At 41.8% G+C, this 144179-nt stretch overlaps 1 protein-coding gene and 1 long non-coding RNA gene across 2 annotated transcripts; one reads left to right on the top strand and one right to left on the bottom strand.

Moving 5' to 3' along the window:
* Positions 1-14995: 14995 nt before the first annotated feature.
* On the bottom strand, positions 14996-118933 carry apoba (apolipoprotein Ba). The gene is made up of 29 exons (XM_034216591.1): positions 118702-118933; positions 117814-117855; positions 113117-113229; positions 112856-113001; positions 82570-82717; positions 74613-74765; positions 73760-73884; positions 73607-73683; positions 73060-73516; positions 72690-72828; positions 72430-72576; positions 72077-72288; positions 71453-71648; positions 71187-71357; positions 70864-71067; positions 55133-55306; positions 54854-55059; positions 54574-54756; positions 53762-53892; positions 39265-39475; positions 38948-39120; positions 38681-38856; positions 38206-38327; positions 37657-38030; positions 29180-36751; positions 28941-29052; positions 16831-16863; positions 16534-16720; positions 14996-16398 (listed from the first exon to the last, which is right to left on the bottom strand). The coding sequence occupies exons 1-29, from the start codon at positions 118757-118759 to the stop codon at positions 15214-15216; spliced, it is 13227 nt and encodes a 4408-aa protein (XP_034072482.1). The 5' UTR covers positions 118760-118933; the 3' UTR covers positions 14996-15213.
* LOC117546380 lies at positions 47334-50261 on the top strand. The gene is made up of 2 exons (XR_004569001.1): positions 47334-48115; positions 49083-50261. It is a non-coding gene; the product is annotated as an uncharacterized LOC117546380 (long non-coding RNA).
* Positions 118934-144179: the final 25246 nt, after the last annotated feature.

The raw sequence follows: 144179 nt of genomic DNA on the forward strand, positions 1-144179 counted from the left end.
ATTACACTGCTATTACACTGTTATTACACTGCTATCACACTGTTATTACACTGCTATTACACTGTTATTACACTGTTATTACACTGTTATTACACTGCTCTTACACTGCTATCACACTGTTATTACACTGCTATCACACTGTTATTACACTGCTATCAGCTGCTATTACACTGCTATTACACTGCTATTACACTGCTATCACACTGTTATCACACTGCTATTACACTGTTATTACACTGTTATTACACTGCTATCACACTGTTATTACACTGCTATTATACTGCTATTACATTTATATCAGCTGCTATTACACTGCTATTACACTGCTATTACACTGTTATTACACTGCTATTACACAGCTATTACACTGCTATTACACTGTTATTACATTGCTATTACACTGCTATTACACTGCTATTACACTGCTATTACACTGTTATTACACTGCTATCACACTGTTATTACACTGTTATTACACTGCTATTACACTGTTATTACACTGTTATTACACTGCTATTACACTGCTATTACACTGTTATTACACTGCTATTACACTGCTATTACACTGCTATTACACTGTTATTACACTGCTATTACACTGTTATTACACTGTTATTACACTGCTATCACACTGTTATTACACTGCTATCACACTGCTATCACACTGTTATTACACTGCTATCACACTGTTATTACACTGCTATTACACTGCTATTACACTGCTATCAGCTGCTATTACACTGTTATTACACTGCTATTACACTGCTATTACACTTCTATCAGCTGCTATCACACTGCTATTACACTGCTATCAGCTGCTATTACACTGCTATTACACTGCTATTACACTGCTATTACACTGTTATTACACTGCTATCACACTGTTATTACACTGCTATCACACTGTTATTACACTGCTATTACACTGTTATTACACTGTTATTACACTGCTATCACACTGTTATTACACTGCTATCACACTGCTATTACACTGCTATTACACTGCTATTACACTGCTATTACACTGTTATTACACTGCTATCACACTGTTATTACACTGTTATTACACTGCTATTACACTGTTATTACACTGCTATCACACTGTTATTACACTGCTATTACATTATTACATTGCATTTTTTTTTTTCTATCTATCGCTATCTACCCGCTCAACCACTCCACACCGTAGACCGGAAGTTTACAACCGCACACCCAGCCGCCGGAAGTCGATAGACGCCATCTTGTGCACAGAGCCAATAGGCTCCTTTTAAAAATATATATATATTGGATAATTGTTTTTGTGTTACTCCAAAATTAATTTAGATGCCAGTTATGTAGGAGTCATTTCCTTAGTTTATATTAATGTATCATTTTAGAGTACATTGATAGCATGAGATTGTGTGGTGTATATTATTTATTATTTAATTTGAGTGTGTTACTCCTGCAGGTTGGGTTTTGCATGCATAAAAGGAGAAGGTGCTGCAGCCTAGTGGTGTGGCTGACTGAAGCACAAAGTCTTTAGACGTTGCTGGTTGGGAGCGTAACAGCCTGGTTCCTTATTGTGCCTTTAACCTGTTAAGCCCGAAGGTCCCCGCCGGCGGGGACCCTGGGTCTTTTTTTCACAATACTGTGTCTCAGGGGATCTTAATATTTAAGAACCTATTAATGTGTTATACCAGATTAACGGAAATAATCTCAGCTAACTGCCGATACAAACCATGTTTACCAAAACAAAACACAAGTCTCACAAGAAGCATCTAAATTACCCCTGAGCGAAAAATGCTAACGGACATTGGCACAGAACTCAAGATAAAAGTACCCTTATTACTTATCATAGCTGCACATACAATATATCCGATTAAAGCTGAGACTCCATAGATTATGTAGGTATATAGTATCATCACTGAGTGATCCGGACTCGCGACAGGGGAAGCAAATACAGTCATCACAACACGTACCTTTACGAAGCTTCTAGGGAGATAGTCTCACAAGTAGCTGTCAATCTGATCAAAGTACGTGTTCAATGGCATTAAAATGAGAAAAAACGCGGCTAAATCTGTTAATCCATAGGCAGAGTTCATACACTTTTTCACCAATGATTTTCAATGACTTTTCCATGACTTCTCAATGACCTTTACCTCATTTTCCATAACCAAAAAAAAATGACCACTGAAAATGGTTTATTTGAACATGGAACAGGAAAATAAGGTCTGCATATGAAACATGTTGTGCCTATCTAAAACAAATCAAATAGTAGGCTTACTAGCTTCTACTCGCTAAAGCAACTGTAGTCAGGGATGCAAAGTCATCAGGTATGAAAAAGGTGAAAAGGATCCGAGCCCCCGACCCCACGGAATATCGGCTTTAAAATGAGGAATAACAGGATTTTAGCAGTCAGAACAACTAAAGCAGCAGTGTCAATAATAACAGAAACGCTAAAGAGTCACATCTAATAGAAATATATAAAAGCATTTATTTTAATTGTGTAGCAGTCAGTTTATAATTTTGGCAGCACTGTTGAGCATTTTTTAAATGTATTTTCATGCCTCTGTGCAAGGCTTAGTCTTTCTATCTGTATAGCCACTGGTGTAAAGTAACTAAGTTCATAAACTCAACAAGTACTATACGTGGGTACAATTTTGAGATACTTGTACTTTATTTAAGTATTTCAATGTTTTGCTACTTTGTTCTTCTGCTCCACTATAGTTCAAAGGTACATGGTGTACTTCTACTCCACTACATGTATTTAATACCTTCAGTTACTTTACAGATGTGGATGAATGATGTGAAATATAATCAAGTGTTAAATCAGACTTTAGTTCCACCTGGAGTAAATCCACAAGCTACCCTGCAGTATACAAAGTCATTCAAACTAGCTGTACCTTTACCAGCTTTGAGAACACTTTCATGATCAATCATTATAAAACATATCATATATATTATTCTGAAATGGACCAATCTGCAAAACGACTACTTTTACTGTCGCTACTTTCACTATATTTTGATGATAATACTTTTCTACTTTTACTTGAGGAACATTTTGAATGCAGGACTTTTACTGTGATAGAGTATTCCTACACTCTGGTACTTCTACTTTTACTCAAGTACAAGATCTGAGTACTTCTACTTTAACTCAAGAACAAGATCTGAGTACTTCTACTTTCACTCAAGTACAAGATCTGAGTACTATACTTGTATTAAGTACAAGATCTGAGTACTTCTACTTTTACTCTAGCACAATATCTATACTTATACCACCTCTGTTTATAGCCTATGAAAAAAACGAAGGCTAAAGCTAACGTTAGCAGATGGTGACAATGTATGCTAGCTAGCTAGCTCAACGATTCCTTAAATGATATTGCGACAGAAAAACTTTTCAGTTCACATCACGCTCTGCCGCTCTGCTCTGAACACCTGCACGGCCCGTTCTAACAGCTGTTCACTAGTCTGTGCCACAGTGACTCCGCACAGTTAACGAACGCACTGTAGATAATGTAGCTGACCCTCATCCCGGAGCAGCAGAGTTCAGCCGGCCCGACAGGCAGGACAACTCGAGCACACAGCTCGCGCTTCATATATTAAAAAATAACACCATGCGCGTTATGATGGCACATAACAGCTCGCGACCGCAGATTATTTCGGTGATTAGATAAAATGTAAATTATATTTGACGCAACTTTAGTTACATTTCCATGACTTTTCCAAAACTTTGGGAAAAATATTGTTTTCCATAACTTTTCCAGGGCCTGGAATTTGCATTTTGAATTTCCATGACTTTTCCAGGTTTTCAATGACCGTACGAACCCTGCATAGGTTCTTAACGTCCATGTATAAAAAACTGATTGAATTTATAATCCATAATTCCATTTGTATGTAAAAATCGGAGAGTAAATGCTAGCTGCTAATGGTAGCCACCACAGCTAGCTGCTGCTTCCGGTCTCGGCAATGCAGCAGTCTCACACATACACATGACCAAATAAGGACTATGTGGGAGTTCCCCTCGATTCCATTGGCTCTGACTGTCAGAAAGAGATGTCACATGTCAAAATCGAGCAAGGGGGGCCAGAGATATGGATAATCCACCCAAATGGCCCCAGAAGAGGTTGTTTTTTGCTAAATCTGTCTAAAAAGGTCAAATATCACTTGTTTTGCATCAATCTTGATACAGGGTACTTATTATATGTTGTACTTTGGATTCCTAAAGCTTTTAGTCTACTAACCCATCATCCAAGGTTAGTTTTCACTATAAGTACAAAATATTTTTTGGACGGACACTATAATTTACAGTTTTTTACCATGTTCAATCTGAATTTTCTTTAAAATAAAAAACATCTATATTGAATCTGACTTTTCTACATACAACTCACAGGTTTATCATTACTTTGAGAAAAAAGATTATTAATTTAACCCTTTTAGAAGGGAAGATATGGTCATTTGTTCTGGGAATGTCATTTTCGAGCCTGAAACCTGAAAAACAGGCTCGGGGTTTAACAGGTTAATATTTGAAGTATCAGTTTATATGATAAATAGTTTGTTTGAAAACGTTTATTTATTTTGTGCCTTTTTGGAATAAACAAGCATACTTTACTTTTCAATCGCATCTGGACATATCTTTTATTTTTTCTCACAACAATGTCTATTCATCGGTCAGCCCCATGAGTGAATGACAGACAAAGGACTAAAACAAATGGATATTGTGGTCACTACATACCTATTGATCACAGTAGCGTGGCGTGGGGAAAAATGTAGGGGAAGCCCATTTTTTGGGTCGGGGGGGTTGGGTCAATAACGTAACTAGATGAGTGATTACAGCGCCCGGTATCATTTTACACACATTTGTATCAAACAGATGCAGGACTTGCACACGCCTGTTATCTAACCGAAAGGTCCGCACGCACTCTCCAGCTGAAACTCTCTCCTTATTAATTTAAGCATTTTACTTATTAATGTATGCAGACAATCACACAATCTATGTGATTTTTGGATTTACCGTGCCTCTCAATTGCCCGTGACAGGTTCGCAAGGTCAATGAATCCTGAAGTTGCCCAAGGATATTTCAGGGAGCACGAATCCTTGTCGAAAAGAAGACATGGCCAGCCAAATAGACCCTGAAGTTTAGCGCTTCCAGTTAGCCACTCCGTGCGGACATAATTGTCCTCATTGAACGTCCGATTCTCTCCCTTTTTCCTCTGTGTACACACAGCTCGAGTGCGGGCATTGGCCTGTCATCTGATTTAATTTTTAGTTGCTGCTGTAGTGGAAGTTTAGTAAAGTTATGTTTGATTAAGTATGCCAAATCTCCACCCTCCATAACGCTTCATTTGCTTGATAATTTCTAACGGCGGTGATGACAGTTACAGTATTAAAACTGATGTTGATGTGATTTGATTGGATGGCAGTGTCCAATCAAATCGCCAGCCGCCAGCCGCCTCTGAAGGGAAGCAAGAGGCGGCTGGCTTCCCTTGGCATGGCCCTGACCAATCACAGGTTGGCAGGGGCATCACGTGGGCCTCATCTGATTGGTCAATCCCTCCATTTTTTTTCACCAAGGGAAGCCAGATTCGGCTGGCCTCCTCTCGCAACAGTGAGTGCAATCTACTGTTTCACCATAACATCTAGAGGGGCGCTGTTTGTTTCACTCTTTGTAAAATACTCAATGAGAATGGGGGAGAGACGGGCCGGCAGCAACACACAGCAAAGGAGAATTATCGAAACAAAACAAAGTGTTTTTATTTATTTATTTAAATTATAACTACAATCCGAAAAAACAGGGGAAGCCTGGCTTCCCTTGGCCTCCGGGAGAAAACGCCACTGATTGATCATGAAAGTGTTCTCAAAGCTGGTAAAGGTGCAGCTAGTTTTTATGACTTTGTATACTGCATGGTAGCTTGTGAATTTATTGTGTAACTAAAGTCTGATTTAAGAGTTGATTATATTTCACATCATTCATCCAAATGTAGAAAGTAACTAAAGGTATTTGTTCTGTCCTTGATATGTGTTTTTGGTGTATATCTGTCATGTATGTGTTTCTTGGCTGTGTTTTGGCACCACCTTGTGGTGGTTGGTTGACACTGCTGCTTGCTAGTGGTTTATTCGATTCCTGTTACTAGGAGAACTAATTTGTTTGTTTCCGAGTGTGCTCCACGTGTAGCTTGGGTTGTTTTCATGAACGGACGTCTGCTCTCCATGGGCTGTGCTTCGTATTTCCCGCTGGTTCACGCATCGTCTGTGAGTGTTATTATCCGACAGGCTGTGGCTTAATGGGAATATGTTGTATGTAAAATGTTTATGTTTGTAGGAATGCAGTGAGTATTCCTTGCGGCTAAGCTACTAGTGGCTAGGCTGATTAGCTTCTCAGTTTGTGCGCCGTAGCTCATTGTGTGAAGTATTCTGTTTAGTTTAGCTCGTCAGTCGGGCAGTCAATAATAAACTGTTATGTCTGTATTGTCTTTACAGTTTCATCAAGTAAAGAGACTTCAGTAAAACTGACAACTGCGCTGGAGTTTTCTTTCAAACGGTTTAACTGGATGGATAGCTAGCTCAGTGCTAGTGAGACCCTTACAGTATTAAATAATTGTAATGGAGTAAAAATGTACCTTTTATCTCTTAATTGTAGTGGAGTAGAATTACAAAGTAACATAACATAGAAATACTCAAGTAAAGTACAAGCATCTACATTTTTTACTTAGGTACAGTACTTGAGTAAATTACCTAAGTCTACCTAAGTACCTAGTTACTTCCCACCTCTGAAATCAGATATGACTCCCTCAAGTCATGTCATTTATTAGTATTTGATCCTTCAACTTGGCCTCAGGAAATGCAAGGACTAAACATTTTAGCAACACAACAGTTTGCACCATTCTCTAGAAATATGAGGCCACCTTGCAACTTGACAGAGACACTATTCTGAGAGAATTGATGCGTTTAACCTGAGCCTGTTTTTCAGGCCTCAGGCTCGAAAATGACATTCCCAGAACAAATGACTATAACTTCACTTCTAAAAGGGGTCAATTCATAATCTTTTCTCTCAAAGCAATGATAAACCTGAGAGTTTGATGTTAGAAAAGTCAGAATCAATATAGCATTTTTTATTAGTAAAAAAATTTAAATTATAGTTTCCGTCCAAATAAAACCCCATTCCTTTTAGTGAAAACCACCCTTGAATGATGGGATAGTAGACTGAAAGCTTTAGGAATCCAAACTATAACATATTATAAGTACTACAGTATCCTGGATCAGGATTGATGCAAAACAAGTGAAATTTGACCTTTTTAGAGAGGTTTAGAAAAAAAAAACACTTCTGGGGTCATTTGGGTGTATTTGCCTTATCTCTGGAACCCAACCCTCGATTTTGATGATTGACACCACTTTTGAATCGTTAGAGCCAATATAATTGAGGGGAAGTTCCTAAAAATCCATGATGGATTATCACTAATCATTTGAAAGTGACACAGACACATTGGATTAAACTTCAGCAGCCTTTTTATCGATTTAATGGCATTGAACACAACTTTTGATCAGAAAACAACAAAGGTAAGACGTATTTGCCGTTTTGGCCCCGTAAAGCTAAGTTGTGTGTTGTCTGGTTTCGCCTTCGCTGCCAGGAGTTTTCATATGATATCTTGTTTGTGCAGAACCGATGAAGTATACAATATTTCTACCGTGAGTTCTTTGCTAAGTGCGTTAGCATTTTTTTCGCTGAGTGCTAATTCAGAGGCTTGGTATTACCCTTGTGTTTTGTTTAGCTAAACATGTATAATATTGTCTGAATTTCTTGCCGTTAAGTGGGTATGACACATTCCTAGTTTGTTAAATGTTAAGAAACCCTCAGACGCTGTTTCTTACAAGATGTTGCGTTTTGCCCCCGGTACCGGGGGCATGGGGCTTAACAGGTTAATGAACATTTAATCTATTTGATTTCAAATAGAGCTGATCTTCCTTGATTACATCAAGCAATTTATTTCTCTTCCTGTTATTCAGGATGCAGAAGTTACATTAATTGTTGGGGATAAGCCACAATTGTAGGCTCACATGCTAACAGGCTAATATTAAAGATTCCAACTTTCTCCATCTTAGTTTAGGTTTGGCTATATCTAGAAATTCCAAGGAGTGAGCTACAGTAAAAGGCATATTGGAATTGTTAACCAAGTCCTTATGTTTCCCTCAAGTGTTTCAAACCAATGTATTTATTTATCTCCCATCTCCATCATTGCAGCAGGAAGTGGAGCAGAGCGAAATGCACCCTACATATTCTCAGGGCTTTAGCTTGAACCATATCCAGTTTGTTTTTCACTATAGGAGCTGCCATACAAGCCATACAACCTTAATCAATAACTGATCTTATCATTGCTCTATACCAGTGGTTCTCAAACTTTTTTCAATCATGTACCCCCTTTGAAAAAATAAATGAGCCAAGTACCCCCTGATCAGCGCAAAAAAATGTGTTAGGGAAAAAAAGCCTATATAAAGAGGTACAGTACAGTGCTGCACCATCAGTGTCTGATATTAAAACAACAACATTGTAACTGAGAAACACTTAAATGCTACATTTCAAATGTTTATAATCCATCACTAAATTCATGGCAAACCAATTTTAACATCATGCAATAACTCTAAGATGACATTAGTTGCATTGAACTGATCTTTTTAATAAGTTGTACAATGTAGTGAAACATGGGCTTGAGCTTCACTGAGGATCTTTGTCATTCTGACAGGGAGGCTAACTGCAGTTATTACACTTCGTGTTTTGAAATATGTGTAACTGTGTTAATATAAAACCCACACTACTCAAACTTCGTTACTTTTCCTAACATTAGTATATGTATTTATTTTGGGGCGTGGGGAATGAAGAGAAACATATATATGTGCATTTTATGAGCATGGGATTTTGACCCCTCGTATAAACATAATGCTGCGCTATACTTTGCGGCCACACCGTTGCCAAGCAACGTTTATTGTTTAGGTCCTTTGATAAGCAGGCAGTCATATCATCAGGGGCGCCGTAAGGGGGTGAAAAGGTAGGACGATTCTAAGGGCCCGTGACTGACAGGGGCCCCAAACATTTTTAGAACATTAAGAAAAAATGTTTAAGTAACCTTTTATCAATCATCAATAATTAACATTAATATAACGTCATATTGATATTGACTCACTAAACTTACGATTCATTTAACTTATTTTCTTCCAAAAGTTAATTATCCAAAGCATCAAACACCCCCCTCTATTTACATGTAATGGTTTGGTCCTGCCTTCAAACGCTGTGTGGCACCGGCCCTTTCTAGCAGAGTGAGAGCATGTTAGGAGCAGGGATGCTAGTACTTAACGTGTGTACAATGTCTCAACGACTCACAAAGTCAGGCTTTCAAGAAAGAAAAGAAAGGAGAGAAAGAGGGACTAAAGGGTGACAGTATGTCATCCAGTTTTTCAAAAGAAAAGGTGGGTGTGGTCCATGAGTGGTGGAAATTAGTCTGTTAGCTAAGCGTAGTCCATTGTAAATAATCATTCTAATGTTTTGCTGACATTAAAGGTGGGGTAGGTAAGTTTGAGAAACCGTCTCGAGATACACTTTTTGTTATATTCCATGGAATGCTCTTAACATCCCGATAGCAATGAATATCTGAAGTGCTTTGGCAAAAAATCCATAAAAAAATATCATCAGTGGAAGCCGTAGTACTGTAAAAAGCACGACCAATAATTTTAGCCGGCCCGGCTAAAGTAACTGGATGGCCTACCTGCCTGTCAGCCTTCCATCTGTGCACAAACTTATCTCGTGCCCTCATTGGTCATGTGCGCCGTTCGTGTGTGTTGGAGGAGGGGCTCTGTAAGGAAGTGGCAGATTTTTTCCGGTTGTGTATTTTCAAATTCTAGCGCACTCGAGCTGGTCTCTCCAAAATTACCTACCCCACCTTTAAGTACTGTTAATATCTTCACAGAAAATTCAGAGGTTTTTCATTTCACTCCTCTTTTAGCTGACATGTAATAAATGCAGGTACATTTTTAGCAGCTATTCATACTAAATCAGTTGTCCCTCCCCCTGGTGGACCAACAGATCCATCTTTAGGCTGCGCAGCCCTGTCCCCCCATAAGGCTTTGCAGTCTTGCCATGCTGTCCATTGAAAGCCAGTTGGCTAGAAAGCTGGACTTCAAGGACTTGATCAGTGACTTTGCCTGTAAGAAGGCTAGGCGCTGGGCTCTTGGTGAGTAAGGCTGAGCCAGGGCTCGTAATAACTGTTAAAGGGCAAGGCTATGGTAACGATATTGGATCACTACACAGAAGATGCATGATGAGAAAAAGACTGAGAACAGGTAATAGGCTCTGATTTAGCACCACCATCAGGCCTTTTCATTTCCATTTCCGTTTTGTTGTCCATTTACACTTGAATACCCGCTTATTTTGTAGTTTGGTATGTATATTTAATAAAAAAATCTGCTTTTGTTATCGCATTTTATAAATGATAATATTGGTGTTAATGTTCACTTTATTTTAATTTAAGAGGTCATGTATATTTAAGTTATATTTATTTAGATTGTTGAATGTTCCATTCAAAAATGTTATTAAAAAGGCATGTACACCATAAAAGATGACTATTGAGGTATATTGTCAGGAATGTTAGTGTTATATCAAATAATGAATTCTACTGCAGCAGAATGTTGCACGTCTGCACAGTGTTATATGTTCACCGCTCAGTGTCAGTAAATATTGTGCAGTTAGTATTGGACTACAAGATAGATGCAGCCTGTACAAGTAGTTATTTACATGTAAAGCAAAAATGAGTGGGTTGGGTTCTGGAGGTGTGGTTACAGCATTGTGCTTGGTTGGCGTAGCCTGGGCCTGGTGGTGGGGCCCAATGTGATATATTTTCATGGGGCCCAAAATCCCTGGCGGCGCCCCTGCATATCATTAACTAGAGCTAGCTAGATCTGATATATTTGGACATAAACGTGAGTGAAGTCTAACCGGACGCGAGAGAGAGATCAGCTGCTGCTGATGGAGAACACGCAGCTCTGCATGATCACAGCTCCGTCCACTGTGACGGATCGTTGAGCGGAGCAAAATACACTAACCCCCTAATCCCACCAGGAGCGTCTGCGCTGCGGCTGCGGCGTTTTTAGCGATCGCGGCCACTCTAGTCAATGGGTGCTATTCCACCAGACCCGCTGCGCCGCGGCTCGAAGCGTCCCAGAAGCTCCTCGCCGCAAGGAATTTCTAAAATATAGGATGAATCCTATTTTTGACGCGGCGCAGTGCGGCGCAGGCAGGAAGTGGAACGTTCATCCAACAACTGCGAGGCTGCACACACGACGCTCCGCTTCCGCAACGTTTTGAAACGCGCCTGGTGGGTTATGACTAGTGCTGCGTACCTGGACTCACATTCAGGTTCAGGTCCGGACTCAAGTCCAGAGGTTCAGGTTCAGGTCCGGACTTATAAGTCCGGACCTGAACCCATGGCTTGTGTCAAGTTGTGTGAGTAACTAAAATGAACTTATTGTGAGCTAATTATCAATTGAAAATGAACTCATAATCAACTCAAATTCAAACTCATCAGGTTTATTGTGCTCCCTTCCAACTTGTGTCTACATTTCTCTACAAAGTACAAATGTAAAAAAAACACTTTTTGCCATTTAGTCTACAAATGACTTATGACAGCAACTACAGTGAACTACTACAAAGTTCAAACATTGATTTCATTTACCAAACTAAAGTAACCAAACAGTCCCTGAGCTGACTGAGCCTAATGCTGCAGCCACACGAGGACAAAAACGGCCGTTTGCGTTACTGTTTAGTGTCATATAGACCATTCGGCCACACGAGGACGACCGCATACGGCACTAAACGACTGAGGAAACGATAACGGGTCCCAAGGTGGATAGAACGGCATACGCAACGCTCTGGGGGGTCAAACAGCTCCGTGTGTGCGCCCTATACGATCATTTTCTGATAATGATTGCGCAATAGCCCCGCCTCTCCCCACCTCTGCTGCTCACCTCCGCGTATCGCGCGCCATTGCTGATGTGTTTCGCCACCAACAACAACAACAATGGCGGATCGCAGAGTTGCTATCGTGCTCCGGACGCTACTGACCATGCTACAGTTCTTTGTGCAACATCTACAGCAGACTTACACATCCGGGGGGATCTTACTCGCTGCTTTTGTGGATATGTACTGCAGCTTCAGCGATCATTTTCTGATAATGATGAGGCAATAGCCCCGCCTCTCCCCACCTCTGCTGCTCACCCCCGCGTCAAAGTAAACTGCACACTGAATTCAGATTATTTATCTTTCTCTCGATATGGACATAAACGTGAGTGAAGTCTAATCTGACAGGACGGAGACACCTCTCAAACTACCTAAACTAGTTATAAATATGTTTATTTTTACTGTCGGCCGGGTCACTCATTACTGGATCAGCTGCTGCATGAAACAGACACTGGCGCTGTCTGAAGAGAGGGAGGAAAAAGAGAGGCTCCGTGTATTTTTATTATTATATTATATAGAGTCGTTATTCATTTGTTTTAAAGCTCAATAAATAACAAAGAAGACCTTTGACCGGCACTTTTATAATTTTGTCGGAAGGTTTCAACTTTAATACACGTTGACTGGCGAAAAACTCTGCCCGGTTCCCTCGGCCCCCACCGCGGAGAATAAACAGAAGGGCAACCATGACAACCATGCTTCTTCGCTGCTTTTGTGGAGGAAGTTACAGCGCCACGTACAGGCTCCTGCATATGTACTGCAGCTTCTCCAGCGGTTGGAGCTAAACGGAGCGGTCTCGTGTGGACAGACACTATCCGGATAACTATTGCGTGTGGACGGAAGCTTGTTTGCGATTGCGTTTGCGTTAATCCTATGCGTTTAGCCGTTTTCGTCCTCGTGTGGCCTAAAACGTTGCTGAAAGGTAGAGTGTAGAGTAGACTATACGCATTACACTGTCTGTTACACACCTACTATACAGTATAGGCTACACTGTAGTGACTGACTGTACAGTCAGTGTACTGTACTGTCTGTACAGTCAGTGTACTGTACTGTCTGTACACCATGTATTTTCTACAACTCTACATGTGTACATTATACAGTGTATAGCTACTACATACATACATACATACATACATACCAGGGTTTCCGCTAGGATTTTTTCTCGCCGGTCAAATGTCCGGACAGAATTTATTTTACCGGACAAATTTGAAACTTACCGGTCATATTTCAATAATAATAGTAAGAGTTGTGTAGCAGAGTTTCCGTTAGCAGGTAATTACCGGACTATGAGCAGATATGCTTCAGTTTAAAACTCAGTTCACGGGGCTCATTTTTATATTGCTTCAGTCTATAATCGTAACAGATCGAACAATTCAGATCCATTTTTCAATAAATGATTCCACAAACAACAAACAACATAATTATTACATTCAAACAAACTACTTGTAGTAGCCTAGATAACGTACATTATTCAAAAGTTTACATTAACTTTGAATAATAACACGGGAGAAACGGATCATCTCTTTTCCCCTCTCCCTCCCTCTCTCTCCTGACAGCCCGTCAGTTTCTCATGCAGCTCGCTGAACAGAGGCGGGGCTTCAGGTGATTATGCAGAACTGCGTGTCTCGGTCTGACTCAGCAGCTGATCTGATCTCTCTCTCGCGTGTCCGGTTATACTTCACTCGCGTTTATGTCCATATCGATCGATCTTGATCGTTCTTTATATAGAGCACCGATCAAACTATTAAGAGTGAATATCGGCCGATAATGACCGGTGGCCGATCTATCGGAGCCTTCCTAATTATTACCAGACAGTTTGACCGGCAGGTTTTGAATTTACCGGTTTTTATTAAATTGTACCAGCTAAAAACCGGTAATTACCGGCTAACGGAAACCCTGATACATACATACATACATACATACATACGTACATACTTTTAGAAATTAAAATCAATGTTGATATGGCGTAATTTTGAATTAAATACACTATTTAATTTAAATCAGTTTTATTCTGAAAAAAACCGGAAGTTCACACTATTAACTTAATACTTTTATTCTGAAAATTATTCACTTCCGGTTAGCATTAGCATGTGGCGAAATGCTACGTTTTCAAACCGTGAATCGAAGGTGAAATGACATGTGATGTTGTACACTGAGCACACTGGGATTAGCACTCATTTATTGAGCCTGAATAACGTTTATCAGGGAATGTTTAAATAACCACAGACACCAGAATATACGTAAGTGCTAGTTTTTTTTGTGAGTCCAAGTACCGGTTCCCGACGTTCCGGTTTTAACCGGACTTGAACCGAAACTTTTTACAAGTCCAGTACCGGTTCGGCGTACCGGTACGCAGCACTAGTTATGACGCAGGAGGAGGTCGCAGCGCGGCGCAGCCGCAGCGCAGACGCAGCGCAGACGCTTCTGGTGGGATCAGGGGGTAAGAGTTAGACCTAACACACTTAGCTATTTTATCTACTCTGGAACTAGCTAAACTAGTTATACATATATTTATTCTTTACTGTCGGCTTATTACAGGTTCAGCGAGCTGCACGAGACTGACGGGCTGTCAGGAGAGGGAGAGGAAAAGAGAGCACCCCGTTTATTGTTCCCATTTTATTATCCAGAACTACTGTGAACCTTTGAATAAAGTAGTTCATCTACTATTAGTAGTTTGTTTAAATGCATCACTTATGTTGTTTTTTTCATTAACATAAAATAAATCTCACGTACCCCCTGCAGTACTCCAACGTTTACCTAAAACATTCATTTTCTTCACGCTTTAATTACATCTGCTTTCCAGTCAACTTAAGATCATTTCAAGAATATTTTGGACTTTCAATCATCTTACCATTTCTGTAGATTCATACTAAGCAGTTTCTTTTATTTTCCAAAAAATATGTATTTTGTTTTATATTTTGATATTTTGAAGCCCAAAGCCCAGCCCAGTCACTCCGAGGGGCATCCAGGTCTATTGATTAAATATGATAATATTTAGACAGTATGACAAACACAAAAATCTGTATTCTGTATTGTTTAATAGAACACAACCATTAAACAGTAACTAACATGTAAAGCACAAGTGAGTCGTAATTCTTCGAATTTAAAGAAATCTCAAAAAGTAACAACTCATATATAATCATGGTTAGGTGAAACACAATTAACAGAATTGATATTGGCATACATTTTTCAAACAGACATTAATCTTGTCTGCCATAATGAAACAACTTCATTATGGCTCACTGACTGGAATGCGTCGGCCAACCACTGAAATACTTCCAAAGGAAAGGTAAAGGAATTTCAAATTCCATCTTTTTATTGCTCACTCTGATGTATGGTGCTGTGCTCTGCGATGTGATTCTCATAAGATCTACACTTTCATTAAACCCTCTATAGAGATGTGACTGCAAAATACTGATAAACTCCTTGGCATCCTTATCTACACGCTCCATACTAAGAGCATTATAAGCCTTTTGAATCTGCATTTTGGCATGTTCCTTATACTGAGCCACATATCTATTTGCCTCCTCGGCATATTGATTTGAGGAATGCAGAACCTCTGCATAGATGGAATCAACCTGAGAAGCGATATTGACGTTTTCATTTTTGAGGTATTTGATCAAACTCTCTGCTTTTTCAGCAATCACCTGAAGCAGGTCATCAACTGTTTTGTGGAGCAAATCAAACCCTCTGTGCACAGAATGTCTTAGCTGAACATACACAGATCTAGTAGAAGACATCAGGTTATCCATGGTCTCCTTTCCATTGACAACGACATCAGTTCCAGGTAAGGTACATTTGATTTCCCTGATGTATCTAATAATCTTCTCAACTAGGCTGGCAAACCTTAGCAGTGTCCTGTCAGTGGCTCTTGATACAGACGAACAAGCTTGCTGAAGCATCTCCAGGCTTGAGAGCTCTTCTTGAGATCCGGGTAATGTAAACTTGATGTCACTTAAGGACTGTGTGACTTTATCTAACAAGACATGGATATGGTCTTCACCATATTTCAACAGTTGTCTAGCCTCAAGAGACAACCTGTCTACAACATCCTGCACACTCAGGGAATTCAAGCTTTCAGAAGCCTTCCTGTACATGCCTTCTAATTGATCAGCCAGGTGTTTGATTGAATTATGCAATGTGTTAAAAGATAGAGGCATCTCATGATATGCTCTCTCTATGACGTTAGAAACTGTGTTTTTCAGCTTCATTCCACCTTGGTTTACATCAAAGCCAAAGTGGTAAGTGTGGTACTTGTTAAAGAACTTGAGGACAGTGTCTGTCATAGCAGGGATCCTGTCCTTGGTGCCCTCAATCACATTAAGGAAGAAGTCGAAATTCCATGACATCTGTAAGATCATCTTCTTAGAGTTTTTCAGCGTGGCTTTGGCAGAGAAAACATCAATATCCCTTTCAGGAGAGGACTAAAGTTGAGGAAAGAATTTGTGAATAATAATTGTTAAAAGGTCACGTTGCACTATAATGCATTATTCCATCAGTAGTTTTACTTGTATTTTGCTGTTGACAATTTACAAATAAAGCAGCTTAAGATGTCTTACCATGTAGCGACTAAAAAGTTTTCCTTTCAACTGTGACGGAGACCTCCGCTGAAACTGCCATCCAAGGAAACCAGATGATGGAGAAGACATAGAAGCAGTTATGCCATCTTTGCGGGAAGCGAAGCGGAAGCTCGTATCAACAAATGTTCGGCTTGACACATCAACATTAAGAGTATGACGAGACTCCCTTTAAAACAAAGAAACAGTGGTTGGTGAAGTTATTTTTCAATTCCAGGAGCAATAACTTTTTGAGATTTAAATTTGCAGAAAATCTTCCTTGGGGTAAAAATATCTTACATTGAATCAGCCAGAGGGGTTTGGCGCTTCATCCTGACAAACAGAAATCAGAATACTATAATTTTCGCAGGGGAAATTGGGTTTCGTGACAGCTGCTCCATTTAACAATACAAGTAAAATGTAAGATAAATGAAATAAAAAATGTATTAAAAAAAAAATTTATAAAAAAAAGGAGTAAGAATAAAAAGATAAAATAAACTAAGATATAAAAACATACGAAATGTAGTAAATGTCCAATAAATTATCAAATAACAAATACAAATATAACACTGTGTGCAAAATTATTAGGCAAGTTGTATTTTTGAAGATTAATTTTATTATTGAACAACTACAGTTCTAAATGTTAATGAACCTCAAACCTGAATATATAAGAAAGCACACTTATGTAAATATATTTAGCATGTTCATTGAAATGTTTTACTGTGATATTTTGTTTCAACAGTTACTTTATGACGTTACTTTTTGTATTATTATTTTAATTTGTATTCAATTTTATATTTATTTTTACCTAGTGTGAATATTGTTTTTCACTCTGACCCTGTTGCTGCTATAAACGCCTAGATAAAGTTCCATCTTATCTTATCTTAAAAGTGAGGTTTTGGCTTATGTGTGCAGAATTATAATGCAACTAAAGGAAAAACGAAAATGTTCCCATCTAACTTGTTTATATTCACCTAAAGTCAGAATAATAAACATACAACTCAAAATGTACAAATAAAGATTTATAACGTAAAAAAAAAGACCAGATAATAATACTAATACCCTTCTCTTCAATAACAGTCACAAGCTTTCCATTGATGGAGTCTGTCAGTTTCTTGATCTTTTAACCATCAACTTCAGTTGACGATTGTTACGGCTTTATGTATTCCCTGTTTCTTTTTCCCTTTGGTTCCTCTACCCAGGTGTGCTGTATTGCTGTAACGAGGTTCAGACAAGGTGCATCTGGAGAAAGAAGTCCTTAAAAGTTCCAGGTCAGCAGCAGAAGAGGGAGGCCTCTGGTGTTGGGACTGTTGTGTTTCTGCCTCTAATCCTACGATGTGTCGTTGAACATGTTACATGTTGATTATGGATTTTATGATTTTAAAGGTGTCTTTTGTGTTCTATTTGGGTCAGTGGTGGAATTTTGTTAGCCCCATAGGGCCATTTTAAGGATAGGGCGTAACAACAATCAACCACAGCCTCCCAGACTCTGTTCAGAGAGCAATGGAGTACTTTGATGCATGCGATTGAGCATTGTCCTTCATAAAATCATGTTCTTCCTGAGAGATACAGACTTTTTCCTGTACCACTGATGGAAGAAAGTGTCTTCTAAAAACTGGCAGTAGAATTGGGAGTTGATTTTGAGTCCATCTTCAACCCGAAAAGGTCCGACTAACTCCTCTTCAATAATACCAGCCCATACCAGAACCCCACCTCCACGTTGCTGTGGTCTGAGTGGAAGTGGAGCTCTGGGCCCGGTACTGATCCAGCCACGGGCCCATCCATCTGGTCCGTCAAGAGTCACTCTCATCTCATGAGTCCAGAAAACCTTTGGAAAATCTTTTTTTTTTACTTTTCCAGTGCTTTCAATACCATCAGACCTGCCCTGCTCAGTAGTAAGCTACTGGACATGCAGGTGGATGCTCCACTGGTGAGCTGGATAACCAAATATCTCACAGCTCGGCCACAGTACGTGAAGCTGCAGAACAACACCTCTGACATTATATTGAGCAGCACGGGCGCTCCTCAGGGCACGGTCCTCTCTCCCTTCCTGTTCACAGTTTATACATCAGACTTCAGACACGGTTCACTGTCCTGCCATCTGCAGAAATTCTCAGATGACTCTGCCATTGTGGGCTGTATCATCAGAGATCAGGAAGCTGAGTACAGGAGTGTTGTGGACAGTTTTGTGGAGTGGTGCGGTCAGAACCATCTGCAGCTCAACGTCACTAAAACTAAGGAGCTAGTGGTTGACTTCAGGAAGCGGAGTACCGCCCCAAGCCCAATTACCATCGTGGGCATGGATGTGGACATTGTGGACAGCTACAGGTTCCTGGGTGTCCACATAGACAATAAACTGGACTGGAGTAAAAACACTGAGGCCCTATATAAGAAAGGCCAGTCACCTGTATTTCCTCAGGAGACTCAGGTCCTTTAACGTCTGCAGCACTATGTTGCAGATGTTTTATGACTCGGTGGTCTCCAGTGTGATCTTCTTTGCTGTAGTGTGTTGGGGCAGCGGGGTGAAGACAGCTGATGCCAACAGACTCAACAAGCTCATCAGGAGAGCAGGCTCTGTCCTGGGAGTGGATCAGGAGTCGTTGGCAGTGGTGTCGGAGGGGAGAATGCTGAGGAAACTTCTCAGCATTCTGGACAACGGGTCTCACCCCCTGCATGCCACACTGGTTTCCTACCGGAGCACTTTCAGCCACAGACTGAGATCACCGAAGACCACCACACAGCGCCACAGGAGGTCTTTCCTCCCAGTGGCAATCAAACTCTTTAACTCTTAAAGGGAACTGAGAACTTCCACACCAACACTATGTGCAATATAAATATCATTACCATCATTACAAAACACTCGCTGCTATATAACTATATAACCATGTGCAATATTATTATTATTATTATTATTAATAATAATGCTATGATAACGTGTAATTACGTAACTGCCACTACGTTTTAATTTTTGCACTACGAACTACTAAATACTGCTAATAATGATTTAATTGATTGTGTGACCATCTATGTTTCTACGTTTCATGTGGTCTGTGGATGTTTAATTGCTCTTTTTGCTGCACTTTTAGTGTACAGTTGTGCCGCTGTGTTTATTGTGTTTATTGTATTTTGTTACTCTGGCACAACAATTTCCTTCGGGATGAATAGAGTCTTATCTTATCTCTTATCTTAATGGCTTCCTGGCAGCTTCACGTTTGATTCTTCTCTTGATTTTTTTTCTGAACCACTAGATGGCGGGCCGGAACATAATCAAAGGCTTATTTAAGTAATTGATTGTTAAAACATGTGACATGTTCGCCGCTGCGGTGCCGTTCTGTGATTCTCCAGATGGCCAGTCCGCCACTGCTCACAAGCTTATTAAGATCCAAAGCTTTAGTGCGTTTTGAATCAATGCTGAGTAGCAGGGACGTGCACAGACATTTGGAGGGGCTATTGCTCTAAACTGGAAAAAGGGACTAATTGTGGGATTATCATGTTGATTCGGCCACAATATTAAAAAAAACTTGCTCTGTCCAGAGGGGCAGGTCAGACAAAAATGGCGAACGGGCTGTTGCCCGGGCAACATTAGCCCGTACCTGTGCACGTCCCTGCTGAGTAGGCTACAGCCAAACTTGACAGTCTCTTCTCTGTCATTGTAGACCGAATGCTTCTCGTTTTGCGCTGTCCTGTTCAAATGACAATCACATTTCCATGCTCGGGCCAGGGCCGGGGGAGGGGTTACAAGGCTCGCGTCTTGTGCTGCATTCACTTGCACTCGGACATTAGGGATTTTCTCTCATAAATGTCAGATGAGCCAAAACTTTTCTTTCAAAACAAAGCTGCCAACTGGGGTGGCAGCATATGCACCACCACCCCTCGCCCTCCATGATCAAGCAGCTTCTCTGATTTTGTTGTCAATGTTTTGACTGAACTTTGTTACTGTTCACATATAAGTAAACATTACGTTTGAATGATTTAGTGAGCTGGTGTTATTTTTTTAAAACCGCATGTTGGCTATTTCAGCACCACGCGCTATCCACCTAATGATCCACTATCAGCGTCAGTGCAGTGTCATTCACTCTCAACATGGATAAAAGTACAATAAGCATTCTTCAGGTGTAGGTAGATTCTCTATTCGGACATTATAGCCTATATGTGCGACTGTCGGTCCGATATTGTAAACAAATAAATAAAAAGTAAATCTCAAAATAATCTTTTATTTTTATTCTCAAAATAATTTTCCGGGCCAAATATTATTGCTGGCGGGCCACCAATGGCCCACGGGCCGCCTATTGCCGACCCATGATGTAGGGTTATGTCCTTAGGCCACACCCTCCCTCATTACACAAATACACATCACCTGATATGCTTAAATCCAATTCAATTCAAGTTTATAGAGCTTGCTAATATGCATACAAATTATGATATGGTCAAAATACTCACTTGCCTAATAATTGTGCACACGTTCGATATATAATATCCACTTAAAAAAGTTAAGTACCAGCATATTGTCACTCCGAAGGAGGAGTTAAACCAACTCAGTCTCACAAAAAAAACGTGTAATGGCTAAGTTGGTCCACAGGGCAAAACGTAGTATATTCACAAATAACCATATCAAGACGTGACATGGATACAATATTTTTTCCTATTCATTTCTAAAGACCAGTGTCCATATCTCGTGTTTGCAAACTTTCCTAGCGTGAGAAAAAAAAACGTGGCGGACACCCGATCTATTCTTAGGGCAAATTCCTAAATTGTAGGATAGTTTGTGGATGTGTAGGATCTATAGTTTGATAGATATTACGAAGATTATTTGAGGTCTCGGCAGGAGGACGTGTATATACTACGTATGTAAACTACAGTGGTTGCTCTGCGCGCACCACCTGAAATTGTGAGATTGCTGCGTCTTTCCCCCTATTAATTTCTATTGACCAGCATTCATGTCAAGTTATCGTCAACTCTCACCGGGTGAATATTTATTATTTCCAGGCTTGCCGTTTTCATATAGTAACTAAGGGACGCATATCATTCCCCTCCCTGTCAAATGATTTTACAGTGATATCGGCAGTACACATTTCTTTTTTCAGAGTTTTGGAAAGCATCACGCTACCCATAAGCCTCAGCTATCTTTTAAGCTTGCTGATTGGATATCTTACTCACAATGCACGTTGGGATATGGTGATTATGTGATTAAAAAATACGAAAACAGTTATTTAAAATAAAATAATACTTTATTCCGTGTGTGCTTGCTTTTCTCTTTGGAATGCATCACATAAATGCATTGTAATACACGGTCCGGCTGCAATAAATAGTACACATCTGCCATAGTTCTTTATTTACAGAGCCCTGATTAGAAGACTTTTGGATAAACTGAAAACGTGACGTGGATAGCAAATAAATCTGCAATTAAACACCATCTTCAATTTCTTTTCAACCTCTCCTTGCAGTATCAATAGTAATTTGGCTTTTATATACTTTTATATTTGTTCCAATCAGTAGATAGGCTATATTTTGCACCTTATTGCATACCCAAAATGAACTACAAAACATGATGTCGTTGCATAACGGTGCACAAAAAAACTTGTAGTTTTTAAAGATATTATTGATTTTATTTGCATTAAAGAATATAAACTCCACTGAGTTGAGAGTATAGTCAGAGGTTTTAGGTGATGGGAGACACATCTATGGAATCAGAATTTCAATCGCTAACCGTTAAATGACTGAACATCATGTTTCTTCCTATTTTAGAGCGCCCCCATTTGGTGATTCTACTCTGTTAGGCACATTCACATAGTTTAGGTCAAGTGGTCTTTATAAAAATTGGTCCCATGTATGTAGTCCCTTCTATAACAGAATGACAAGCACTTAAAAATGCACTAAAGCCAATGTTCAAAGCTTAACAGTTGACAGCACGACCTGTTTATAATCTTCAAACTGACATGATGTTACTCTCCAGATTGAGACCTCTCCAACAATGTTTTGTGTTTACTCCTAAAACCAAGTTTACATTTTGCCCTTTCCTCTTTTTTTTTGTGAGATTGGGTTGGTTAAACAGTCTTCCTGTAGCACTCTGGAGTGCATTCTGGTTGAACAAGTCTTTCATATACTTTATTTATTTAACAGGTAAAATTATCTTGCTCAACTAAAGTCAGTTACAATAGAAAAAACCCTACCCAAGTTAATAATTATTTGGTAGCTCTGATATCTCTAATAACGAAAGAGTCTTGGCCAATTACTTTAACCTGTTAAGCCCCAAGGTCTCAGGCTCGAAAATGACATGCCCAAAACAAATGACTATATATTCACTTCTAAAAGGGGTAAATTAATAATCTTTTCTCTCAAAGCAATGAGAATACCTGTGAGTTGGATGTAGAAAAGTCAGAATCAATATAGATGTTTTTATTTTAAAGTAAATTCAGATTGAACAAAAAACAAACATTACTTATAGTGAAAACCACCCTTAAATGATGGGATAGTAGCCAAAAAGCTTTAGGAATCCTAATTGTAACATATAAGTATCAAGATTGATGCAAAACAAGTTAAATTTGACCTTTTTAGAGAGGTTTAGAAAATAAACCCCACCTCTGGGGTCATTTGGGTGTATTTGCCACATCTCTGGAACCCATTGGTCGATTTTGGTGATTGACACAGAGACATTGCATTAACCTTCAGCAGCGTTTATATGCGTTTTAATGCCCTTGAACACAACTTTTGATCAGAAAACAGCAAAGGTAAGACGTATTTGCCGTTTTGGCCCCGTAAAGTGAAGTTGCGTGTTGTCTTTCCCGGCTTTGCTGCCGTGAGTTTTGGTTGCACAGTAATGATACGTATACCAATGGAATCTGTGGAATCTCAACTTTCATATGATATCTAGTTTGCGCAGATAGCATGAAGTATAAAATATCTCTACCGTGAGTTCTGTGCTAAGTGCGTTAGCATTTTTTCGGTTAGTGCTCGGATTCAGAGGCCTGGTGTTACCCTTTTGTTTTGTTTAGCTATAAATGGTTAATATTGTCTGATAGCTGAGTTTCTTCCCGTTAAGTGGGTATGACACATTAATAGGTTGTTAAATGTTAAGAAGCCCTGAGACACAGTTTCGTGAATATTGTTGGGTTTGCCCCCGCCGGTTGCTGTCATTTACACTTGTCATTTTTAATTGTCTTATATCCAGATTAGATTCGACATTCGATTGCACTTTCATTCATTACTCAGATATATAAGTCTTCTTTGTATAGATCCCACATCTGATTACATACATTGAACCCATTTGGTTTTGCAGGGATAAATGCTAATTAAGGGTCCAGTCATGAGGTGAATTTAAGCAGTATATTTACAACAATACTATTTTAGCTAGCTAACAACGGTGCGCGAAAAGACAGGAAGAATGACGGTTAGTCTATGTGTAACTTTGGCGGCCATTATCTGGGTGTTTTTATTGTAATCTTGTTGTCTTTATTGCTGGAGAACCTATGGTAGGAAATAAAATGGAAGAAATAAGTCACAGGATAATTCAGCAACGTCAGAGATGGTTTTGACCAAATCTTTAACCCCCCGGTATCATTCGATTGGACTAAGCACATTAGTAATTCGAGACAAAAATGTCCACTGCAAAAGACTTTGATAAAAAGATTATATTAAAAGGTTTTTTACACAACTTCTTTGGGTTCAATCTTTAAAGCAACTTCCGCCCTAATAGAAAATACCAACAATTTAATCATGTTCAGGATTTTAACCCTTTAAATGCCATTTTGAATACATGAAACCGTTGTTTTTTTTCATGATGAAAACAGAGAAAATGAGTTATTTTCCAAAAAATACATATCTGGGGACTGGCTCTTTTTTTTATAACAGTCTTGGATATGTCAAAGATTAGCAACAAAATGGATTTTTTTTGCATTATTAGTTTTTGCACAAAATCAGATTGAACAAAAAAGTCACACATTAGTCATTCGGAACAAAAATGTCCACTTCCAAAAACTGCTCTAAAATGACAACAGATTAATATTTTAAAAAACTTTTTGGGGTTAAATCTTTCAATCAACTTCAATCCTGATCAAAAATACCAAATGTTACATTATGTTCAGGATTTTAACCCTTGAACTGCCAGTTTGAAAACACGAATTTGCGTTTTCTATGAAAAACATACACAAAAAGGCAGTTATTTTCCATATAATAAATGTTGGGGGGGTCGGCTTTTTTTTTATCACAGTCTTGGATATTTCAAAGATTAGCAACAACATTTATTTTGGTGGATTATTAGTTTTTGCACAGAATCAGATTAAACTAAAAAGTCACACATTAGCCACTCGCAGACAAAAATGTCCCATCCACTCCCATTATAAGCACATCTTTTGATCTCTCCGCCATACCGGTATAAAATCATGCATTTTGTAATGTCAGGGTTTTATATTGGAGGAAAATAGTTAAATGTGTCCTTTTGACTGTATATGACCAGATGTGACATTTTACCATTGAATTACATGCTTGTCATTTCTTGGTTTCTTTGCCTGTTGTATAATGGGGCCCTGCCAGCCATTGGAATACATGTATGCAACTCATATGATGTAGGTGTGTTGGTATGGATGTGGAAGAGTGGTATCAGCTGAGAAATGTGTGTGTTTGTGTGTGTGTGTGTGTGTGTGTGTGTGTGTGTGTGTGTGTGTGTGTGTGTGTGTGTGTGTGTGTGTGTGTGTGTGTGTGTGTGTGTGTGTGTGTGTGTCTGGATGTACAGTGTGTGTATACAGAGACAACAATATACAGTAGATTTGGTTTACAGCAAGTCACAGTTTTCACCTCATATCTTTCTTTCTTTCTTTCTCTCTCTCTCTCTCTTTCTCTCACTCCCTCATTCCCAAACTCATACACACTCTTACATATTAAACCTCCTTATACCGTGTATGTGTGTGAGTGATTGTGTGTGAGAATGAGACAGGAGTAAGTGTGCTCTCATGGCGTTTTGTTTTTCATTTGTGCTGTTTCATGTGTCTTTGAGGTAAACAGATGTATGATCTTGACCCAGCTTGACCTCGATGTTTTGATTATTTGGAACTTCAAAGTCCTTTGATAATGTCTCTTTAGCAAACAGACATACACAGCCATACTCCTTGAAGTAAATGAAAACACCTGGCTGCAAAGCCAAAGCTTGAAATATGTGTAGTTTGGCTGGATGGTCATTTCATTCCTGTGATACGCAACAAGCAGTAAGATGAAGAGGAGCTTCTCTGTGGGACAAGAGGTCTCATGCAGCCCCTAACTTCAGCTGCAGGACTCATCCTCTGAAACAGAAACACCCTGAGAAGGAGAATCTGGTGTGGATCTGCCTGAACTGTGCTTGAAAGGAGTCAGCACAAGGATAAAACACTTTTTTGCCAAACAGTTTGCCAAACAGTTCATTTATCAGATGGGGGCAGAGAAGAAGGAACAATTCTGCCCCGAATCCCATGTTGATACAGAGGAATCGATGAGGTCCTTTGCTGAGGAGGTTGAAGAGCTGCTGAGGAGCTGCTGAGGAACAACAAGATGGTGATGAGGTTGAGATGTATGAAGGACTACAAAACCTTTTAGATGGAAAAAGCCTGATGTTCACTAACGTGCTTAGTGATCTCCTCCTCAATCACACCACAAAGGGGACGATAGCACCAGAGATTGCCCCAGGAGTAACAAGAATATTTGTTGCGCCGCCACGTGAAGCCATGCTTAGAGAAATGATCAGATGTTTGTGGTGGAGTCTGATCGTTCTTCGTCTGACCCTTCCCCTGAAAGTGGAGAGGACACAGAGGATCCCATCCCGTATCTGCGCTACATTCCTCTGCACTATCCTATCCAATGTTTGCTCAAACATCTGTGGTATCAACATCCCTCCAGTTTGCCACCGAACGTCCCCCATGCAGGTGTGTCATGTCGACATTACTACTGATGATCTCAGGGGTAAAGAATAAATCAAAGAAGGATTCCACGTCATGAATTGTTATTTATGCCACTCGTAATGGCATAACGCGTGGGCCCTGAAACCAAACCTCTGGCAGCAGGAATGTAGCGCGGCGTTTCCTCGTGAGAGGGAAACCAGATTTGAAAATGTTTTGATGTCCACCCGCTGCCACGATGGACACGATCCTCCGGATAGGATAGTGCAGAGGAATGTAGCACAGCTACGGGATGGGATCCTCTGTGTCCTCTCCACTTTCAGGGGAAGGGTCGGACGAAGAAGGATCAGACTCCACTACAAACTCCACATCAGATTCTCATTCTTATGTTTGGCAAAAAGGTGTTTTATCTTTGTGCTGACTCCTTTCAAGCACAGTTCAGATCCACACCAGATTCTTCTTCTCAGGGCGTTTCTGTTTCAGAGGATGAGTCCTGCAGCTGAAGTTACGGGCTGCATGAGACCTCTTGTCCCACAGAGAAGCTCCTCTTCATCTTACTGCTTGTTGCGTATCACAGGAATGAAATGACCATCCAGCCAAACTACACATATTTCAAGCTTTGGCTTTGCAGCCAGGTGTTTTTATTTACTTCAAGGAGTGTATGTATCGCTGTGTATGTCTGTTTGACATTATCAAAGGACTTTGAAGTTCAAACAATTCAAAACATCGAGGTCAAGCAGGGTCAAGATCATACATCTGTTTACCTCAAAGACACATGAAACAGCACAAATGAAAAACAAAACTTCATGAGAGTACACTTAGTCCTGTCTCATTCTCACACACAATCACTCACACACATACAAGGTATAAGGAGGTTTAATATGTAAAAGTGTGTATGAGTTTGGGAATGAGGGAGTGAGAGAAAGAGAGAGAGAGAGAGATAAAGAAAGAAAGATATGAGGCAAAAACTGTGACTTGCTGTAAACCAAATCTACTGTATACTGTCTCTGTATACACACACTGTACATCCATACACACACACAAACACACACATTTCTCAGCTGATACCACTCTTCCACATCCATACCAACACACCTACATCATATGAGTTGCATACATGTATTCCAATGGCTGTCAGGGCCCCATTATACAACAGGCAAAGAAACCAAGAAATGACAAGCATGTAATTCAATGGTAAAATGTCACATCTGGTCATATACAGTCAAAAGGACACATTTAACTATTTTCCTCCAATATAAAACCCTGATATTACAAAATGCATGATTTTATACCGGTATGGCGGAGAGATCAAAATATGTGGTTATAATGGGAGTGGATGGGACATTTTTGTCCGCGAGTGGCTAATGTGTGACTTTTTTGTTTAATCTGATTTTGTGCAAAAACTAATAATCAACCAAAATCAATGTTGTTGCTAATCTTTGACATATCCAAGACTGTGTTAAAAAAAAAAAAAGCTGACCCCCCCAACATTTATTATATGGAAAATAACTGCCTTTTTGTGCATGTTTTTCATAGAAAATGCAAATTCATGTTTTCAAACTGGCAGTTCAAGGGTTAAAATCCTGAACATAATTTAACATGTGGTATTTTTGATCAGGACTGAAGTTGATTGAAAGACTTAACCCCAAAAAGTTTTTTAAAATATTAATCTGTTGTCATTTTAGAGCAGTTTTTGGAAGTGGACATTTTTGTCCCGAATGACTAATTTGTAACTTTTTTGTTCAATCTGATTTTGTGCAAAAACTAATAATGCAAAACAATCCATTTTGTTGCTAATTTTTGACATATCCAAGACTGTTATTTTTTGGAAAATAACTCATTTTCTCTGTTTTCATCATGAAAAAAAACAGCGGTTTCATGTATTCAAAATAGCATTTAAAGGGTTAAAATCCTGAAAATGATTACATTTTTGGTATTTCCTATTAGGACGGAAGTTGCTTTAAAGATTGAACCCAAAAAAGTTGTGAAAAAAACCTTTTAATATAATGTTTTTATCAAAGTCTTTTGCAGTGGACATTTTTGTCTCGAATGACTAATTTGCGTAGTCGATTTGGTACACACTGTGAATTAAAGACCGATTTGAAAAATTGAAATTCCAAAATAGATAGAGAAAATAGCCTTGTTACAAAAAATTGGGCCATTTGCACCAACAAAACCAAAGTTATTGCAAAATGAAAAGTGAAAAATGACCCATATGGACAAAAACGTCCACAGTGATACCGGAGGGTTAAAGAAACCTGGGTTCCTTGCTGTATCCCAGATCAAGCTGTTGTACTTGATTCAAAATCAGAGACAAAGCGCATAATTAAATTTGTTTTGGGAAGTTTTGCTTCTATTGCAAAATGTAAAATACACTAAAGGAATGGAATACTGTTCTGTTTTATAATGTTCTTTTTTGTTTGTTTAAATGGACCAGGCTACCAATGCATTAGTTGTGCAACCCTGTGTTGCAGAATTGAAATATAATGTTCTAGAATTCTTGAATCTTTAACTAGACAATTAAAAAGTAAAAATAGTGTATGCACTTACCTTAGGTTTTTTGACAAAACATGTTGCCAGTCAACGTTTACGTCACTGTGTATCAAGTTGCACTTTCCATTTAGATCAAATACTCCATTTTCTAATCCAAGAATTGCACTGGCTGAAGGGACATAAGCAAAATGTAATATTATATTTGGCTGTCTATTATAAAGCAACTTATTGGCTATAGAAATGACCACAACATGGACTTATCAAGTAAAGTAAAGTACAGTGTGTGCTTGTCTTACCAGAGAGGTCATATTCCAAGAAGATCATAGTAGAAGTACATGTGGAATTCAGCAAAGTTATGAGGTTAGAGTTATTTTTCTCCAGCTTGGCAGTTGTTGACACATTATATATAGGAGAGGAAACCTTCAGAGTGGCACTGAGGGATCCAAAAGCTGGGATAAACACACTTGAAGGAAGATGAAAGGCAGTTTCAGGGACTTCAATTTTTTGCTCTGGGATAATGATGGTTGGAAGCTCGAAGTTTAATATCTGGTTTGTGATTTCATTTAAGCTGATACTGTGCTCTCCAATGTCAAAGGATGTTGGTAGTGTGAAAGATGACACTGTGATTTCATATTGTGGAATCTTAAATGAAAGGAAAGACATTTTCCCCTGTAGATACTCTGTTTCAATTATGTAACTGGGCACTGACATTATTGGCAAGAGAGGCAATATGATTTGAAAGGCTGTAGTGGTGATAACCTTAGGCATGTTTAGGTTCTTTGGATGAATTGTAAAGGGTTCCACATGCAAGTTAGTAAATGGTACATCAAAGGCTGGAACTGAGATGGCAGGGGGAAGAGTGAGTTGATCAGGGACATCTGGCTTTTCAAATCGCATGTCTATCTTTCTGATTGAGAGTGGAATTTCTTTCCTCCAAAAAGGCACTGCAATGCTAATTTCTGGGATATTAAAAGTCATGCTGTTTTCAAATAGTTTAAATGGTATTTTATACTCCTGGCCATAAATAGTCTTTGTGTACACAATGCTGGAAGATATGTTAAAAATGTGTAAGTCATCCAAATGTGTGACCTGGTCATACTTGAGAACATCCCAGATTGTTTTCTGATATACAGGAAGCCTAACTGACTTCAGGAAAGCTTGATGGCCTTCCACTGATCCGGTCAAGTCCATACGTACTTCGGATTCATCATTGGAAATGAGTAAATCACAAGCATGGATGATGGATGCCAGCTGCTCCTTACCACTCCAAGTGAAAGTCTGTTTGTCCGAGCTGATAGCAAGGTTGATGCTCTGAAAGAGTCCAGTATTACCCAAGCTACTTGGCTGACTTGCATCAATGTTTAATGTAGTCTTGAAAGTTGTTAGAGGAACAACATCTAGTTCTCCTATAATAATGTATTTTCCATTAGTGTTGAAAGATGCAATATCAATATTGTTATTGCTGGTGTGATCAACTGTTGCAAACATTCGCCGTAATGAGACCTCAAGGGCCATGTTATTATTTACATCAAACTGGAAGACTTTATTGTATGTGCTTCGTTTTAGTTTCTCCTGTTTGTCAATGTTTGAGTTTAAGACCGTCCTAACCGTTGATCGTAGGTTATTGGCATTAAGGTAAAAACTGGCCACATTTTCTAGCTCTCCATCAAAGTTACAACTGTCCATTAGTGTTATATCTGACTTCCCTTCTGTGGAGGTCTCTAATGACACATAGGAAGAAGGTGCTTCCAGGACCCAGTTTATATCAAGATTTCCTTTTCCTACCAACCTAATCAGAGGAATGTTTAACATATATTTTATTATTTTCTTAGAAACTAAAGTTGCATTTGTCTTGGTATTTCCGGTGAGTTCCTGACCGAACTGTAGATTTAAGAAGGGTAGATTGATTTTTGCAGTGTTTACTAGAGAAGCTTCCAAGCTCCTTTCGGTGAGACTAACATCACATTTATGGTTTGCTTCTATATTTTTATGTTCTAGGTATACAGTGGTGACCAGTTGTATTCCTCTATTCTTTGCCAAACTGGTGGTGCCATACATTTTTCCATTTAAAATGTCAAACACAGATGTTGAAGAAGTGCTGAACCGTGCAGCAATGTCTGAATAGTTGAAAAAGCCAGCATTAGAACTTAAGGTGATTATAGTGGATTTGAAGAAGAAGTCAAAAGTTATGTTACCCATGGCTGGGATCAAAATGTTGTTTTGAATGGCTGGTAGTGTGAAAGTGGGGAGTTGTATTTCACCTAAAGTTTCTGGAACATGGATAACAGGTAAACCCAAAGATGGTAGAACAAGGGTATAGGATGGCACAGTAAAACCTAGTGCTGGAACTTTGAAGCTTGGTGTACTGACCTCCTTGGGGACAAAGTAACTAAAGGCCGGCATCTCAGCACTAATAGCGGAAACATCAATATTCAATATTGGTATTTTGTATCCAGGGACAGTGAAGGTTTGAGGAGGCAGACTAGAGGTGTCTATTTTGTGTTTGATATACTGTGACTTTGCTTTGTTGTACGAATCTTTTAAATGTGCAACTACTTTGTCTCTACATTGTTCAAATTGAGCCTGGATGAAGTCGGCGTTGTCTATAATTACATTGTAAATTGGTTCAAGGTGTAATTCAAAGATGTGTGTATCTGGGTTCTTGTAGTAATGCATTTTCAGGTTGATATCGAATGACTGTTGAGGATTGGTGAGCAAGGTTGTAAATCCAGCATTTTCCCACAGAGAGAGCTCTTTGACCTCAGGAATATTAACATTGAGGTAGGGTACGGTTATCTCTGGGATAGTTAGAGGAACAGTCAAAAAGTCCAAATTAGCCTCTCCATTAGCGTATGAGTGAAAGAAGATGTCCAGGTCATTGTTTTCTGCTGTAAAGTTGTGATTGTATTTGTACTGGTTAAATCTTGCCAAAGTAAACCAACAAGCATGCTGCTTTTCAGAATTTAGTACAACACTATAATCCTGCTGGAGATCCACTTTACCAGTAAGTTTTAATGGGAATATCATCTTGGAGTTTACTTTATTCTTGACATCAAGCACAATTTCAAATGGATGGACCATGAATTCCAGAGAGTTGGCAATGAATCCAGTCAGGTTTCCAGTTAATTCAGCATTATGAGAGGCTATCACCGCAATTTTTAAGTCCGAAATATTAGCCTCTGCATTTAAAATCATAACACTGTTCTTGACAGATGGTACTTCAGTTTCCCATTTTGCTAAAACAGTGACATGGTTTAAGATCACGGATTCAGCGGTCAGCATTTGCTTCAATTTCATGGCCTTACAGTCTGTTTCTCCTACAAAAGTAAATTTGGCAGTGCTAAAATTGATGTTGAATTCAGCATTGCTATTGTATGTACCTTCATCAAAATAGTCTTGAATGGACCACTTTCCATTACCAGTAGTTTCACCAGTCACAGTTATTCTACCTGAATCCAGGCTGGCTGTTATATACTGTTTCACCGATGCCTGATTTGAAGTTTCAATTGATGGGTTGTCAACGCTGTGGTCGTAGTTTGTGTCTATTACTGCAAATATACCATTCTTTAATGTAAGTTTCATATTGTTGACCAGGTTTGCAGTGTAGATTTGGGTTGTAGCCTTGGCAGTGGTCTTAGCAGAAGCCTCTGCGGAAGAGCCAGTGAGTGTCATGGATACTCCATGATCTATTGAGAAGGCAACATGTGTGGCTTTCACGGTTTCTGTGAAAAGCAACTTCTTCATTCTAGGAGCTTCTAATTGTGCAGTGGCTTCATATGTGTATTCAAGGGGCCCAATGGGTGATTTGGCAAAAGAGGTAAGCGTGGCTGTAAACTGTGGGTTTTTTGGTGTGGATGTTGAGTTCTCAATCTTCCCTGTAGTGTGAAGAGTGTACTGTGGGGAGTTCACTGTAAATTCTCCATGAAGTTTGCCAAAGATTGGGATACAAATGTCACTTCGAACCTCAGGTAATGTGAACACTGGAATTGGGAGCATTGTGATTTTAAAATCATTATAATTTAACTTGGGGATGATGAAGGCTGATAATGTTATTTCTGAAAGACTTATTTCTGGTAAGGTGAGATCTGGTAATTCAGGTAGGTAGAGAACTTTGAGGTCACCAAAGATTTCCCCAGGGTCACGAAGTTCGATCTCAAATTCCCTGATGTTGTCTATGATATAAATTATGTTTGCTTTGATCTCATCAAAGTCAATGGTGAAGGCAGGAATTGTGTAGGTGTTGAGGACGGTGAACTCAGGGACTGAAATTTGAGCTGGGATGCTGATCTCTTGCAGTTTTTTCAGGTTGATTGTAAATGCTGGAATGATAAGGTCAGTGAGAGGTATAGTAAAAGTGGAAACATTAATCTCAGCTGTTCTCAGTGCAACAAGAACTCCATCTACAGTTTGCTTGATTTGGGTGATGATCTCCTTATCATTGGCAAGTTTTCTGATCTCAACTGTCAGTTGGTTAAACTGTGCAGAAATGTAGGCAACCACATTAGTGTAGGATTCACTTGCTCTTTTGAGGTAAATGTACATTTCGTTTCTGATATCCATGTCAAGGATTCTTTGTCGCATATCTTCGAGAATATCTTGCACTTTCATCTTGATGTCATTGTAAAATGTTTTGTCAATCACAGTTTTCAATTTATTCAAGGCATCAGCAAGTTTAGTTTTCTTTAGGTTGTCCAAATATGTGAAGGTGGAACTTTGGATCTCTCTGAAAAATTCCCTTACTGCCTCAAGTTTTTGCACAACCTCATATGTTTTAATCTGTTTGTTGATATCATTTGTTAGTTCAGCAATCTTCTTGTTTGACTCGTCAACAAATGCACTGTAGTCAAATTCCTTCAGTGACTTAATCATTGATGATATATGTTTATGAAGCTCATAAATTATTTTCCTAAATTCAATTTCTTTGATCTGTCTTGTCACACTGAGCAGAAGTTGCATACTTTTATCATAAACAAATTCAAAATTGACAGATTTCAAAGTTTCTACAATCAACCGCACAGTCTCATCAATTTTAAATTCATTGACTAAAATCACTAGCTGATCTAATAATTCTTTACATTTCTCATCAAGACTGTATTTTAAAAGAAGATCCCTAATGTAGAAATACAGCGTATTCATTTTGTTGGGGATTTCATATTCATCAATCCAGTTGACAATAACATCGTTCATAGATTCCATTACTTTTGCTATCTCCGAAGAAGGGATTCTATATGACAGCTGCTCAAAATAATTTGCCAAATCTATTGATAGAAGGTAATCCTTTAAATCTTCAAAAAACATTTTAAAATCAAAGATATGAATGGCCTGTTTAATTTCAGAAAGTTTGTCTTTGATTTTCTCCAAGACTCCATATTTAGAATCAAATTCTCGAAGCCACACAGAACTGCTTTCTGTGAGCTTCTGAAAATCAATCTGTCTGATGATGTCCTCGATGGTATCAAGTGCTTTGACAAGTGAATGCTTAATTTCATACTGTTCATCAATGGACCAAAGCTGATTTCCAATTTGTGAAAGTACATCTGTTATCATGTTGACAAGGTGTCTGGCCTTGACATACTCTTTTATTGTAAGGATGAGATCTCTTACTTTAGTGGCAAAGTCCATTACTGTATTTTCAATTAACTCTCTCAAATTGTTCACAGCAACCTCCAAATCATTCATAGTTACAGCAAACTCATTGACTAGATAATCCAATTTTACTTTTACTTTATTTACTTTGTTCTCTAAGTCCATTTCTTGCATGAAGTGTGTCACTTGCATAGGTAACCTGTCTAGCTTGGCTCTGAAGTCAGTGATTAGCTGAATAACATCTAAATTGTGGATTAACTGTTGAAGTGATTCTAAGGCTTGTACAAGTGTGTTCTTGTACTGCTCCAAAGCAACAGGAAAGCTTTCAATTAATGGGATGTCAATGACGTGACAGTCACCTTTTTTGTCATACTTAATGAAACCAGCCATACTAAATTCTTGTATTTCTGATTTTGTGTCTTTTTTTCCCAAATTCTTGAAAATGTCTGTTAACATTACTCCTGAAAACTCTAATCCAATCTTCTCAGGATTATTAAAAGTACTAATGTCTTGGTTATAAGCATGGTTATTTAGTTCAGATTTTACTTTCCAGGTCAGAGATTGGTCACTTGGTGTCAGGAGGCCATCAAACCGGTTTTCTAAATGAGTGGAAGACTCTCCACTTGGAAGCATATGTGTGGTTGACACCCGGGTGTCATGTGAGTGTGTAAAAGCTAGGGGCTCAGCTCTAATTAACAACTTGCTGTTCAGCTGTCCGGCGTGCTTCCCATATAGATTAATTTCTCCATCACTGTTTACGATTGCATCAAGAGTGAGCCTGAAAGGCTGTGCCATGGTGCGAATAGTACTGTCAAAACGTAGAGGTTCTGACTTCATTTGTGCCTCACAGTTTAACTTGGAGGAAAGTCCAGCAATCTCAAGTTCACAGTTGTGACTTAGTTGGGCATCCGTTAAGTTCCCAGACATGTTGTATTTCATTTTACCAGCCATATTGTCAATACTCAGCTCATAGGTATGTTCAATGTTGTGTTCTTCTCCATATGCTCCCTTCATATTTCCACTCAGATCCATCTTAATTGGCTCAAGCTGCATGTGGCCAACATTGTTCAAACTGATATCATAAAACCTGAGGTCATTTGACAAATCAAATGACATAACAAATGGCTTAATATTTACCCTGGTGTCTTGCTTGTAGTACATATCTTCACAGATAAAGTTTTTAGTCTTGGATTGGAGGGCTAGGGTCCACAAAGTTAGGGTCAGTGTGTGGCTATTTTCTGTATTCATCTGCTTGAATGTCCCCATGGTATTGCTAGTAAAGGCCAGAGCCCTTCGGTTCAGAATAATGTCTATGTTGTTTCTTGTGGTCGCGTCATATGCATGGCCCTTGAAGACACCATTCAAAGAAGCTTCAGCAGCTGTGATTTTAACTTCAATGTTCAGCTCTCCCCTGCTCTCCATAGCCATTGTTTTGACCCCGGAGGAAAGGGACGCTCCATTGTTGTCAATGGCACCACTGAAAATATTCTCCACTGTGACAGGGCTACACTGAATTATGTTAGTTCCACTTGTGATCAGACCATTTCTGCTAACCAAAACAGAAGCTTTGTGCAATCCACGACCTGTGTCCAATGTGAGAGAACCTTCAGAGTTGACCTCAAGACCATTTGAATCCAGGGATCCTGTTATAAGTGAAAATGCTCTATTTGAGTCACCATCTGCCTTTGACTCAATTCTGAGGATGGCCATTTGACTGGACACTCCAAGCTCAACTTTGTTATTGAGTGATTTACCCATTGCTGAGGCAACTGCATTGCACTTTAGGGTCAGTTGCGCATCTTTATACTTGAGGTCTGCTACATGGTTGAAGACATCCTTTTGGACATTGGTTTTGGACACAATGTTCAACTCAGAGTTTTCGTAAACTCCTTGGATCATGTTGTGAACTTCCATGAATGGCAAGTTGAAGTGAAGGTTGGAATCCCCTCTTCCTTTTCCCTCAAGCGGACGCATGTTGTAGCTGTGGGTGTAGGAGGTATTGGTGTAGAATGAACATATTTTGAGTAATCCGTCAACTGTGCCATCTCCTGAGACTTTAAATGAATCAATAGTTGAAGTTGACTTAGCAGAGTAGTATAGAGATGCTTGCAGGCCAATTGGACTAGAGGCTTCAATCTTGTAGTTGGCTCTTGCATTCAATATGTTTGTTACCGTTAATGTGTTAAAGACACTGAAGCTTGTGTCAATGAGGCTATGGCTGAAAGAACTATTCAGAAGGTACTTCAAATTATCATCGGCTTTTCCTGACATCATCCCGGTTCCTTGAAACAGACACACAGAAAGTATTTTATTATCAGAATTCGCAACACACAAGCTTAATATGTTATTCTGCATCATACCAGATCAGACCTGAGCCGTTATAAATAATAATAAATTATACAAAATTATAAAGAATATAATTGTGAATCACAAACAAAAAGTGTTAACAGGCTTTGCTACAACAAATAGGTAGATCGTCTCTGCAATTACACTTTCTTACACACACATAAATACAGCACACAGTGTCTCAACCCGACCTATTTTCTGCAAATTTGCAAAGACTTTGAAATAGCTGAATTAATAAATTGGCATAGTTTAAATAAGTTCAAATAAATCAAGTTAGTCGTTAGTTAGTTTGTTTGCCGGGTAATGTACAGCGAGCCGATCATTATTGGAGGAAAAAAAACACAGACAGTATGATCACAGAGACTCACGCGAAGCGGAAGGAACTTGATCGGGTGTTTTTTTTTTTACGTTTGAGATGTTCCTGCATCGCTGTGGTGCTCCCGTACCATGCAAGTTCTATTTTAACACACTTTTTACTGTTGTTTAAAGTGAACTGCTCCCAAGCTGTTGAAGATTTTAGTCGGACCATGCTTCTCTACGCCTCCGCCATTTTTCGAATGTATTTTTTTTCAAGTGACATAGCCAGCTCCGCAAACAGAGAGTAACAACTTAGACCCAACGAATCGATGACTGAATTAGTTGGCAACTAATTTGGTCATCGATTTTAATCGATTATGTCGATTAGTTGTTGCATCCCTAGAGACTATATGACTGGACAATGCTATTTTTTATACCTTGTTTTTTATGAATTGTATTTGTTTGAATATGTTCTATTTTGAGTTCTCCCCAGTAAAACAGAAAAACAATAAATACAAATAAGGGGTTTTACCCAATTACTGACCTTCAAGCTTGTATGAAAGTAGGTAGAAAGGTGATTGGGCCATTGCCTTGTACTGTACAATGTAGTTGGGGACATCCACAGTGTTGTTGCCCCCAGAGATGGAACCTTCCCAGCTGTAGAAGTTGCTGTTGATCTTGGTGGATGCTTCAACCAGACCGAGAAGGGGGACAGTCAAATCCAAAAAAGGAGGTATAGTGAATGATGGCAGATGAACGGTTTTGGCAGGAATATTAAGGCCTATTTTTGGTAAATCTATAAGGGGAATAGACACAGTTGTTGGTATGTTCAGCTCTTCTGACGTTTTGCCTCCATGTGGAAGAGGAATTGAGATGGCCATCTTATCCTTGTTGAATTGGTATCGGAACAAGCTGTCACTGTTAAAAAAAAAGCATAATCAATATTATTCCAATGTTGAAAATGTAATAATAAAGTTACCATGCATAGGAAACCACATGACACAACAAATTGTTCAGTTGAATCTGTAAATTATGGTTTATGATCAGTAAAATCTGAAAGCAAGAAGTATTTTTAAACTCTAAAAAAACTTACGAAAGCACAAACAGTTTCTCTGGCAAAGCTGGCAGGGTCAGATCTGAGATGCTTCCCTTACTTCGCAGATTTACAAGATAGGGGATGCGTGCTGTCAGTTTGTCCAACCATATATCACCTGCCTTCAGGGTGACATCACATTTCACTTTAACAAAACTTCAAAGTTTGAAAGCTGTTTTGATTCCGATCATGCTCATTTCTTCCTGTCAATGTGCTGTAATCAACATCAATGACTGCACTAGTATATGGAAACCAGCTTAAGCAGTACAGCCAGTTGGTGTCACTGTTCATACCAGATATTTAACAATTTGTTCCAAAATATGTGTTTGTATATTTTTTTGCACATCCCTATGGCATAATGGCCCACCAAACAAATAGTCAATGAATCATTAGTCACAAGGCTCCATTTTCACTAAAATATTTCTATATTTCTTGAAGATGGTAGTTTATATAGTGTCAAATGTCCAAGTGATACCTCAATTCCTTTGGTGACTATGTGACGCAGTTTCATATCAGTCTTTGCCACTGTCTGGTCCAGGATATGATCAATGAGTTGTTGCAGCTGCATGTGATGATCAACTATACTTGGGATCAGTTTATGAATCTCTATATTCATGTCAGATTTCAGTTCCACCTCAAACTTGTCATCATCTGTAAAGAGAAATCCAAATCCACCAACAAATTAAGGATGAAAGAATGTTTTACATCTCCTTTTTGTGCTGAAGTGAGTGATGAAAGTTACCAAATTTTAGGGAAGCTTTTTGTTGGTAGGATGTCTTAGGGAGGTTGATGGCTGTCACTAAGTCCATGAGCAAATCCTTATCCTTCTTTAGGGTTGCAGTGACAAAGGCTTCAGTTTTCAGAACGGGAATGACCATCTGTAGCTGCAGCATGGCGTCATTCATCATATGAAGTCTAAAACAAGGACATACATATTGGATTATTTCTCAGTCATTTTCATTTTCTAGTATGTTTATAAAACAAAAAATCTCTCAAGACACCAGAGAGCACAGCTGAACTTATTATTTATCTTTAGGTTGGTTTTGTAGAACGATGTACCTTGTATGTCCTACAAGAGTCAGCTGTGGGATGTTCCTGTTGGTGACATCAATAGTAATACCTCTCATCTTCTTTCCTCTGGCATCACTCTCAATTACAGCCAGCTTAATGCCTGCTTCCACATCGTAGTCGGGAATGACAACCTCAGTGGTGAGAGTATTCTTGTTGCGGTTATATTTCAGAGACGCAGTAGCCTCGAGTGAATCGAATCCTAGAATCAGAAACAAATTATCTTTTTCAGTGTTTGTCATAGGAACAATATCCAACCCTGTTCCTTTTTCACGAGCTTGCAGCCAAAGACAACTGCAGTTTTTTAGAGACACCAAGGCCACTTCCATATAATGAGGGAACAACAGAACTGTACAATCTTCCTGCTTCCCTGAGGTAATATTTTGCATCCAGTGAGTTATCTAAATAATATAAGCCTAACTAGCACTCAAGATCCAAGGACCATACAAAAAGGAAGGATTTGGAGTTGGTGACAAAAGTTAACCCCAGGCAGTTTTTTGTAATGGTCCTAGGACAATAGTTAACTTCTCACCATGGTAGATTACCTTATTGACTTTAGCTGCACACATAACCAGCTCCAGAGCAACATATTATATAGAGACAAGATGTTTTAGGCTCTATGTCATTCAAGGCTAAGAGCAAGACATTTTAAGAATCAGGACCAACGGCTGACAATTCATTGTTCAAATGCTTAAATACAAGTGGGGTAGTGACAACGTCAGAGAACTATTAATCTGACTATAATAACATTAGTGTCTACACCAGAGGCGGCGCTAGGGGGTGGCTACTTGGGCTCAAGCCCCGGATGTTTTCTGAAAAGCCCCGGATGTTTCACTTAAACATTTTTGTATTATTATTATTTTTTTTTAAAAACGTCTCTGGAGTAATGTGCAGTACCGGAGTCCACCAGAGAGGCATCCGCTGCGGGACATTAGCCTGCGTACTGCGTAGCCTGCCCTGAAGTAGAAGTGAACCTTCCTAGTGCCTAACGAGTTTTAAGCTAATAGCCTATACAGTTATGCATATTAGAAAGTTATTTTCATCAAAGCAGGCGCCACAAGCTGCAGCAGTATCAGCAGCTGACAACAATGTCATCACCAGCAGTCAAGAAATGGATGATATTTCAGGTTTGTGAATCTAATGGTGATATCTGCACTCTGGCTGACTGAGTAAGAAGTGAAAAAGAGTGATGTGACGTTAATGTTATAGCTAGTAAACATGGAGTAACCACACTAAGTGTGAGGAAAACTTATGTGTAGCAATATTGAGGTGAAATGATGGAGTCTGGGTCGTCGTTAGCCAAAACACTGAGAGTTTATTAAAGAGTACAATTAATACAGCCGCCGTGCAGCCACCAAGTCATCTCTGAACAAAAAGGGGAGACACCGCGCACCAACATGAGAAGAGGCGGAACCACAGAACCCGCGCTTTACCTAATCAATGCCAGATGTCGGGACAAAGGTCTGTTTGTCTCGCAAATGCATGGGGACAGGAAACTCTCCCCCACAGGAAAAGCAGAGAAGCTTTTGACCTGTGACCTCAACTTACAGAGAGGATCATATGACTAACGAAAAGCATGTTTGCAATAAGACAGATTCTAAGAAAAGCTAAGAAACTCTATACAATCAAGATCGGATTAAAATATTCTCTTACACTAAGTATACCCTTATATGTTAGTATGTATACAGAACATGACTAAAAGTTATCCTAAGATGTAACGTTAACCCTTCATACCTCAGTCTACTTTTAAGACACTAAAATAACGTATTCCAATTTTTTATTTAGTTTTCGCGCGTGGAATTATACCGGCTCTCGTTTCAGTACACATAACAACGGAACTGACAGGCAACCCTCTGAATCAGACTCCGATTGGCTGTGACTGCATCCACTCAGAGTGTCCGATTCAGAAACGTGACTCTTACACATTTTTTACGTCACAAACAAAGATGGTGGATGAGAATAGATCTATAAAACGATAAGCAATGCGCCAGAATCAAGGTGAGACTATCCGCATCCTTTAAAACTCTACGCACATTCGTTTCACCTTAATAAGTAAACGACTATTTGAGTGAGTTAAGGCATTAGTTTGCTTCATTAAAGGGTGTTAATGAGTGTTCTCCAGTGCCTTTTGTCCGCTTTAAGGTGTTATTAAGGTAGGGTTAATGTTGCTCTCAAAGTCCACCAGATTGATGCTTTCAACTTCAATATTTAAAAACAAATCTTCCCGGGGGCACATTCCACCGGACCCCCCAAGAGGAGGCGACGACCCCCCTAAAGGATGTTCGGTCCACCCCCAGGCAGGGGTAGCACTGTACCCCTGCCCCCCCCCCCCCAACAACTCCTGGGCTAAGCCCCGGATCTCCTACAATCCTAAATCCGCCACTGGTCTACACTTCCTCAGCTATTCCGCTATTTACACCCACCCAAACTGCTGGTGTTTTATTTTCACATCTACAGTAAGGTGGTCAATTGAACCAGTTTATCTTCCCTCTGTGCTGCTGCGGAACACAGAGCTCTCAGTTCACAGAGTGTTGCCCCAAATCGGAGCGGGCAGTTTAGAGAGCCCTGGTCACAAAAGTGCAGGTTGTCCATTTTTTGTTAACCCCCTACAGAATAACCTCCTCGACTTTTTAAAGAGCTTTTCCCAACTGTAGGACCATCAGTGCAGGCCGTTATTAACAGCAGTCTGCTCTCAGGGAAGGTCCCTGAGAACTTGAAGCATGCAGTAGTGCAACCTCTAATTAAAAAAAAACAGTCTGGATCCCACAGTTCTGGAAAATGTTAGGCCCATTTCTAAAATGCCTTTTATGTCAAAAATCCTGGAGAAGATTGTCTACAGTCAAATTATGGTTTATCTGGAAGAGAACAATATACTTGAGGTTTTCCAATCCGGTTTTAAAACGTTGCATAGCACTGAATCAGCTCTTTTAAGAGTTTTTAATGACATCCTTGTATCTACTGACTCTGGGGACTGCGTTATTCTTCTACTTTTTGATTTAACTGCCGCTTTTGATACAGTCGACCATGACATCTTGATCTCTCGCTTGGAGGGTGGGCATTGAGGGCAAAGCCCTGGAATGGTTCAGGTCATATCTAAATGATAGAACTTTCTCTGTCAGCCTTGGTGACTCAGAGTCATCCTCTGCTCCACTCCTGAATTGGGTCCCACAGGGCTCAGCCCCCTGCTATTTTCCCTTTATTTGCTCCCTCTTGGCCAGGATTCCAGACGTGGCCCATGCAGCTTTGCTTCCTTGCTCCATTACCTGGCTTACACAGCCAGGTTCCAGGCTTCTGCTCCACGCCCAACAGCCATGGTTCCGGCCCCAGTTCCAGCCATGGTTCCGGCTCAAGTACCGGGCCCAGTAGCCATGGTCCCGACTCCGGCACCTAGTCTCCTGTTGGCTCTCCAGCCGACGCCAGCTCCCCCAGTCCTGTCGGTGTACCGGACGACTCCAGCACCTTGTCTCCTGTCAACGTATCAGCCGACTCCAGCACCTCGTCTCCTGTTGGCTCTCCAGCCGACGCCAGCTCCCCGTGTCCTGTCGGCGTACCGACCGTCTCAAGTCACTCCTCCAGTCCCCTCTTGAGTCCCCTTTCAAGACACTTCTTAAGTCACCTCTCGAGTTCCCTCTCAAGTCACCTCCCGAGTTCCCTCTCGAGTCACCTCTCGAGTTTCCTCTCGAGTCCCCTCTCAAGTCTCTTCTGCAGTCCCCTCTCGATTTCCCTCTCAAGTCTCTTCTGCAGTCCCCTCTCGATTTCCCTCTCAAGTCTCTTCTCCAGTCCGCTCTCGAGTTCCCTCTCAAGTCACCTCTCGAGTTACCTCTCGAGTCTCCTCTCGAGTCTCCTCTCGTGTCACCTCTCAAGTCACCTCTCGAGTTCCCTCTCAAGTCACCTCTCGAGTTCCCTCTCGAGTTCCCTCTCAAGCCACCTCTCAGTTTCCCCCTCGAGTCCCCACTCAAGTTCCCTCTCGAGTCACCTCTCGAGTTCCCTCTCGAGTCCCCTCTCGAGTTCCCTCTCGAGTCCCCTCTCGAGTTCCCTCTCGAGTCACCTCTCAAGTCACCTATTGAGTTCCCTCTCAAGTCTCCTCTCGAGTTCCCTCTCGGGTCCCTACCCAATGTCCTGGTCCGTTGGGGGTTCCGCTGGGGGTCCTGCCAACCCTATGTCATGTGCCGTTGGAGGCCCCGACGACTACTGTTCTGCCGGGGGTCCTGCCAACCCTATGTCCTGTGCCGTTGGAGGCCCCGCCGACTACTCTTCTGCCGGGGGTCCTGCCAACCCTATGCCCTGTGCCGTTGGAGGCCCCGCCGACTACTCTTCTGCCGGGGGTCCTGCCAATCCTATGTTCTGTGCCGTTGGAGGCTCCGCCGACTACTCTTCTGCTGGAGGTCCTGTCAGCCCTATGTCCTGTGCCGTTGGAGGTCCAGCCGACACCTGTATCGTCGGGGGTCCTGCCAACTCCATGTCCTGTCCCGTTGGAGGCCCCGCCAACTACTGTTCTGCCAGGGGTCCTGCCAACCCTATGTCCTGAGCCGTTGGAGGCCCCGCCGACTACTCTTCTGCTGGGGGTCCTGCCAACCCTATGCCCTGTGCCGTTGGAGGCCCCGCCGACTACTCTTCTGCCGGGGGTCCTGCCAATCCTATGTTCTGTGCCGTTGGAGGCCCCGCCGACTACTCTTCTGCCGGGGGTCCTGCCAACCCTATGCCCTGTGCCGTTGGAGGGCCCGCCGACTGCTCTTCTGCCGGGGGTCCTGCCAACCCTATGTCCTGTTCCGTCCAGGGTCTCGTCTACGCCTGACCCGCCAGAGATTCCACCAGCTCCTGCCCGTGAGCCCGGTCTCCTGAGTTCCCCAGTCGAGGACTTCACCATAAACTCTGCCTCGCCCCCGGGCCATCCACTCGAGAACTCCATTATGAACTCTGCCTTGCCCCCGGGCTGTCGGCCCGAGAGCTCCATCATGAACTCTGCCTTGCCCCTGGGTCGTCTGCCCGAGACACCCATCATGGACTGTGTTTTGCCTCTGGGTTGTCGTTCCGGACCCGTCCTCCGGACCCCCTCCACCCACCCTTTTGGATTTTTTTTGGACCTCTAGAATCCGTCCCTTGAGGGGGGGGGTTCTGTCATGGTTTTAAGTTTGTGTGTCTGGTAGTGGGTGTTTTTCTGTTCTCCTTGTCATGTTTTCCTCCCTGTATATTGTCTGGTCTAACAGAAAGTTGTGGCTCATCGGACATTTATTAGAGAAAGTCTCTAATGTCCGAGTGCAAGTGAATGCAGCACAAGACGCGAGCCTTGTAACCCCTGCCCGGCCCTGGCGCGAGCGTGGAAATATGATTGGCGGTGATTTCATTTGAACGGGACGGCGCAAAACGAGAAGCATTCGGACCCAAGTAGACGGAAGGAATTAGGTATTTGTGGTCTACAATGACAGAGAAGAGACTGTCAAGTTTGGTTGTACTCAGCATGGAATCAAAACCCACTAAAGCTTTGGATCTTACTCATTTTGTGAGGCGTTTTGCTGAACAAAATGGTAATTGCCGCATTCAGCTGTAATAGACATGCCAACCTGATGCTCTGCTCACGGATGAACATAAAAACTGTTAAGATGAATATATATAGGTATATATATTTATTTTCTTTGTGGGGGTCTGCCCCAAAAAAATGTTTAAGTCCTGAGAAAGTAAAATAACACGGTGTGTAAAACTACACTGCCCAGCCAAAAAAAAGTAACCACTTTGATTTAACTAGGCCAGTAGGTAAGGACTTTCCGCTGGATAATAACTGCAGCGATGTATATGTTTTAGCTGAATACACGTTTATTAACCCTAATTTATGCAGTTAGTCACTTCTTTAATGTTTGTTCTTTCTAATGTAAAGTCAAGTTTGTAACTGCAGTAAAGTTGGCGGGTGCTGAACTGTTCTGATTCTTTTGATATATGATAGTAATTATTTGTCTTTCAAATTTGAAGGAGGGTGAGCAAGAATCTTGAGGAACATTCATCATTAACTCCTCCAAAAAATATAGTTTATTTAATAATAACACTGAATATGTGAATCATAAAAGTGATTGATAGCTGATAGGATTAATATGATTGTTAATATTATCATATTCATTCAGACAAACATCGATGAGACAGTTAATTCATGTACTTATTGCAGCAGTCTGCAGTTCCTCTGCTGGTCTAAGAGTGAAACAAACTCATTCAGTTAAAATTCATTAAATTATGTCTACCACCTTGTATATTTATATTTAAGGATTTACTGTTGTGCCACAATAATGTCACTTAATGTTATTAAGTCAAAATATCAATATTGTGGCTTTCCAAGTTAACATTGATTGATATGACTGTGATTAAATCAGTATATACTTCTGCCAGGGGATGCCATCCCTCAAAATCTCCTGCCACCCTCTTGCTACCCCATGAATATTTTTCTAGATCTGCCCCTGTATAGGAGTGTGGGCAGCTACTAAACACCCTGGAAACAGTGTGGGTGTTTGATGCCTTGCTCGAGGGCACCTACTTTGTGCCGATCACGCAAACTGGCGCCTCTCAAAATAATAGTCTATTTTCTTTACTTGGTCAGTTCTGTGACTTGAACATGCTTCCCTTCGGCTCCCAAGACAAGACAAGCTGTCAGCGTTGGGATTTTTTTTTTTTTTATTGAAAACTGAATGGTACATTGACCTTAACATCAACGACACCCCTTATGATTACATATATAAGAAGGTTGCAATAGATAAGGACCTACTCTTATGGCACACATTAATTAATTCAGGGCAATTTCAATTTAGTAATCAGGCTTTTAGCGCATTTTAAAACTTTTGGGATTTAATAATATAAATAAGGGCTATGCAAGTGTTCATACTGGAAAGTTGATTTACCTAAAAAAACATCTCTTTCCCAATGTAATTCAATGAGAATTTGCTTCAGCGCCTGGCGACCTTCCTGATTGGCTTGCTCTAAACGTAGATAATTCAAAGAAGAAGTAGAGTGTCAGCTAATAATTTTGCTAACAAGAAGACCCGTCAGTGTCATTTACTGGGGAATGAACTCCAATATCATCAGTTCCATAAGATCCATTAGAGTTTGAAGTTAGACATTCTTTATATTTTTTCAATAATGGCAAGATCAATCATATTATCCAAAGCATAACTTGTAAATATTTTTCAGCTTTCGAAAGTTTTAATTATTTAGCTTTTTGGCGTATATGCTTTCTGATTTTTTGTGTGTTATTGTTTATGCAAATAAACATGACTTGTGAAGTCTTGTTCAGTTGTCTGTTAATATGCAGTATAGTAAGCACTCTTTTAATGTAGTGGTTAGAAAACTAAGATGGTGTTTTCTTTTGTTTTGTCTTATAACATGGGAATGATAAATACTTAAATAAACATGAATAACGTTTTCTTAACCTGTTAAGCCCCGAGCCTGTTTTCCAGGTCTCAGGCTCGAAAATGACATTCCCAGAACAAATGACCATAACTTATACTTACTTACTTATACTGAAAACCACCCTTGAATGATGGGATCGGAGACAAAAAGCTTTAGGAATCCAAACTATAACATATAATAAGTACCCTGTATCAAGACTGATGCAAAACAAGTGACATTTGACCTTTTTAGAGATGTTTAGCAACAACAAAAAACACCTTTGGGGTCATTTGGGTGAATTTTCCATATCTCTGGTACCCATCGGTAGATTTTAATGATTGACACCTCTTTTTAATTGGTGAATGAGTGATGCATAGCCAGAATGCCCAAAACCGGAAGAAACTTGTGGAAAGAACAACCTTAGGCGCGTTCACACCGCAGTACTTTTCCCACTTTAGTTCCGATATAGTTCAGAAATGTTGCGTTCACACCAAAAAAATCCGGAACTAAAATGTGTTCATGAGAACCTTTTTACCCCCTTTTCCGTCCCTGCTAGAGAGCAGGGACTTTCTTGGGAGAAAAAGGTTCCTATGTCTGATTGGCTGGGCGGAATGCAAAGCACGCCCCGTAAAACTCTCAAAAGGTTTTATGAAGCCGCCATTTTATTATCCTCGCATTAGCATTATTAGCATTAGCCCAGCGCACAAACGCAGAGAGACTAACTTATGGCAACACAAAAGAAAACATGGGAGCGGTGGAACGTGATCTGTACTTAGTTCATGAACTAAGTTCTGATGAACCTTTGTGGGAAAGTACTGCAGTGTGAAAGCGCCTCTTGTTAGAGCAGCGAATGGTGAATATGGAAGAGAGGCTGGGGGACACGGAAGACAGGACGGTGTGGCTGGAGCGTTCGGTCGCCTTCCTGCTTCAACAAGAGGCAAAGTTAGCTGCCAAGTGAGACGACTTGGAACCAAGGTCGAGACGCAACAAGTGCGGATACATGGCATAACGGAGGGCTCTGAGAAAAATGACACGATAGGGTTTGTTTCTGGCTTTATCCGCTCATCACTACAAATTCCGGTGGAGGTGGATGTCCTTATCGAAATAATTGTTCGCTTTCTAGATTATCAGGTGAAAGAGCAGGTTATACAGCAGGCATGGAAAAAAAGACTACATATGAGGGACAGACCATCTACTTCAATCAAGACTACACGAATGAGGTTAAAAAAAAAGAGAAAGCAAGTGCGGGACGTAATAAAAAAGTTAAAGGAGAAGAACGTGAAGGCAAAGTCCCCATATCCCGCACAGCTGAAAGTGTTTCTGGCATCAGGGACTAAGACATTCACTACATTAATGGAGGCTGCGCCCATGCTGTGTTTGTTGTGCTGTTGCCTTGTGGACTATTCTTCATGCTTAGATCGGACTATTATGACTCGCTCCGCGTTTAAAACAGACGGTGCATGAATGCAGTTTTACGGTGAGTACTTTATTTATGTGTTGCTTATGTTTTTAGTCAGCTAACGTTAATGAATGTTAAGGCTTGGGTTAGCATGTAGTAAGCAAGTGTAGCTACATCTGTGCTAACGATGCTAATCATAGCCTCCAAGTTAAAACGTAAGAGAAGTGTTAAGCATTAAGTGGGATAATACTGTAGAACAAACGGCTTCTGTTTGAGGTTGGTAAAATAAGGTCATCCTTGTAAGTTAGAGAGATATTTTATTAGGTAGGTAACTTTATGCATTGATAAGGTTCAATTAAATTTGCTATGATTGATTATTTAGACAAGCTAACGTCAAAGTAGTGTTGAAGAGCGGCGTAGTGTATGTGAAATCAACCTCACAATAAGATGTGTGTATATTACAAATATTAATGTCATATTTCAAGATGATTACTTAGATATTACTATATGGTTGGTTGAGCTACACGTTAACGTCACAGTCGTATCTGAAGAACAAACCCAAACCTTGTTCTTTTTATTAATTGTATAACCAAATTGGTATCAAATAAATAGTAAGCATTGGTAATACCAATGCTGATAAAGTAAACTATTTTATTTGAGTATTCCTATGTTCGGCAGTTAGAGATGGGCTTTCTTGTAAGAGAATACAAAAATAAATCAATATGGACCATTACTGTATAATTATCCTTATAAAACGGACAAGTCAAATCAAGCAATCTGATTGGTTCTTAGCCGTGATATACTGAGCGTATACCACGGGTAGAATTGTAAGTTACTTCGCGTCGGGCCGAACCACGCCCCTTAGCTGTGATATAAGGAGCATAGGCCCGTCGTGAGCTATTGCTTAATTAACTTGTGTTATACAATGCACCTAATAAACAAGTATGGCATTTTGAAACATGATGTGCAACAATTTTAACTGTAACTTGTGTGCATTTTGTTGTTAATGGACAAAACAAATAATGTATTTTCTCCGCTGTCTTAGGTCTTTTGGGGCGAGCAGAGAAATTTTTCTGTTGTTCTTTACATCTGTGATCATGTCCATTCTACAGTACTGCAATACTACCTGGTACAAATGTCTGTCAGCAGCTTTAAAATGAAAACTGCTCCACCTGTTAAAAATCTGCTCAAAGATTGTTGGTCAACCCTGTCAGAGACTCTATGACTCAGCCTATCATAACAACCTAGTGAGGCTGTCCAACAACATCATCTCTGACCCAAACCATGTTCTGAACTGTGAATATGAACTGCTACCATCTAATCGGAGATACAGGGTCCCACAATTCAATAAGGTCAGACTGAAGCAGTCCTTTGTGCATCAGTCAGTCCTCACAGTAAATACAGAGCTAAATCCCAGATCAAATGCACGCTGAAGGCTCTTTGAGCAGCTTTTCTCTCACTGATTGTGCTGTTATGTTAATTTGTTGTTGTTTGTGTTTCATGTATTGTGTATGTGTGGACATGGAGCTGCTGTGACGCAAGTCAAATTTTAGACTTGATCTGACAAATAAAGTAATATCGTATCGTATCGTAACTAAGATGATGTTATGATTTATTTTTTGTTAGTATGCATGTGGACGCTTTGGACATACCTGGAGAAGGAAGAAATGGGTCTTCGGAATGATGGGAGTTAAAGACAAAAGCGCAGACTAGTGTTGAAACTAGTGGAGAAACGATCAAGATGCCACCTTGTCCCTCTGATTAGACGGCACGTTAAGTCAGGAAGTAGCATTATTAGTGATGAGTGGAGGGCATACAGGAGAGTGCTGAGTAACAAGGGGTACAACCACTACACCATAAACCACAGCAGGTGGTTTGTGAACCCTCAGACGGCAGTCATATCCAAAATATAGAAAGAGCTTGGTCGACCGTCAAAGGACATGTCCGTAGACTGAGAGTAAACCGTACAGAGAGTTTGTTGGAGGAACACCTCAAGGGTCTTGAATGGTCATCTTGGCTTGGCTCTGCTCACCCTGATGGACTGCTTGGACGCTTGTTCAAGAATATACACAAAGACTTTCCAGTCTGAGTGCCATTATGTCTTACCAAGTCTTTAATTTATGTCTGAGAAAAGCTTTTATGTATAAATATGTGCATCACTCATCAACAGTCATTACTTTGAGTCCTAATTTTCTTCATGTGTGAATAAAATGTTTTGCTTGGCTCTGTTGCATCTTACTTTGCATTTCATGTGAAAAATGTTTATTAGGTAAGCGTGAATGTTATAACTCATTCATAAATGGACATGTGTATTAAACTTAAAAACAACGCACCCTTTCAGTAGTTATAAATGTTAGTGACTCATCAATAGATGGTGATGTGTTTCACATTTTACAATAAGGCTCCCTTTTACCAATTATAAATGGTAGTAACTCATTCATAAATGGTCATAAGAGATGCCAAGAAACATCAAGATGGAGGGGGGGAGGAGAATCAACTCAGTGAGCAACAGATACCAAGGATGCTGGCTGATGAAGAAGACGAAGTAAGCTAGCTAGCCAATATAAGGCTTAGCAGTACAGATACATGTGGGCTCATTATTTGGCAAGCAACCGGTCACAGTTGCCCTGTTTATCTCATGTCTTATAAAAGCTTATTAATGATTTATAAAGTGTTCACAACCTAATTAATTAATTAATTACAAACAATTCGTAAACCCTTTATAAGGGTAGTCTTATTGTAAAGTGGTAGCCCAAACATATCAAACCTGATCAAACTGGTTTCATCCCATGTAGACAGGGAGCTAATAATTAGGGATGCTCTGATCGATCGGCCGCCGATCGATATCGGCTGATACTAAATCTCTGCCGATCGATCGGTGCACTCTAAAAATGCCAATCGCGAGAGCCGATCGCATGACGTAAAATTATGAAGTAAAATACATGACACTTTTCTCTGTGCGCGGCAAAACAAGCTCGCCAGTCTGGCAGTATTTTAAGGTGTCCGAAGATGACAATAAAATAGCGGTATGCAACGTGTGTGAAGCAGATATCCTGCTGCTCGACCTAACACACACTTAGCTATTTTATCTACCTCTGGAACTAGCTAAACTAGTTATAAGTATATTTATTCTTCACTGTCGGGTCACTCATTACTGGATCAGTGGGCTGCATGAGACGATACTGACAGGCTTTCAGGAGAGAGAGCGAGAGGGGGAGAGGAAAAGAGACTGCTTCCGCTCATTTCTCCCGTGTCATTATCCAAAGTTAATGTAAACTTGAATAATTTACTTCATTTGAATGTAATACTTATGTTGGCGTTAGCAACCAGAAAATGACACAGTAATGACAAACAGATGAGAATGCTGCGTGGGGTCTGGGTGCCATGTTGGCGGGAGGTTGCGCGGCTCGCTGCTGTGAGGAGCGGACAGTGTGAGCTGTATTATTAGTGTTGTTTCCTGGTTGCTGCGTGGGGTCTGCGAGACAGCGAGATATCGCGAAACTCAACCTGAACTCAGCCTGAGCACCATGGACTCGGGAGCCACTAGCACCCGCCTCCCCAAACGCGGCACACCTACAGTGTAACGGAGCTTACACACGGCGGTGTGCGTTGAAGCTTCAACACTTCTGCCCATTCACTTTGCGGTGACCGTGACGTCTCCCACAACTGCATTGTGGGAGCAAAGCGAAAAGTAGAGCAATGTTCTACTTTTGAAGCTTCGGCGGAAGCGTCAGCCAATCGAATCATATGCTAGTACAAGCTCTAGCCAATCAAACTGCTTGTGTGTCCGGGGCGGGAGATTCAGGTGATTGGTTGTTGGTCTAGCTTCAGACATGCCCGCCGGCAAGCTTCAACGCACGCCGCCGTGTGTAAGCTACAGGGTGTACTTTGAGGGTTTGTGACTTTGCAGACTGTTTACATGCAGAAAAAGCTACAACACCGGTTATTATGGGTAATAACCGGAAAAGCATGACATGGGACCTTTAACATATATAAGTGAGCCATCCTCGTCTATTCCAGCTCTGTTGAACGATCTTAATGAATATGGAGAAATGTCCGGTTATTTGACGAATGAAACAAAATCGGTAGATGATCTCTGGTGGACTGTCCAGCAGAGCTGGATGGTAAGGTTAATTTTGAATGGTCCACTAACGGATTTAAATACTTGGGCATTAATATTACTCCTGTCACATCAAAGCTATTTGAGGCAAACTATGTGAAACTAATAAACGAGATGTTGACAGGTGGGGAATTCTACCTCTCAACCTAATGGGGAGAATATAAATGGTTGGGATGAATATATTGCCAAGATTCTTATTCCTGTATCATCTCCACCAAGTCCATCTCCGCTGCTACCCACTTCATGACAAACTGCATCACTGAAATAAAATCCTGGCTCCAACTAAACTTCCTCAAACTCAACTGCGATAAATCTGAAATAATCAACATTGGTCCTAAAAAGCTCAACACATCTAATGGTGAGTAAACCGTTTTCTATAATGTAATACATAATAAATGCAAAAAAACTGTAGTTTTTGTCTATGAGATAACAATATATACATATATATATATAAGCTATCCAGCAATGAAATATGTTTTGCGGCTCTAGACAAAAATAATGGGTAGAAAAGGAGGCAAAATTGCTCTTTTAGTCAAAAAGGTTGCAGACCCCTGCCCTATTCAGAGTTTAACTCGTGTAATTTTTGGTATTTCTATTCATACTATTAATACATGTTTATTCCTATTTTATCTTATTTTGTATGATTTTAATTGTATTCTTATTATTCCATGTGTACTATCTGTGTTTCTGTCTGAAACATTCTGTTGCGGCTATGACACCTGCATTTCCCCACAGGGATCAATGAAGGTCCATCTTATCTTATATTATCTTATCTTATTTGCTAATCATGCTTCCCCTCTCCATATGAGACTGTGCATTGTCTTTATGTTCCAACCTTGGTATTAAACTATTTAAATATTTGTTTGTTGATAATAATCTTGCATCTTTAAAACAGCTCCCAGAATTGTTCTCTCTTCCCAAAGAATTATTTATTTAGTTACCGGCAAATTTGCAATAGTTTGGTACGCAATATATATGCCCAGTTTCCTGACACGCCTCTGAATGCTTTTCTCACTCAGGTTCCCCTGATGAAAGGCATTATCTCATATACTTACAGTCAAATCCAAACCCTATCTTCAACCTCTCTAAACTCTGTGAGAGGACCTTTGGGGCGATATTCTTGAACATGTGCATACCTCATTTGTCTGCGCCAAGCATGTCAAATCCAAATGTCCAAAAAGAAAGATTAAATAAGAGTCATAACATGAAATAGGATACATGCTAGCTAGACAGTTTTACTTAAGTAAGCAATCTTGCCCTTGGACCGAGAGAAGACTTTTCACCCAGAAATAACTCAGGGAAATCTGTTCGAATAAAATCGACACTAAAAAATAGCTACATTGGAAGCAGAGCAAAAGCAGGAGAGTGTAGTTATTACATAAGTATAATTTTCTGATTCTGGGGATTGCCGACACTGCTCTGGTCTAAGACAGAAAGTCTTGCATGAAAGTAAAACATATTGCATGACCATCAAACAGAATAAACTCAACATTCCTGACTTCTACCTTTTCAAAACACTACTTCCTGTATAGTCGCTGAACATGAATGTTAAGTCTGGGGTGTAGAATTGTGCAATGGAAACACAATATTTCTTATAGCAGTACCTTCTGCCTTCAGCGTTAGCTTCAGAGAGTCTACCTTATGACGACCCTTTTTACCCTCTCTGAGCGTTTCATCAATGATGGTGGCAGTGTACTGTGAGACTTCCCCTGTCGGCTGGATTTCAACTGCAAACCTGAAAAAATAACACATTTATTTTGTCACTGTGGAACGATCTGCCCATGCAGGTCTCCACATTATCTGCTTTTAAATCACTTCTTAAAACCCACCTCTTCTCCTTAGCGTATTAACATATTTTAGAGTGTTGCTTTTATTGCTTTTAAATTGTCTATTGTTTTTACTTGTACTTGTTTAATGTTGTGTGAGCTGTGCTGTGTTATTTGGTGTATGTTTTGTTTTGTTTATTTGACTGTAAAGCACTTTGGTCTGGAGGTTTAAAGTGCTCTATAAATAAAGCGGGAGGTGTGTGGTGCAGTGGGTTGAGGTGTTGGGATCAGTGGGTCACAGGTACAAACCCCACTGCAGTCAGCATGTCGTTGTGTCCCTGAGACACTTCACCCCAAATTGCTCCTGTGGGGATTGTCCACAGTATTGAGTATGTAAGTCGCTTTGGATAAAAGCGTCTAACAAGTGACATGTAATGTAATGTAATGTAATGTAAAGCTGTATTGAATTGTCTCTGCTCTTTGGTCAAGTCTTAATTACCTGGAAAGTTTAAATCATAGAGAACTACATTAGGGTTATTAAAATATCCATCAAAAACAATAACTATTCATATATTAGCTGCACAAATAGAAACAAACAAATAAAGAACTCAAATCAAAAAGAGCAATGGGTATTACATTTGATTTCTTACCTGCTTTCTCCATTCAGAGGGTAATATGAGGCCTGGTCGATGGAAGTAGCATTGGAGTAACGCACTATTGTGCAGATATTTAGACCTCTTAAAAGGGGTTGGCAGTCAGTTGAGTCAATCCTGTCCTCCATCAACGATGGCACTTTTTCTGTTTGACCACAGGACACTGACAGCATCTCATTGCTGTATTCCATAAAGATAGAGAAGTGAAGAAACAGGTCAACGTGATACTAGGAAACACTGAAAGTGTTTTGTTTTATTTGGCAAAGGTGCCACCAACCTAATGCTGAACAACTGCGTGTTTGACTTAGGAGCAGGGATAGACAATCTCATCTGGTTCCTGCTCAGGGTGACCTTAGCATTGAGGGAACTCTCAGAGTACAATTGACTGTGCATCTCTAGCCCCGCCTCTAGATAGTCTGGAATGTGCACACCCATCTGGGTGATGAATTCTAGCCCAACTGAAGGCATGAATGACAAGTCAGTCTGCAAGAAACAACAGAAAAGCTTTTAATAGAAATTCAAAGGGGACGTACCTTCATTTTACAAATACACTTACCATTGTTTTAGTAGGTGAGTGAGTGAAACCTCCCTTTACCCCAGGTGCAATCACACCAGCCATGGAGAACTTCAAAGGGAAACCAGAGGCAGTAGATAAAGAGAAGGCATTCTCCATGAAGATGTAGTGCGCAAATATTTCATTTTCAGTGCTCGATGTCAATGCAAAAAAGGCCTGTTGGAAAAAAGCGTATGTATAAATATGCTTGTGTTGATTTTGAGTTTTCTCATGGCAGTTAGAGTATAGGGGACAAACCAGGGGACTTTACTTCCTCTTGACACCGTCGGTTGTTTACAAAAAATACACCTAAATATACTTGTTATAGTGCTTCTGTCTTTCTGTGTCTTTCCATCTGTAAACTCCCTCACCCTCTTCTTCTCTTCATCGCCCTCTCACGAAGAACACTTCACTGTCCCGCTTCATTGTAGGATTTCTGCCATATCTCTACTTTAGAAATAAGCATGTAATAAGTAATTAGATACAGCATACAGCATGTAATTAGTAATTAGATACCTTACTTTTACTGCGCTCATAAAGAATGATAAGAATAAGAATAATGCATATTTAACTGGTTTAATTAATTAATGAGTTTATTTAAGGTAATTATAGAAGCCCTATTTTATCAGTGTGTCTGCACAGCAGTTACAATGGTCACATTAAAACAGAATTGTCCCCATTTGTTCTTTAATAGTTACTAACATTAGATACTTTAATGAGATATGGACCGCAAAACAAAACATGTGCCTGAATAACGAATTTAGCAGTTGGACATAAAAGTTAACTGAGAGTCACTTGCAATGACAGTGTTGTGTTTTTATTTTATGAACCTTTTACATTAAAAACAAGTTAGAATTTTCAAAAAGTCTTATGTTTTTTTTCGGGGGAGAGGCCCTTTTTCCAGTTTAGAGCAATAGCCCCTCCAAATGTCTGTGCACGTCCCTGTCCAGTTCAATCAGTCATATAAGCCCTGAATGCCCAGGTCAGGCGACGCCACTGGTCTCAGGGCGTCTTAATATTTAATAACCTATTAGTGTGTCATGCCGACTTAACGGGAAGAAACACCCGGGAGGGTGTGTGTATGTGTGGCCCGAGCGAGCAAGAGAGAGACCTTACGTGCATTGTTGCTAACGGATATAAGGAGCTGTTTAAATGAAAACAGAGGAGCGACATTTCGACACAACTGCGCCGAGCACTTGACTTTATGCAGGAAGCCAGACAGTGGGACATTGTACGAAAAGTCAGCACACTCAGCACGGATAGTGCGCAACATGATTGCAGCGTCCAGGCAGCTCCGGTTCGAGCATATGCCTTGAGTTGCACATAGCTCCAACGATCCATCACACACACACACACACACACACACACACACACACACACACACACACACACACACACACACACACACACACACACACACACACACACACACACACACACACACACACACACACACACACACATTGTATTGTATGAGAGAGGTTCCAGGTTGAATTGAGGCGAATATTTGTAATGTTCAGAGGTTGTTGTGTTTAATATTCATGAGAATATTTGTCATTGTTCAAATGATAATAAACATTAGCATAAAGCATATTTGTCCACTCATATGTTGATAAGAGTATTAACAACTTGAAAAATATTCCTCTAAGGTACATTTAGAACAGATAAAAAATGTGCGATTAATTTGATTAATTTGATTGATTTGATTAATCGCGATTAACTATGGACAATCATGCGATTAAATATTTTAATCGACTGACAGCCCTAATATATATATACTGTATATATATCTGTTTGTTTAAGGTGTCCAGGTGATGCAGACAGGCTGGACCAGAGAGTGAGAGACTCCTCACAGCAGTGAACTTCAGCACAGGTACAAAGACTCTATTTTTCATACTGTACAAATAATCAAGAGACATATTTGTTTAAATAAATGAAGTATTGACTTGAATACACTGATATACGTTCCATTAAACAATACTAAATACTAGATTACCTACACATCAGTTAAGTTGATGTTTTTCCATGCAAAAGGTTACATTTAGATGTTAACAAGCAATATGATTGTGTGAAAATGAGACCTTGTGTCTCAATGAGATCTACACCTGTATAAATAAAGGCTAAAGAAATATGATTTTGTCAGCTTTCTAATTTAATGTATTGAAGGCAAAGATATTTAACACATACTGTAGTGAGAACTGCTACTATTTATCTCTCAATATTGTCTGTAAAAAACGTGGTAAAAGTGATTCTTTCAGTGAGACAACAGAGCAAGCTTCTACAGTTGCACTACGTTTTGATAACAGTTAAATATTATTTTGATAATAACATATATTTCAATGTTGATGAGCTTCATACTGTTCATTCATAATCTGATCGTCTTTGTAGCTCACTGTTGAAATAAAAAAAATCATTACAATTACAAAATAATTATATCTACAGCCCCTAAACACACAAACACACCACTTTCATAAATAATACACTTGTTCTGCAATAATATGTTTTATGTTTCCTGTCATTTTTGTTAGGAAAGGACATGCCTGAAAGACAGGACATTTTCTCCTTCTCTGAGGGTCAAGAAGAACATCCAAGAGGAACATTAAAAGCTGATGTTATGATATTTTAAGACCAGTACAGGACATTCACTAAGAAACTACTTTTATTGTGAAAACACAGTCAGCTGATCGAATGCAGCTATTTCCACATCTACACTCCATCAGCTGATTATTTCTATTTGCCTCACTTTATGAGCTTCACATCACTTGTGCCTTGTACCGCAGAGTTTGCAATGTCACAAATAAATGGGGCCAATCTTCAGTCAGATGTGAATGTGTAATCTAACATTTTCAGTAAGAATAATGGACAAAAGGAGAGCAAATACAATTTATTGAAATGTGAACCAAAACTTCATCAAATGTTTTAAATAAAAAACACATATGGACAGAAGGTGTAAACCTATTAAATGTATAAGTAAACACATTTAGTCAAATAAAGTGACAGACTAGGCCTGTGCAGTTGGTATCAGCTGTGCCCAGCATGGGCTCCTCCATCAGGCCTGGTCCTCCTCGCAGAGGAAAGACCCTCAGTCCTCTCCAAACCAACAGACAGGACGTCCTGTCCATCACACGGAGGTTTCTCCCTGAAGTCTCTGCAGCTCTCTGGACACCACGCTGTCTCAATCCGTCCTTCACATGGAGGTTTCTCCCTGAAGTCTCTGCAGCTCTCTGGACACCACGCTGTCTCAATCCGTCCACACTGAATATGAGAGGGGAAAAATGAAAATAATAAATGCTTTAGACAATAAGAAACATAAAGTTGACTGTTGAGTTGCTCAGTTTTTTTAGATTGTCAATACTATTACTGTATAACTAATATCTCAGGTTAAGAGGCACATTCAAATAAAGATTGGTCTTTAAATACATTTTGTCTTTTTAATTGTTTGTCTGAAGTCAAGGATCTAGAACTGCTACTTAGTTGTAATGATACAGTCTGGTTATTATGCTGTTTGGAGGAGGCCTCACAGGTAAGAGCGCTAACTAGCTACCATCACATGTACCTTAGCTTGACTTAAATGTATTAAACGTATAATTAAGTGATATCAAAATATAAATAACTAATGTGACATTAGTTATTTACATTAGTTATTATTATAACATATTAATATTTGCTTGATTCCAGTGTTGAATTTAGCACAATTGCATACAAACGTTAAGGGGTTTTAAGATTCTGAAGTATTATGCTAAAAACTCAATAACTTAGATTATTATTTATAGTTTTGCTGAATAGTTTCATGTCCGCTTACGTAAAATGCGACGGCAGTGTGCAGATGGGGAGCATGTTAGCTTAGCTTGGTAGCTTCAGCTAGCTCTGGAACTTCCAGCTCGGTGGCAGCAGGTCCCGCCTCGGCTCCGCCTCTTTGCCCGTATTTGGAGCAGGCTGGAACAGGCGGGAGTTGAACTCTGACGTCACTGTCGAGCCGTTAGTGGCCGACTCCACCTACTAACGGCCCGTCCACACACAGGCATGAACAAAATCTTTCAAAGCTTCGCCCATTCACTTGAATGGGGTGACGTAGAATATTTTGAATCTTCGCCCAACTGCATTGTGGGGAGCGGAGCATGGCTTTGCAAGCATCAAAAGTTGAGCAATGTTCAACTTTTGATGCTCCCGATGCTTTCGAAGCTGGCATCAGCCAATCAAATCACGGTTATGCAAATCCCGCCAGTACAAGCGCTAGCCAATCAAACCACGTGCAAGCTGGGAGAGCCAGACCGCAGTTAATTTCCTCATATTCCAAACGAGAAATTACGGTAGCAAATCACCCGGTTCTTTACGACCAGAACTATTTACCGGGATACAAACCGGAGGAACCAGGCATGGAGGGAGGTGGCAGAGACAGTGGGTGAAACTGGTAGGTTTTCGCCTGTTTGGGGAGTTTATATCCAGTTTACTTCGTTTTAACATTGCTATTGCTTTGTATGTCGGGGGCGGGAGATTCATGTGATTGGTTGTTGGTCGCGTTGCTCGCAAAAAATCGCCAAGCTTCAGACACGCCCAGCATCAAGATTTTTCAAGATGTTTTTCATGCCTGTGTGTGGACAGGCCGTAAGGGCTTCTCGGCAACTCTGCAGAATCCTATGGGTGACGTCACTGACCCTACGTCCATTTATATATACAGTCTATGGTTAGATGTTGGAAAATCAGTTGCCATCTTGTTTTGACCTCATGTTGACAAACAGACACACGGCAGTCGCCATTTTGTGAAATGCTAATTGAAAGTACTCTGTAAGTTCTCATTCACCTAGTTTCACTCACATGAGGCTAGGCACTCCATCTTGTGAAGAACATCATACTTCTTGTCAGAGTTGGAACTAGAAAATAGTCAGGTTATCTATACCATTGGAAGTTTGGTATTTGTAGGGAAGGAATATTGTATTTTCTAAAAGTCCAATCTGATTTTTGAAGTATTTCTGCTGGCAAATGTGTATTGGCGGATTTTGAAGTATTCCTGTTTGCAAATGTGTTTTGGCAGTTATGTGCTGTATTGTTTAACCATATTGTAATTTTTCCCATTTTTTAAGATATTTTTAAGGAAAATAAGATTATTCTTGTTCAGTTTTGCAACAGCTATCCCTAGTGGATTAAGCTGGAAATTACAACAGCGCACTCTGCTGGTAGTACATAATTATTACATATCACAGGAGCAGAATAATAAATAAAGCATATTTTAGGGAAAGATACAATAATATTCTGAAGTTTAATTTTAAGTGTTATAAATGAACACATGCTTCATCAAAAAACTTAAAAAAACTTTTAACTTCTAAAAACAACTCAAACTTTAAAAAAAATATTTATAAAAAATAATAATAATAATTTAAATTCTGATGACATAGGATATTATTTATCAGGAACGAAGGTGCTAATCAGAGGATTGGTGCTTCATCTTTGATAACTTAATAATTCCATTCAAGTAGTTAAAGAACATGTCACCGAAAGACACTAATTTGAGACCAGACGCAGAGCCAGGCTCAACTGCAACTGTTAAAGAGAGGATACGCATAAGATCAGATGCTACGACACATCCACATTTTAGACAGGAGAAATGGAACCACATAGATAAACTGTTGGAACAGTGGCAAACGGGGGGATTGATTCCAGAAGATGATCAGCCTGGACCAACAGAAGCCCCTGTAATAGCAGTGTTTGACGATGGACATGAAGAACACCTACAACAGCAAAGTCCATGGGTGAAAGCTGACCAAAGGAAATCAAGAGTTATAGATCTGTTACATCATCTAAAATATGTCAGTATTGGGCCGGCAGACAGCATAAATGTGGTCCAAGAAGCAGACCTGCCAATGAGGGAAGACATAGCAAGAATAATAGAAGCCGCTCCAGTTATCCAAACTCCAAGGCAGTATCCAAGCATGACCGAAGACTCTCCTCCCGACATACCAGAGAACAACATTTTACACCATGCTTCAATTTAATTAACCGCAGGAGAGAGATAATTGGCTTATGAGGCAGGAAACCTATCCAGTGCCACTCAGCTGAAGGCAGAACTCAACAGAAGAATGGGAGAACACCGCAGAGGAATGGAAGAAGAATTCAAGACACGAGGAGTTGAAAGGCGAAGAGAAGAAGAAGCATACCAATTAATTACAGAACAAGGTAACACAGTGAAGGCACTAAACCAAAGACTCTTGGAGAGCCAGGAAGCTGGGAGAGACACCGAAGCTTATAAGAACATGAGAAGGAGAAGGGAGGGGAAGTTCTCAGAGATGGCCATAGAACCAGAGAAGGCAGGTCAGACACCTCCAACAATTCAAGCTCAGGCAGTGCCAGAGATTCAGGTGCAGAATCAACAGAGAGGGGGAGGAGGTTTCCGAGGAAGACAAAGTGGCAGAGGACGAGGACATTTCCAAGGGGGTAATCGATCAACAGGACAAGGTTTCCAAGGTGAAGGATGGGTGGTCAGTTCTCACATTGGGCCAGATATTGTCCGCTACACAGGATGCTGCAAGTACCAGAATATCTAACCACACAATTTCAGCAACAGCAAACACCTGCATATCCTCCTACCCAAGTACAGCCGCAAGCACAGGTATACACTCCCATACAGCATCAACAAAAGGGACAATGGAGAGGAGGGCAATGACCATGTTAGGGAAACTTCCATCCTACTGTACATCTGCTCCCTGATCTCACGGCGAATTGTAAGTGGCTACTGCCTGAGATCGCATGCATGTTTTTATTAAATGTTCCAACTGCTAGGACTGTCTTAGGGAAGATGGCTTTTAGATGCGCAGCTCCTCTGTCTTGGAATAGTCTGCAATTGAAATGGAAACTGAGCAATCTGGTGCCACTAAATGTTTTTAAAGCTCGGTTGGATGCTACTCAATCGGAAGCTGTTGGTACCTGTTCATGTGGATAGTTATATAAATTATAAATCCCTGTAATTATGCTGTATGATGTCCTTTTTGTTGTTCTGTTTATGTTTCATGTGGAACCTATTTGAGCAGGTCTCCCTTGAAAAAGAGATCAATGATCTCAATGGGATACACCTGGATAAATAAAGGTTTGCAATGAAATAAAAGACAAAGAAGAGATGAAGGCTGCTACAAATGTCCACAGAACAGTGCACCAAACAATGGCCCTCCATGCAGTTACCCCAGGGGAGGTGTCCATGATTACGACAGAGGCAGGGGGTCCCAGGGAAAGAGGAACAGGATTGCCAAACATGAACCAAATGCCACTGACAGCCTGGTATCAACCACAACAATGAGAAAGCTCAGAGGGCCAGACCACCAGGTGATACATCTTCAGCCCAAGGGTATTTTGAAATCCAGCTACATAGAGCCACATCTGTCATCACAGGAGGGAGAGGATGAATGTTATTTAAAAGATAGGGAGTAGCATATTGCATTTACATATAAAGCATCCACAGATTAGTAGAATATTAAGACATAGTAGAACATTTAGCAGACTATTTTTGTAATTATGAGAAGGATAGAGATGATGTTGTTCCCCCACACAGAAAACTATTGTGTCCACACAGCTAGTGAGGTCAAGACGATGGGTTTCCACCCAAAATATGAAGACGGAAACCTAGTACTCGCCCAAGACGGAGGATCCTTACCAAATCCTCCTGTTTACACCGACTGCAGTTCAAGGGGCGACGATACACCTGACGTGGAGCTGTTGAGACCTGAAAACAGAAACTCGATTCTGCTGTGGTGAAGTCTGGCTACAAAGGGAGGTGTCCGATAGGGTCGCTTGTCTCAAACCAGTGAAGAAGTCAACAAGAACCCAGCAGAACTAGAGAGTGACTGTTAGCGGGAGAACAGTGACAGAGCGACAGAGACTGGCACAACATGTTCCAGCCAGTACATAGATAGACCCCGTCAGAAGACCGGGGCTGTGTTTAAAGGGGAACTTAATTTATTGTAAGTGGAAGTGTAGTTTTTTAGTCGAACAATTATGTGATTTATGGAGTCAGATTACAAACATCATTTTAAAATCGGTCTGAAATATCTGTTTTAAGGCATGAACTGCAAACTAAATAACATAACACTGATTGAGATCTTGGATGAAGAAGTTGTAGGGTTTTTACAACTGTTTCAAGAATCAGTTTTTATTTAATTATTCTTGAGTGATTTTATTGATTTATAATGTAGTGCGTAAGGCAATATCTCATTTTGAGTGAGGGGCACCAGCCCTTCATGCATGTCACCCTCTGTGAGAATAGTTCGTATTTTCCCTCTAGTTTAGAGAAATATTATTTTATCATATGTTAGTTCAGCAGTATCAAACAATCCTCTAATCCTATAATTATTGAGACGCATTAGCGAAACCAGGGGTATTGTTTTTCGCAGCAACAATGATGCATAATACCATGACAAAAGCCATTATTGAAACAAGTAAACTATTTTTTGTGCTAATGGCAGATCTTTAGTGAATATGCATGTATACCATTGGAAAACCATACATCATATGATCTTTTTGTACGCCTTATGGGTACACAGAGAATTTATATTTATTTAATGCAACGTTATGGGTTTTACATGTCCTGTTCAGAATAGGGTAATCATTGCAATATTAGTTGTGCATGTTATCTCAAAGGAGGGAGTGTCATGATTATACAGATATGTTGATTTCGGTGACGTTGTAGTTAATAAATAATAACATGTAGTTAACAATAGGTCTCATAACGACAAAAGGTATGCCGAAGCTTGGGCCTCTTCCAAGGAGGGAGTGGTCCAGTTTTAGATATTAGACGAATAAAAGTAATGAATATGTCAGAACTCTGAGTAATATAATCCAAGTTTTGTCTACACAGGCTAAGAAAGCTACAGAGATACCAGACAAGACACCAGAAGAGACTCCTGTTCTGCCAGGTGATTGGGTGAGGGTGAAAGTTCACAAAAGACAGTGAGCTGATCCCCGGTGGACGGAACAGTGAGAAGTTGTAACGAACTTCACACGCGCTCCGGTTTAAAGGTAAAGAAAAAAGAGCAAATTGACACCACCTCACACATTGTCACCCTCCCCTGGCAAATTCCAGAAAATGATTGGGAGTTAGGACTGATTTGGCAGAGTTGGAACAAAACAATAAATAGAAATAAGATTAAGATAGAAACAGCTCAAAAGACGAATTGTCTTTAGATTTTTATAGATTGTACACTAAAGTGAAAACCTATTTTTGTTTTACATCTGAAAAAAAGCCCAATTTTTGTATACGTTATTTTTGTACTCATCATTTAAATTCTGTAACTGACACAACTACGGAGAAAATAGAGATGATGTCAAGAACAAAGCCAAAGCTATTGTGGGGTCCCCTAGGGATAAGAGTCAGAATAGCATTGTTGATTGTGCTCATTACACTTGGCACCTTTCTGGTTGGATGGGGAGTACAATATCAAGTAAGACATGGATCCATTAGTCCACTCATAGAGAATGCCCACATTACTAACAAAACTCCAGCTGTGTTTCAGAAACTTTCACTTATCCCCAGAGCCAAAAGATCAGCTGAGCAACAAGAGGAGGAGTTAGAAATACTCGTTCCCAAAGGTGAGGCGATTACAATCAAGATGATTCACCCCCCATATATGCAGTTCTTGTATCAAATGATGAGATGGGTTCAAGTGATCGGGATATGTAAATTATGGGGATTTACAGATTAGGGGAATCTCCAAATACACTGGATCCATGTTTTAGTCTGTGCCAGAAACACCCCCTGTTAAGTTTATGAACAACCTATCAGGGTGACCTATCTGAGCAGAATTATTGAAAATGATTACAGTAGAAACAGGCTACTAACCCACAAGTACAGCTTTGTACGTACAAACTCTATGAACAAAATTCCCCAGCAGATTGTGGCGACATTGCAGATATGTTCAGTCACAAAAGTTACTTATGTTCTAAATAACAGTGAGATTTAAAATAATGGAGAAAATATGGGGACGTTCTTTTATAGTGTGTGAAATATGTGGTGCTTGAAACATGTAGGTATTTTTAATTTATAGAAGAAAATGGTTTCCTGAAAGAGTTATTTGGAGTAGCCATGTTACAGTGGGTGGAAACAATGTTTAGGGATATGGTAAAATTATAAGTAGGCATTAATTGTGTTGGAAAGGCAGATAGTATGTTTAGGAAAATAGAGTGGAAAATATTGGATTTATTTTACCTCAGTGAGTTAGAATCTTCTATAGGTAATGCGTCCCGAGATCTTTCTTTCTCTCCGCCTGTCAGAACGCTACAACCCCATCTTCCAAGCAGACAAAAGACCTCACCGCAGGAGACTCCTCCTCCTCCATCGAACAGACAGAGAACCAGAGCTGAACCAACAATGACGAGACTGCATCCAGAACCATCTCCACCTGAGGCATCCAGAACCAAAACAGCATGCTGACATAAAGAGGCACACTCTCATCGGTCCCTCAGACAGGACATGAAGTTCCAAGCTGAGCCACGAGATTTGGCACAAGAGCAAAGTGTGGGACATGAGAGCGGAATACGCCCTCCATGCAACAGCGAAGAGACTGTGAAGGAGGAGATGAAACACAAAGCAGTTGGGCCACTGAAAAGAATTACAGCAGAAGGATTCAAGAGCGGATGGACTGAGGAGAAGACAGGATGGAGGACAGGACAGAACCAGAGGAATTGGCATGGTCCAGCAGAATGTGAGGGGTTTGTGGCTTGACAACCAGAGGGGGAGAGAAGGAAAACGGGAGAGTGAGTTTACACATAAACACACTTATTCACCAACGATAAATACGTAAAGAAAAATATTTATTAGCAATTAATTAATCAATTGGTACATTTATAAAGTAAGAAAGAGGAAACTATTAAAGTAAAATGTGAAAATAATCCTAAAAACACACTGAGGGTAGAACATATTATTCAATTTTTCCATAATATAAACTAATTATTCATTAAGAGATTCTTATTCATGTGAGAATTTGGGGAAGATTTAATTTGTTACAATATTGATCTACAGTTTAAAGGGATAGTTTTAGTAACCACTCTATAAAAGCAGACACATCTTTATTTGTTAAAGGTAGAGCTAGAACCAAGCCAAAGAAAGTATTCCAATCTAAAGTATTGATTTCACTATTGTAGCATAGTAATTTCCACAGGAGAACTGTTAAGGTGGAAATTACATTTGGTTGTCGTCCAAGATGTAGAGTTTTAAAAAGACCACTGTCAAAAGAGCGATGGCAAAGAGCGATTACAAATTTTAATTTTGAAAAACTAGTATAATTGGGAGTAATACATGCAGGGCCTTGGATCACTCATTTTAATGGTGCATATTTTTGACAACCAATATCGTTCAGGGAGAAGGGGTCGCTCAACCCACCCTGCAGATGTTTTTAAATCTTACTTGCAGCTTCAGAGGGAGCGCACGGCACCAGAGTATGAGTTTTAAAAGACAAGTGCCACCAGCTCCTAATGCTCATCCATTTAATCAGTGATGACCTGACATTTAGAGATGTTATTTAAAAGGAGAAACATATCCGCCATAAGTGAAAATTCCTAAATTGAACTACAAACCATTAATGAAATGACTTCTGTTTTTAAAGCCCTTGTTAAAGGAGGGAGTAATTATCACATGCTCGGGCACCCAAGGTTCCACACACTGTTAAAGGGGGTCAGCATAGTTATTTAAGTAGACCAGAATTGAAGATAAATTAGTATAATGAGTTAGTGATATTCCACTGGTTTTCACACCATTTCAGGGACCTTATCACTGCATTAGAACAGACCACCCAAAGGTACTGAAGTAGGAACTTTTAAGTGATGAAATTCTACAACTGTTGAAACTGACCAACATCTTCTCCCAGAAATGACTGTCTAAAATGCCGTATCCCAGAGTAGATGTTGGGTGGTATCGTGGAACTAAAACCTTGTATTCAGTCTTGCCACAGGATTGGACTGGGACCTGTGCACTAGCACAGCCAGTCATGTTTTTTTATGTAGTTAAGCAACATGGCGAAACACCCCAAAGCCAGTAGGGCTAAGAGACCAGTCCCAGGGAGAGTTTAGGCTCCACAGTGTACAAGGATAGCATAGGGATGCCCAGGGGAGGGCTAGATGTTGCAGTTGCATTCCATGTCCTAACGTACTGATTGATCACGACGGCCTCTTCTAGAGAACATATTACTTTCATACCTTAAATGGTATGAAAGGAGGGAGGGTACATTTCTCATGAGGAGACAGTTACAAATGCTAGCAGAACAAGACAACCCACCCCCAAATACAGAGATGGATGTTCAATGATGAGATTGTTCAAAGAATGTCCAAATGATGTGATACTTCTAAAGGTCCAAACCAGTGATATTTCAAATGATATAATTTGAATGAAGAACCAGCTACAATGCTACAATGGAGTATTTTCTATTACCTTATACTATTCTGGAATGGTGTATTATTTTTACATTGTGCTATTCTAAAATAGTTTGTTTCTTTTCACTTTGTAAAAACAAGTGCCTTAACACTGAGCGTGGTATGAGAACGGTTTCTGTGAAAGGAGGGGGAAAGAAATGTTCTGATCCCAAGCCATTGCTGCTATTTTGAAGAATGATATTGATTGTTAACACTAGAAGTTATGCACAAGGCAAAACTTCAGTCAAAGTATTTTTTGTATTTTTGTAAAGTTAAGGTTATTCGCTGCTATATATATATAACTATGTGCAATATTATATTATATTATTCATATTATTAACAGTGTTGTGCTAGTTACTGAAAACCAGTAACTAGTTACCATTACTAGTTACTTCATTTCAACTAGTTACTTAAACCCAAAAGTAATGCGTTACTGTGAAAAGGTTATAGTTGCTTGCAAAAAAAAGGGCTCCCATTAATTCCCTTATAGCCTTCATTTCAGTACTGTTATTGCATTGGAGAATAATACAATCTGTTGATCAACTTGACATGCATTATATGCAATCTGGATTGCATTGATATTAGCTGGCTTTCCATTTTTGTATATTCTTTCTCCAGGTAGTTGGAAAAAGTGTCCCATATGCCGTGTGCCGCCCGGACATGCTATCATGCTAACTAGCTCCCTGAAAGCGGGTGACTCCACTGTAGCAATAGCCTGCATGTGTTCTACAACATACCGTGCAATGGCTTTATCCACTTTTCCCGGCCAGCAGTCCCTTGGTTAAAATCAAGCCGCTGTTGCTTAGGTGGAGGTGGAGTGGCGTCGGCTGAGTCTCTGTGGTTTTAGCTACTAGCTTCGTCCCAGCATGTTGTTTTTGCATTTGTTTTTAAGAGATTTGAATGACTGGTTTGGGCAGTAGATAAGATCTTTGACCCGCCAAGACACAACTTACATTTAACTAAAACTTTATTTTCTTTGTGCTCGACAAAAGTGAAATAGTGAGAATATCTCCAGGTGGAGAAACTAGACTTGAGCTCCGCCGCCGCCATGATAGTCTTGTTAGTAAACAACACAAACACGCCCACAGCCCGTCTCCGCATGTGACACAGGAAGTATCTAAGTACATTTACTCAAGTACTTAAGTGCAGTTCTCATCTCTGTTCACCTGGCTGTTGACTATATAAAAAAACTAACGCAGTAACTGAGTCACGGCCCGTCCACACAGCGGCGTGCGTTGAAGCTTCCAACACTTCTGCCCATTCACTTTGAATGGGGTGACGTCACTTTTAGCCGAACTGCATCGTGGGAAGCGACGCGGAGCATTGCTGGCGTGGCTCGCTGCAAAAGTTGAGCAATGTTCAACTTTTGACGCCTCGGCAGAAGCGTCAGCCAATCAAATCATATGCCAGTACAAGCTCTAGCCAATCAAACCGCTGCTTGTGTGTCAGGGGCCGGAGATTCATGTGATTGGTTGTTGGTCGAGTGTCAGACACGCCCGCCGGCAAGCGTCAACGCACGCCGCTGTGTGGACGGGCTGTAACGCACCATGTAGTAACGCGTTACTTGTACCGCGTTAGTCTCAACGCTGATTATTAATAATGCTATGATAACGTTACTCTGGCACAACAATTTCCTCCGGGATGAATAAAGTCTTATCTTATCTTATTGAACCATTCAATTTTGATTGTAAGTTATATATGAGTTATGTACTATGCAAAGTTCAGATGAAGAACTCATTGATTTCAGTATTATTTACATACCCTAAAGGGTCTGTAAGGAGGGATTGTTAGAAATTAAAATCAATATTTAATGATATAAAATAGATTAAATACCAGTAATTTTATAACTGTTTTATTGTGAAAATACTTCCGGTTAGCTTTCGTCTGTGGTTAAAGTTTATTTTGAAAAGCTATTCCGGAAAGGATCTCCGAAATACCAACAGTAACTTGACTACAGGTTTTAAGGAAAAGTAACGATTGCAGCCGTTAAAATGCAATAAATGAAAAGTCATGAAAGAGAATATGAGGAGAAAAGGTGTGTTTAGTTATGTATTGAATGTATTGTACAATGTCAAAATCCTCTGTTATGTGCGATATCGGACATTGGTGAAAGGAGGGCGGAAGATTACGCCACAACCGCCATTGAAGAGGAGGAGCCAAATGAGATATATAGTCAGGTGACGGAGCTTTGTGGAGCTCTTTCTTCACGGCCGCGACTGCGAGAGGGAGCTGCAGCTTCCCCCTCTCTTTCTCGCAGAACAATATTTTGCTTGTAACATTACCGCGCCATTTTAATTAAAGTATCCATTTGAACCTTATTCGAGAGACTCCATTGGACTCATTTATCCTAAGCTTCTGTCCTGGACGCGAGAATAACGAACGAAAGCTTATAGTAGGCCTAAGTCATTTTCAATGTGGGCCGCCGTGCCGACTTAATTCATTTGTAATTGTTGCTTGGCTGTGGGAGCTGAAGTATACGCTGTGACGTAATAACTCTTCTTTTTTTTCGAGGGAAGGGGGGGGGTCTCTCTCTCTCTCTTTAAATGCGCTATTTCCACACACACACAGAGCCGAGCTTGAATGACACAAGCACACTTTTATTTCCATGCAACTCTCTGATTGGTCTGGTGTCTTGCCTCTGTTGCATTCACTGAACACGGGAAATTACAGTCCTGCCGTCCTCTCTAGTGTCATGATGAGGGTCACGTAAAGCACGGTTAATGTATTATATTATTGAGGTAGAATTGTCCGGGGCTACAGAAAAAACATTCGGCCAGGCGACGCAGGCCAGGCGACGCCACTGGCGAGCACACACTACAAAGATGTAAAATATTATTTTACGAACAATGTGGAATTTATTGGCTACATATTACACAGATTATGCACAGCAATAACCGTCAAATAATAATTCAGACAGGGGAGCTCTGCACCGCCTGCCTGCCGCTAGGGGGTGCTGCAGCGCTCTCAGCACCCCCCTTCCCGTGCCCATGGCTTTACGTGATGCTTCAGAGAAAGGAAGGACGTCTCACCTCTCCACATTTCCTTGTTCCATCTCTCCTTACATGGTATCCAGTTCTATTAAAGTAATCTTACCAATATAGGCTCTAGGAGGAGATAAAAGCCTGTTTCTTTAGCTCCTACACTTCCTCTCCAGTTATTCCCAAAATATCTATAAACTTGACCAAGCGTGGGCTTTTATTTTGAAATGTTTTCCGATAATTCAGCCCCGCCCCGAGTATTGTCAATAATCAATTGACAATACTCAATACACAAATTTGTCGATGTAAAAATGCAAATGTTTTTAGTTTAGTTCTCTTGCAAAATAAATGTTAGAAATCAACACATCTGACCTTGACAGGTAGCTCCCTCATGAAAACATGGTAGTACATGGACAGAGTCTGAGCCATATTTCTCATGTCTTTGGTCTTCATGTATCCTATCTCAGCTCCGAGGAGACGAAGATAAGCAATGGTTTCAGGGGCTGGTGAGACATGCACATCCTCCATGAGCTTCTGGGCACTGTTTGCGATATATTTCAGAAGATTATCTGGGACCTGGAGGGATATTATCAGTGTAAATGTAGGGTATCAAGAACATTATAGCTGATAAGGCAGGGTTTTGAAAAAGGAGATGTACACAAAAACAAAATGTATGAGTCCAAAAATGTTTTCACCTGTCTCTTAGTTCTGTCTTTTTCTGGGAAAACTTTCTCCAAAACCTCTCTCAGAATGTTGGCTTTGTCACCTGCCCAGTACATAACTTTGGAAATGGAGTCAGGGAAGAAGCCTTGCTCTCCAAAAAGAGCATCAATCGTTGGTTCAAATCCTGTTCCCTCAACACCAACCTTGAAGGGTTACATTTGGATTGCTTAAACATCTATCAAATAAACTATCTTTATTTATTTGTTACCACATTTATCAAATGATAATTAAAACTTACCTCAAATATGTCATAATTGTAGTCAAAAACCTTTAAAGTGGTCTCCAGCATCACCTCCTTAGGTAAGGTGTCTGTGGCATTGAAGATGATGTTGCTCTGAATTGAGCCCAAGACAGATTCTATTTTGTAGTGGCTTGACATGCCATCAACTAGTGTGTTTGTGTCTGCCAGGACCAACTCAATGTCCTTCCTGGATCTTTAGTAGGGAGAATCAAGAGCGTTGTCGTAAGAAGATGTTTCCCTTTCCCCATCATTTGTGTGCTAAACCACTGTACATGCATACACAATTTGGTTATCTTTAAACAAGCGTTATTATATTTTTTGTTGTCATTTAGGGGCAGCTAAAAGTACATTCTATGAACTAGCTATGTATAACATGTGATCATGAATCACCGATGTCTAGCAGAAATAGAGCAACAATAAAACAGACTTGTTTTTAGCTGCTAGTTGTCGGAATGTTTTAACCACTGTTAGTCTTTTACTTTGTCTGTCCGTGTTCTAGTGCAAAGTGGGTAGCATCCAAAGGTATTATATTTAGATATGATTTATATTATTTGATCACATAAGTAAATATGTGCCGAGAAGATATAAATAAGTAGCTAATATTGCTGGCCCGTTACTCACTGATACATTTGTGTCTCGCCGGATTTGTGGATGTTTTTCAGATGGGAGACCACAAAGCTCTTGAGCTGCTTATCCCTCACATTCTCCAAATTGTTCAAAATGTTTGTTACCAGGGCATGGTCTGGGCTCTTCATCAGCATGAGGTAGGCTGCTACACGTTTTTCAACAGGGCTCTGAGCGTCCTCATACACCTCCATGAAAATGTTTCTGACCTGTGGTCAAATTCAAATGACAAGTCCATACTGTATATATGTCGATTTGTTATAATGTCAATTAAATCCCACAACGTTAGTGTCGTCATCATCACACTACAACAGCAATGTGTTAAAAGTGTGAAGTGTGAAGGAGTTTACCTCATCATTAATATCCATCAACCTAAAGGCCTGTATAGCTGCCTTTTGGTTTGATAATGGAATGTCTGTTTTCTTAGCACAACGCAAAATGGAGGAAATCAGGCTGGGGTTAGCAGCTTGCATGGCTTGACCCATGACAGCAACAACCTGCAGATTAGAAGAAAAAAAAATTGGACCAGACTGGATCAGACTGCACTCCTAAGATTACCTGACAAGATCTGACTATGTCGTAGTCAATAATAAGCTTTAATGATTAGTACCCTCAGTACAAGGAAGGACATATCTTCGTGGTCAGCTAGAGTGTCTTCATCAAGGATTTCTCCAGAGCAATCATTTAAAAGTGTTTCAAAGAACTTTGATACATCTTTGACCACTGGAGAGACGTCTGCTTTGTGAAACCTGTGGGCCAGAGACAAAGACAATATGCTCTGGGTGGATGAAGATGATGAAAGTGTGTCTCACTAATGGTCTCCAAAATACAACATAAATATATGTTTCATGCCCTGCTTTGGTTCCTTACATTTTAAGGTATTATGCATTTTAAATATATAAAAATAAACACAAAGCAATATATTAATAGCAAAGGAGTGTGTGGGTTTTTAAGTCAGAGAAAAATATGTTTTATCTTACTTCTTGACTGTGTTGGCTAGAGCATACATGATGGCTCTGCTCTGTTTATACTGAGCCATGCTGAGCATATCCCGGACACGTGTGGCATCAGGATGGGGCTGCAGACTCAGCCCGTAGACCAGGGCATCCACCCCTGGGGACAACCCATCATTGGTCCTGATAGCCTGCAGCATGGCACTGTTGCACTCTGTGGTTCCACACTGTAACAGGGCCTGCCAGGTAAGCCAGCCTGACATATCCAACATCTCAGTGAGAGCCTGGCTCAGAGTCTCATTCCTCAGGACGCGTAGGCTGGACACAAACTTATGGAAGAGGCTGGCCCTCTTCCTACTCTGGTCTGTCCCTGCCAAAGTGACAAGGTCCTGGAGGGAGCTCAGAACAGTGTCCTTAGTCTGGACTGGAGCTTTATCCTCAGGACCTTCAAAGTGTAGTGGCTTGCTCTGGCTAGGGTTAACCTCTGTTAAAAAACACATTATGCATTAATTTTGTATTTCACACAAAGCAATGTAAACTAAAACTACATGTGTCAGGCTAACTTATTACTAACCAAACACTTTGTTGTTGATCCTTTTAGAGCTTTTAAAGATTATATCCTGGGTCACCACAGAAGATATTACATTGTCCCTGCAAGGCAGATTAGAAAGTGATGCATAACAGTGCAATATAAACACACATAATCTGCACTCGCTAGATTACTTACTCATGTGAAAACGGCAGGTAGATGTGTTTTTCTGTACATATGGCGGCCGTGATGTGCTTTCCCTTGTTTTCAAACTTGTAGTTGCAGTCTTGAGTGCTTGTAATAAGTTTGGACATGGGGCGATGCTTGAAATATAAATAATAATAAATAATACATTTGTGTTAATGTGTATGTATACTTTCAAATCACAATAACATTTTCACCAAAATGTCCAAATATTTGGAACAAGAAAAGAAGGTATTTAAATGATGTAAACAGCATTATATACAATGGGACTTCAGATGGAAAATACCATACCAGTGTATCCATCTTAATTCACCTACAGTGTAATAGTTGAGTAAACCTGCCTCAGTGAGCTCATAGAGCGGGAAAGAAAAGAAAATATTCAAAACTACTAACTAATACTTTAATCAAACATATTGAAATACAGAAATTATTGAAAATATTGAATACAAACAAAAGACAATAGACCATATTAAAATCTGGAAAAAACACTAATAATTAAATGGAAACAAACCAAAACAAACTGTGATAAAGATTGTTTCCACAGCTGGACTTAAAGAAAATAAACCAGACTGTCATATATGATCTATGAGGAGCATTTTTTACATTTTGTAAGGGTTTCTTTCCACTGATGGGTTAGCAGAGATTACTGTTTGGAGAAATTAACACTTTCATAATTACATCTGGTTGCCTGACAATTGTTTTGGCCTGCCTTCCCCTCTCCTCCTGATTTTCAACTGTCTTAACACAGTCAGATTGTATTTGTAGAACTCATCTCAATACAATCCCTGACAAAACAATGTTATATCAGACAACTTATAGTCTATAGAGGCATGTACTAATATCTCACCAGTTTTTGCAGCATGGCCAATGGGCTGTTGACTAGTTCCCTGCTGTAGAACTGGTCACACTGGGATAGATCTCTGGACAGTGTCACATCTGTGGCAATATCCTTCCTCGCATGTACAAGGTAGTCTGTTAAGCATTGGCCATGCACTGTGTTCTGACAAAAACAAAGAAAAAACAGCAAGTAAAATATTTTATCTCACAGATTCAATTAAATTCAGGCAGCACCCATCATTACTAAACTGAACAAAAATATAAATGCAACACTTTTGTTTTTGCTCCCATTTTTCATGAGATGAACTCAAAGATCTAAAACATTTTCTATATACACAAAATAACCATTTCTCTCAAATATTGTTCAGAAATCTGAAAAAATCTGTGATAGTGAGCACTTCTCCTTTGCCGAGATAATCCATCCCACCTCACAGGTGTGGCACATCAAGATGCTGATTAGACAGCATGATTATTGCACAGGTGTGCCTTAGGCTGGCCACAATAAAAAGCCACTCTAAAATGTTCAGTTTTATCACACAGCACAATGCCACAGATATCGCAAGTTTTGAGGGAGCGTGCAATTGGCACGCTGACAGCAGGAATGTCCACCAGAGCTGTTGCCCGTGAATTGAATGTTCATTTCTCTACCATAAGCCATCTCCAAAGGCGTTTCAGAGAATTTGGCAGTACATCCAACCGGCCTCACAACCGCAGACCACGTGTAACCACACCAGCCCAGGACCTCCACATCCAGCATGTTCACCTCCAAGATCGTCTGAGACCAGCCACTCGGACAGTTTCTGCACAAACTGTCAGAAACGGTCTCAGGGAAGCTCATCTACATGCTCGTCGTCCTGATCGGGGTCTCGACCTGACTCCGGTTCGTCGTCGTAACCGACTTGAGTGGGCAAATGCTCACATTCGATGGCGTCTAGCACGTTGGAGAGGTGTTCTCTTCACTGATGAATCCCGGTTTTCACTGTTCAGGGCAGATGGCAGACAGCGTGTGTGGCGTTGTGTGGGTGAGCGGTTTTCTGATGTCAATGTTGTGAATCGAGTGGCCCATGGTGGTGATGGGGTTATGGTATGGGCAGGCGTATGTTATGGACGACGAACACAGGTGCATTTTATTGATGGCATTGTGAATGCACAGAGATACCGTGACGAGATCCTGAGGCCCATTGTTGGGCCATTCATCCACGACCATCACCTCATGTTGCAGCATGATAATGCACGGCCCCATGTTGCAAGGATCTGTACACAATTCCTGGAGGCTGAAAACATCCCAGTTCTTGCATGGCCAGCGTACTCACCGGACATGTCACCCATTGAGCATGTTTGGAATGCTCTGGATCGGCGTATACGACAGCGTGTTCCAGTTCCTGCCAATATCCAGCAACTTCGCACAGCCATTGAAGAGGAGTGGACCAACAATCTGATCAACTCTATGCGAAGAAGATGTGTTGCACTGAATGAGGCCAATGGTGGTCACACCAGATACTGACTGGTTTTCGGACCCCCCCAGACCCCCCCAGACCCCCCCAGACCCCCCCAATAAAGCAAAACTGCACGTTTCAGAGTGGCCTTTTATTGTGGCCAGCCTAAGGCACACCTGTGCAATAATCATGCTGTCTAATCAGCATCTTGATATGCCACACCTGTGAGGTGGGATGGATTATCTCGGCAAAGGAGAAGTGCTCACTATCACAGATCTTTTTCAGATTTGTGAACAATATTTGAGAGAAATGGTTATTTTGTGTATATAGAAAATGTTTTAGATCTTTGAGTTCATCTCATGAAAAATGGGAGCAAAAACAAAAGTGTTGCATTTATATTTTTGTTCAGTGTATTTGGCTGTGATAAAGAGAAGCACATGCTGAAGTGGTAAATGTATTGTTTTCACAATAAACCATTTTCTGCTTGTCGAAATACATGTTCAACATGGTATAGGTATAATTACTGTTCTGACAAAGCAAATGTATCCAGGTCTCAAAGTAAGTGTCATACATGTTGGTTATTTAGCAAGGAGTAAACCCATGTGAATAATTGAGCTAAAGATTAGCATGAAGGAATAAGCTTGACAGAGAAGGGTTATGCAGGGAGAGAGAGCAAGAGATCACATGATTCAGTAGGTCAGCTAAGGTTAACTGGTAAAATAAAATATGAAGATACACATACAATATCTTGATGGAATAAATTATATTCTTTTAAGTCTGGATTGGTTAAATAATTTTAAGGCATGCCACCATCTTTCTTGCCATATGCCTGAAGCAATATATTTAGGAAAGGCTACAGCCTTCAATAGAACTACAGTTATATCTCTCACAGGCTTTGCCCTCTATTGGACTATATGGGTACTACCTTATCATGCATTCACCTACTGAGATTTCTACAGACGTAGCCGGCCCCGGGGCGGGCCTACCTAAATGCGCGCGCATCTCACTTCCGCATAAAATGAGGCCTCGCCTTCTGACCATCACCCTTTACTCTTCAGCGAGCGGAAGTGACACTGAGAACTTTCTGACGTTTGAAAGAAGAATAAAGAGTTATCTTACCTCCAGGGAGTCGCCACTGCTAGAGACCCGGGCCTGTCCTTCGTGCCCTGGCTTAAATAGCGGGCGCCGATCCCCACCACCTCTGCTTCGAGTGTTTGGACCAGGATATGGCCGAGGCGGTGCCATTCACGTTCACCATTCCTTCCGGGTCCGGCGTCCATGGAAGTCCACCGCCCAGGGCTGTACTATCCCTGGATGATGATCATGGCGGCGGGTGTGTGGGCTACTCGCTCATTGCTAGAGATGCCCTCGCCTCACCAGGTCAGAGCGATTATTGGGCCGCAAGGCCGAATAAGTAGCTTGGTCCACGGGTCTTTCCCCAGGCCCGGTTCCCCCGGGGACCGGTGCTCGGTGGCTTCACATGATATAGGGTCGACCCTACTTCCTCACAGGCCGCCGCCGCTGCCTGCCTTGTGATGTCCCTGGGATATCATGCCACATGGCACTTTCCAAAGAGGACCATGTTGATCTCTTGGGATCCTCCGTGTTTATGGAAGGGCTCTTTGGATCGATCTCCTTGCTCACGGGATAAGGCGTAATCGCAGCGTGGCTGCTTCTTGCCCATTCCCAGAGGAAGAAACACTGTCCTACACTCCCCGCCCCCTGCTGTAAACCCCAGTATAGGGAGCCAGCAGGTGGGCGTGTGCACGTGAATGGAATAAACCGAGTGCTGTCAAAGCACTGTGCAGGTTCAAGAGACGCTATTGCCGGCGTGCTGTTGCCTGGTATAATAGCTCCGATTAATGCATTTCACCGTTGAATGGGAAATACAGCGTTAATACGTGGGTGCGTTCAGGGACCTCCGCAGGAGAACGGTGGTTTACGTTTGTAAACTAGTTCTAGAGTGATGTGTTTGTGGAAAAAGGCGTTCAGTAAAAACGATTGCATTTATCCCAGAGTAAGAGTCATCTCTCTCCACAATTCCACTTTTCCCCATAATGTCCTTTTCAAAGAGACAGCATTGTGATGGGCGCACCCCCCGTGGGCGGGCCGCGGTGCGTTCAAAGACCTCAGTAGAGAGAAGAGTCCTCAAGCACCACACCGCGCTCCTCTACAGGCTTTCCTGCAGACGAGGGAGCGTATCCAAATCTAAGTGTCTTTTGTTTCCACAAATGCTACACTTACACACAATGTTCACTGTACAAATTTCACATTCGCTGCCCCAGCTGTAGCTCCTGTAAAGGAGGTGGCTAGTGGGCATGCGCAGATGAGAGGGATGAACCGCAGGGAGTGCTATCTAAAGGAAAGCGCTATGCGGGTACAGAGGCATTATGGCCGGCGTATTACTGTCAGAGAACACACTACGCCTAGAGCAAAGACTCCAGTTAATGCAGTTTACCGTAGTGGTAAGGGCTGCATTATGGCGGAGCCCGCACACACACAAGAGTGCGTGGCGGTGCATTCAGGGACCTCATTAAAACACACTATACGCCTAGAAGGACTCTGATTAATGCTGTTTACCGTCATGGTGAAAACAGCATTATGGTGGAGCGCGCTCGGTAAAAAATCGGCCCTTTCTGTGTCGACCCTCCATGGGCAAAACTTCCCTTCACGGGGGTTTTGCGGCGGAACGGGTCACCAGAGAGTATCACAGCTTCATAGCTGGGGCCCCACAGTTGGGAGCTTGTCCCCTAACACAATCTTATGGGGAATTGAAACTCAGCTGTGTGTTAACAAAGTGGATGGACAGGACGCTGAAACAGGGTTATTCACTCCGGTTTGCAGCATCCCACATCCATTTCAAAGGCATGCGAGAGGTAAATCTGTCATCCCAGGAGGAGATGGGTTTCCTCTCAGCAGAGATTCAGGCTCTGGTGCAAAAACAGGCGGTGTCTGATTGTGCACCCTCGGCACAGGGAAAAGGGTCTTTATTCCATGTACTTCCTGGTTGTCAAGAAGACAGGGGGATTCAGACCTATTCTAGATCTCCGCAGCCTGAATCGCTACATTGCCTGCAGAAAATGTTGCATGTTAACTATAATGGGGCTAGTGCAAACCGGGCGATTGGTTGACCACCATCGACCTGAAAAACATATACTTTCATGTGAAAATTGCTCCGGAGCACAGAAAGTATCTGCGTTTTGCCTTCCAGGGGATAGCCTGCGTCTCTTCTCCGGGCGGTTCACAGGCTGCGACAGGGGGCGACAGTGACAGCTTTAACTGTCATGCAGACTTTGAGTCTCATAGCGGCTGCTCAGATTGTGGTCCCGCTGGGGTTACTGCATATGCGCCGCCTGCAGAGGTGGTTCTCCAGCCTGCGTTTGGATCCCAAGAGGCACAAACGGCGGCTGGTGACCACCCCCCCCCCCCTCAGTGGAGGGCAACCTCCGGTTCTGGGGGTCCCCCGGTCACCTCCGGAGGGGGTCTCCACTGGAACGGGTAACCTCCTACATCACAGTGTTCACGGAGCAGGATGGGGAGGGACTTGCCTGAAGAGGGCTATAGGTGGGCGCCGGTCTCTAACAGAGACACGACACAGCAACCTCCTAGAGCTACGGGCGGTAGTGTTAGTCCTCCAGCATTTCATGCCCCTAATTCAAGGGAGACATGTTATGGTCAGGAGCGACAACAGCACCACAGTGGCTTATATCAGCAGGCAGGGCGGAGTCCGCTCCGCCGCCTTGTTGGCCACAGCGGAGAGGCTGTGGTTATTGGCTTCAGAGGTGGTGTTATCGCTGAAGCCCTCCATATCCCGGGACTGGAGAACAGGGGGGCCGACTGCTTCACCGGAGGTGTTGAAGCAGATCTGGGCCCAGTTTGGGAGAGCGGAAGTGGATCTGTTCGCCAGCCGGCGCAACAGCCACTGTGCCCTGTGGTTTTCCATAGCCCTGAGCGACGACCCGCCCTTGGGAGTGGACGCATTTGCACACGAGCCATGGCCAAGGGAGCTGCTATGCGCCATTTCACCGCTGCGTCTCATTCTCCCTCTCCTGGGGAGAGTGAGGCGGGAACGTCTGGCAGTCATCCTAGTAGCACCGGATTGCGTCGGGGCTCCATGGTACTCAGAGATGACACAGATGAAGGTGGGCCAGCCCTGGGCGGATCCCCAGTTCTGGGGTTGATGTCTCAAGAGGCAGGTGCAATCGGGGCGTTACCCACTCTGGGCCGTCCTCTCCAGGCTTGGCTCCTGAGAGGGACTGGCTGAGACAGGGTGGATTGTCTGACAGCGTTATTCAGTTTATCCAGGCAGCTAGAGCGGGATCCACCACAGCCTGTTACAGGCCAAAGTGGCTAGGATTCCAGCGATGGTGTGAGGAGCGGAGAATAGAGCCCCTATCTTGTGAGTTGGGCTCTATTTTATCCTTCTTACAGTTACTGGTGGACAGAGGGCTTGCTCATTCCACAGTGAAAGTGTATGCAGCAGCCATCTCGTCCTGCCATGAGGGATTTGACGGCAGGTCAGCCTTTTCTCATCCACTGATGTTTTTACAGGGGGTCAGGAGGCTGCGCCCAGTAGTGCGTGCCTCCGCCCCGCAGTGGGACCTGCCGCTGGTGCTCAAGGCTCTGGTCACAGAACCATTTGAGCCTCTGGAGCTCTCCTCCCTGAAAGCACTGTCGTGGAAGACAGCATTGATACTTGCCTTAACGTCAGCCAAAAGAGTGTCCGAGTTAACCGCTCTGTCGGTGCACCCGAGCTGTTTACTGATTCGGGGTGACCGGAGCGGGGCGACAATCAGACCGAACCCCTCCTTTGTGCCCAAGAGCCTAAGGACTGCGTTCAGGTCAAGGGCTATTCAGTTGCGGGGTTTTAGTCTTCCACCACATGGTGGGGCCAGGGAAGCTAAATTACACCTCCTCTGCCCGGTGCGCGCATTAGCATGTTATGTAGAGCACACAGCTGCCTTTAGACGCACTGAACTGTTTGTATGCTTCGGGGCGGGGTGACTGGAAAAGCTCTGTCCAAGAAACGCCTGGCAGGCTGGCTCTGCGGAGGCATTGCACACACCTACGAACAGGTAGGGAGAGCCTGCCCCGAGCGGATCCGTGCGCACTCCATACGAGCTGTGGCTGCGTCAACAGCTTTATTCAACGGTGTGAGTGTGGAGGATATGTGCACGGCGGTGTCTTGGTCAACGCCAGGCCCCTTCATAACGTTTTTGTCTCTTGGACATGTCTGGCTCTTTCTCAGCGTCTGTGCTTGCTGGGGCCACACAGGATTGGTGAGGAGGGGGGTGGCTGTGGGTCAGTGGGCACCTGACCCCCTCCCCGGGCGTGAATGCGCTTACGTTTTCTCCGGGCCCCTGGAGGTTCGCGGGGTGACGTAATGCGCTCTGGGCCCTTACAGGGCTAGAGGGCTCCCCTCGCCTGCCTGGGGGCAGGAAGGGGAGAGCCCTCCACACTATAGTCTGTACACACTCTGCACGGGGTCGGTGTCTGAGTGTGGAGACATGGGGGACGCTTGCGCTCTCCCCGTGTTCCTTAGGGACTCAGGACAGGGTGCATAGTGAACCCATACAGGGCTGCAGACTTTCTCTGTCTGCCTTTAGGCGGACGGGGGGAGCCCTCAGTACTGTTTTTTGGGCAAACTTTTTTGCGAGGTAAGCGCGGCAGAGTGTGCTCGGTCAGCAGCAGCCCAGACTTCTCGACGGTCACAACCGAGGGAGAGGTGAGTGAGGCGCTGCTAAAGCCGGTCAGGGATAGTGAGGTGGAACGGTGTGCTGGACGACAGTGCATGCATACATCGGGGAGCCTGTGAGAGATATAATGCCGGGTTCCGTATTGTAACCCTTGTTATATTAACACAGTCCTGCTGTCCTATACCGCTCGCTGAAGAGTGGTGTAGGATGATGGTCAGGAGGTGAGGCCTCCTTTTATACGGAAGTGAGCTGCGCGCGCATTCAGGTAGGTCCGCCCCGGGGCCGGCTACGTCTATAGAAATCTCAGTAGGTGAATGCTTGCATGATAAGGTAGTACCCATAGAGTCCAGTAGAGGGCTCCGCCTGTGTTAATGTAACAAGGGTTACAATACGTAACCCGGCGTTTTAGACAGAAGACAGAATAACTACAATGACTAGCCTGTTTAAATCAGTAAAAATTGTTTTACTTATGCTCAAGATTAAACTTGAAAAAGTCAATTTACCCCAAGATGGTTCAATTTACCCCTTGACGCAGATGAATTTACCCGTTAGAGGGGGCAAATTAGACCATTTATTTTCAAACATTATTTTCATGGTCCCTTGTGATAGATGCATTATTTTCATCTTGATTGACAGAAGACATCCTGAAACAAAGGTTGTTGTTCATTTTTCCTTGAGGACAACATAAGTACAAGTTGTCTCAACTTACCCCACTCTCCCCTACTATAGGCCTGTATGCTGATGCTACAACACAGTTTACCACTACATTAATATAACATGTCTTCATTTACAGACTCTTTTTTAGAGAAGTGTGTGTTGGTGAGAAGATACCAACCATGAAGCTTTTTGTTTCATCCTCAATGACAGGCACCATGAGTGCTGATACAATTCCTCTCTTAATGTTGAGGATGTTGACTGGCTCATCTGTCTCTGGGTAAAGCTGGGCAACGGCGATTTCCTCCACGGTGAATTTCAAGGGGTTTCTAGATGAAAAATACACAGAACAATTCAGCCACTTTACTCAGCAATGGCTCACACTATGTTAGAAGGATGTGGTCCAATACAGGCGGTCTGAAACCTCAGACCAGACTTATTGTGCTAGTGTCGATCCATCACTGCAAATGTTTGAGGTTTAACTTACTGTCTGTCCTCTGAACACTTTATCAGAACAATTGTCCCATAGTACCGAGCCAGCGAATGGCCATAGAGACTCAGATCAGATAGGCTAAACTAACCACAGTTCAACTCCTGCTTATGTGCACATCAAACAAGTTGTTTTAATTATTATTATATTACTGCCTAACCCCTTTCTTTCCTCAGAGGCACAGTTTGTTTACACAACTGTAACTGTTGTGCAGGAATGTATCACCAATTTGTTTTGGAAAAAAACTAAAGTATAACAACAGTATATTTGTGTTTCCGCACATATTTTAGTAGACTTTTTTGTAGTCTAGAATTTTTGTACACAGAATTCTCCCAGAGAACGCCATAAAAGATCAGTGTGCTTTAGATAAAGCACCACAGTGTGTAGTTGGTTGGACAAAGAGTCTGGTACTATAAATGAAGTGTGTGCCATTTGGTGCAAAAGTTGGGTTTTTGTTAAGTTTTGATATCGTTTTGGGTGCCGTGCTTAATTTTGCAATGTCCTGTTAGAGAAAAGTACTGTTGCTAAAACTCAAATGACACACAGAGCACAATCATCAAAACTCTAAACACATTTCCAGCTTTGCACCCAATTTGCAATTAATATCACGGTACCTTTTGCAAGACACTGCACACGACCCAGGAATCTTACACAAAGTCATTTGTTTGCCATTTCAAAACACTGCCTCTAAAAATGCATGGACCAATTAGCAAATACATGTACCATCAGAACAAACTCCTAACTGCTTTATTGTCGACTCATCATCAGGATGGAATCGAAAGATAACGATTGCAGGTGAGTACTTTCTTACAACAACAGTGCAAGCCAACATTGCAGGAAGAGATAGAGGAATGTGAGAGGGAGGACAAAATTGAAGTCAGTTAAGGAGTCGTTTTTGGCCTGGTGGTGGAAGCTGTATGACCGTCAAGCCTATGTATGCATGCCTCTTCAGCAGGCAGTGGAAGAAGAATGTGATGATACCGAAGTGGTGCTGTCCAGGGTTGGATGCAACACTAAAGGTGTCACGATCTGTCTTTGTGGTGTTTTGTCTTGTCTAGATCTGTTTTTGGTTTTCTGTCTGCGTTGTGTTTTGTCTTGTTTGGATCTGTCTGTGGTTCCCTGTCGTTAGTTTCCCTGGTGTGTCTGATTACCCGATTGTGTTCACCTGTGGCCCCTGTGTTTTCTCCTCCCTCCTCACCTGTGTCTTGTTTGTGTGATTAGTCTTGTGTGTATTTAAGTTCTGGTTTTTCTGTCTGTCTTTGTCGGTTCGTCTTTTGTTGTTGACTGTGTTCACCGGTGAGTATTCTGTCTGTCCAAGTTCTATTTCATTATCCTTGAAATAAAGGTATTATCAGTTTAATCTGCATTTGGGTCCTGCTTCCTTCGCTCTACCGTGACAGAACGAACCGACCACAAAATGGACCCAGCAGATGATCCATGGGAGGTTGAATTACAGCATTTAACTTTCTATCTGGCTTGCTGCTTCGATTGGTGGAAGGGAGCGTCCAGTGTTCGGCAGAAGAGGGCCGCTCTGGTAGAGGCGCTCCGGTTGGCAGCAGAGAAACCATGTTTTGTTGAGTTTTTACCTGACTGGATTTTGGACTTCCTTCAAGCATGTGATTCCAGGCATGCTAGCTCCCTGTCTCCTAATTCCCAACCTGGCACCATACACCTTGGTGGGTTCCGCCTGAAGTCAACCCGTGTTCCTGCTCCTGTCCAGGAGTCGTATTCCGGAACTCGTCAGGCTTATGGAGGTCCACGGAGTATTCAGGCGGCTGCTAAGAGGAGTCGTCGCAAGGCCAGGCTAGCAGCTCGAGCCCCAGCAGCCATGGTTCCGGCTCCAGTACAGGCCCCAACCGCCATGGTTCCGGCTCCAGTGCCAGACCCAGCAGCCATGGTTCCGTGCTCCAGTACCATCCCACATAGCCATGGTACCGTGCTCCAGTACCACCCCACACAGCCATGGATCCGTGTTCCGGTTCCTTGCCCAGCAGCCATGTTTCCGGCTCCAAAACCGGCCCACACAGCCATGATCCAGGCTTCAGCTCCGGACCTTACAGCCATGTTTCAGGCTCCAGAACTGGATCTTACAACCGTGGTCCCTGCACCAGAGCTGGCCCATACAGCCATGGTTCCGGCCCCAGTTCCAGCCATGGTTCCGGCTCAAGTACCGGCTCCAGCAGTCATGGTCCCGACTCCAGCACCTCGTCTCCTGCTGGCTCCCCAGCCGACGCCAGCTCCCCGAATCTTGTCGGCGTACCGGCCGACTCCAGCACCTCGTCTCCTGTTGGCTCTTCAGCCAACACCAGCTCCCCGATTCTTGTCGGCGTACCGGCCGACTCCATTACCTCGTCTCCTGCTGGCTCCCCAGACGACGCCAGCTCCCCGTGTCCTGTCGGCGTACCGACCGACACAAGTTCCCTCTCAAGTCCCCTCTCAAGTTCCTACCGTAGTCCCCTCTCTAGTCCCTCCTTTAGTCCCCTCTCTAGTCCCTCCTCTAGATCCCCTCGCGAGTCCCCTCTTGAGTTCTCTTCTCTAGTTCCTCCTCTAGTCCCTCCTCTAGTCCCTCCTCCAGTTCCCTCCTCTAGTTCCTCCTTTAGTCCCTCCTCTAGTCCCTCCTTTAGTCCCTCCTCTAGTCCCTCTCTAGTCCCATCTCTGGTCCCCTCTCTAGTCCCTTCCCAAGTCCCTTCTCTAGTCCTTTCTCTAGTCCTTTCTCAAGTCCTTTCTCAAGTCTCTCCTCTAGTCTCTCCTCTAGTCCCATCTCTAGTCCCATCTCCAGTCCCTCCTTTAGTCCCTTCCCTAGTCCCTTCTCAAGTTCCCTCTCGAGTCCCCTCTCCAGTTTCCTCTCAAGTCCCCTCTCGAGTCACCTCTCGAGTTTCCTCTCAAATCCCTTCTCGAGTTCCCTCGCCAGTCCCAACTCAAGTCCCTACTGAAGTGCCGTTGGAGGTTCCGCTGGGGCTCCTGCCAACTCCATGTTCTGTCCCGTTGGGGGTCCCGCCGACTACTCTCCTGCCGGGGGTCCTGCCAATCCTATGTCCAGTCCTGTTGGAGGTCCCGCCGACTACTCTCCTGCCGGGGGTCCTGCCAACCCTATGTCCTGTCCCGTTGGGGGTCCCGCCGACTACTCTCCTGCTGGGGGTCCTGCCAACCCCTTGTCCTGTCCCGTTGGAGGTCCCGCCGTCTACTCTCCTGCCGGGGGTCCTGCCAACCCCTTGTCCTGTTCCGTTGGAGGCCCCGCCATCCTCTGTCTCGCTGGGGATCCTGCCGAGGCCTGTCCCACCAGCTCCGGTTCCTGTCCGGCCGACACCGGGTCCTGCTCGGCCTCCGGCGCTGGCCTGTCAGCGCCTTCCTGCCCGGCCTCCGGAGTTCTCTGGTCTTCGCCCTCGAGCCCGGCCCCCTGAGAGCCGCGGTCTTCGCCCTCGATCCCGGCCCTCTGTGAGCCGTGGTCTTCGCCCTCGAGCCCGGCCCCCTGAGAGCTGCGGTCTTCGCCCTCGATCCCGGCCTTCTGTGAGCCGTGGTCTTCGCCCGCGAGCCCGGGTCTCTGACTCTTCCTGCCGCTGCCCTCGTCCTCGAGCCCGGCCCCCTGACTCTTCCTGCCGCTGCCTTCGCCCTCATGCTCGGCCGCCCGAGTCCCCCACCTTAGACTCTGCCTTGCCCCTGGGCCGTCCGCCCGAATCCCCCTTTTTGAACTCTGCCTTGCCCCCGGGCCGTCCGCCCGAGATCCCTTCCTGGTCCTCTGCTGTGCCTCTGGGCGGTCAGCTCAGTCCCGTCCTCCTGACCCCCTCCACCCACCCTGGTGGCCTAGTGATATATGAGGTGTTTTGCAGTTTTGTGTCCACAAGTTTCTCAAGCAACGAAACAAGCAGTACATTCATTAGAAGTGAATCATTTTAAATATCATCTTAGGCCCCTCAAAAACGCAGCTACGGCCCCTCCTGCCTGGTCTACCTGCATTATTCTCCTGATATGCTGTGAATTATCCTTCTGATTTTATCTGGACTCACACCGCTCCTTCTTCCACGGTCATCCAGCTCCTGGTCTCTGCTACCCGGGTCCCCAGCATTAGCTAGCTCCGTGCTAGCGCCACTTCACCGAATCATGCCGCCGCTCTACTCCCTGTCAGATCTCCACTCTTTTAATAACCGCCTGCCTCCGGACTGCATGGACATCCTCACAGATAATGAAATACTCAGTAAACGCCGTCCTCCACACAGAGGCTCTGGCCGTACGTTTTTATTTCATTCCACGTCTCCACACTCCATCCCGTCCATTCGGTCCTGTCACACGCCCACACTACGCCATCACAACAAACAACATGTGAATCTGACCAATCTCAACGTCACCTCAGAGCAGCCCTACTCAACACACGCTCCATCCACAATAAAAGCCACATTCTGAATGAACCCATTAAAGACAATAACCTGGACTTTCTGTATCTGACCGAAACATGGCAAAAACCCCTGGACTATTTGTCTTTAAATCAAATCACCCCAGCAGGATTCACATACATTGACAAACCTCGCCCACAAGGGCGGGTGGTGGTATAGCTGCTATTATCAGAAAGGAAATAAAGGCTACCATAATCCCCATCCCTGATGTTTCTTCATTTGAACACCTGATCTTTAAACTCTCTGGTCCCACTCCCCTGGTCACAGCCATCATCTACCGTCCCCGAAACCAAACCCCTCCTTTCTCTCCGACCTCTCTGACATTCTCACTCAGCTTTCTGCCATATCCCCATCTGTTCTCCTCTTAGGTGATTTCAACATTCATGTTGACGACCCGACCTGCAAATATGCCTCTGAATTTAAGGAAACCCTTCACTGCTGCAACTTCTCTCAACACATCAACTTCCCAACACACAGCCGTGGTCACATCCTGGACTTGGTCTGCTCCACTGGTCTCACCATCCATCATCTGTCCAGCCTCAATCTCCACATCTCTGATCACCTGGCCATCATCATGGACATCAACATCCCCATCCCCGCCCAAAAGCAAAAACGCACAATAACCTACAGAAATCTCAAATCCATCTCACCTTCAGCAATCACTGCCTCCATTACCTGCAAGATGTCTGTCTCCCCCCCCCCCCCCCACTTTCTGAAATCACATCTGAACTTGTGGACTATTATAACAGCACCCTCTCCTTCTGTCTCAATGAACTGGCCCCCACAAAAACAAAAAATGCCTCTTTCATACACTCCGCCCCCTGGTATACCCCCGAACTCCGCCAAATGAAATCAAGGAAACGTCAACTTGAATGCCAACACAAGAACACCACACTAACAGTCCATCTTCAAATCTACAAAGACTATCTCCAGCAGTACAGTAACGCACTCAAAGCAGCCCGGTCTAATTACTACTCACAACTCATTCAGTCTGGCTCCAGCAACCCCAAGCGTCTGTTCTCCACCATCAGCAAACTTCTCAAACCCTGTGACAACGCCACCTCATCCTTCACCACCGAACAGTGCAACTCCTTCCTCTCGTTTTTCCAAACCAAAATCAGCAACATTTACAGCAATCTGACACCCTCATCAGCACCCCCCACCTCCCCTCCTGGCTCCCCCCTTCACCTCACAGCCCCTGTCCCACTTCTCCCCTGTGACCCGCATGCAACTGTCCGACTTCATGACTGGAATTAACTCCACCTGCACACTTGACCCAATGCCCTCCAAATTTGTTACAGAGAGCCTCCCTGCCATCTCCCAATTCATCATTAACTCCTCCCTCAGATCTGGATCAGTTCCCCCCTCTCTCAAACTGGCTGCTATCACACCCATTCTAAAAAGACCTGGACCCACTCCTGACATAATGTCCAACTTCCGGCCCATCTCACATCTCCCCTTTCTGTCAAAAATACTTGAACGTGTCATTACCTCACAACTTAAATCCCACCTCAGCTCCAATGACCTCTTTGAGCCATTTCAATCCGGTTTCCGATCAAAACACAGCACAGAAACAGCTCTTCTGAAAATCACAAACGACCTCCTCCTCTCCTCTGACTCCGGCAACCTGAACATCCTCATCCTCCTCGACCTCACCGCAGCATTCGACACAATCAACCACGTAATCCTGCTGTCCCTCCTCGAATCATCACTCAACATCACCAACACTGCACTCTCCTGGCTTACATCCTACCTCACCAACAGACATCAGTTTATCAACATCAACAACTGCACCTCCTCCACTGCTCCTCTGTCGCAAGGCGTCCCCCAGGGTTCGGTGCTTGGCGCCCTCTTCTTTATCCTCTACATCAGGGGTCGGCAACCCCTGGCAAACATTTTTTTAAATGGCACTTCATATCAAAAAGGTTGCCCTGCTCTACATGCTCCCCCTTGGCAATATAATTTGTCGCCACAACCTTCAATTTCACTGCTACGCCGATGACATCCAACTTTATATCTCAACAAAAACTATCACCCCCACAAAACATTCCACTCTCACCAACTGTCTCTCAGAAATAAAAGCATGGATGCAAACAAACTATCTCCAACTGAACAGTGCCAAATCAGACATCATCATCATTGGCCCCCCATCCCGTACCAAAGCCATCCAGAATTTCAACTTCACCATTGATAGCCACACTCTATCTCCCCCCCTCACATCCGCAACCTCGGAGTCATCTTCGACAGTCAGCTCAAATTCAACCACCACATCAATCACATCACCAGGACCGCCTTTTTCCACCTCAAAAACATTGCCCGTCTCCGCCCATCACTCTCCTCCTCTGCTGCTGAAACCCTGATTCATGCATTCATCACTTCACGACTCAACTACTGCAATAGCCTCCTCTACGGCAGGGGTTCCCAAAGTGGGGGTCGCGGGACCCCGAGTGGGGGTCACGAGATGATTAGAAAATTATTATTTATATAATTATTTATTATTAATAATAACGTGTGCATAGACATTTTTCAGGGGCGGACTAGCCATCTGTATAATTTCCCCGCAACGAGGCTCCCCCTTTGACAATCCACTAGCGCAGTGTTTCTCAAACTGTTTCATCCCAAGGACCACTAAAAAAACCCTCACGGACCACCTAACTCCACAAATATCCCAAAACAATAGGCCTGCTTACCCATTCCAATATTATATAACAAATTACAGTCTAATAATGACAGCTTAACCTTCTCTATATCGCCTCGTTCACACATTAAATCAACAATACAAATACAACTACAGATTATGTAAGCATTTAGTTCAAATGCGATTTAAAATGCTCTCAGGTTGTACACATCTCTATGAAATGTAGACTACATTTATTACGGAGTTTTTTTCCGAGCCAACAGACTCATAGATTGTTGGCTACTGAGAGATATGCAAAATACACCGCATGTAGTACGACACAAACCTCCGCTGTGGATTTTCAAAACAAAATACAGTAAAACTATGGTCGCAGGCCAAAGTTTAACTCTCTGAGGCCTGCATGGTCTGCCTACAAAATAAAAAAACGTTTATGCAGCCCCAACAACAGCCTCTGATCATCAACAGACTTCATGTAATGCTTCATCAGATGCATATATTAGATAATAATCTCTATCTCACTCCTAACATCTAAATCTACTTTCAGCATGGATAAATGTTCATAAAATACATCCATTGTTTGTTTTTATGCTTCTTGAAATCCTAAAAAACACATCGTTTTTCTAGAACAGATTACAAATCGCCTGAAAATGGTACAAACAAGTGGCAACATATTTGACGAAGGTGTTGCGCTGGGCTATATCATGCAATCGAAAACTCCATTGCGGAGATATTCCCGCGAGAGTGCGGACAACTTAAATTAATTCACTAGCGCCCGTTGACAGGGGGTCGCCAGTCTCTGGAACTGTTATTTTGTTGCGGGCTGAAAAGTTTGGGAACCCCTGCTCTACGGCATACCATCCAACCTCCTTAACAGGGGAACTCCAAGAGAGATCTTCCTCAGATATAATGCAGTTAAAGTCTTGTTAGTTAATTATTCATTTCCTGCAAGGCTCATAAAGAGGCCTGGAGACAATAGTCGGCCTGAATTATCAATAAATGTATTCATTCCAAGTAAGCTGACTTCGAGGTGAGAGGAAGTTCAGAGATGGCCTTAGGCTACAAGAACAGTTACATTTGGTTAGTTAACTAAGCCTATGGCCATCATTGGGCCGATGACGTTTAAACATTTACAAATATGGCTTTCATAAAGAAAGACATGTGACATTTGTGAGGGGCTGCAGGATAAGATATGTGCATTAATTGCTGAACTATACCTGTGTTTGTGTTTTATTAATTTCTCTATGTTTTATTCTTTCATGTGTGGGTACTAAATTGCTACAACATTTTGGAGTAGTTGGCTTAAACAGATGTGTGTGCGTTAAAGGGGAATGAGTGTGCGTTCTGTCATGACTCCAAATCATTGTTGGGGGACTGCCTGAGGGCAGAGGGACACACACACGCACAGGAGATGGAGCTGTGAGGAAAACTTCTGTTATCAATGCTGAGCCAATGCTCATGAAAGGAATGGAAGCTGGATTCGCCTTAGTCAAACATTGACATTTATTGAGAGTATATTACGGCCGGAGAATTCATAAGGTATATTCACAACTTCTTTGTGAGACACCAGGCAAACTCTGAAGACAAAGGAGACAGGAACATATCTATACATTAGAAGAGGAGGGCCTTAGAACACGCGGGCTTTCCTTTAAGGCATGCCAGATAGAGAGACAAAGACTTGTTGTATTGCAAACCCACATGAGCCAAGCTTCTCCCCCACAGGAAGACAGATGACCTCTTGACCTGTGTCTTCCTGAGAAGTTACACGCAGGATCACATTACAGGCAGGAGTATATGCGGTTTAACGAAAAGCATTACTTTGTGATTAACAGTTTTACAGAAAGACTGAGAACCTCTAAATACACAGATCGGATTAAAATATTCTCTCACAGGAGCAACAGATGGAATCAACAACTGCTGACTCATATATATCTCCATATATATCAACAGTTTAGGTGAAAATGTGAATGAAGCTACTCTACATTTTTATGCGGACGATACCGTGATGTACTGTGCAGGACCCTCCATTAAGGAGGCTGGTGTTAAATTACAGGCTGTTTTTAACATTATTCAGACTCAGCTTGCTGAACTTAAGCTTCTTTTAAATGTTGATAAAACCAAGGTAATGCTATTTTCTAAAGCTAAAAAGATACCAGAGCCTGTTTTGGATATTGTTACAACCTTGTATAGACTCTTATTGCACTATTTCACTTTTTACTATTTTACTATTTTTCTTTTTGTATTGACTTGCACTATTTTTTCTGTTTATCTGTTTTATTGTGTTGCACTGTTGGAGGAGCCTGTGACCTAAGGGGGGGGGGGTAGGAGACGTTCGATTCCTGTTTTGAATAGTGTGCCGTCAATGGGTTTCATTCCATTTCAAAATGCTGTTTGTCGCTCAGCGTAAACTTCGCGCACTGCCACTCCAACATCCAATCACAGAGCTTGAGGACAAACCACGGGGGTTGTCAAGCAAAGCACATGGTGTAGTCCCAAACGATAGCTGAGGATTCTGGGTAGTGTAGTGTCTTCGGCCATCCTAAACTGAACAAATATTTGTTTCTCCGAATCGAAGGGGAAAATTACAAAAGCATTGTACACAACTTAAACCAATCAATGTTGTGTAATCAACAAGGATAATCTGGTGTGTTTGAGTTGATGAGTAGTGCAGATATCAGTGTAACATCAATCGACAGTAAAGAGAATACTTACTTTCAGGTGTAAAATCCTGCGTTATCCAATGGGAATGGACGCTCACATTGCTCTCCGTAATACAATAAAGGGGACATGATCAAATCAGAATATAATGTTCTTTTAAAAAACGTTAACTAAAGGGAACAATCTATTTGACACAGCTGAAGCTCTGGCCTTCCTTAAAAACTAACTAATGTTATAAAAATCAAAGTTGTATTACACACAATGCACTGTTTTTTGAGAACAAAAATTCGTAACTAATGCACCATAATACATTCTGACGAAAAATACAAATTATTATGAATACAAATAAAATAAAAGAAGCCTCCCGTGAGTTACAACAAGCTATAAAGTAGATTTAAAAAACGTTTTATAGAATAAAAGCTCACTGCTGGACGTTGTAGAAATGCGTGTGTGCACCACGACAAAAGAGCCTCATTCACTTTACATTGGCGTTGTTTGCGTGGTGCAGACACGTAAATGTAACAAAGTTCGTGACTCCACCACGCAATGCGGTGTTAAGGAGTCGTGGTGGAGTCACGCATTCTGGTGAGATCAGGTTGTATTGTTACTATGCAAGGACAAGTACTTGAAGTGGTTACCTGTTATAAATACCTAGGTATCTGGCTTGATGATTGTCTTACTTTTAAACTTCATGTCAATAACCTGCTTAAAAAGCTGAGGGTTTGACTAGGTTTCTTTTTCAGAAACAAGTCCTGTTTCTCGCTTGAGGCCAGGAAAAGGCTAGTCATTGTGACCTTTTTATCTGTGCTGAACTATGGTGATTTGTTGTATATGAATGCACCTGCCAATTACCTGATCAAGTTAGATGCCGCCTATCACAATGCACTGAGATTTGTCACAAGTTGTAAAGCACTTACTCATCACTGTACCCTGTATGCCAAGGCAGGTCTGCCATCACTCACTGTAAAGAGGCTCAGTCATTGGTACACGTTTATTTATAAAGCTTTGTTGGGTAAACTCCCGTATTATATCTGCTCTCTGATAACACAGAGAGTTGCAAGCAGCTATAACACACTCTCACTCCCTAAGCGTCCAGGAGCGACGTTTGGTCAGTGTCCATGGCGTCCAGTTGTGACGCTCCTAGGCTCCTTCAGCGTCATAAAGGGACGCAAATAGCTTTCAACTGATTGCAAAATGTATTCCCATCTGCGGCGGGATTTGACGCTCATGGAAGCACGGCATTCGTTTGTGTCGGCTGCCCTTAAAGGCAATGTGAGCGTCCATTCCCATTGGATAACGGAGAATTGTACACCCGGAAGTAAGTATTCCTCTTACTGTCGATTAAATTTACAGTGATATCTGCACTACTCATCGACTAAAAAACACCAGATTATCCTTGTTAATTACACAACATTGATTGGTTTAAATTGTGTGCAATGCTTTTGTATTTTTCCCCTTCGATTCGGAGAAACAAATATTTTTTCGGAGTAAAGGATGGCAGAAGACATTACACTACCCAGAATCCCCAGCTATCGTTTGGACTACACCATGTGCTCTGTTTGACAAACCCCGTTTTTTTTTCACCATTCATTCCAATGGCTGGCGTCTATGTCACGTGATCTTCAAATTTCTCCCTGCAGAAAAAACAAAACATGGCCGAACTTCGTTTTATTCTCGGTGGAAAATGCTTATTTTAAAGTTAGTTTGGCCATTGAAATGCGTTTTGATGTAATTTGATGCGAGAAATATGTGTTGTTATTTCAGATTATGTGTGCAGTGGATGTACATGATCTTTAGTTTTCTAGTTATTACGAAGATTACTTCAGGAAATTGCGTCCATAGAACGTTTTCATTGTTACCAAGGTGGTTGCTAGGGACGCTGCTATCGATATTATTTCTGTTATGTTGTGTAACTGTTTAATGGTGTTATATTTATTGCTACTCCCTTCCCCGTCAATGCATAGTGTTGGTCCACAGCGCAAACGTATTAGTTTAACAAAATCCGCATCTAAAGATAGCCTACGTTATTTTCCCCTGTGCAATTCCAGTCTCACATCTCACAGCACATCGTCATTAACAAATACCGGAAACAGACCGAAAACATTTAAAAAAAATAAAATAATACTTTATTCCGAGTGTGCTTGCTTTTCTCTTTGAAAGTCATCACATAACGGCATTGTAATAAACGGTTCGGCTGCATTAAATATTACATATCTGCCGTAGTTCTGTATTTATAGAGCCCTGATGAGAAGACTTCTAGACAAACATGAGCAACTGAAAACGTGACGTGGATCATAAATATATAAGCAATTAAACAACATCTTACATTTATTTTCACACAATATGTCTCCTTGCAGTATCAACACTAATTTGGCTGACTTTTATATTTGATCCAATTGGTAGATAGGCTGTATTTACACCATAAAGGTGCACAGCTGATATAAAGGGACACCTAGTGGTTAAAGCATGTTATTGAATTTCCTTATTTTTATTATTAGATATTAATAGGATCCCTATAAAGTATATTCATTACTCGTTATTCTCTACGAATAGTTAATTAAATACTGTATATAATGACTATTTTGCACATCCCTTTCAAGATTTCAAGATTTTCTAAGGTTTATTGACATATCATATACACAACTATGGTGTAGTTATGCATTGAATGAAAAACTTGGGTCGCAGGTTCCTCAATAGTGCATTACAAGACATCTATCAATATTTGTGCATACCTCCAGCAATGTTAACTACGTTGAAGCACTTATTTTAACTGATATTATACATAATGTATTATATTCTTATAAGATGTATGTAGATATTTCATCTCCGGCCTTGTCAGGTATTGAACAATCAATACATAAAGAACACAGAATTGTTAAATATAAAACACGGAATTTGTGTGATTATACTAAATGATTTACAAATAAACACCACTGCATATTTACAACTGTTACACATGCTGATGTAACGCAAATGTTCCAACTTGGGATCAATAAAGTATATCTTATCTTAAGCTGATCGATGGCTACTGCCATATTTGCAAAATGTCCCTCTGAACCTTGACAAGTGCATGTTTCAGGCTTATCAATTAATGTAATGTAATGTTATCAATTAACAACAGGGGTCACAAACATAAGACCAGCTGTTAAATAAAGCTCTTCTGACCTTAGCTGGCATGTGTGTATATATATTAATGCTGGGGCCTATATCAAAGTCCTCCTCATTACTCACAAAGCCCTCAACAATCAGCCCCCCCCCCCCTACCTCACAGACCTGCTGCACCACCACACCCCTTCCCGCTGCTCCACTCATCAGAAGCCAACCTCCTATCCATCCCCACCCACATCAATCACCGGACCTGGGGGGACAGAGCCTTCTCCGTCGCTGCCCCCTCCCTCTGGAACTCACTCCCACAACCCATCAGAGACTGCACTGACCTCACCACCTTCAAAAAACTCACAAAAACTCACCTCTTCAATCTGGATTTTAATGTGTGATTGTTTTTGTATTATGTTCCTTTCTTTTCTTTTCACTATATCTGTAAAGCGTCTTTGAGCACCTGTAAAAGCGCTAACAAAATAAATATATTATTATTATTATTATGTGCCATCTGACCTCTGCAGCTCATCCAGAATGCAGCGGCTCGTCTGGTCTTCAACCTTCCTAAATGTTCCCACACCGCTCCTCCGCTCACTTCACTGGCTTCCAGTAACCGCTAGAATCCACTTCAAGACACTGGTAATTGCGTACCATGCTGTGAATGGATCTGGCCCTTCCTACATCCAGGACATGGTTAAACCCAGAGGTGCGGGAAGGTATTTTGAGTGGGGGTGCTGAGGTGCTGGACTCCAGTGAACACTATTACGGGCACTATAGAGCATGCACAAAAGCGCAAGCACCAGGGGTGCTACAGTGGAATGTTCTACTGCAACACTCCCCCACAAAAAAACACACAGTACTCCCCCGGGTTTTGCTTTGCTTTTTCTGATGGGTTAGATACCAACGAGGGGAATAGTCAGAAGAAAGTTTTAGCTTGCAATAGAAAGTAGCAGAAGCCAGATGCAGGCACTGTAGAAACAATTGAGTTATTGAGGCTATGGCCTTGGCCGCCTGGGTTAGCTCCGCGCCCACGCATAGCTGGGAATCAGTATAACCAAGATTCCACTTTTCTGTAGAAGCTTCATCAAAACAATGACGTATGATGGTGCCAGAGTAGGGAGGGACTTCCACAGGCCGGCCGAATGCTGATTGGAGGATCGTGTTGCCAAGAGACTCTATCTGAGTCTGTGCACCAACCAAAGAGAACCAAGTCTAAACCATGGTATCTCTTCAGCTAGTCTTGACCAATTAAAAATGTACAGGCAACGCCCTGTGTAATAAAATGTATTGTCGCACGAGGTTCGAGGCTCTTGACGGATTTGGTGGTTACAGATTACAGCTTTGCTGCCTGTGATTCCAAAAGACGTGATGAGTCCTTGGCCAAGTAATATATATATTTTGCTCTCTTTACAATAAATAGTTAAACTTAGAAGTTGTTTGTCTTTTCTGGAATTCTGAACCCAACAAAATGCTGATCCCGACGTGATTCCAGAAAGACGATTGGGAACTCCCGTCTTCGAGTCCGAGGGACTGAAGGATGGCGGAGACCTCCTCCGGATTCCTATCAATACTCACAGGGCCAAAATCAAAGGTAAGCAGAAGCCTGTTGTATAACTACCAACATTCTGCATAGGTAGAATAGGACTGTTAGAACTGTGAGTGTTGGTGGATGAACAGAGGAGGTAATGTAAAACATATGAGACAACTGAAGTGTGGGGGGAGCAAGGGATATATTTCTGATAAGTGTGCACATGATTTAGGTGTCCGGAACATATGACAAAAATGGAAAATTCAACATAAGAGTTTGGCACCTATGTTAAAATTCAACATAAGAGTTTGGTACCTATAAGAATTAGTGATCGACATAAGAGTTTGGTACCTATGTTAAGAATGAGTGATCGACATAAGAGTTTGGTACCTATGTTAAGAATGAGTGATCGACATAAGAGTTTGGTACCTATGTTAAGAATGAGTGATCGACATAAGAGTTTGGTACCTATGTTAAGAATTAAAAACATGAAAACATAAGAGTTTGGTACCTATGTTAAGTGTTAATGTGGTAAACATAAGAGTTTGGGACCTATGTTACACATAAGAGATTAAATCCTCTGCCTTGAGGCTCCACCGCCGTGTGGAGGCTGTGGTTTGGGGAAAACGAAGAATAGGGCAAGTGATTGGATTCAAAGTAAGATATTTATAGTAAGTGAAGACTTTTTACGGAGAGCGCGTCAAGACGGCATAGGTTTAAAAGGGTGATTACGTTAAGTGAGTGACAACAGCTTAATTGTCTCATTCCTTCCTATGGACTTACTATATTATCCTAAAATGGTGGCAGGGACAGCTTAGGGCATTTCAACAGAAAAATATAGCATTTGGTTGTTAAAATTCTAAGATTTTTACGTTGTTTTGGTGTAAAATAGCAGAAAAATAGATGAGAATGTTTGGAAAAATCTTATGTGAGAATACATTTTAAAAAAGGGAGTCGAGGTATTGTGGCTGAAGTGAAGCTTATTCCTGGTCAGGTGCCACCATCTGGGGCCAACAGGGTGTGTCACAAAAGAAAGAGAGATTAATTATAAATTAAGGTTTGGCTCCATCTGCTGGACATATTGTATATTATTTTAGACAAAACAAGAACCACTGTGTTCAAATTTAGAACTATTATATTTAACACATTTGTATATTTAAAGCATTACACATACATCATTTTGATCAGAAGTACAAAAGGGATTAGTAATTCATCCATAATAATTTAAAGAATCTTTAGAGTGTAAACAGACATTCATTTTGTTGTTAAGATGGCATTTAACAACCAAGACAGATAGTATAATTAGAAAAAGACATAGTGGAAAGGGTTTGATTTATTTAACCTCAGTGTGCTAGAATTTCTATAGGTAATGTGTCCCGAGACCTGGACTCTCTCTCTCTGCCTCAGATGGCTAAGACCCCGACCCGCCTGAGAAAACAAAGACCTAACCCAAGCCGGAGACTGCTCCTTCTCCATCGAACAGACAGAGAACCAGGGCTGACCCAACAACAACAACAAGAACTGCATCCAGAACAATCTCCACCTGTGGCAGCCAGAACCAAATCTCCATAAAGCAGCAGAGAGACTGTAAAGGAGGAGATGAAATGCAAAGCAGTACAAGAACAGTGGCATGATGGGGGCTGCAGATGTAACTGGGCAGATGGCTGCCTCAAAGAGTTACAGCGGATGGATTCAAGAGCTGATGGACAAAGGGGGAGAAGTCCGAATCAGAGGAGTTGGTCGAGCAGAATGTGAGGAGGCCGGGGTCGCGGCTCGAGATAAACCAGAGGAAACGAGAATCAATTGGAATGAGTGAGTTTGCACATAAACACACTTATTCACGAACGCACATAAAAATAACCAAATTTAAAGAAATTGAATTGACTTGATAAATAAGTGAAGATAAAAAGTTGTATTACCCATTAATTAATCAATTGGTAAATAAAAAATAGCAGTAAAGAGGAAACTATTAAAGTAAAATGAGGAAATAATCCTAAAACACTGAGGGTACTGTGGGATAAAGGGGGAGACATGATGGAAATATTCACTACACTTTAAGCAGTGGGTGTTTTGGAGTTAGGAGTACAGAGTAGAAAATATTCTTCAATCTTTTCATCATGTTTACAAATTATTCTTTTAGAGTTGTTATTCATGTGTGAATTTGGTAGTGTTTTAATTTGTTACAGTATTGATCAGTTCAAAGGGAGAGTTTTAGTAACCACTCTATAAGATCAGACAAATATTTATATAGGCCATGTTGAAGGGAAAGCTAGTTCTAAACAAAATATAGTATTTCAATTTGAGGTATTGGTTTCACCATTGTGGCATATATTACTACAGGAGAACTTTTTATGGGGAAATAACTGTTGTTTGTCGTCCAAAATGTAGAGTTTAAAATTAAATTAAAATTAAAAACAGCTAATTTTATTTTGAAAAAGCAATATAATTGGGAGTAAACAAATGTGGGGCCTTGGATCACCCATTGTAAAGGTGCATATTATTGACAACCAATAAGGAGAATGGGTCAATCAACCCACCCTGCAGTGGTTTTTAAAATCTTACTTGCAGCTTCACAGGGAGTGCACGGCACCAAATTATGAGTTTAAAAGACAAGCGTCACCACCTCCTAATGGACATCCATTTAATTAGTAATTAACTGAAATGTAGAGATGTTAAAAAGTAAAAACATACCTATCATAAGTGATAATTCCTAAATTTAACTACAAACCATTGATGAAATTACTTCTGTTTTTAAATCCTTAATAAAGGAAGGAGTGATTGTTACATGTTCGTACACCCAAGGTTCCACGCACTGTTGGAGGTTAAACGTTTTTCTTTAAGTGGACCAGAATTGAAGATAAATTAATATAATGAACTATGAAATACATGGCAGAGCTACACAGATCCTAATAATGTTTTGACTCAAGAAAATAATTATATGCACAAGTTTCTGAAATAGATCTATTAGACATTTTAATATAGATTATGTGTTAATAAACTGCAGTAGTAGGAAGTTACATTTGTGGCTAACACATTTCAGGAAATGTGGGAAACAGCTGTCCCAATGAAAAGTTAGAAATATCTTGAAAATTATAGTTGTAATCGTGAATTAATAAATGATGGCGCTCCATATATTTTTGTAGACAAAGGATACTGGGCTATGCTGAAATATCAAAGTCTCTTCAGAGCATGACACATCGCCAAAAAGACTGAGACCAAATTACCTTTGACCTTGACCGACAGTGTTACTTGAGAAAAGCACTGTCAATGACTGACTCTGGGGTGAATCTGACCAAACTTGACGTTACAACCTGACAGTGTGATTGTGAGTGTATGTCTGCATGTGATCAGTGCAACTGCATGATTTAAAACAATGACTAATCAAGCATGCTTTGGGACTAACACATTATTCTGGGGCTCTGTAGGAAATGAGAGGTTTCCTAAAATTCCACAAAATTGGAAAACCGCACATGTGACCCGTTTCTAATCTACTTGATGATATTTTACTCCCACATGCAGTGGTGGTTTGCACAATGTGAAGCTCAAACTAAAAGGTGAAGATTCTGTTTCTTTTAGGACTAAAAGATGGAGAGAAACACTTCATTTCACTGTGGAAAATGATGGATGTACATTTGTAAATAATGTTTGGTATTTTCTTATAATCAATGGTTACTGAAGGTTTTCTTCCCATACAGGATTTTGTTACACATGAGTTCATGTGTAAAAAGGGGGAGTGTGGGTTTAATGTATTAGATCAACATGGCTGTCAAATTCACAATCTACATTTTTCATTTAGGGACTGAAAGAAACCTGCCGCCCCAACTCGGATGTTCAATCTGACCATTGATTGACAGTTTTAGAATTAACCTGCTCCATGTCTATAAGATACTGTTTGATGAATGTTGACATGTTTCTAAATATTGATTGAATTATAACAGGTAACGCAGATGCAGAATCAGTGACCAAGGGGCTACTGTGAGAGATGTAATTCCAGAATGGGAATATCAAAGAAGTTGACCTGTGATAATGAAACCATTTTGTAATGTGGATTTTTAACAGATATTAGAGTAAGTGGGGTTTTGAAATGTAGAACGAACATATTACAGTTAAGTTAAGCAAAAACATAGTAATGTAATGAGACCGAATTTAATTTAGACAACATCCTTTCTCTAGTCTGGTAATAATTAGAAGTAAAAGCCATAGACTTTATTGTTTAGGTCATTATAGGGATATAAATTAACACAAGACTAGTTTCACAAGGGCAATTTAAATTCATAATAGAAAGACATTTGATGACAGTATGTTGGAATTCTGTATTCATTTTTTCAGCTTGATAATATCTAAGCACTGACAGGTAGAAGCAGTATTGCCAGGAAATCATTCACTTTGACAGTATCATGATTTTAGTTGTTTTTGAATCCATAACATGTGTGTGTTTCTTTACCAGAAACATGAGCAGTTCATTATTATATTTAGATTTTAAATAGGATTTCAAGAATTTGATTTAAGAATAACACAGATGCTTGTCAGAAATTCAGAGCTATTGAAATATGTGATTTAGTTCACCTAAAGATGTTGAGGTTTAATTTTGTTGGCACAGTCCAAGTATTAAGATTCTGAAGTTGCACTGGCAATTAGGAGGTCTACAATTAATTTAGAAAACATTAACATTAGAAATAATAAGCACACCATTTATAATTTACAGAGATAAGAAAATACATACATGTGGTTTAAACAGAAAATGAAGATGAAGAGAATGTGAGATTAAAGCGAAAAGTGTAAATGAAAGAGCATGTGTTTGACATGTGAAAATATGAAATGGTACTAGAATATCTAATGAACAATCAAAGGGCTCTAACTCAATCTTAAATTAACCATACTCGCAGAACACCCCACAGACAGCAGAACTACATGGTCCCAGGAGGGATTTTTTTAAAGCTAAAGACAGCATTAGGGTGCCTCCTGATGAGTTTAAAGATATAAACCAAATATCAGCGGGTTTTGAAGTAATATTCCTCTGTCCCACAATCAACAAGGATGTGGATGGGGTGAGCTATATCTAGTATTACCAGCAGAGATTCATAAATTATACCAGAGACGCAATAAAAAGAAAAATAGACGTAGATTAGATTCACACCTTAAAAGGTGTGAAAGGAGGGATTTGTGGAGTCTATTTTTATATAACATTACAAGACTGATTCTTATTATTACATTATATGCTTATTGTGCTCATGAGATTGCTATGACTATAGAATAAATAGACACAATCACTAATCCCAGGTTCTGATGGGTTAGATACCAACGAGGGGAATAGTCAGAAGAAAGTTTAGCTTGCAATAGAAAGTAGCAGAAGCCAGGTGCAGGCACTGTAGAAAAAAACGAGTTATTGAGGCTATGGCCTTGGCCGCCTGGGTTAGCTCCGCGCCCACGCATAGCTGGGAATCAGTATAACCAAGATTCCACTTTTCTGTAGAAGCTTCATCAAAGCAAATGACGTATGATGGTGCCAGAGTAGAGAGGGACTTCCACATAACGGCCGAATGCTTATTGGAGGATCGTGTTGCCAAGAGACTCTATCTGAGTCTGTGCACCAACCAAAGAGAACCAAGTCTAAACCATGGTATCTCTTCAGCTAGTCTTGACCAATCAAAAATGTACGGGCAACGCCCTGTGTAATAAAATGTATTGTCGCACGAGGTTCGAGGCTCTTGACAGATTTGGTGGTTACAGATTACGACTTTTCTGCCTGTGATTCCCAAAGACGTGATGAGTCCTTGGCCAAGTAATATATATATTTTGCTCTCTTTACAATAAATTGTTAAACTTAGAAGTTGTCTGTCTTTTCTGGAGTTCTGAACCCAACAATAACTTAGACTAAAGTTAACTATCTAAACACTCAGATAGTCCTTTAGCTCAGGGGTTCCCAACCCCCATTTTTTTCAAAAAGTGTTTAATTTTCACACCTATACCAGTGATATTATTTCATCCAGTAGCCTAGTTAATCTTTCACTAGAAAACCGTTGAAAATGGCTTTTATGATGTTCCGAGGGATTTGGCGGCTCAGCAGGTCTCAGCCTCTCATGTGCACGAGAAAGTTAACCATTTAATTGCAGACTGTCATGTTTATGTGGGGAAATGGCAGTGCATTCATTATTTGAGATATATTTCTAACTCGGACTACATTTTAAGGACATGTCGGCCAGGGGTGTAGAGCTATTTGTTTAAGCACCGGATTGGCAAAACAGGAGAGTGATTTGATTTGATTTAAACCAGTCTGCCTTGATCTATGAATTCATGTCCGGGACCTCACGGTATCTTCTCCCCACAGCTGTTTTATAGAAGGAAAACCTCCTTCACTTCATGAAATGGCTGCATTATCAGGAGGCAGCGGGACGTACCTCTGAGAAGTGCAGCACCAGCGGGTAAAGAGCTGTATACCTTTTTACGCACCGCCTTCACTGTGTTAACCTTAATCAGAACAGTTTAAGAGTGACTGCAGGCTGCTACGTGTTAACCACACACACCTCTACACACATCTCTACACACATCGAACTGCCAGATTACTCCCCCTTTTATTAGTTTTATGAAGGAGATGTCCATTCACCAAGGCGCATGATGTGTGTGTGTGTATGTGCTCTGCTCAGCTCAGCTCTGTGTGTTCGGTGTGTTTGTGTCTGTCCGACACCGGCATTTGTTTTCAAATGATCATGAACAGTAATGTACACACATCTGGCTAACTCCATAGGTAGCCTATATGCGGGTGTTCCCAAAAGAAGTTAGTTTAATCTTAATCTCGATGTAGTGCTAAATGCTATCGGAGTGCACCGGAACGAACGTCACTATCATAATATCTTCTGAAAACAAATGCCAGTCACACACACACACACACACACACACACACACACACACACACACACACACACACACACACACACACACACACACACACACACACACACACACACACACACACACACACACACACACACACACACACACACACACACACACACACACACACACACACACACACCCTGGCGACCGGACATCTCCTTCATAATGCGCCTTCTCCTCGTTTTCCCAGCATTCACTGGATCATCCGTAAATCATACAAACAAAACCAAAACGTTGATTTATCTGTTTTCCCGTTTTGGTTTAAAAACTGAATAACGTCGGTTTTTTGGTTTTCCGTTTTTCGGAAAAACCAAAAAACGACACTGGTTATTTTTTAAACGTTGTTATTATGATTTGGATGCATATTGTTCTAGTATTTGTTCAGGCTGTTACATACAATTAGCCTCTGTTGCTACCTGCTGGTGGTGAGTAAATATTAAAATCAGTTAAAATTGACAACCGGTCCACGATTTTTTTTTAATGTATCTGCCGGTCCTTGGCACAATAAATGTTGGGAACCCCTGCTTTAGCTCACCTGAGTCTCTCAGTCTGAGAGGAGAGGACTCTCCCCCAGCTTGTTGGTGCTCCTTATGCTAACAAGATGGTCCCTGCTGGCACCGATCTCTCTCTCTCTCTCTCTCTCTCTCTCTCTCTCTCTCTCTCTCTCTCTCTCTCTCTCTCTCTCTCTCTCTCTCTCTCTCTCTCTCTCTCTCCCCCCCCTTCCCGCGCCCATGGTTAAACCGTACACCCCAGCACGTGCACTCCACTCTGCATCAGCCAAACAGCTCGCTGCACCCTCGCTGCGAGGGGGACTCAAGTTCCCATCAGCAAAAACACGTGGGTTTGCTATCCTGGCTCCAAAATGGTGGAATGAGCTCCGCATTGACATCAGGACAGCAGAAAGCTTACACATCTTCCGGCGCAGAACTATTAACAAAGCACTTATACTAATAAAGGACTGGCTTATCTAAAGCCAGTTGAGTAGCACTTGAAATGTTTGGCTCTATGAAACCTGATGTACTTATATGATTCTGTTTTCTTCAAGGTTGTACAGTATCTTCTTGGTTGAATGCACTTATTGTAAGTCGCTTTGGATAAAAGCGTCAGCTAAATGCAATGTAATTTTAGTTGGATCAGTTTCCCCTGGGAGCATTTCCCCTTCGACTAGTTTTTGTTTTTACTAAAGACGAGAGCTTGAAGCAAAATGTTAATAAAACGCTACTGTTTGAATCGATAGCATTTAACAAACGGTCGCTGTTTGGGGCATTAAGTTACAAAATACTACACAAACAGCGCAATGCGGTACTATTAAATCCACGTAAGTTACTATCAAACATCACAGCAATGAGGCCGGATAAAATAAACCAGGATATATCCTTTACCGTCAAACTGGGTCAAAACGTTTGATAAATACTCTCTGATTTTGTATTTATGATATGCTACTTTTTAGCTACATGGCCATATCGTGTAAAGTTATCCAATAATTTGTACAAGTGCTTTTCACAAGTAGACTCTTGCAGGCCAGAGTAGCTGGAGTGATTCAACAACAAAGAAAGACCTATCTGAAGTGATCAGGAGGAACAGAAAGAGGAAAAGGAAAAGAGAGTTCACTGAAGAGACCAGGAGGGTCAGAGCAGGAGGAAGCCAGGAGAAGATGAAGAAATTAGTGAAGAAGAAGAAGACATTTATGTGAGGAATAAAGATGAAATGTCAGAAAGAGGGACAGAGGCTGGGATAAGGAGGCAGATGAAACTCCAGCTGGACCACATGGTATGTTTTTATTCTCCTTGCATACATATTCCAATACATCAGCACAATCTAGCGGCTCTTAGTATTGACAAATATGTATTGAAATGTGTTGCTGCACAGCTCACCTTAAGCTCTCTTAATAGATGGGTGATGTCATTTGTGTACTTAATTATAACTAAGTACTTTTACTGTACCTACAGTAAACAGAGTTCTAGGGTATCATGAGTATTTTCTGCTGTTTTATACTATATTTGTGTTTGTTTGTCTGAACACCTTGTTTCTCTTGTGCATTAAGAACACTTGTGTTAGGGCATGATTTAACAATAAATAGGTTATATATAGTATAAAATACCACGTACTGTCTGCCCTCCCATACCACCCTGGCATAACCTCTTTGCCACCCCATGTAAAATGTTCTCGAGCCCCCACTGTATATAATACATATAATGGCACTGTTCGAGCTGTAAACACTGAAGAAAGAACATGTCAAGCTGTGTGCTGTATCAGAAACAATGTGTGACGTGTTTTGAAAGTAATATGGTCTGTGTTTACATTAGCAAGCATCGCTAACACTCTGTACTGGAATATTACAGAGTGATATTCCAGCTTCTGTATGTGTAAAGAAGCTGAAGATATAAAAGGTACTGTCCTTGTGGTAAACCCACAAGAGAGAAAGCATTTGAGCTCCATATTGTTTCAGAAATAATCCTTGATGTGGTTTGGAACATAATATGGCGTTTAATCACGGCAGCGTTTAGCTGAGTTTCTGCTGGTAGACAGCCTTCTCTTCACAGGGCTCACTGCTTGCATGCACTCCAGAGGGGCGTGGCCAGCAGCAGCTCCAAATGGGTGTGGCCAGCAGCAGCTCGGTTGCATTTAAAGGGCCAGACCCAGAATCAGCACTATAGTAACAGGGCTGAAATCGAGGTGTATGAGGCATGCTACAATGGGTGATCGGTATTTTGAGCAAAACACTTCAGAGACATGTTTTGTATAGATATGGCCCTATAATATATTTTTCAAATATAGCATAATAGGTGAGCTTTAAGCCACTAGTGTTTTTTTTGTGATTGAAATGGTTCATGAAGGTAATTGCAGTCCAGGTGGGTTTTGAGCAAGCGGAAAACGCTGGGGAAGAGCCGGGACGCCAATACGGAAGTGCCACACACTGCAGTTCATATATTGGCCGATAGGGACTGGCTGCAGAAAGGAGCAATTTCCATAGAGCCCCATGTTAAAATGCCCAACTTTACAGCATAAAAAAACATGTTTCTACCCCTGGATGCAATACATATTATTATGAATATAGTTAGATTCCACCTTCATGATTATGGATCTGTGAGTGAATTGTTTCCTAACACGACCCTTTTATTTATATTAGGTCTTAAAGTTATTGCATAAATTAGGGCGTGGTCACATTGAGTGACAGTTCTGTCAAGTGACTGCTGCTGTTAGCTTCTTGTCTCTCTGCTAGCTGCTCCGTGAAGCTACAGGGACTCTGCCTGCTCTGTTCATCCAGGAAACACAACTTGAAGCCGGCCGTGGCTGTTTGTTCTTCATGCTTATATATCGGACTATTGTGACTCGCTCTGCGGTTGAAACAGACGGTGCATGAATGCGGTTTGAAAATCGAGTACTTATTGTTGTGTTAATGATTTTAATCAGCTGCGTAATGAATGTTAAGGCTTGGGTTAGCGTGTAAGTGAGTGGTAGCTACATTGGTGCTAACGATGCTAATCGTAGCCTCCAAGTTAAAATCATAGACTGTATATATAAAGGTTAAAACGAAATAGACAAGTGCTAAGTGGGATAATACTATAGAACAAACGGCTTCTGTTTGAGGTTGATAAAATAAGGTCATCCTTGTAACTTAGAGAGATATTTTATTATGTAGGTAGGAACTGTATGCATCGCTAAGGTTCATTTTAATTGGCTATGCTCAAGTAAGCTAACGTTGAAGTAGTGTATGTGAAATCAACCTCACAATAAGATGTGTGTATATTACAATTGTTAATCTCATATTTCAACATGATTACACTGAACAAAAATATAAATGCAACACTTTTGTTTTTGCTCCCATCTAAAACATGTTCTATATACACAAAATAACCATTTCTCTCAAATATTGTTCAGAAATCTGAAAAAATCTGTGATAGTGAGCACTTCTCCTTTGCCGATATAATCCATCCCACCTCACAGGTGTGGCATATCAAGATGCTGATTAGACAGCATGATTATTGCACAGGTGTGCCTTAGGCTGGCCACAATAAAAAGCCACTCTAAAATGTTCAGTTTTATCACACAGCACAATGCCACAGATGTCGCAAGTTTTGAGGGAGCGTGCAATTGGCATGCTGACAGCAGGAATGTCCACCAGAGCTGTTGCCCGTGAATTGAATGTTCATTTCTCTACCATAAGCCGTCTCCAAAGGCGTTTCAGAGAATTTGGCAGTACATCCAACCGGCCTCACAACCGCAGACCACGTGTAACCACACTAGCCCAGGACCAGCATGTTCACCTCCAAGATCGTCTGAGACCAGCCACTCGGACAGCTGCTGCAACAATCGGTTTGCATAACCAAAGAATTTCTGCAAAACTGTCAGAAACTGTCTCAGGGAAGCTCATCTGCATGCTCGTCGTCCTCATCGGGGTCTCGACCTGACTCCGGTTCGTCGTCGTAACCGACTTGAGTGGGCAAATGCTCACATTCTATGGCGTCTGGCACGTTGGAGAGGTGTTCTCTTCACTGATGAATCCCGGTTTTCACTGTTCAGGGCAGATGGCAGACAGCGTGTGTGGCGTCGTGTGGGTGAGCGGTTTTCTGATGTCAATGTTGTGAATCGAGTGGCCCATGGTGGTGGTGGGGTTATGGTATGGGCAGGCGTATGTTATAGACGACAAACACAGGTGCATTTTATTGATGGCATTGTGAATGCACAGAGATACCGTGACGAGATCCTGAGGCCCATTATTGTGCCATTCATCCACGACCATCACCTCATGTTGCAGCATGATAATGCACGGCCCCATGTTGCAAGGATCTGTACACAATTCCTGGAGGCTGAAAACATCCCTTTTCTTGCATGGCCAGCATACTCACCGGACATGTCACCCATTGAGCATGTTTGGGATGCTCTGGATTGGCGTATACGACAGCGTGTTCCAGTTCCTGCCAATATCCAGCAACTTGGCACAGCCATTGAAGAGGAGTGGACCAACATTCCACAGGCCACAATCAACAACCTGATCAACTCTATGCGAAGGAGATGTGTTGCACTGCGTGAGGCAAATGGTGGTCACACCAGATACTGACTGGTTGTCGGACCCCCCCAGACCCCCCCAATAAAGCAAAACTGCACGTTTCAGAGTGGCCTTTTATTGTGGCCAGCCTAAGGCACACCTGTGCAATAATCATGCTGTATAATCAGCATCTTAATATGCCACACCTGTGAGGTGGGATGGATTATCTCGGCAAAGGAGAAGTGCTCACTATCACAGATTTTTTCAGATTTCTGAACAATATTTGAGATAAATGGTTATTTTGTGTACATAGAAAATGTTTTAGATCTTTGAGTTCATCTCATGAAAAATGGGAGCAAAAACAAAAGTGTTGCATTTATATTTTTGTTCAGTGTAATTAGATATTACAATATGGTTGGTTGAGCTGGAGTTCATTATTGAGCTTACACGTTAACGTCACAGTCATCTGAAGAACGAACCCAAACCTTGTTGTTTTTATTAATTGCATTACCAAATTGGTATCAAATAAACAGTAAGCATTGGTAACACAACTTCCAAAGTTACAGTAAAATAAAAAGGACCCTGACTCGGACAATACACAATCCAACATGTTCAACAGAAGAGAATAAGTTATATTGTTTGTACACATGGTACTTTACAAATATATCTGTTTGTTTAAGGTGTCCAGGTGATGCAGACAGGCTGGACCAGAGAGTGAGAGACAGAACTGGACTCCTCACAGCAGTCAACTTCAGCACAGGTATAAAGACTCTATTTGTCATACTGTACAAATAATCAAGAAAGATATTGGTTTAAATTAATGAAGTATTGACTTGAATACACTGATATACATTCCATTAAACAATACTAAATACTAGATCACCTACACATCAGTTAAGTTGAGGGTTTTTTACATGCAAAAAGTTACATTTAGATATTTAGCAATATGACTTTGTCAGCTTTCTAATTTAATGTATTGAAGGCAAAGCTATTTAACACATAGTGAGAACTGCTACTATTTATCTCTCAATATTGTCTGTACTAACGTGGTAACATTTATTCTTTCAGTGAGACAACAGAGCAAGCTTCTACAGTTGCACTACATTTTGATAACAGTTAAATATTATTTTGATAATAACATATATTTCAATGTTGATGAACTTCATACTGTTCATTCATAATATGATTGTCTTTGTAGCTCACTGTTGAAATAAAAAAAAACATTATAATTACAAAATAATTATATCTACAGCCCCTAAACACACAAGCACACCGCTTTCATAAATAACACACTTGTTCTGCAATAATATGTTTTATGTTTCCTGTCATTTTTGTTAGGAAAGGACATGCCTGAAAGACAACATGTTCTCCTTCTCTGAGGGTCAAGAAGAACACCCAAGAGGAATATTAAAAGCTGATGTTATGATATTGTAAGACCAGTACAGGACATTCACTAAGAAACTACTTTTATTGTGAAAACACAGTCAGCTGATCGAATGCACCTACATCCACACTCCATCAGCTGATTATTTCTATTTGCCTCACTTTATGAGCTTCACATCACTTGTGCCTTGTACCGCAGAGTTTGCAACGTCACAAATAAATGGGGCTAATCTTCAGTCAGATGTGAATGTGTAATCTAACATTTTCAGTAAGAATAATGGACAAAAGGAGTGCAAATACAAATACAATTTATTGAAATGTGAACCAAAAGTTAATCAAAAATGTTTTAAATAAAAATCACATATGGACAGAAGGTGTAAACTAATGTATAAGTAAACACATGTAGTCAAATAAAGTGACAGACTAGGCCTGTGCAGTTGGTATCAGCTATGGTATCAGCTCCTCCATCAGGCCTGGTCCTCCTCACTGAGGAAAGACCCTCAGTCCTCTCCAAACCAACAGACAGGATAGTCCTCCCTGAAGTTTCTGCAGCTCTCTGGACACCACGCTGTCTCAATCCGTCCACACTGAATATGAGAGGGGAAAAATGAAAATAAGAAATGCTTTAGACAATAAGAAATATAAAGTTGATTGTTGAGTTGCTCAGTTTTTTTTAGTTTGTCAATACTATTACTCTATAACTAATATCTCAGGTTAAGAGGCACATTCAAATAAAGATTAGTCTTTAAAATACATTTTGTCTTTTTAATTGTTTGTCTAAAGTCAAGGATCTAGAACTGCTACTTAGTTTTAATGATACAGTCTGGTTATCATGCTGTTTGGAGGAGGCCTCACAGGTAAGAGCACTAACTAGCTACCATCACATGTACCTTAGCTTGACTTAAATGTATTAAACATATAGTTAAGTGATATCAAAATATAAATAACTAATGTCATGCAAACATATTAATATTTGCTTGATTCCAGTGTTGAATTTAGCACAATTGCATACAAACGTTAAGGGATTTTAAGATTCTGAAGTATTATGCTAAAAACTCAATAACTTAGATTGTTATTTATAGTTTTGTTGAATAGTTTCATGTCCGCTTACCTTAGAAACGTAAAATGCGACGGCAGTGTGCAGATGGGGAGCATGTTAGCTTAGCTTGGTAGCTTCAGTTAGCTCTGGAACTTTCAGCTCGGTGGCAGCAGGTCCTGCCTCGGCTCCGTCTCTTTGCCCTTATTTGGAGGAGGCGAGAGTTGAACTCTGACGTCACTGTCGAGCCGTTAGTGGCCGACTCTGCCTACTAAGGGCTTCTCTGCAATTCTGCAGAATCCTACGGGTGACGTCACGGACCCTACGTCCAATTATATATACAGTCTATGGTTGACGAGGCCAGTGGACAGAGAGGAGTTAATGACTGTGGAGATCAGAGGAGTGAGTTGGGGGGAGGCAGGCCTTGACAACGGTGGAGGGCATGGGGTCCAGGATGGAGGTTGAGGTATTCATGCCGGTGACTTGGGCAACTATGAGAGGTAATTTGGGTGCAAGCTGTAAAAGGGTGGCAGGTTCCAGATAAGGATGGAACCTGGAAGGTGGACGAGACGGAGGTGTTGATTAGGTTGCTGTGTATTATTTTGATCTTGCTTTGAAGGAATGAGTAATAAAAACCGTTAAAGTCTTCCAGTCTGGAAGAACTGACTGCATATGTGCCGTAAAGAGGGACTGTCGTAGGGCAGGGCATTTGAAAATATTCAACACAGTGGTTAAAATTGCTAAAGCTCTGTAACCACATTTGAATGGCAAGCACATGCTATGATTGCTGTGACGTACATGCTTAAAAGGTAAGTCTCACAACATCTTTAGTAAGACACTTGCATCTGTCCACCTACCTGACACCATTTTAGTGCTAAGCTAAATTATGTCAAGCTAGCCTTGATTTGGGTTTTGAGTAAGAGCAAAGAAACACATGCATTATAACAATCATAAATCATGTAAGTCTTGTTGAGTATGTGATCACCAAAGAAATCCTAACTTGATTAAACCGTCTTTGAGCCATTGTAACACAATCATATTTCATGTACAATACATGAACATAAATGTGTTCATTATCATCTTCTCCATGTTAAAGTTAGGACTCATTACATGAGATTACAAATGAAAGAATACCTGATAACTATTGTGGAATATAATGTGAGGAATAACTAATGTAAGTATTTTGTCCTTTTCTTCTGGTACAATAGCAGCACCAACAGAAGTGCCTTTACTGAAGCGCCTTTTGGCAGGGGATTTCATTGTTACCTATTTATAGGCATAATGTGCTTTAAAAAACAGATCCATCCATGTCCCTTCTTGGGCTCCGCATGTGTATCTGTTCCTGGAAACTCTGTTTTTTACCCACTTTTCCATGGCGGCCTGGAATGCTGCAAAGCCACGGGCCTGGCTATAGACCGGCTGGCCCTGGGGGTCCATGGCTGACACCTCACTTAAAGCACAGTCCCTGGTGTGCATGACAAATCTGCATGTCTGCGGAACTTCGATCTCTACCTGAAGATATGTACATGCAGACACAGGGTCAATGGAAAGACAGGGAGGGATTTCAGATAAGAACATTCTGTTGTAAAATGACCTAACAAAGTTGGACACATAAACAGGAATTTACCTGACAAGAGACCTTTGGGCCGTTCTTCAGGTTGGCAGTGCCCACCATACCATTTCTGCTCTCTGTGGTGTACTGGTACACATAGTTCTTATAGGTCCTGAATCTGGATGCCACTGCAAGTAGAAAATGGTATCACATGGTTTGACTGATCCTTTAGGATATGTGTCCCTTATGCCTTATGCCTTATCCCTGCCTTTAAAGATGAGATCATTAGTATTGGTGTATCTGAATGTATTTATTTATGAAGGGACAATGTACATTAATCAACATGAGCACTTGAGTCCATCATGTCAGTGTGGCAGATTATCCATAGAGGCTAATCTTCATCTGCAGTCCCTGGGCGGTTGACAGCATTCAAAGAAAACATTCAAGAGCACATCAGGACAGAAATAACACATGAGCCCAATGACAGCATATAAGCACAGGTAAAAGCACATGAGCACGATTGCAGCACATATAACGCACATATTCCCACTTAAAAGCCCTAATATACAATCCCATTAACACACAACCGAAATTAAAGCACATAGTAGTAGAGGGTAGTAGAGCACGCTCATGAACTGTTAGCGCCGGAGCCTCGCTGCGGGGAAAATGTGGCGCGCATAATTGCGCCGCATTTACGCATTAAACTGAGACCCCTGCGCAAGATGAGGCCCTACGCACTGCGTGTGTTCTGCATGTAGGGAGGGGTGGCCCTGGTACAGACTGCCAGGTATGTGCTACCTGATAGGAAAAGACTGACTGCCGAAAGGTACTCTTTCTATGAGGTATTTTATAATCCCCACTCGCAGTAACTCTGGTTGATGAATTTTGATTTTAGACATTACAATGATGATATGAAATTATATGAATTGTTATCCAATGTTTTCTATGGTGGCCTTGAAGTGCAAGACACCACAGCATTTCAGAAAACACTACAGCATTTCAGAAAACACCACAGCATTTCACAAAACGCTACAGCATTTCGAAAAACGCCACAGCATTTCAGAAAACGCAACAGCATTTCAGAAAACGCCACAGCATTTCAGAAAACGCCACAGCATTTCACAAAACGCTACAGCATTTCACAAAACGCCACAGCATTTCACAAAACGCCACAGCATTTCAGAAAACGCCACAGCATTTCAAAAAACGCCACAGCATTTCAGACAACACAACAGCATTTCAGAAAACACCACAGCATTTCACATTGGACGGAAAGGGTATTCCTTTAGGGAGAACACTTCTTGTTTGTGATTGGACAGAGCCAGCCAGAGAAGCACGATTGGTTGTTTTTGCTGCCAGTCAAGAAATGACGCTTCGTGATTGGTCAACACCCGACAGCGAAATATGTCCCAACACATCAGCCGTTAGCACACACTCAGAGCTCACAGCTCCTCATATCTGTTCAGAAACTGGACAAAAGTTAAACATGTACAAACCACAGACTGTCTATGTCAGGGGTGGGGAACCTCCGGCCCCCGGGCCGTATACGGCCCGCGAGACAATTTGATACGGCCCTCGAGGTCACTCACGCAAAAAAGAAAAAAAAAAAAGAAATCTAGACCGCAAAAGAATTAAACAAGCGAGTGCCTGTTTTTCCTGGCCAAGGTCAGGGTCCTTGAACACAACACGATCCTAACGTGTCATCACGTGGTATATCTCTCGTCCGACAGGGGTTTAGATCTGCCAGAGAGCACCAGGACGTCGCTCCGGGCCGGGACATCACAAATGTCAGTACCCATAAGGAGCCGTACACATGCTGTAGTTTTTGCGTGGCTGTGTCTTTAGTTGAAAGCCCAGTGGCGATCTGTTCATCTGTCATACTGATCATACAGTCAATAACTTTGTTGTTATTAGCATCTGGTTAGCTATGCTAACGAATATAAGAAGCTTTTTCTCCAACCAGTGAGGTAAAGGCACATCTTTATATGATCATTATAGTTATAAAAAAATAAGAGAATAAAGTAAACAGGTATAAAATACTATATGACAGTAAAAAAAAGTATTAATAAACAAGAATACAGTTTGAAAGGGAAGTGATTTGTAACATATCCATAAAAAAAAGAAAATCTGCTTACAGTTCTGTTTCATATGGGTGTTGAGAGATGTATCCATAGATCTCTTAATGTTGCTCTCAAAGTGCACCAGATTGATGCTTTTAATTTCAACATTTAAAAAAAAAAATCTTCCCCCTAGAGGAGGTTAGGTCCCCCCCCCCCCCCACTCAAATCATATTCACATGGATAGGAAACTAAATTGCACACATCTTGTGTCCATATCTTTCTGTTTTGGTGGTCATGCCACAATCGTGCACGTGCATGCGTGAGTCATGGCAAGATATCTGGATTAAGAGGTTGCTTTTTCTTTGCACAGCATGAAAGAAAGGTGAAATGAGTGGGCTGTGATTTTAGTATTTTTAAGCAGAGGTCAATAATTTGTACGGCCCTCGGAGGATGTTGAAAAAATTGAAATGGCACTTGAGAGGATAAAGGTTCCCCACCTCTGGTCTATGTCATGGTGAATACAGTCGCTGCTTTATTTATGTCTGTATGACGTTGTTGTGAGTGTGGACGGAGCAGCAACAGGTTAGTTTAGCCTGATGGATCCGATTCCATTCAGAAAACACGCATTTTAAAAGCTTTTCGATTAGAGCGATGCAAATATTGGGTAGTCTACCATAGTATTTACATGGAGATAAGCCCCTTAAAAACCATGAATGAATAAAGCATTAATTCTGTGTTTACTCCTGTCATTCAAACAAGACGCTGGAGAGGGGGCGGGCCGTATCTCCATGTAAATCCTATCGGAATCGGATCGATCAGGCTAAACTAACCTGTAGCTGCTCCGTCCACACTCACAACAACGTCATACAGACGTAAATAAAGCAGTGACTGTATTCACCATGAAATAGACAGTCTGTGTTTTGTATATATTTAACTTTTGTCCAGTTTCTGAACATATATGAGGAGCTGTGAGCTCTGAGTGTGTGCTAACAGCTAACGGCTGATGTGTTGGGCCAATCACGAAGCGTCATTTCTTGACTGGCAGCAAAAACAACCAATCACAGCAGTGCTTCTATGGCTGACTCTGTCCAATCACAAACAAGAAGTGTTCTCCCTAAGGAATACCCTTTCCGTCCAATGTGAAATGCTGTGGTGTTTTCTGAAATGCTGTTGTGTTTTCTGAAATGCTGTAGTGTTTTCTGAAATGCTGTAGTGTTTTCTGAAATGCTGTGGTGTTTTCTGAAATGCTGTTGTGTTTTCTGAAATGCTGTGGTGTTTTCTGAAATGCTGTTGTGTTTTCTGAAATGCTGTTGTGTTTTCTGAAATGCTGTGGTGTTTTCTGAAATGCTGTTGTGTTTTCTGAAATGCTGTGGTGTTTTGTGATATGCTGTGACGTTTTCTGAAATGCTGTGGCTTTTTGTGATATGCTGTGGTGTTTTCTGAAATGCTGTTGTGTTTTCTGAAATGCTGTGGTGTTTTCTGAAATGCTGTTGTGTTTTCTAAAATGCTGTTGTGTTTTCTGAAATACTGTGGTGTTTTGTGATATGCTGTGACGTTTTCTGAAATGCTGTGGCTTTTTGTGATATGCTGTGGTGTTTTCTGAAATGCTGTTGTGTTTTCTGAAATGCTGTGGCTTTTTGTGATATGCTGTGGTGTTTTCTGAAATGCTGTAGTGTTTTGTGAAATGCTGTTGTGTTTTGTGAAATGCTGTTGTGTTTTCTAAAATGCTGTTGTGTTTTCAGACCCTGCTTAGAAAATGTTTCCACAGATTTTATTTTGGTCCTACTGTACTTGTCTGTGTCCAGCTGGTGAGACAGTAGTTTATGTGTGAGACAATCATTGCATTAAAGTATCATTTTGAGGCCTCTGTAGTTAAACTGTACCTGATGTGACGAACATTTGCCAGATTAAATTTGATTCGGATCACAACTTTTTTGAACAGGCGCTTTTAATGTAAGTTGTGAATCAAAAACCATACCTAAATATTTAAACTCATTGACTACTGATATACTTTTTCCTACTACTATAACTCAGGGGTCTGGACCACTATTCACATTCACATTGAAGAAAACATACAGCCGGTTTTGCTGACATTGAGGTGTAAATGTGAGTTTGTTAACCAGTTTGAGATATTGACCATTGATAGTTCTTCTGCAGCCTTCTTCTTGTTTTTGGCATGTATATGACTGCAGTGTTAGCATAGAACTTCCTTATAGCATTAAGGAAAAATATTGCTTTTGCCTTTTTAAGCTCTTTTACAACAGTAGTAGTAGTAGCAAATCATTAAAAGCACAGGAGCAAAAGTCCATCAGCTTCCTGCTGCTATCTCCAGAAACAGGTCATGAGTTTGTAGGTTAAGCACAGCCACCATCGATCTGTTAGCAGGTCTATGTGTCTGTTCGTAACAACATCCACTCACCCCACCTCCTATCTTACCCTATCTATCCTATGCACATACACATTTTTCCAGGTACCCACAATGTTAACCCCCGGGACAAAGTAGGCTACAGAGTGTTGTGGCTCCATCAATATGGGGCTCTATCATCTCCTTAAAATCTACAATATTGGCATAATGTCTTCCAATTTGATCAAATTATCAAAGTAGTCATGTAAACAACAACATTACAATCTCTTCAGAAGAGGGTTCTATGGTTTCATAATGAGAAATGCACATTTAATGTGAATATAACTAATTAGTTTGTTGAAACTTACACAGACAAGTTGAAGTTTGTTCATTGTTGTCATTGCCTTCCTCTGGAAAACAAAACAAAAATAGTGACTGGTTATATAAATAAGTAATGAAGATGGTTTTATTAGAATTATAAATAAATATAGAGTTTATGAAGTGAACAAATGTGTCCATTTTGGACTATTTTCTTTTAACATCACCCATGGTGGCAAGGAAAATAAATTGGGGGAAATAGAAAAGAGGTTATTACATACTTAAACACTAAGCATTCATTCATCTATTTTTTAAATGACAATTAATAACTGCTGACAGCCGGGTAATATATGTACAGTATGAAAGATAAACAGAATAATTCGTTTTCTATTTGAGTAAAATGTTCCTGCTGTTATTCCTGTTGTCCCACTGCCAATGGATAATTATAAAGATTTATTAAAAAAAGGCATTTGAATATACGTGACAAACTGAGTTTTCTAACCAAGGGCTTATCTTTGTGGTTATTGTAAGGGTAATTGTAACATTAAAGGAATATGGATTTAAATGAGTCTAGAATATTTGTATTTGAAAATTGCCAAACTTGTTATTGTTAAAGCATAGGTATGCATAATGATATTGTGATGATAGTATAATGAGAAAACATGTAAAATGGCAGGACCCTTGAACTATCACACCAATATAGTCCTTTTTCACAGAAGACATTTAATTCCATTTTCAAACTAAGGGTCCTAGTATTGTTTATGTTGGCTTACTGTATATGTTACTCTGAAACTTAAACAGAACAGAGACATCGTTAATCTATTAGTAAAGCCTGTGCTGAGAAAAAGGCTTTTACCCTTTAACTTCAAAATAGTTTGTTTTAAATGAGAAATGTGATTGTAATCAATTACTTTGATTTAAAATGAATTTCTACTTACGAGCCAAAGTGTAGCTGCTGAGAAGCAGTAACAGACACAGCTTGCCGTAACCCATCATCGGCTAAAAATGTGCTTTCCTCTGTGTTCTTTAGCCCTTTCAGTCTTCACTAATACATCCACACCTTTACCCAGATCCTTTATTAGGACCCTCTTCACTGCCTCTCAATAAGCCACCCCTTCAGACTACCAGAGTTTTACGGACAAAAGCACAGGCCTGGCTGGTCGTTTCAAAGTACAAACTCTGACAAACAGTGAACGTTGTGTATATAACAGTTTCTCGATACCTCCGTTTTTGTGGGTCGGCATCCCGGTTCTATGACCCGCTGCAGTTGGTTGGCTTGGTGAAAGTGTAGATCTCAAAGTTCACCAGATTTGTACATTTAACTTGATATGTGCAAATGAAATTGTTTATTTTGCAATACAAAATGCTGTAAAGTAATATTGCAACATATACTTTTTCTGCAATTCTCTGTTTATTTAAATGTGAAAGTGCAACAATACAATTGTTCACTTAATAGTAACAATGAATAATTGTAATGAATTATTATAATCCCAATATTTATAAAAATAATTGATGATAGATTAGCATGTTGTCCATAATCATACAGGATATTGTATAGTTAGTGAGTACATATTTCTTTTATGTTTCCATTAGCAAGATTGTAAGGAATTGGCAATTGAAAATGGCACTTTTAAAAGTCATGGAAAGGTTTAGATATTTAAAAAGTTGTGTATATTGTGATATTGTAACATGTAAATTCCAGTTTAATGTAACTTTTACATCCGCCGCCAGCACAGACCCCCCGCCACCTTATTTTACAATTTGATATAAATAATTCGATATTTTATGTTTTTTCCTTTGAACATCATCATTTGAGTTGCACACAAGAGGCGACAGCGCTAATGCAAACATTTGGTCCCTGCTCGCCAAGTGTGTATGATTTAATCAGCCTGTCCTCCTACAAAAAACGACCAAATAGGTTGATTGTTTAAGCAGCTTAGATTACGACCCATAGCCACGTTTTAAAGTGTAGCACCTCTAGTGGTCGTGTAAGAAACAACATGCTCCCGTTTATTCACAAATAACCCTCTCTGGAAAATCATAAATTGTAGAATAGTTTGGCCATTAAAATGCTTTTTGATTAGATTTCTAGCGAGAAGTGTATATTGTACTTTTAGAATCCACGTCCAGTGGATGTGTAGGATCTATAGTTTGATAGATATTACGAAGATGATTTGAGATCTCGCCAGGACAACGTGTATGCAGCTTCCATGTAAAGTTAGTGTGGGTGAAAACAGTTTTTCCGGTCTCGAAGTTTTCATAATAAAACCGGATATATTCCCTTCACTGTCAAATGATTACACAGTGATATCTGCATTACTCAACCACTAAAAAACATCAGTTTATCCTTAATTACACAATATTGATTGGTTTAAATTGTGTACAATGCTTTTGTGTTTTTAACCTTCGATTCAGAGAAACAAATAGTTTTTTAGGAGTTTAGACACTACAGTTTCCGAAGACACTACACTACCCAGAATCGAATCCCCAGCTATGGTTTGGGACTACAACATCCGCCTTGCTTTACAAACCCCGTGATTAGTCATCAAGCCTTGTGATTGGATGTTGGAGTGGCAGTGCGACAAGGTTATGCTGAGCGTCAACAGCTCTTTGAAATGGAATGGAACCACGGCAGACTTTCCAAAACTGGAATTTGGAATTGGACGGGTCCAGCCCCCAGAACTTCACATGCTGGCTATTGTGTGTTTCGCAACATTATATGGCACGTCTCTTTATAAGACATTTTCGTATTTCCCACAATTAGAAGTTGCCAGTATTAAACTGTGTACACCCTGGAGGTTTAGGGGATACGAAACACAGTGGTGTTATCACATTTAAAACATATAATTAATAAATGGGTGAATTAATATACCCACATGACACCTAAGGTCAGAAGAGCTTTATTTAACAGCTGGTCTTATGTCTGTGACCCCTCGTGTTGTTCATTGATAAGCCTGAAACATGCACTTGTCAAGGTTCAGAGGGACATTTTGCAAATATGGCAGTAGCCATCGATCATCTTAAAATAAGATAAGATAAGATATACTTTATTGATCCCAAGTTGGGAAATGTTTTTGTTACAGCAGCATACTACTTTGTTCTACTCATCTACAATTCAGAGGTTAACCTGGTATTTTTACTCCACTACATTTATTTTTGTTACTTTGCAGATTCTGATTAATGATGTGAAATATAAACAACCCTTAAATCAGACTTTAGTTACACCTGACCAGTGGCGTTTCTATATGTACAAAAGTGGTGGGGCACAAAAAACATAGATGTTATAAGCTTCTGCAGTGAGGTTCATGGCTGGTGAGTGTAGTGGACATTTGTATTATATCCTTATATGTTTAAACCAAATGTTTCTCATTTCCTGAGATGTGCTGTTTTCTTCTTTTACTCTACTGTGGGTTTATTCCCAAGCGCTTCAAGGCCACACAGCTGATTTGGCAGACTATGTTGAGGCTACTCCTCTTCACACAATGTCTCACAAGAACTTCCCTATTCTGAGCTCAAGGACAGGTGTCTAATAACAATGAGACCGTGTGAAGACAGATAGTCTGAGCTTCCCACCCTTTCTTGTATATAAGCTTTGCTTTCCTATTATATCGGCGCACACCCGCGCAGACTATTCTATACTCTGTGAGACCTGTGTCTATATTTATTGTATCTTATGTATTTGAAGCTTCAAATAAATAACCAGAAAGACAACTCTGTCTGATTCACCATTTATTTGTTTTGATCACTCTGACTTGTACTCTCCACAGTGTTGGGTCTCAGATTTCCATAACAATTGGCGTTGTCGGCAGGATCTCTGCAAGTTCGATTGGGGACACCTACGGACGCTGGCTCCAGGATCCTCGGATCTTCCTCTACCTCGACAGAAACCGTACGGGACGAGAGGACCAGCGCCGGTGGTGGAACCGATTGACTTCACGAGATCCAACGAACTCAAAAGGCTTTCAATACTCGGTGAGATGTACAGTGTCTAAATTGTTTAAAGTTAAACGTAATTAAACTCCATGGCATTTATGAGAGGGACTGCTCGAAAGTAGGATATTTGGGATATCCTTCCTGATTTGGGATTACGATTAGTTTTTGTACTGAGAAACAAATATCACATCATCGACGGATGAAAAAATAGTGTTTTGGTAACACGGGGTGTTTTGGTAACACTTAAAGACTTTGTTTTGGGAGCAAAGCAGGTGTTTTGGTAACACTTAAAGACTTTGTTTTGGGAACAAAGCAGGTGTTTTGGTAACACTTAAAGACTTTGTTTTGGGAACAAAGCAGGTAGGGGGCTTGTACACTCTCCTGAGGGTCCGATTGTGGATGTCATGCGAGCAGAAATGGTGAAAACAGTCTGTCTAAATTAAATATCTGGACGGAAATGTTCGGATTTCCAAAGGGAGGTTTTTTTGAGTAAATTAAAAATCAAGAACCTAAAGAATAAATTACAAGAACATGAAGACGGAATGAAGGGTAAAAATAAAGTTAAAGTAAAAGACTTATAGAAAACTGGACACTCAAAGAAAGTGTTTATAATACTGGGGAGTAAAAAAAAAGGCAGTTGGCCTTGGGCATTAAAGAAAATATTAAGGTTGAAGATTAATGTGAAGAAAAGAAGGAAAATAAATTATTTCCAAAACCATGTAAACCCCAGACATCTCTGTGTCCTTCCATTGCAGGCCTGAATGACCTCTCCTCGACTGGGTATCCTTTCCCTCCCCCGGGGTACAACCCTGGCAATCCGGCTAGCCCACCTCAACCACCTCCACCGCCACTACAAGCCCCAGCCATGCAGTCCGTCAACTCCAAGCTCGCCACCCCCATCAGCCCCAAGTAGATGGGGACAACAGCGGGATAAACAAACCCAAGCCCAAGCAGGTGTTTGGGCAACACACCTCAGTAATGCCTTTCTCAACGGACTCACAGACACACAGCGCAAGCTACGCAGAATGCTGGCCACTCACAATACCGAGGGAGAGGCAGAAGTGTTGAACATTGGATTATGGGACTGCTCACAGAACACTGGCAGTGGAGGCAGAGGGGGACAGCAAGGACGGGGCCATTCACAATCAGACTGACCTACACCAGATGGGGAGGAAGGGGCCCGATCGAGCGAGACGGAAATTCAGCCAGCAGCATCGAACCAGGGAAGTGACACACACACACACACACACACACACACACACACACACACACACACACACACACACACACACACACACACACACACACACACACACACACACACACACACACACCACACACACATCATGCTATTGAGTAATTGGAAAATGTAGAAGACATGTCTAGGGTACATATTTGAAATATGACAGTGAAACAGCATTTGAGAAATGTCCCACACTAACTTTAGCTATCATGGGTGTTGATGTTCCATTTTTTTGGTTGATTCTGGGGTTACACATTCTGTGGTAAAAAGGCAGATTTGCCTGATTGCAAATTTAGTGGTAGATTTATTCACTCAATAGGAGCGGCTGGGGTGACTGTAAAGGAGAAGTTTTTGTATCACTTCACAGTAGAGATAACGGTGATGATAGTCATCCATTTCCCACATCAGTAAAAAACTGTTTTATTTTATCATCTGTCTGCCCAATACATTTACTGGGCAGAGATCTGATTCTCCGGTTCGGCTTAGACCTCATTTTTCCACAAATGAGGGGCTTAAAGTCCGACAGCCATCTCCTACGATTGTTCAAAAAACTGGCATTTGATGATAAAGAACTGGTGAATGTGTATCAAATGGCTGCTGACATATCCTGATTCTCAGGCGTTGTTGCGTTTGACTGATCAACGTGGTTTTCCACCTGCTGTGTTCATGGAGGCTTCTCATTTGCATTATACGTGCTAACGTTGTTGATGATCCGTGTAAATGCTATGATGAGAGTTTTCCTGTTAGAATGTGTGAATGATGAGCTCATACTTAAAACTATGTATTGGAGTTTGCTGCGCAGCGCTGGTTCCTGTTACACTCGCACCCACACAACACAAACTGTGTCAAATCCCAGGGGCGGTCCACACATTTCACTAGCCAGGGGCCCCACTGATAGATAGAGGGATTTGGACTAAAAGAATAGTAATCAATAATGTATTGAAAAGTTATTTGGCTGATTGTTTTTATATCGGCTCAGCCAGGTTATATGGGAGGCCCAGTCTAAGTACACTCTAAAAACAAATGCTTGGCTTAACAAAGAAAATCAAGGCAATAGGTTGCATCGATGGTTATTGAGTTAAGACAACTTCTAATGACATTTTGTTAAAGCAACAAAGTTATTTGAGTTAGGGGAGAAGGCTTTTCCTCCACAATCAGGTGTTTTCAATTACCACTTACTTAATAATTGGTAGCATAAACACAAGTTTTTAAGTTGATTACTCCAAACGTTCCAACTTGTTTTACCGTAGGATTTAAATGTAATCTTAAATTGTATGTACTTAATTACCACATGTTGAACATGAACACATGTTTTTAAGTTGACAGCCATTTGTAAATTAAGTTGCTCCAAATATATTGTATTCAATAGGGTTTTTCTCTTAGCTTTTCCATGTTTTGCCTTTAAAGAACTAAATTAATTGATTCCACAACAAAAATATTAGGCAATTCACTTTTTATTTTTTGAACTGCAGTTGTTTATTTCAACACATGATGTTTCAATCAGGAGAGTTTGAATTTCAAGTTGTATTTGAATGACAAAAGATGACACTCACCTTAAAATGTCCTTTGTATATTTATATTTGTCTTAACTGTGGGAACTTGTCCAGGCATCTTAAGTGGGAGTGGACTTGAAATCCTTAACTCAAGGTGTAGAACAATTAAGTTATCAAGCCAATTGCATTACTTACTTCAACTTGAATTTAGTTTGAAGTCAATTAACGCAGAAATCAGAGTTCAAATGACACACAATATTAAGTTGATGTAATTACCAACATGATTACGTCAACACAACTTATAAATTAATGTTGCAACTTAAAATGTTTATCTAAATCAATTAACTCACATTTTTATTTGCAACCAGTGCATTTAATTAAGTGGAGGTGAAAAGTCGCCTGAATTCGGTTTTGAGATGTACAGATCACTCATTTTGAAATTAGGGCCGGGACTTTAACGCGTTAATTAAGATTAATTAATTACACAAAAATTAACGCGTTAAAAAAATTAACGCATTTTAATCGCACTTATTTTTGCACCGCGGAACGTTTCTCACTGGATGAGTTTCAGGCGTACCGATTATACTGGAGCACCAACTAACGTTCATGACTTCAGACAACAACAAACCACAGTGAACAACAGTGGGAAATGTTGTTTTAAAAAACGGACGGATGGAAGCGTCGATAAGAGCACGGTTGTGTGCAAATTATGCAAAAAGGAATTCGCATATCACCGCAGCACATCAAGCCTCAAGTATCACCTCAATGCAAAACATATAGCAGCTAGCGTGGACGTTAGCCTCTTTTATCGCGTTCACACCAAAAAGAGCCGGTACTAAAATTAGTTCACCCCACGAAAGTCCCTGCTAGAGAGCAGGGACTTTCGTACGGCTCTCTTGTGAGAAGAGAGCTATATGTCTGATTGGCTGGGCGGATTGCAAACCACGCCCCGTAAAACTCCCAAAAAGTTTTGTGAAGCCGCCATTGTCGCCATATCCTCGCATTAGTATTATTAGCATTAGCCCAGTGCAGAAACGCAGAGAGACTAACTTATGGCAACACAAAATAAAACATGGGAGCGGTGGAGATGAGGAGGTGTCGGCGTTCTGGCGATTTACTCGGAAGGCTTCAGTAGAAGCTGCTGGGACTCCCAGGCGGCAGTATACGCCGTGAAGTGGTTTGCGGCCTGCCAGTAAACCCAAAGCAGAAGAAGAAGAAGTGACGTCAGCGGCTTCATTTGCCTAATCCACCCCCAGGTTCAAAGAGTTCTCATGAACCTTTGTGGGAAAAGTACTGCGGTGTGAATGCGCCTAATGGTATACTAAAATCCATGTGAAAAAAATTGCTTCTCACTGTTCTCAGGTCAAATATTTATATGTGATTAAAAATGCGATTAATTTCGATTAATTAATTACAAAGCCTCTAATTAATTAGATTAATTTTTTTAATCGAGTCCCGGCCCTATTTGAAATATTAAACTTAGTTTTATTTTCTTTAATTTTTCATCCTCGTGTAGAATGCCATCACGAAACACACATTTGGTTGTTTATAGCATAAAGAACATCTGAGTTAATGTGAGGTAGGGAAATAATCATTTGAGTATGTGCATATAAATATGTAATTTACAACAGCTGTAAGATACTTGAAAAGCTTGAAAATGCACCTTGAAAATGCTTGAAAAGTGCTTGAATTTGACTTTGGAAAAGGTGTAAGAACCCTCTTATGCCTTTACCTGAGGACGGTGACGAACACGACTGTGTTGCCGAACTTTCCATGGTGTGCACACCTAGACCGGACTTAAAAGACGTTCCTCTGACCAACGCTGACCTCATTTTGTATGTTGATGGGTCTGCCTCTCGCGACCAAGGGGGCACTAATCGGGTGGGTTTTTCTGTTGTTTCAGATTCTGCTGTACTCCGTTCTGGACCACTTCCATGTCACCTCTCAGCACAAGCAGCAGAGCTGATCGCACTAACTGCACGTTTGCAGAAGGCAAAACTGTGACTATTTACACTGACTCACGCTATGCTTTTGGGGTAGTACACGATTTTGGGGCTATTTGGAAGTGTAGACAATTTCTGAAATCTGATGGCAAACCAGTACTTAACCATGTACTGGTTGCAAGCTTACTAGACGCCATTCTGCTCCCATCTGAAGTTACAGTCTGTAAATGTGCCGCACACGCAAGCAGTACAGACCCAGTTTCCCTAAGCAATTGGGTCCGCTAATTTACCTGCTGACTCAGCCGCAAAGGCAGCTGCTCTGATTCCTCTCGCACCTCACGCACAATCATTTGTTAAAATCCCTGTCTCCTCCTTCACTGACAAAATGTCGTCACTGACTTCCATGCAGCAGCTCGCTACACCAGTTGAGAAGGCTCAGTGGAAGGCTGCTGGGGCTGTTTTTGACCCAACCTCCAGCATCTGGGTTGGTCCAAATTCCAATCCATGTCTCCCAAGACATTTCTTCCCTCATTTTGCTAAGTTGACACATGGGTTGGATCATGTGTCAAAAGGGGGGATGTTAGAGGCCATAAATCAGGAGTGGTTCACAAGGGGCTCAAAAGCACTGTGAAGCATGCCTAATTTGCATTATGCAAAATTTTGGTAGACCAGTAAAGGTTACAGGACCCCGGAAAGAGGGAAATCATTACTAGATGGGGACTACCAGACAACATTTCTAGCGACAACGGTTCACATTTTGCTAATGAGGCCATTACGCAGATAGGAGAATACATGGGCATGGACATCAGAGAGCATTGTGCTTATCATCCACAGAGTGGAGGTGGGGTGGAAAGAGAGAACGGCACAATCAAAAACAAAATAGCAAAATGCTGTGCAGACACAGGTCTGTCATGGACACAAGCTCTGCCCATTGTGCTGATGTACATGCGGATGCGGAAAAGAACACGGAGTCAACTCAGCCCATTTGAAATCCTTTTTGGGGCTCCTCCACAGATTGGACTCAAGGCTCCAGGATGTCCTCTTCCCTCCACAACTTTGTGTGAGGATGCTATGTTGTCATATTGTGTTAACCTGCCATCCACTTTAGCGACTGCCACTGGTCCACTTCACCATCTCCAACCCGGCGACTTCGTGCTGGTCAAGGATTTCCGGAGAAAGAGCTGGAAATCCAATCGTTGGCAAGGTCCCTACCAGGTGCTTCTCGTCACCCAGGCAGCGGTCAAGGTCGCCGAGAGAGCTACGTGGGTCCACGCCAGCCACTGCAAGGTCGTAGTCACAGGAAAGGAGAAAAGGAAGACGACAACAAGTGACGTGTCCTAGTCACCAACGGAAGACGACAACAAGTGACGTGTCCTAGTCACCAACGGAAGACGACAACAAGTGACGTGTCCTAGTCACCAACGGAAGCAGACGACAACAAGTGACGTGTCCTAGTCACCAACAGAAGAAGAAGACGACAACAAGTGACGTGTCCAAGTCACCACCAGCACCACACTTGCACTACATACACCAAAACACACTACACACAAGGTGTCACGAGCGAGTGCCAGCTGAGCGGTTCCATATGCTCTCTGGTTCCTCGTTTGTGTTACCGGTGTGCGGAGTCTGACTGTCCATGTCACAAAATCGACCGAGGGAATACACACACACACCCCATGGAGCATTTCCCCCTCGTGATGAGGGCTCGCCTGGAAAGGCGAAAACGCAACCATGAGCAATGTGGATACTACTGGAGAGCCTGGACAATCATAAAATGGTTCCTCTGCACACTTGCCATGATAGTTGTGTTAGGACTAGTCCTATATTTTATGTATCCATGGTCAGCACACAGCATGTCAGCCAAAATCGAGGTATCTAAGAGGTACATGGGGAAAGCAGGGCGAACCACATGGGCAGAGGGGCTGGTCAAGACGGGGATTGGTCTATCAAGTTCTGGCTCCCCTCTGGATAGGTACATGCACTCTAGTGGATTTGAATCCAGCAGTCACTGTCCTCACGTCCTTAATGTACACGACACATCATTACCCAGAGTTCCAACACCACGACCACCACAAGGTAAAAAGAGATCTGACGTCCGCTGGAGCTAAATTATTTGGCGGCCTGTTCCCATGGTGGGGTACAGTAAACAATGCCCATAACATAGATACCTTACACGTTCGGCTAGAGAACCTCACTTACGAGACGACGCAAGGCTTCCAGGCATTGCCCCCATTCATAATAGCCTCTAGGAACATGCTCATGCAGCACCAATTTGCTCTTGACCTGTGTCATATGATCGGTGACTCCTGTTGCACTTACATTCCCGACGCCACCAAGAACATCACTGACACCGTGTTGCATCTTAACAACCTGTTAGCCGACATGAAAGCGGATGACATATCCAACGCAGGTGGCTGGGACTGGTGGTCCTGGCTTACATCGGGCGGGTGGGAAGCATAGCTAGGATAGTTACAACACTGACGATCATTTTCCGCCTATTAATCAGTTGTACCTGTTTGATTATCCCAATACCGAAGAAGTACGTTTCCAGCATAGTATCCTCAGCTTTCGTTCAGTATACTGCTATTCCATTACACAACAATCCTTTGCGCCACAGTGAAATAGACCAGCTAGAATCAGAAGAGTCTGATTCCGACACTACAATATAATCAATATAATCATGTGAATCGAGTGTACTCTCCTCTTATGCTTACATTATATTGGAGTCTGTCCAAAAACAGCCAGTTTTCTATGATATATTTGTGATGTGTTTACTTAAACCAGCGATGGAGTGTATTCATTGATGTGTTATATCAGTCTATCCTGTCATTTGGGTTTTTTTATTGATCAAGTATGATCAAAAGGGGAGAATGTAGTGGACATTTTTATTATATCCTTATATGTTTAAACCAAATGTTTCTCATTTCCTGAGATGTGCTGTTTTCTTCTTTTACTCTACTGTGGGTTTATTCCCAAGCGCTTCAAGGCCACAAAGCTGATTTGGCAGACTATGTTGAGGCTACTCCTCTTCACACAAAGTCTCACAAGAACTTCCCTATTCTGAGCTCAAGGACAGGTGTCTAATAACAATGAGACCGTGTGAAGACAGATAGTCTGAGCTTCCCGCCCTTTCTTGTATATAAGCTTTGCTTTCCTATTATATCTGCGCACACTCGCGCAGACTATTCTATACTCTGTGAGACCTGTGTCTATATTTATTGTATCTTATGTATTTGAACTTCAAATAAATAACTAGAAAGACAACTCTGTCTGATTCACCATTTATTTGTTTTGATCACTCTGACTTGTACTCTCCACAGTGTTGGGTCTCAGATTTCCATAACATGAGTCACTGGCGACTCTTCAGGTTTACAAATATTATATTTTGACCTAAATCAAAATATAATATTATTTTAAAAAGCCTCTTTAGTCTGATGCTTCAATTAATTTTAAACAGACAGTGCAACAGAAGGATACCCAAAAAATGTAATTTTATCATTTAAATATTGAATTGTTCTCTCTTAGTAAGATCCCATTTTCAATAAAATTGCGGTCTTACTTGAAGATGAAGTCCATTTGCCTATCCTTCTGGACAAAAATCTCTATTACTTTTTTGTAAAAGTCCTCCTTATCTTCTTGTAGTTTAAAAAGTCTATCATAAATCTATCTAAATGATGGATTTATCATTCAAAAATTATAAAAGTAGGGTTGCCATGTGGATATTATCCGGCTGAACAGTCTTGTCAACCTTGACAAGACTGAACTGCTTTTCCTTCCGGGAAAAGATTGTCCCACTCTTGACCTAACAATCAACATCGGCACCTCTGTTGTTTCCCCGACTCAGACTGCAAGGAATCTGGGTGTGACCCTAGATAACAACCTGTCCTTTACTGCAAACATAGCTGCTACAACCCGCTGCTGCAGATACACGCTTTACAACATCAGGAGGATACGTCCCCTCCTGACCCAGAAAGCCACGCAGGTTCTGGTGCAGGCTCTCATCATCTCACGCCTAGACTACTGCAACTCCCTCCTGGCTGGTCTACCTTCATGTGCCATCCGACCTCTGCAGCTCATCCAGAATGCAGCTGCTCGCCTGGTCTTCAACCTTCCTAAATTCTCCCACACCACGCCGCTCCTCCGCTCCCTTCACTGGCTTCCGGTAACTGCTAGAATCGACTTAAAGACACTGGTACTTGCGTACCATGCTGCGAATGGATCTGGCCCTTCCTACATCCAGGACATGGTTAAACTGTACACCCCAGCACGTGCACTCCACTCTGCATCAACCAAACAGCTCGCTGCACCCTCGCTGCGAGGGGGACCCAAGTTCCCATCAGCAAAAACACGTGGGTTTGCTATCCTGGCTCCAAAATGGTGGAATAAGCTCCCCATTGACATCAGGACAGCAGATAGCTTACACACCTTCCAGCGCAGACTGAAAACTCATCTCTTTCGACTCCACTTCGAGCGATAGAACTATTAACAAAGCACTTATATACTAATAAAGGACTGGCTTATCTAAAGCCAGTTGAGTAGCACTTGAAATGTTTTTGCTCTATGAAACCTGATGTACTTATATGATTCTGTTTTCTTCAAGTTTGTATTTTGTTGGTCGAACGCACTTACTGTAAGTCGCTTTGGATAAAAGCGTCAGCTAAATGCAATGTAATGTAATGTAATGAACAAAACATTAATTTATCTAACAGCTACGTTTCCCACAGATCTTATTTTGAGCTATTTTCTAAAATCCTATGGAGAAATCTCATTGCTTTTTTGTGGAGGGAAGCCATGCGCAGCTTACTTCCTGGTTTTAGGACGCGTCTCTCTCCTCCTCTTCACACCACACTTTTCGCGGCACACGTACTTACAGCCAATCAGCTCTGAATTATGTGAGATGACGTATGGTGGGGATGGCAGCTCCCCTATGGTCATTATTTTTTGCCACACACATTACATAGGAAAATACTCTGAGCATGCGCAGTGTAGTTTTTACAGTCACCGTTCACTTAGACCAGGGGTGCCCAACCTTTTTTGAACCGAGAGCTACTTTTAAAGTTGCCAGTCTGCCGAGATCTACCAGTCCAAATAGAGAGGCGTAGCCATTACTGACAGCCTACCAGGTAAATACACACTTCTACTTGTATACAACTGACCTTTGTACGATGAATACTTCATAAAATACTGCAGATCCTTTATCTTACCTCTTTCTAATCTACACACAAGTATTTAACTGAAGTTACACAACAGTGTTGTTGATACAGAGTTGGAATTTATTCACACGTCACTACAGTGGGTAATGTTTTCAAGAAACATTGAACAGTGCTGCCACATATTACACAGGAAAAAAAGAAAAGACTCTGAATCCTTTCTTTGCCATTATATAAAAATAGTGTTCCTACAAAAGTATAAATTAGGCTTACTAATAAGACAACTCGGATCTGAAGCTACACAGGAATCTGCTGCCAAAGTGCAATAAAAAAGACAAAATTAATAGAATCAAACCATTTTTTTGTTGCATTTTAGTAGAGTATAAAAATAATTAGGGCCGGGACTCGATTAAAAAAATTAATCTAATTAATTAGAGGCTTTGTAATTAATTAATTGAAATGAATCGCATTTTTAATCGCATATACATATTTGACCTAAGAACAGTGAGAAGCAATTTTTTTTCACATGGATTTTAGTATACCATTAGGCGCATTCACACCGCAGTACTTTTCCCACAAAGGTTCATGAGAACTTAGTTCATGAGAACTCTTTGAACCTGGGGGTGGATTAGGCAAATGAAGCCGCTGACGTCACTTCTTCTGCTTTGGGTTTACTGGCAGGCCGCAAATCACTTCACGGCGTATACTGCCGCCCAAAGTCCCCAGCCGGAAGTCCCCGGAGTTGGGGACTGGCTTCAGTAGAAGCTGCTGGGAGTCCCAGCAGCCTTCCGAGTAAATCGCCAGAACGCCGACACCTCCTCATCTCCACCGCTCCCATGTTTTATTTTGTGTTGCCATAAGTTAGTCTCTCTGCTTTTCTGCGCTGGGCTAATGCTAATAATGCTAATGCGAGGATAATAAAATGGCGGCTTCACAAAACTCTTTGGGAGTTTTACGGGGCGTGGTTTGCAATCCGCCCAGCCAATCAGAAATATAGCTCTTTTCTCACAAGAGAGCCGCACGAAAGTCCCTGCTCTCTAACAGCTCTCTGCTCTCTAGCAGGGACTTTCGTGGGGGTAAAAAGGTTCTCATTAACTAATTTTAGTACCGGCTCTTTTTGGTGTGAACGCGATAAAAGAGGCTAACGTCCACGCTAGCTTCCACGCTAGCTGCTATATGTTTTGCATTGAGGTGATACTTGAGGCTTGATGTGCTGCGGTGATATGCGAATTCCGTTTTGCATAATTTGCACACAACCGTGCTCTTATCGACGCTTCCATCCGTCCGTTTTTTTAAACAACATTTCCCACTTCACTGTGGTTTGTTGTTGTCTGAAGTCATAAACGTTAGTTGGTGCTCCAGTATGATCGGTACGCCTGAAACTCATCCAGTGAGAAACGTTCCGCGGTGCAAAAATAAGTGCGATTAAAATGCGTTAATTTTTTTAACGCGTTAATTTTTGTGTAATTAATTAATCTTAATTAACGCGTTAAAGTCCCGGCCCTAAAAATAATCAATGTTTTTTCAATCAATCAATGTTTATTTATATAGCCCAATATCACAAATGTTACATTTGTCTCAGTGGACTTTACAGTTTGTACAAAATATCAGTATGACAATACGACACCCTCTGTCCTTAGACCCTCACATCGTACAAGGAAAAACTTCCGAAGAAAACCCACAGTTTAAAGGGAAAAATGGGAGAAACCTCAGGGAGAGCAACAGAGGAGGGATCCCTCTCCCAGGACGGACAGACGTGCAATAGATGCCGTGTGTAAATTGAAAAGATAATACATTTGCAACATAGGTAGTCCAAATGTTTGGAAATGCATGTGTGTATAATAGGAAGATGAATCCACGAGGATATCCATCCAGGACCTATGATCCAGGACCACAGCGACGACTCAAGATCCAGGACAGAGGAGCGCAGGATCATCCATGACTCCGGATCCCGGCGTATACAGACACCAAAAAGAAAGACATTTTGGGAAGCTGGGTTAATCGGAACATGAGAGTACACAAGTATAGACAGAGAGAAGGAAGAAGTAAGATGTCCCCCGACAAACTAAGCCTATATCAGCAAAACTAGGGGCTGAATCTAATCAGCCCTAACTATAAGCTTTATCAAAAAGGAAGGTCTTAAGCGCACTCTTAAAAACGGATAGGGTGTCTGCCGCCCGAACACAAACTGGAAGCTGATTCCACAAATGTGGAGCTTGATAAGAAAAGGCTCTGGCTCCCATTGTACTTTTAGAGACTCTAGGAACAACCAACAACCCTGCATTCTTGGAACGCAATGCCCTAGTAGGACAGTAGGGTATAATGAGTTCTTTAAGGTAAGATGGCGCCTGCCCATTAAGGGCTTTGTAGGCGAGAAGAAGAATTTTAAATTCTATCCTGTGTTCTATAGGGAGCCAGTGTAAGGCAGCCAGAACAGGAGTAATGTGGTCCCTTTTCCTAACTCTGGTTAGTACACGAGCTGCAGCATTTTGAATCAGCTGAAGCGACTTGACTGACTTCTTGGTACACCCTGATAATAAAGAGTTACAATAATCCAGCCTTGAAGTAACAAATGCATGGACTAGTTTCTCTGCATCATTTTGAGGCAAGATATGCCTGATTTTTGCAATGTTACGTAGATGGAAGTAGGCGGTCCTTGAAATTGATTTTATGTGGGCGTTAAAGGATAACTCCTGATCAAATAAATGCCTTTAAAATAGGATGCAAGCAACACTAGTTTCTTAACCTGAATTGATAATAGACTATAATCAATTTAAACAGAACAGATCTTAATGTTTGCATTCTTATACTATTTTGCACAATAATTATAATGAATAAGTTCAAACAAACTCAAACTTACAGCTGATTAATAACGGTATCTAACTTGAGTTTTTATCATATCAAAAACCTGTTGAAATGCTACCGTTCTTTTTATTACGCATCGGCAGCCTCCAGGAATGCTTCTTTCACAACTTCGCCGTCTTTGAAAGACTTCATGTGTTTCGCAAGAACGTGACTGACACGATAAGATGCTATGGTAGCAGCCTTGCTCTTGTTGTTGGGCCTGGTGAAAATGGACTGCTGTGCATTTAGCTGTCCTTTCAGGCCCCTCCCCTTTTGGGAGCGTAGGGCAGAATTAGGAGGGAATTCCGTCTCGTAGCGTTTGTGCACTGTTTTGAAATGCCGCTCCTAAATTACCCTTCTTCGATAAATCCACGCTCGCATTGCAGATGAGACAGATGGACTTTGAATTGGAATAGATACAAAAATAATCATCCTCCAACTCGGAGTGAAAATTATATATGTTTTGCTTCTGCCATAATTGCGGTCTTGTGTGTGTGCGGACTGTCACTCCTGTTGACACGGACAACGTTAGCGAACTAGTGCACTGCCCACTGAGTGGTCCACCAGCCACGCCCAGACACATGGGGTCACGCCGGCCAATCACAAAGCTTTGATGCGTTCAAGTGCATTATTCTGGCACAGGAAGATTATATTATAGGACATTAACGATAAAACTGAATATTGTTGTTCTATTTTTAGACACATCTCGCGATCGACTGGGAATCTCCCCGCGATCGACCAGTCGTTTTTTTTTCTTATTCAAAAGAAGACCTTAAATTAAAGTAAGCTTTAATGTTTAAATAAAGCCTTATTAGTTTGTCTGTTTTGGACATCCTCCTGTTAATATATTTGGACGTCATGCACTAAACTGTTTTATTGTAGAGATCACTACAGTATCTTCTTGATATTTTCAATTTTGTATGTAGGCTACTCTTAATATTTAAATGTTTTCATCAAATAAAACGTATTCAACAACAAAATGCAATAACGTGCTTTAACCACTAGGCGACACAGGTTAAAAAAACAGTGGTGTAGTTAATAAAACAATAATATCAAACATAATATGATTATTAACTTTATTGTGAAATGAAAACAGAACGGTAAAGGAAAATACAGTTTCAGTCTCTCGATTTGAAGCTTATGCATTGTACCATGAACCTGTATAGACCTGTAACAGTCAACACCATGAGGAGTTGGAAAGGTAGTAAATAATATCTTTAAAAACTACAAAAAAATCCCTTTCTATCAGCTGTGCACCATTATGGTGTAAATATAACCTATATACCAATTGGATCAAATATAAAAGTCAGCCGAATTAGTGTTGATACTGTAAGGAGACGTATTGTGTGAAAATAAATGGAAGATGTTGTTTAATTGCTAATATATTTATGATCCACGTTACATATTCAGTTTTGGCGGCATTTTGTCAAAAGGTCTTCTGATCAGGGCTCTATAAATAAATATCTACGGCAGATATTTAATGCAGCCGAACCGTGTATTACAATGCCGTTATGTGATGACTTCCAAAGATATTTAAAAAAATGTTTTTCCGATTATCTCATGAAATATGTGCATATTTTAACACATTTCAGGAACCGAAATCTGAACTTTGGATAAAGCCAGGCTCACAATTATTGTTTCATTTTGTATCACTCCATAAATCAGAAAATACTGTCAACAGTCCTAAAATATCCATTTCCGCCATGTTTTTAGGTATAAAATTAATAATATGAACAAACCCTTCTGTAAAAGCCTACATAATATTGATAGGAATATACAGTGGGGCAAAAAAGTATTTAGTCAGCCACCAATTGTGCAAGTTATCCCACTTAAAAAAATAAGAGAGGCCTGTAATTTTCATCCTATGTACACTTCAACTATGAGAGACAGAATGGGAGGAAATAATCCAGGAAATCACATTGTAGGATTTTTAATGAATTAATTGGTAAATTCCTCGGTAAAATAAGTGTCACAAGTTAGACACTTCTATTATTGTTTGTTTGGTGGCTCAACTAAACTCTCCTGTCATTTCAGATCCCGCCTTCCTCCAGGCCCTTGTAATCAGCTCACCTCCCTCACCTGGTCTCCCCAGCCCTTCCCCTCACCTGTTGATCATTCCCTCATCACTCCACAGTATTTATACCACCTCACTATCACTTGTCCTTTGCCAGATTGTCTTGTCGTTTCCGCCAAGCTCTCCAGTGAGTGTTGTGCTCTAGCCTAGATGTTTGTCCTGCCCGGTTTTTGACCCCTGCCTGCCTGTTTACGGATCTCGAGTTCCTGCCTGCTCCCTGTCTGGTTTTGGTTGCCTGTCTGACGGATTTCCTGGTTTTGACCCTGCCTGTCCCTGACCTGAATAAACTGAACATTGCTACACTGGTTGTATCTGAGTCGTGCTATTGGGTTCTGATCTGTACCTGTGATCGCGACAGTACAATCTGGTCAACATGAACCCAGCCGACTCAGCGACAGAACCGCCTACGCACGATATCGTGTTACAACGCCACGAGCAGCAGCTTACCTTCATGGCTGAAGCAATGCAGGAGATGGCCGCTCGTCACGAACGGACCTTTGTGAATCTCCGTGATCATCTTCAGAACCTTCCTGCTACGGTCCAAAGTCCGGAATTAACTCCAGCTTCCGCTGTTCGAATCCAGAGTCCTCCGGCATCGGATGCACGCCTGCCTCCTCCGGAACGCTACTCTGGAGCCCCAGGTTCGTGCATACCATTCCTGGTCCAATGTTCCCTCGCCTTCGAGCTTCAGCCTTCCCAACAGAAAGATCCCGGGTGGCGTATATTGTCTCTCTTCTCACGGGCAAAGCTAAAGACTGGGGTACCGCCGAATGGGAGAGACAATCCTCTGCCTGCTCGTCTGTAAGCTTATTCTCCGATGAACTGCGTAAAGTCTTTGATCACGCTACACCCGGAAGAGAGGTCGCTCGGGGATTGTTTAACCTGGCGCAAGGAGGGAGATCTGTGTCCGATTACTCCATCGAGTTTCTTACCATAGCCGCCGAGAGTAATTGGAATGCTTCTTCACTTCTCGATGCCTTCTACAACGGTCTGTCGGATCGCCTTAAAGACTAACTGGCAGCTCGGGACCTTCCTGCTGATTTAGATGAGCTGGTGGCTCTCTCCATCCGCATTGACGGCCGTCTGCGGGAGCGGAGGAAAGAGAGGTTTTTCTCCGTCGCCCCTCAGGCTCCGCCTCTCCGGTCAGCGCATGCTACTGAACAGGTGAGAGGAGGATTTTCTAACTCTTCTGAACCAATGCAGCTGGGGCGGACCCGGCTCTCAGAGGCAGAACGCCTGCGGGACAACTGCTGTCTTTACTGCGGCCAGGAGGGTCATCTTGCCTTCTCTTGTCCTGTAAAAGGCAGGGCTCACCAGTCATCCAGAGGGCGCTGGTGAGCCGAATTATGAATTTAGAAATGCCCTCTCGACCCCTAACCCATGCTCAGCTAAGCTGCTTGGGGAAAATGCACACTGTGGCTGTTCTTATTGACTCTGGTGCTGATGCCAGTCTTTTGGATATAACACTGGCCTTTCAGATGGGACTTGGTCGGGAGGTTTTGGAGAAGCCCATCAATGCTACAGCCCTAGATGGTCGTCTTCTCTGCAGAGTGACACACCGTTCAACTCCAGTTCAAATGAGCATGTCAGGTAATCACAGCGAAACACTCTTTTCACCTTATCCATGCACCACATCAGCCTGTCATTTTGGGGTTTCCTTGGTTCAGGAGGCATAATCCTCATATAGATTAGGCTTCAGGGACTATTAGAGAGTGGAGTGCTCATTGTCATGCTGTCTGCTTAAGATCTAGTTCCTCAATTGATTCCAGTCAGCCGACTATCTCTCAGTGTCAAGACCTTTCCGGTATTCCCAAGGATTACTGGGACCTTAAAGAGGCCTTTAACAAGGTTCGGGCCACCTCACTCCCGCCTCATCGTGCTAATGACTGTCCTGTTGACCTGTTACCTGGTACTTCTCCTCCTAGAGGTCGACTTTGTTCTTTATCGGCTCCTGAAACTAAGTCAATGGAGAAGTATATCAATGACTCTTTGGATGCAGGGCTTATCCGGCCTTCATCATCTCCTGCTGGTGCAGGTTTTTTCTTTTTGGGTAAGAAGGATAAGACTCTGCGCCCATGCATTGACTACAGAGGACTCAATAACATCACTGTCAAGAACAGGTACCCCCTTCCACTTGTTTCCTCTGCATTTGAACTGTTACAAGGCGCTACTATTTTTACCAAGCTGGACCTACGTAACACATACCATTTGGTGAGAATCAGGGAGGGGGACGAGTGGAAGACGGGATTTAACACTCCTAGTGGACATTATGAGTATTTAGTCATGCCTTTTGGACTCACCAATGCACCTGCAGTTTTCCAGGGGTTGGTGAATGATGTTCTGCGGGATCTTCTCAATATCTGTGTTTTTGTATACCTGGATGACATTTTGATTTTTTCCAAGTCAAAACAGGAGCATGTTGTCCATGTTCGCCTAGTCCTCCAGAGGCTCTTGGAGAACCACCTCTTTGTCAAGGCCGAGAAGTGTGTATTCCACACCACAGAAGTCCCGTTCCTGGGATTTGTGGTCTCCACCGGAAACATCAAGATGGATCCTGAAAAGACCAAGGCGGTGACTGACTGGCCACGCCCTTCAACACGCAAGGAGCTCCAACGCTTGCTGGGTTTTGCCAACTTCTACCGGAGGTTTATTCGGAACTACAGTTTGGTGGCCGCTCCTCTCACAGCTCTCACCTCTCAGAACATTCCCTTCCGGTGGTCCTCGGTGGCCGAAGGGGCTTTTGGTGAGTTAAAGTCACGCTTCACCTCTGCTCCTATTTTGATTTTTCCAGATTCTACTCGGCAGTTTACTGTAGAGATAGATGCATCGGACACTGGAGTAGGGGCAGTTCCTTCTCAACGGTCGGCCGAGGATCAGAAGATGCACCCGTGTGCCTTCTTCTCTCGAAAGCTGTCCCCAGCAGAAAGGAATTATGACATTGGAAATCGAGAACTGTTGGCAGTGAAACTTGCCCTGGAAGAATGGAGACACTGGTTGGAGGGAGCAGAGCAGACTTTTGTGGTCTGGACTGACCACAAAAATGTGGAGTACATCCGTTCAGCTAAGCGGCTGAACTCTCGTCAAGCCAGGTGGGCTCTGTTTTTCACACGCTTTGATTTTTCTCTTTCATACAGACCTGGTTCTAAGAACATCAAACCTGACGCCCTGTCTCGCCAGTTCCAGCCAGAGAGCTCTCCATCTCATACTGAGAATATCATCACTTCTACATGTGTCATTGGTCTGGTGACCTGGGAGGTGGAGGATAAGGTCAAGCGCTCTCATGCTGAACACCCAGCCCCAAGTGCCTGTCCTGTTAACCGTCTGTTTGTTCCTGCTACTCTCCGTACCCAGGTTCTCCAGTGGGGTCATAACTCTCGCCTGGCTTGTCACTCAGGAGTGAGACGGTCCCTAGCCCTGATTCGACAGCGATTTTGGTGGTCTTCAATGGAGAAGGATACCAAGGAATTCATTGCTACTTGCCTAGTCTGCTCCCAAAATAAGATCTCACGCCAAGCTCCCTCCGGTCTTCTTCATCCCTTGCCTATCCCTCATCGTCCCTGGTCCCACATCTCCTTGGATTTTGTCACTGGACTATCACCCTCAGACGGTAACACAGTCATACTCAGAGTCATAGACCGGTTTTCCAAGTCTGCTCTGCTTATTCCATTAACCAAATTACCTACTGCCAAGGAAACGGCGGAAATCATGCTACAACATGTGTTCAGGCTGCATGGTCTCCCCAGTGACGTTGTCTCTGATCGGGGACCACAATTTACTTCTCGTTTTTGGTCCGAGTTTTGCAGGCTGCTGGGAGCCAGTGTCAGTCTCTCGTCCGGATTTCATCCCAAGTCCAATGGTCAAGCAGAGCGAATGAACCAGGAGATGGAGACTGCCTTACGCTGTCTAGCCTCCTCCACTCCCTCCTCCTGGTCGAGGCAGCTTCTATGGGTTGTGTATGCCCACAACACCCTTCCTAGTTCTGCTACTGGTCTTTTTCCATTCCAATGCTCCCGCGGATACCAGCCACCCCTTTTCCCGGCACAGGAACGTGAGGCCAGCGTCCCATCTGCACAGGCGTTTGTAAGCCGATGTCGACGCATGTGGTTAAAGGCCCGCTCCGCGCTCCTGCGCTCTTCCGACCGTTATCAACGGACCGCCAATCGCCGTCGCAAGCTAGCTCCACAGTACTCCCCAGGGCAACGTGTCTGGCTCTCCACACGGGATCTCCCTCTCAGAGTTGAGTCAAATAAGTTGTCTCTCCGTTTTGTAGGCCCATTTCCCATAGATAGGGTCATCAATCCTGCAGCTGTTCGCCTGCGTCTGCCCCCTTCTATGAGGATTCATCCTACCTTCCATGTGTCCAAGATCAAACCAGTTAATGTGAGCCCTCTTCAGCCCCCCTCTACACCCCCACCACCACCCCGGACTATCGACGGGGAGACTGTTTACACTGTCCGTCGCCTCATCAAGTCCCGGCGACGTGGTAGAGGGTTGCAGTACCTGGTACACTGGGAGGGTTATGGCCCTGCAGAGCGTTCATGGGTGCCTGCTCGCAGTATCTTTGACCCATCTCTCATTACTGACTTTCACCAGGCTCATCCCGATCAACCACGTGGGACGTCAGGAGCCGTCCATAGAGGGGGGGGGTTCTGTCACAAGTTAGACACTATTATTGTTTGTTTGGTGGCTCAACTAAACTCTCCTGTCATTTCAGATCCCGCCTTCCTCCAGGCCCTTGTAATCAGCTCACCTCCCTCACCTGGTCTCCCCAGCCCTTCCCCTCACCTGTTACTCATTCCCTCATCACTCCACAGTATTTATACCACCTCACTATCACTTGTCCTTTGCCAGATTGTCTTGTCGTTTCCGCCAAGCTCTCCAGTGAGTGTTGTGCTCTAGCCTAGATTTTTGTCCTGCCCGGTTTTTGACCCCTGCCTGCCTGTTTACGGATCTCGAGTTCCTGCCTGCTCCCTGTCTGGTTTTGGTTGCCTGTCTGACGGATTTCCTGGTTTTGACCCTGCCTGTCCCTGACCTGAATAAACTGAACATTGCTACACTGGTTGTATCTGAGTCGTGCTATTGGGTTCTGATCTGTACCTGTGATCGCGACAATAAGTATTTGGTCACCTTCAAACAAACAAGATTTCTGGCTCTCACAGACCTGTAACTTCTTCTTTAAGAGCCTCATCTGTCCTCCACTTGTTAACTGTATTAATGGCACCTGTTTGAACTCGTTATCAGTATCAAAGACACCTGTCCACAACCTCAAACAGTCACACTCCAAACTCCACTATGGCCAAGACCAAAGAGCTGTCAAAGGACACCAGAAACAAAATTGTAGACCTGCACCAGGCTGGGAAGACTGAATCTGCAATTGGTAAGCAGCTTGGTGTGAAAAAATCAACTGTGGGAGCAATTATTAGAAAATGGAAGACATAAAAGACCACTGATAATCTCCCTCGATCTGGGGCTCCACGCAAGATCTCACCCCGTGGGGTCAAAATGATCACAAGAACGGTGAGCAAAAATCCCAGAACCACACGGGGGGACCTAGTCAATGACCTGCAGAGAGCTGGGACCAAAGTAACAAAGGCTACCATCAGTAACACACTACGCCGCCAGGGACTCAAATCCTGCAGTGCCAGACGTGTCCCCCTGCTTAAGCCAGTACATGTCCAGGCCCGTCTGAAGTTTGCTAGAGAGCATTTAGATCAGGGGTCCCCAAACCCCGGGCCGCGGACCGGTACCGGCCCAGTGAGGACAGAAGTCGACTTCCAAGAAAAAAAAGTTGCATTTAACAGACAATACCAGGAGTCTTAAAATATGGATTTATCGCAACAGGTGATGCCCGCGCACCAAGCCCGCTTTGCATAATATGCGGCAACCGGCTCTCTAATGAGGCAATGAAGCCTTCAAAACTGCTTCGCCACTTGGAGACCAAGCACCCTGCATTAAAAGACAAGCCTTCGGAGTATTTTGAAAGAAAAAAGCATGAACAAGAAGGACAGAAGCAATTCCTGAGGGCCACCACATCAACAAATGCGAGTGTACTGAGGGCATCATACTTGGTGGCTAACCGTATTGCTAAGGCTAAGAAGCCAATCACCATTGGTGAAGAATTGATCCTGCCCGCCACTAAAGACATTTGCCGTGAACTTCTAGGAGAGGCTGCGGTTAAAAAGATAGCACAGGTGCCTCTTTCGGCTAGCACCGTCACTCGGCGCATTGAGAAAATAGCAGAGGACATTGAGACACAATTGTTGGAGAGGATTAATACATCACCGTGGTACGCACTCCATGTTGACGAGTCTACAGATATTGACAACAAGGCAATACTACTTGTTTATGTGCGATATCTTTATCAGGAGGATGTGCATGAGGATATGTTATGTGCTCTATCGTTGCCAACCAAAACCACAGCCGCAGAACTATTCGAGTCGCTGGATGATTATATATCACTAAAATGGTCCTTTGGTGTCGGCATATGCACAGACGGAGCTGCTGCCATGACCGGACGGCTGTCTGGTTTAACTACTAGGATTAAGGAGGTTGCACCTGAATGTGAGTCTACGCATTGTGTCATTCACAGGGAATTGCTGGCTAGCCGAAAAATGCCACCGGAATTTAACAGCGTATTGAATGATGTCGTTAACGTTATTAACCACATCAAAGCACACGCCCTTAACTCGCGCCTGTTCGAGCAGCTTTGTGAGGAGATGGACGCGGAGCACAGACGCCTTCTCTTATCCACAGAAATAAGATGGTTATCCCGACTCCCGAGGGAGATCGCTGGCCAGAGTGTTTGAATTACCAGAGCCGCTGCAGAGATTTCTCTCAGAAAAAAGTCACCGCTGGCAGCACATTTCAGTGACGAGGAATGGGTCGCAAAACTCGCTTACTTGTGCGACATATTCAACCTGCTCAATGAACTCAATCTGTCACTTCAGGGGAAAATGACAACTGTCTTCAAGTTGGCAGATAAAGTAGCTGCATTTAAAGCCAAACTGGATTTGTGGGGACGGCGCATGAACAGAGGTATATTTGACATGTTTCAAACATTCGCGGGGATTTTGGAAGAGACTGAGCCCGAGCTTTCATTCTCCCAGATGGTGCATGATCACCTGTCTTTGCTTTTAAAAGAGTTTGACCGCTACTTCCCAACCACAAAAGACCCACAAACTGCCAAGGAATGGATCCGCGACCCATTTGTTAACAAACCAGGTGAATCAAGCATGTCTATGCAAGAAGAAGATCAACTGCTGGAGATCGCAAATGACGGCGGCCTTAAAAGTATGTTCGAGACAACAACTCTGCCGGTGTTCTGGATTAAAGTCACGGCAGAATACCCTGAGATCGCAACAACAGCACTGAAAACCACTGTTACCATTTCCGACATCCTATTTGTGTGAAGCGGGATTTTCTGCAGTGACAGCAACCAAAACAAAATTACGGAGTAGACTGGACATAAGCAATACACTTCGGGTGTCATCGTCTCCCATTACCCCCAGATGGGACCGTCTCGTTGTAGCGTTATGGTGAGTTGTATTTTTCATGCATTTTATATTTGTTTTTGCGTTGTATCTTATTTTGAAGGCATGTTTAAACGTTACCATAGCGACCAGAGAGTGTTAGGGGCAGAGAGGATGTTACTCATGTTATGTTGTTGGTGCGATGTTCCGAGGTCGCTGACAATAAAGTTGCATACGAGTACACAGTGGATTCACGTTTAATATTAT

Source organism: Gymnodraco acuticeps, unplaced genomic scaffold (assembly GCF_902827175.1).
Source record: "Gymnodraco acuticeps unplaced genomic scaffold, fGymAcu1.1, whole genome shotgun sequence".
In the NCBI taxonomy this organism is placed as follows: Eukaryota; Metazoa; Chordata; class Actinopteri; order Perciformes; family Bathydraconidae; genus Gymnodraco; species Gymnodraco acuticeps.

Bases quoted from the DNA above. Each gene is read 5' to 3' on its own strand.
- apoba (XM_034216591.1), bottom strand. From the start codon at position 118,759: ATGATGGGTTACGGCAAGCTGTGTCTGTTACTGCTTCTCAGCAGCTAC. The intron at 54,757-54,853 runs GTTGGTGGCACC...TATGGAATACAG, and splicing joins ACGCAGTTGTTCAGCATTAG to CAATGAGATGCTGTCAGTGT. The intron at 53,893-54,573 runs GTAAGAAATCAA...TTATTTTTTCAG, and splicing joins CCTCTGAATGGAGAAAGCAG to GTTTGCAGTTGAAATCCAGC.